The 144,179-nt window shown below is 38.0% G+C and overlaps 4 protein-coding genes and 3 long non-coding RNA genes across 8 annotated transcripts; 4 read left to right on the top strand and 3 right to left on the bottom strand.

Annotated features, from left to right (window-relative positions):
* Positions 1–16,405: 16,405 nt before the first annotated feature.
* LOC121738153 (homeobox protein 2-like) lies at positions 16,406–18,373 on the top strand. The gene is made up of 2 exons (XM_042130041.1): positions 16,406–17,792; positions 18,166–18,373. Exon 1 carries the CDS (start codon positions 16,435–16,437, stop codon positions 17,704–17,706), a length of 1,272 nt encoding a protein of 423 aa, XP_041985975.1. The 5' UTR covers positions 16,406–16,434; the 3' UTR covers positions 17,707–17,792; positions 18,166–18,373.
* A 15,803-nt stretch (positions 18,374–34,176) lies between these two features.
* Positions 34,177–40,866, bottom strand: LOC121738154. Its single transcript, XR_006037249.1, has 2 exons — positions 40,834–40,866; positions 34,177–34,255 (listed from the first exon to the last, which is right to left on the bottom strand). It is a non-coding gene; the product is annotated as an uncharacterized LOC121738154 (long non-coding RNA).
* Positions 40,867–59,336: 18,470 nt separating this feature from the next.
* On the top strand, positions 59,337–60,860 carry LOC121738256 (cytochrome P450 6B5-like). Its single transcript, XM_042130209.1, has one exon. The coding sequence runs from the start codon at positions 59,337–59,339 to the stop codon at positions 60,858–60,860; it is 1,524 nt and encodes a 507-aa protein (XP_041986143.1).
* Positions 60,861–67,935: 7,075 nt separating this feature from the next.
* LOC121738038 lies at positions 67,936–70,323 on the top strand. The gene is made up of 4 exons (XM_042129853.1): positions 67,936–68,017; positions 68,676–68,802; positions 69,419–69,510; positions 69,963–70,323. Exons 1-4 carry the CDS (start codon positions 67,975–67,977, stop codon positions 70,001–70,003), a joined length of 303 nt encoding a protein of 100 aa, XP_041985787.1. The 5' UTR covers positions 67,936–67,974; the 3' UTR covers positions 70,004–70,323.
* On the bottom strand, positions 70,313–89,895 carry LOC121738037. Of its 2 annotated transcripts, XM_042129851.1 has the most exons (10): positions 89,507–89,895; positions 87,355–87,459; positions 87,007–87,156; positions 85,502–85,636; positions 83,852–84,514; positions 82,661–82,798; positions 77,706–77,840; positions 76,143–76,220; positions 74,423–74,467; positions 70,313–70,621 (listed from the first exon to the last, which is right to left on the bottom strand). In XM_042129851.1, exons 1-10 carry the CDS (start codon positions 89,784–89,786, stop codon positions 70,590–70,592), a joined length of 1,761 nt encoding a protein of 586 aa, XP_041985785.1. In that variant the 5' UTR covers positions 89,787–89,895; the 3' UTR covers positions 70,313–70,589. The 2 variants fall into 2 exon arrangements, with proteins under 2 accessions (XP_041985785.1, XP_041985786.1); XM_042129852.1 differs by lacking the exon at positions 74,423–74,467.
* A 10,069-nt stretch (positions 89,896–99,964) lies between these two features.
* Positions 99,965–101,769, bottom strand: LOC121738039. The gene is made up of 2 exons (XR_006037218.1): positions 101,385–101,769; positions 99,965–100,376 (listed from the first exon to the last, which is right to left on the bottom strand). It is a non-coding gene; the product is annotated as an uncharacterized LOC121738039 (long non-coding RNA).
* An 18,473-nt stretch (positions 101,770–120,242) lies between these two features.
* LOC121738044 lies at positions 120,243–122,509 on the top strand. Its single transcript, XR_006037222.1, has 2 exons — positions 120,243–120,712; positions 122,398–122,509. It is a non-coding gene; the product is annotated as an uncharacterized LOC121738044 (long non-coding RNA).
* Positions 122,510–144,179: the final 21,670 nt, after the last annotated feature.

Genomic DNA, 144,179 nt, shown 5'->3' with positions numbered 1-144,179 from the left:
AAAAAAGGAACTAACGCAGCCATCATACAAAAACGTCATTTTTGACAGTTCTCCTTTACAAGAATATGAATTATTTATTACTGTAAATTTTTTATCTAGTTTATGTTATATATTATGCTGTGTGTTGTGTGTCTGTCAAACGCCTGGCAGTCACAAGGATCCACATAATACCAGGGATCGTGGTACAGTTATCCTGTACCAAGGTCATTACCTGAGTGGAGTCCTATTCAACAACTTTTCGCACTGCACTGCCTTATACCGAAGCACTCAATCCGTGCCGCACCACAAAAATATTATGTACTTGTGTAAATTATTTGTAAAATTTTGTTTGCGTTAAAATTCGAATTAAGTGTTCTAATTTTTTTTTTTTACTGATAAGTATTCCTATTATGTGGTTAGGCTTATAGTATGCATGTCTTTTTTTTTTTCTTTCTCTGTCTTTATTGTTGTGTGCTTTGTTCTATTGTAGTGTACTGTGAACTTTGTTGAATAAATGTTTATTATTATTATTATTATTATTATTACAAGCAGCGTTAGCGCCCACGTTCATATAAAGCAAGGGTTCCCAAACTTATTTTATCTACTGCGCCTCCCTCAACAACTCCCCGTTTTTTTAACTTTTACTAAAACCCGCAAGAGTTAATATGATATCGGGTTCCCATTCGCTCAACAGAACAGTGGCAACTTCGCAAGCCGCCACGTTTGGTAACATCTAAATCACCTAAAAGGCCTTCTAAAGTTACAAATCACCCCCCAAGTCTCTACACGACGTCCTACAGCGCCTACAACAGCGCAGCGCAGCGCAGACAGCGCCCACAAGGGGGCGTTATCGCCCACTTTGGGAAAAACTGATATAAAGCCTTGTCGAGCTATGTCTGCGCAGAAATGACAATAAGTTTTGTTTAGAAAACATAACTGAGCAACTTGTTGTCAAACCTTTGTAGGTAAGCATCGAAAATTTCAACAGCCGTTTCAGAGTGCAAAAGTATACCTATAATTTTTTCGAATCGTCTTCTCTTGACCCATCTCACATCTGCGTCAATTTTTGTTAATTATTTCAATCAAAACCGGATGGAAAGGCTTTAAAAAGTCAATTTTCAAACAAAACCGGATTAGTTCAGTAGTAGTTAATACTAGCTTTTTATTTTTTAACTGTGTAATTTTTTTTTCTCGCGGTCCGGTTTTGCTCGCCAGTTCCTCTTTATTATGATTTACACATAAAGTTAATATACCTAGCGGAATAGAGAAACAAAGGCCTGAGCAAGAGAGATTTCACTGTCAGTAACACTGCGTGGTAAAAAGAGACGTGTGATACATGACAGCAGCACTCTTTTTTTGACGTCCAGTCGGCACTTATCGGCACCTTGACAATTTAATCTCTTAGAATTCATGTTCAATCATGCTTGTGTAAGTGTATACGTACACATATTTTTACATACAGATGAAAACCAATTTTGGTTTCGTTTGACAGCTCCAGATTGATGCTCTATTCCGCTAGGTATATTAACTTTATGATCTATACACACTATGCCTAATTCCGCGGCGGAAATTCCGCATGATTACGTCAGCAATGTCAAACGCATACTTACAATATAACGCGACGGAATTTCGGCATGGTGTGTCATCGGTAATCTTATCTTATCTTATATCTTTAAACGAGCAATTCTTGTATATATATATATATATATATATATATATATATAATTGGAATCTCGGAATCGGCTCCAACGATTTTCATGAAATTTAGTATATAGGGGGTTTCGGGGGCGATAAATCGATCTAGCTAGGAATCATTTCTAGAAAATGTCATTTTCATCGGACACCGAGCAAAGCTCGGTCAAACAGCTAGTCTATACTAATATTATAAATGCGAGCGAAAGTATCTCTGTCTGTCTGTCTGTCTGTCTCGCTTTCACGCCTAAACTACCGAACCGGATGTAATGAAATTTTGTATACAGATAGTAAAGTAACTAAAGCCTGAGAAAGGACAACGCTTTTTTCCAGTAAAAAAGTATTTTTACTGGAAAAAAGCGTTGTAAGGGGGTGAAAATGCGTAAATTTGTTCAAATTAAGTTATTTCCAAAAATGCATAATTGATGGCGCCGGGCGTCTCTTACATCGCGCTAACGCTTGCCCAAAAGTCTTTCTTTAAGAGGTGGTATTATCTTACATTCAATTTTCGATTTTTTTTAATTGTTATTTCCCTTTTTTACGTTATTTAATAAGCCAGTACTTTATATTATATATAACAGTGACGTAACCGTAAACCTATCAATGATAAATAGTTTATGGGTAAAGTTGTGTAATTGGGGGGCTAAATAAGCTTAAAAATTTGGCATAAAATATAAAGTTTAATTTAAAAAATTGAAATATTATGTGCACACTGTTTTGATTTAAGGGGTACCAGGGTTTTTTTTTATAAAAGCTTTTGAGTTTTGACACCAATTTTGTTGACATCGCGCGCTATAAACTGAAGTCCACTCGGACGAAGTCGCGGGCAACAGCTAGTTTAAAATACATTGCACGCGGAATCAAGCCGAACCTCCGCCGCGGAAATTCGGCATAAGTAGTGTGTTTTAGAGTTATTTATCAACAAACACCGCAACACGAGATTCCATCCATACTATATTATAGATGCGAAAGTCTGTCTGTCTGTTACCTCTTCACGCCCAAACCGCCGAACCGATTTTGCTGAAATTTGGTACGGAGATACTTTGAGTCCCGGGAAAGGACGTATGATATTTTTATCCCGGAAAAATGTACGGTTCTCGCGCGATAAATGAATTTTGGTGCAACGGAGCTGAGGCGTCATCTATCAGTACTAGCATAAAATATAGACTGCCAAAAACATTACCCCTCCTTTTGTCTTCGGTTAAAAAGCATTAACAAACTGTTTTAAGAGGATACACTAAGGGCGAGAGAAATTGAAAATAGGTAATTGAAAATGTATTGCTGTCTCACCAATCTCAAGTCTCCCACCGCAGAGTGCGATAGAGACAACACGACAAAAGTTCTAATAAAAGAACAGAAAATCTTCGATTCGTTGTCCGCTGATTCCTTCTCCAAAACTTAACCGATTTAAGTACTTTTTTCATTAAGAATTAAAGGAAGGCTTGAGCTGTGTTCCTATGTTTTATTTTTTGTATATTCTAGCCAGCTAGCTAGTTTTGTTTTCTGGGTGTTTGAACACAGAGGAAAATCTGGCCATTTTTTTGGGTTTTTGGACGTTCTTATCTTTTTTAATAATAAAATTATGAAAAAAAAGAAAACATGCTAATAGTGGCCATTGATATTCAGGAAAAAAATTATAACTCTACCGGCATTATCCAGGGAGGAAACAGGGGAAAAACGGCGATGTGGACTACTCTTAATAAAAATGGTTAAAACTTTATTTGTTACATTAAAAATCCATTGCTTAGCGAAACAAAAAAGAAAATAAATAAGTTTGTTCAACAAAAAGCCGTAACTAGTGTGAAGTCAGGTGTGTTAGGTCAATATGCCTTATTGTGTACGCCGTAAGGGCGATAATGTAATATATTGGTGTAAGCTGAATTGAACCCTTTGCAGTTGTGATAGAGTGGAGTTTCGGTTGATACGAATATTCGGACGTGAGAGATTTTAACAATCAGTTGGGTTATAGGTTTGTATGTGTTTATTTAGTGAGCACCAACACCTCTATGGTACAGTGGCTAAGAGCGTCAGAGGTCGCGGGTTCGATTCATGCGTTGGTAAATTATAGTGTCGAACTTTGATTATGTAATTCCGACTTTCGGCATCAAAAGAGTTTGAGAACTTTTTTGGTGTCGTATGTCGGAAGTTCGGAACCCGTTCATGAAGTGTAATTTTTGCCCGACCTCCAAAAAAGTTATATTTTGTCTTTGAATGAATTGTGGAAACCCATTTTTTGTCAGGCCCAAACGTAGACCCCCGTATAGTCTCGCGCGGACCCCTGGGGATCCACCTGGACCACTTTGGACACTTCCTTTACCGAAACCGGTGTTTAAAATGTGTGAAAACTTATAAAAATGCCTCCTACAGGAGTAATTTTTAGTGAATAAAATAATTTTAATCAAAGTGTGCATCAGTATATCATGCGGGCGAAGCCGCGGCAAGCTAGTATCATATTTGCATATGAAAGTTAATGCTAATATTATGTACATATTAAATGCAAACGTATTTTGTATATTATTTTAAGTTGGGTCCGATTCTCAAGCGTCGAATTTCTATTATCGTCTTCACATATCGTCAGAGTAAGTGTCTTAACACTCTAAACTCTAAACACACCATGCCGAATTTCCGCGGCGGAAGATCGGCATGATTTCGCCTGCAATGTATTTTAAATTACCGATGACACACCATGCCGAAATTATGTCGCATTATATTGTAAGCGTTTGACATTGCTGACGTAATCATGCCGAACTTCCGCCGCGGAAATTCGGCATGGTGTGTTTAGACACTAAGGGTCAATTCAGACCGCCACGCGACGCGTAGATGCATTTCTAAATTGGTATGGATTTGACAGATTCGCAAGACGTCTGACGCAATTGAAATCTGTCAAATCCATACTAATTTAGAAATGTATCTACGCGTCGCGTTGCGGTGTGAATCAACCCTAAAGGTGATATTTCGACCTTTGGCACAAGCGACCGACAAAAATTCAAATAAGCATTTTTTTTTCGGTCGCTTGCGCCAAACTACGACCTAGGTCCTAGTCTATAGACCGTATCATTTTCTACCGATATTGGTCTAGCGAGCCAGCGCGGCTTTATAGTGGCGTAGAGGAAAATTAAACCTGTAGCGTATGTCATAAAGTGGCATTTTATTTGAATTTTTGTCGGTCACGGTCGCTTGTCGTGTTGATCGGAAAGGTACCTAAGATAGGCTACGAACGAAACGAAATTCGACGCTTGACAATCAGGACCCTGAGCTTCGACTACCAAGTAAGCTTAGTGTTTTGACCGCACGGGCTTAGAAACTTTGAATATGCAACTGAATATACCTTAGAATATGTTATGTGTTTGAGAAATCTCATTTATAAGTAGTTAGAGTTCTCTACCTACTTATGATTGACATTTCCAAACACTAGATAGAGCTAAGTTATAAATGTTTCGGGAATAGCCTTGATAGAGATTTTGAAGTTTTGACCCCCCTCTAGGGATAAAATTTGAAAATAATGCTTGTGAGCGCAACAATATTTGAGAAATTTTAACTCGCTAGCTTTACCGACTCTACGTAAGCTTATTAATCTGCTTTGCTTTTTATTATTTACTCAAAAATCAAAATACAAGTTAAAATGAAACAGCAGTGGCAGACAATTAATTTAACCACGCCTAAAATTACACTTTTATGTCGTGACACGTTTGACGATAATCTTTATACAGTGTGTAACAAAAATAAGTGATAATACTTTAGGCTGTTCACTGTGAAAGTAGCAGCGCTGAAAGAGAAACATTTTTTTCACTTTTGTATGGGGAAACTCGTGACGCTCGGGCCCTTGCCCATACAAAAGTGAAAAATTTTTTTCGTCTTTCAGCACTGCTACTTTCACAGTGAACTCTCTACAAGGAACACGCACACACCCTAAAGTATTATCACTTATTTTTGTTACACGCTGTATAATACTCAAAGGTGACTGACTGACATGGTGATCTATCAACGCACAGCCCAAACCACTGGACGGATCGGGCTGAAATTTGGCATGCAGGTAGATGTTATGACGTAGGCATCCGCTTAGAAAGGATTTTGATAAATTCCAACACCAAGGGGTTAAAATAGGGGATGAAAGTTTGTATATATAATAATACTTCAAAACGCAAACGAAGCCGCGGGCAAAAGCTCGTATATTATATTTAGGGAAACAATAATAATTATTATTATTGGCACTTTAGATACTTTATGTTTGAAAAATTAAGCAATGCCATTAACAGGATATTCTGTGTCATACTTACATTGGATACATTACGCCACTCAGAAGTCCTGGAGACATATTTTAATGCTAACTCAACTTTAATGTAATGAAGATTTAATTTACTCCATACATTTATAACTCTTAATCATAATTAAATCAAAGTTAAATAATCGTTAAACATCTTTAAGAGGGGCCGTTAAAGTTCAAATTATTGGGTGTTTTACCTTATATCCTTCTTATCCGCGTATTTTGATATGCCCTAGTTAGTTCTATGATAGTAAAGGGGGTGGGGATGCTATGTAGAAGGGGGGAAAAGAGGGGGGCGATAATTATTGGGTGATTCACCTTATATCCTTCAAATCCGCGTATTTCGATTGTCTCAAGTTAGTTCTATGATAGTAGAGGGCATGCTGGAGGGGAAGGGTGTATATTAGGGGGAGTGGAGAGGGGGGCCATTCAATGTGAGATTTGCAGGTTATGTCTTACGCTAATTAATCCTTTGAGATAGGCCGCTTTTACACCGATCGCGATACGAATGTTATAAGTACCAATCTAAGCAAATAAAAATGAATTTTTTGTTAGTCTCAATAGAACTCGAGAATGGCTGAATCGATTTGACTAAAAATAAAGACTAAGGTCTTAAAATACTCGGGAAGGTCAGCCAATAAGATATATTACTGCAATGTTTTCACGCTAGAGGCAGCACATGTATAGAAAATAAAAAAATGGTTCGACGTTTCTCTTAATGATAATATGTTGGATTTTGGTCGTACTATTTACCTACCGTATGTTTTTTTTTTTATGAAATAAGGGGGCAAACGAGCAAACGGGTCACCTGATGGAAAGCAACTTCCGTCGCCCATGGACACTCGCAGCATCAGAAGAGCTGCGGGTGCGTTGCCGGCCTTTTAAGAGGGAATAGGGTAATAGGGGAGGGTAGGGATGGGAAGGGGAGGGAATAGGTGAGCGTAGGGAAGGAAATAGGGTAGGGGATTGGGCCTCCGGTAAACTCACTCACTCGGCGAAACACAGCGCAAGCGCTGTTTCACGCTGGTTTTCTGTGAGAACGTGGTATTTCTCCGGTCGAGCCGGACCATTCGTGCCGAAGCATGGCTCTCCCACGTTAAATGTTCTAGTAGTGCCCTTTGATCCGACCTCTACGTAATAATCCCATTTCCCTATTCGTGCTAAACAATATTATTATGTTGTAACGTTACGTGTCGGTGTGAGCGCGGCGGTAGGGCGAGCCGCGAGACCCAATTCCGGCGGAATATCAAACGACACGAATTATCGTCGCCGTCGCGTTATACTCGAATAATGAGTGGAATAGAGGTGGTGGAGTCGCGTTGTTGCCTTTTTGGACTAAAAACTTCTTCAGCGGCGCTGTGCACTTTTTGGGGTGGGTAAAAATTAAGGTGATGCCTTGATAATTTGACTGTAGCGATATCGATTTTTCTCAGCGATGACTAAAGCTAAGAAATTAAAGTTCATTGTCAGTATTCATCATGTCTTTGCCTTTGAATTACACATAGCGTAACACGATTGGTCAACTTTTATAACACAGAATAATCAATCAAAAATACCTCTGTAAAAAAGGGATTCCTATTTTGCCAACAGAGGAGAGTGATTTAAGCTTTCAAAATTGGTACATAAATTGGTTCAAGCATACACTTTAATTTGCCCATAGCTTATATGAAATGTCTTTCTGGTTTTTAAATAACGCGACACCATTTTGTCACTTACGCCCTTTCCATTTTTTTCTGTTCCATTGCTTGTTTTCTGCGGCCGGGCCGGCCTCTCATAGAAAACAAGCAATTTAAAACATCGGCGTCACCTTAAGAGGGGTCCACACCGCCGTTTTCCATACAAACGTTGTCCCCTGTTTCCTCCCTGGATAATGCCGGTAAAGTATTGATTTTTTTCCTGAACATCTATGGCCACTATTAGCATGTCCCTAAGTTTCCTTTTTTTTTTTTCATAATTTTATTATTAAAAAAGATAAGAACGTCCAAAAACCCAAAAAAAGGCCAGATTTTCCTCTGTGTTCAAACACCCAGAAAACAAAACTGGCTAAAATATACAAAAAAAATAAAACATAGGAACACAGCTCAAGCCTTCCTTTAATTCTTAATGAAAAAAGTAGTTAAAACGGTTAAGTTTTGGAGAAGGAATCAGCGGACAACGAATCGAAGATTTTCTGTTCTTTTATTAGAACTTTTGTCGTGTTGTCTCTATCGCGCTCTGCGGTGGGAGACTTGAGATTGCTGAGACAGCAATACATTTTCAAATACCTATTTTCAATTTCTCTAGCCCCTGGTGTATCCTCTTAAGGAAGAGTAGGCCGGCTGCGCGGCGTAAGAAAGGAAGTAATATAACGAAAAATGGGCCGCCTGCATCGTGTGGAAGATGAAGTAATGTGCTCATGCTGTGTGAGGTGAGAATGGGAGGTAAAAATGGCACTTTCACTCAAAAGCTACTGAAAACATTTTGGTGTACAGTTCAACAAGGCTGTATATGAACGTGGCGAGAAAAGGAACTAACGCTTCTATCATACAAAAACGTCATTTTTGACAGTTCTCCTTTACCACCAGCGCCCATTGACATCATTGACATTTTGCGCCCTGTGCGAGCTTATATAACTGCACCCTTGTTTATTAACTGACTGCCAAAAAGGAGAAGGTTATAAATTATAATATGTTCGGCTGTGGATATATTTTTTACTACATTGGAAAACATCTCTGGGGCGCACCGGGAAGTATTTATCGGGAGCAATTCGAAAAAATAATAGTCTACCTGGCCATTCTTGCGCTCCCCCAGAGTCTACGCCCTGTGCCTGGGCACCGGTGGCACCGCCCTATTTACGGCACTGCATTGACATATTCATTTAAAGCCTCGTCGAACTGTATCTGAGTATGGCAGGAATTTCAGATTAAGGTTAATTTTACCTCAATTAATTTTTGAGTCACGATGAATTTCACACGTCAGCGAACTGATGATTATGAGTTATGGCTAAGAAAACCGTGAGTGTAATAACAACCATTAGCAACCAGATCAAAATCGGCCTATTTGTTTAGAAGCTACGATGCCACGGACAGAGAAACTCGCAGAGACTCGTCAACTTATAACTATTTTCATCGAGGGTTAAAAATACACAATTCAACGTTGGGCCGGTTCGACCGGAGAAATACTACGGGCTCACAGAAAACCGGCGTGAAACAGCGCTTGCGCTGTGTTTCGCCGAGTGAGTGAGTTTACCGGAGGCCCAATCCCCTACCCTTTTCCCTTCCCTACCATCTCTCCTTTCCCTACCCTCCCCTATTTCCTTCCCTACCCTCCCCTGTTACCCTATTCCCTCTTAAAAGGCCGGCAACGCACCTGCAGCTCTTCTGATGCTACAGTGTCCATGGGCGACGGAAGTTGCTCTCCATCAGGTGACCCGTTTGCTCGTTTGCCCCGTTATTTCATTTAAAAAAATCCAGTGGGATGCAAAAATATTAGAAGTAGTCAGCTCCACGATCCCTGTTCACGTAAGCTACGATCTCCTTCGCGAAGCTCGTCAGGCCTACCTCAGTTTGGATTTTAATAATTTAAAAACACAACATTTTCGTACTCTTGGAGAGAATATTTTTTTAGAATTTCATCTATGCACAGCGAATTTCCTTTGGGACCGGATTTTAGGTTAATACGTTACTTTTAGGGTTTCTTACGACTTGGGTTAGACCTGCAAATATTGTACGGTACTCAGATGACGTTGTTACAGGATTTTGGATGTTCCTCATATGTTCTAAACTATATTCATCATAACAATTAGACAAATGAAGTGACGTTGGAAACCTCTGAAGAAGGAATATTTTGCTGATTACATGGCTACATGATGTCATAAAGGGTTACGGTGGTTTTTAAGTCACAGTCTTTAATAACAAACAGACAGACAACGATATTTTAATATGTCCTGTTTTACCTTTTTCGAAACGGAGCACAAGAAATGGAGAAAGTGGCGTGTTTGTTTTTGCATTTTGGACGGAACCCTCCATTCTAAAGCCAAAACTCGTAGTCGGTTTTTTGCTCAAAGTATGCAATTACTTACGTTAGTAATTTGTTAGGACCTAGGTTACTTCCCAGGTGTTTTGGTAATTTCTTATTTGTCAAATTGGCTAGTTGAATAAATTCATGTAAAATTTTGACCAAGAGCGCTAGCAGAGAAACAGAACTCGACTACTCTGGCGGTATAGCGGCTAGATCAGCCTTTCATAAAGTGGGCGATAATGCCCCCTTGTGGGCGCTGAAAGACTGAAGGGGGGCGGTGTGGGACCCTAAAAAACCTAGGGGGCGTAGTGTAGAAGCTTGGGGGATGATATATTTCATCAGGATGCATTTTAAATTAAAACAATGGGGGTGCTAAAATATGATTTGTTCTTAAAGTGGGCGGTAGACAAAATAAGTTTGAGAACCACTGGGCTAGATGATAAAAGTTAAAACTGACAAAAGTTATAAACTTCAGAGTACTGACTATAGTCCGGTCACAGAATAAAAAGTGTGTGAAAGAAACAAGAGCTATATAATAATATAATAGCTCCCACACCGGTTTCAGTGACGGTGGCCGGTTTCATTGAAACCAGGCCAGCTACGCAGGAGTAATTTTATAGTACCTAAGTGTGTGCGCAGTACACAAGAGCCCTCTCTATTCCTTTACTCTCATAACCCAGTGGGACGGAAGACCGACACGACCGGCGAGAGATCAGGCGCAGGACCGACATTTTACATGCCCATCCGACGCATGGATCATCTTTATACTTGTCAGACAATCAGGTACGAGGGCTGCCTTTTAAGTTTTGTCGTTTGGAATAAATACAGGCAATCTAATATATTATTACCATTTATTGTTTTTTTTTAAGAATTCTTCGCGATATTTAAAATGCTTTTTCATGTGTTCAAGCCAGTTTTTAAAACATTTATTTCAGTCCGAAGTTGGGTAGTCAAAATTGCCGATTTTTACGCGTAAACAGCTTCGTCAGGTGAGCTTAAACGTTGGCCACAAAGACTTTGTTTAATTTTGTGGAACTTATTAAAATCCTTAGGGCTCAAGCCAGGGCTGTAAGGCGGATGATCTAAAATTTCAACTTTTTGGGTTCACAAATACATCTTTGTTTGACCGCCGATGTGCGAACATGCGTTCTCATGGCCAGGAACATACGACGTCTTGAATCGTTTTTTTTCGAAATTCGGTGATGACTTGTGGCAAACAAGCTGTGGTATACTAGTCAGCGGTAACCGTTTTGCAATCTTCGGGTATAATTATAGTGGCGATGTGACCACCCTTTGTGACAATGGAGGCGAACTTTTTTTTTAAGTGCTCTGTGAGTCCATGACTTTGGTCGATTTTGGCTCATTCTAGAAGACCCAGACAGTAGACTGCTGCTTAGAATTTGGATCATAAGCATATATCCAAAACTCGTCACTATTGAGCAAATTATAAACGTGCTTTGACTCTCCTTGGTTGAATCGCTGCAGAGTTTTGCGACAAAAACTAACACGGGCTGTTTTTGGTCGTCGCTAAGCAAACAAGGTCTCTAATGAGAAATCACCATTTTTACTTCAAGTTTTTCGTGCAAGATTTTTTGGACAGTGGTCCCTGAAATGCTCATGGATGCCTCTATTTTGCGGTATATCACATGACGGTCTTCGAGGATTAGCTGCTGCTCGGCTTCAATATTCTCTTGCGTTACGACGGTTTTTGGACGACCATCACGTAGCTGGTCACTGAGGCTAGGGTGTCCACTTTAGACTTCTAAATACCAGCGTTCTATAATCCTAAGACATGGTCCTGCATCACTAAATACAGAAGTGATCTCATCAAAACGCCGAAGTCGCGATAGTCAACTTCGTTAGTTGTAAAAAATTATCGCACGGAAATTTTCCTTTAACATTTCCATTTTTACAACCGACTTGTCATCTTTGAATAGACGATACAATAAGACTATTCGACCAATCTGAATAATTTCTTTTGTTTTTCGAAATCCAAATATAAGGAGATTAAAATCCCATATGGTTTTTTTTTCAATGATCGCGGGAAGTTTACAAACGACAGAATTTAAAAGGCAGCCCTCGTAATCAGCCTGCTCTGTCATAACCAAACTTGGAAATAACATGTTTCCAACGCGGGAATCGAACCCACGACCTCCGAGTCAAGAGCCGCGCTCTATACTAGACCACGGAGGCGTTTTAAAGCAGCCATAGATCAAAGAACGACTAGCTATTAACCCGACGACACATCCAATTTTCCAAAAATAATTGCCCCCCTCCCCATGTATATTCCCGGGCCTAAAAGCATTTTCATCAAAATCGTTTTAGCGGTTTGAGCCTGAACTAGCGTTCGCCGATTTTCTATCAAGCTGGTGAATACTAATTTGGAACCGTTCAGTGGTTTGTGCTGCGAGGTACAAAGCGAAAATTGAGCCGGGCGAGGGTCCAGCTAGTGGGCTGTGTAGGGTCAGCATGTGGCGGCTAACGAACAAATATTTGTGTGTACAATAGGAGGGATAGCAGAAAATGTTTAGTGAAAAATCGGAGGTGAATTTTTTTGGGGTGAAATTTTTTTTGGGTGTCACCCTCCTCCGGGAGTGTCGTCAAAAGTGAAAACGGAACAGCAGAGCAGGTAGATATTTTTGTCAGTGCGGTAGAAAGACGAGAATTACTTCTTTTTCTACGTTGGCAGACTTTCCCTTCGTCTTACGAATTTGTGATCAGCATTAGCCAGCACAAGCTCGTAGACAAACGAAAGAAACAAAATTTTGACAGTTTTACCGGAAAAACATTGGAGAAAAGGTTTCTTTCCCCCCTTTGCTAATAAATTTTACAGCGAATTGTAAGGTTGTTCCCACAGTTGTGCTTAAACGAAAAGGGGGTCTTAAATGTTAAACGTCGCCACCACTTCTCTGCCGACGCTACCTGTGAGAGTTTCAAAGAGCGGGATCCTTCATCGAGTTAGGTCATTGTTTGTGCCCTCTGCCGGCCGTACAAAGACTGTTTTGCTGACGGTATACAGTTTGTACGGCACAATATTTGGCTTTGGAATACTTTATACGTGTTAGTCTGAGTAAGATTTTCCATATCTTTGCTGAATCCATTTATCGGGAACCGTACGTTTTTTCAGGATAAAAAGTATCCTCGGTTCTTTCCCGGGATTCAAAGTATTTCCATGCCAAATTTCAGCAAAATCGGTTTATCACGTAACTTTTTCAAGATGGCCGACAAAGACAAGCAGAACTTTTTTAATCGGAGGCAGGTTATTAGAGCCCTGACGTTACTGCGACCCCTGACGATTATTCATTCCATACTAATAAATGTGCATGTCTGACTGTCTGTTTGTCTGTTACCTCTTCACGCCCAAACCGCTGAACCGATTTACTAGGTATAGGGATACTTTGAGCCCCGGGAAAGGACATAGGATACTTTTTATCCCGGAAAAATGTACGGTTCCCGCGCGATTAATAATTTTGGCGCAACATATTTTATCATAAACTTATATCACAGAGTAACAGACAGACAAACAGGCAATTTCGCATTTATAATATTAGTATGGATATTGTGATTCTAAAGCAGACCTTGTGTTCATTGTATCTTTTCCATTTTGTTATTATTGTGTTTGTTGTGAATTGTGATTGTATCCATTTTGTAATTAAAATATTTTCCATGTAATAAACTATCTGTAACAAACGTATTGTGTGGTAGACAAAGGTTTTTCAATGGGGACACCATTTTTAAAGGATTTTCATGTTTTTTGTCCAACAAAAACTGTCAGCAGAAAACTATGGACATTTTGAACGCGTGCGTCATACACATATTGTTTTATGTTAGGGTGACGATATTTGTCAGATTATCTAGGACATATTCCCTTTGTACACGCAAAACGTAAAGTTTTTTTAGGGAACTAATGTATTTGACATTTGTTCGTTGCTTTGTTTTTTGGTAGCAAAAAATCAATTTCCCTGTATGAGATGAAATGTATAAAAAATATGAGATATATTGTAAAACTGCCACATATCAGAGGGAATAATGGAATTGATAGTTATCTATATACTTACATTAATTAGAATTATATCTGAAATGTCGACTAGGTGTTTTGTTGAAGTTACAGAAGAGCAACTCTTTTAAAACATTAAACCTAACAATTTGTATAGATAACAAATTTTAAAAATGCAATATAACCTGTCATAAGCCTCAGAAAACGGGCATTCTTTTATGACATGAAAAATATGTCACCTTTTTGGACGTGTATTAATTCCCACTATATGGTCACTCTACGACATACGTGTTGGTCCTATCATTGACTTATTTTTATATTTCGCGGGCGTCTGAACCGAGCAGCGTCGATAGCCAATGCCACAATTTGTAACTATTCATATAGAAATTGAAAATATTCATGTGCACTGATTCTACTTTATTGCAATATTGATACAGCTTCGTTCTTAATTCGATCCAGTCCGTACTCCGTTGTGGCTTGTGCGTGTGGATGTAGGTTTTATTACAATATAATATCGACAGCTGATCATCGAGATAGATGCTCACGCACAAACCGATTTGATGTTTGTTCATGAGATTTAATATTCCGCTGTTATCCTCTTAAACGTTAAATCATAATTAAAATTAATCTAAACGTTTCTGTTTACGGGAGTGCTGAGTTCATATTCCAAGATATTATAATAAAAATTTAAATAAAAAAAATCATAAGAAATGCTTGAAAGGGATCTAAGTTTATATGCAAAGATTTTCGGGAGAAGCAACGTGCAACTTCTAATCTTCATAAATAAAAATGAATTCTCTATTTTGTTAGTCTCGCTAAAACTCGAGATCCGCTAAACTGGTTTGGATAATTTTAGTCCTTAAGGTGACGCCGCGTTAAAGTAAAAAACCGTGTTGGATATGTTTTAGATTGCTTGTTTTCTATGAGAGCCTGGCCCGGCCTTTCATAGAAAACAAGCAATGGAACAGCCAAAAATGGAAAGGGCGTAAACGACAAAATGGTCTTTGTCGGGTAATTTAAAAACCATAAATACATTTCATATATTAGCCATGGGCAAATTAAAGTGTGTGCTTGAAACAATTTATGTACAAATTTGGAAGCTTAAATCATTCTCCTCTGTTGGCAAAATAGGAATCCCTTTTTTACAGAGATCTTTTTGATTGATTATTCTGTGTTATAAAAGTTGACCAATCGTGTCATGCTATGGGTAATTCAAAGACAAAGACATGATGAATACTGACAATGAACTTTAATTTCTTAGCTTTAGTCATTGCTGAGAAAAAACGATATCGCTACAGCCAAATTATCAAGGCGCTGCCTTAATTCGTGGATGTCCAGGGAAAGTTTATATAGAGATAAACCTTCTAATATTAGAAGGGAATATTAAAAGGGAAATGGAATTAAGTTTACCAGGACATCTAGTAAGAAATAAGATAGTAATTTTTATTCCAATCAACAAATAGGTATAATGCCATCAATTTGGGGGCCAGCGGGACGGAACCCGCGATTTACGGCCCCCAGTTTGACGTCAACTTTAATCCGAAGCCATAATTCCCCGCCAAGTTACATCTTGGCGTTCTTGTTTTTGGTGTTCGAAACTTGGCGGTTTAGGATTCAGTATATTGGATGAACTAGGTGTCTTTGGCGTTTTAGAGTTCCGTATCTTTAGGTGGTTCTCCGATATTTGTTGTAAGCGACCGCGACCAACAAAAATTCAAATAAAATGCCGCTTAAGGGTGAAGCCAAACGTGCGTAATTAGTGAGTTGTCAGTCGCAGAATTTCGGTCGCGTAAATATCTTTTACAAATCATGACTCACAAAATTACGCTGGTGTGAATCAAACAGGACTTTTATATGAAACTGAATGCAGCAGAATTTCTGCCAGCCGAAATTCTGCGTCTCACAACACACAAATTACCCTCGTTTGGCTTCACCCTATAGGTGCTGGTTGGCAGCGGGCTACATGAAGCGGCAGCAGACCACGTGTCGTTGCGACACTCGTTTCTATGTATTTCTTCTTGTACTATTATCAGCTATTCTGTGGTATTTCAGTGAAAAGTGTCGCTAGCTTCTTGTCGCTGCGGAGGGTTTTAAGCGGCAAAGGTTTAAAGACCGATTCTAGTTGACATAGTACAGATAGGGGCACACAGGCATGGATTGCTTAGGGCATCAAGAAGCCTTAATCCGTCACTGACAGACGCTATGCCAAAAGTTGTTAACGTTAATACATAATCAGCAGTTAATGAGTTAGTAATTTCAAGCTTTTTTATTCGATAAAAAATGAATTCAATCTGAGCCGTTTTTTCAAATAATAATTATTGTTGTCAATAAATACTGTATACGAAACCCTGACCAGAAACGTAATTAAAATATGACATGAATGTGATTAAAATTAATTTTAAACTGTGACTTTAGTAATTTAACCGTGAAATCAAATTAACATACGATTTCACAGCTTATAACGAATATAAAATCAACGGACCCAAATGCGGGGGAGAAAAAAATGACTCTTATGAAATTCACATTGTTGGTACTGAATATTGGTTTTGTTTTGAGCCACGATATTTTTTTTGATGGAATGGAAGACGATGAAGATTTCTATGTAGAATTCACGAACAGTGACGAGAAACCAGTTAAAAATGTTATACCAGATAAACAAAAAGGTGTGGTGAAAATACCTGTAATAGAGAATGGTGTGATAAATTCGCTAAGTATAGATAAGGTAAACGTACCAGGTAAAGTAAAACTTCAAGATATGAAAAACATACCACCCAAAAATCCTGTTGTAACTTTGCCACCTAAGGATAGAATGACAAAAGTGCCGAGTCAAAAGAACAAGCGTGTGATTAATAAATCAGAAAATGATGGTGTGATATACTTACCAGTTCACAATGTAAATATACCAAGTAAAAAAGTATATCCTGTGAATATACCATCTAAAAACGAACAGAATTCAAATGCACCGTCTTTGAACGACAAACTTGCAGAAGGTATAAATAATCTGGTGGGTAATCCTAAAGATGTAAACGATTTGAAATTCAAATTAGATAAAAATATGAAAGAAGAGTCTGACAAAGTAGTACCAGAGGCTGCTAAACTACCAGGGTATAATCAAGTCCATCATTTTATTCTGTACCTCAATAAACCTGATAATGCAGCAGCAGTTCGAGGTGAAGACGACGATGTTGTTGTTGGGAAGGTAAAACTGAATAACGGTGATGAAGGCTACTTAATTTTCGATAGCGTGATCGGACCGAGTGAGACTGGTGAGCATACGTTTATTGGAAACTTCGCTGGATATGAACTACGTCCACAAGATGTTAGCCCTATAAAAAGTTACATTAATGATTATTATGATAAACTTAATAAGCATCAGAATTCAGAGAAAAGTGATAAAGATAATAATCAAAGTAACATTAACAATAATGGTAATAATAATCGCGATGTTGTTCAGAAATACCATCCTAAGTATCCTATAAATGATAAAAATGATAAGAGAAACAGTAATAATCAAATCGATCAGGAATATATTATTAAACTACTTAATAATTATTTGCAAAGTGAAGATGTTGGTGATAGTCATGACGATGATCTGATGCATAAAAATCAATTAAATCACGATCGTGATGATAAAAATCGCGGTAATAAGAATCATATCAATAATAAATACCGTCATATCAATAATAATGATCGTCATATCAATAATAAAGAGGTCGTTGTAGCTGTGAATTGTCAAGACATACCAAATACTCTGAAAACATTATTTGGGTGTTAAATGGTTAAGACCAGTAATTTCAGTTAGGGACCATCCGTAAAATGCGTCACACAATTATTAATAAATGATTTTAAGACTTGTCACAGGTGGGAGACGACGTGGGAGAGCCATGCTTCGGCACGAATGGGCCGGCTCGACCGGAGAAATACCACGTCCTCACAGAAAACCGGCGTGAAACAGCGCTTCCGCTGTGTTTCGCCGAGTGAGTGAGTTTACCGGAGGCCCAATCCCCTACCCTTTTCCTTTCCCTCCCCTCCCCTATTTCCTTCCGTACCCTCCCCTATTCCCTTCCGTACCCTCCCCTATTCCCTTCCCTACCCTCCCCTATTACCTCTTAAAAGGCCGGCAACGCACCTGCAGCTCTTCTGATGCTGCGAGTGTCCATGGGCGACGGAAGTTGCTTTCCATCAGGTGACCCGTTTGCTCGTTTGCCCCCTTATTTCAATAAAAAAAAAAAAGGTGGTAACAGAGACCCCTCTTCCCCACTGGGGGGGAGGGGTCTCACAAATGTGATGTCACAAATTTGTGAGACCTCTCTCATCACTAGCGAGAAACACTAGTGATGTCACAAATTTGCAATACTATAAGTACTTAGTTTTACTACCCCACCAATAAAAATAGCAAATCAGATTATACTAAAGATACGCTACTTAAATAATTTTATTATTTAGTTATTGTTTAATTTATCAATTATAATATTATGTAGTAATATTTCAGTAATTAAATACTTAGTTTTTAAAAATGTAATTGTTTATTTATTTTTACAAATTTTTACTTAATTTTATTATATTATATTAATATTACTAGCTATTTGACCGAACTTTGCTCGGTATTCGATAAAACACGAATAAAATGACATTTTCTAAAAATGATTCCTAGCTAGATTTATCGCCCCCGGAACCCCCTATATACTAAATTTCATGAAAATCTTTGGAGCCGATTCCGAGATTCCAATTATATATAATAAATATATACAAGAATTGCTCGTTTAAAGATATAAGAATAAACGCGAAAGTGTGTCTGTCTGTCTGTTACCTCATCACTCCAAAAAGTTGGCAAGGAGATACTTTGAGCCCCGGGAAAGAACATAGGATACGTTTAATCCCGAAAATGTACGTACAGACAGACGCGACGGAAAGACAGACAGACACTCTTTATGGCGGACCTACGTAATTTGATCGCGTTATGTCAAACCCATTCGATAGACTAAATATTGAATTGACATAACTTGGTCCGACATCTGCCTATGAATAAATTTTTCGAATTATGACTTATTTTGCCCCATTGTATCTTCGTTTTGCCCCATTCTGGGTTCATTTTACCCCAATTTAGCCCCACTTTGGCCCCAATGGCCGCAGGAAGCGTGGCAGCAATAGCACGAGTCGGGAAAAACATTTTCTGATACAAATCACCGTCTTTTTGTGACTTTAGTGATGTGCGAAATGCTTTGTCGATATCGATGAAATAAACTAAGATAAGTAAACGTACAAGTTGGAACAGAGCGGCACGCGACAACTGCAGTCTGCAGACGACGTGACGTCGCAACACTGATTTCTATGTATTTGTATTAAATCCCTTCCGCAGCTAGCGACACTTATTCATAGAAATAATGTCTATAGACGCTTCACACCACGTCAGTCTGGCCCCGTGCTAAAGGACTTGTGTTACTGGTACCAGACAACGGAAATATATTTAATACTTTTATACTATACATATATTTAAGATTTTTATTATATGATACACATATTTAATAGACATCCATGACCCAGGAACTTTGAAAACTTTATGTTCCGTCGGCGGGATTCGAACCCGTGACCCCCGGCTGGAGCTACCCACAGCCGATCAACTGAGCCACAGAGGTCGTCAGAAATACATAGAAAGCGCCCCGTGTCGCGACGACACGTCGCGCGTCGCGTCGTCTGCTTCATGTAGACGGCTTCCAACCTGTACCTTAATGAAATAAAATTTATAACTCATCTTGTCTTAACCGATGAATCGCTTCAGACGAAATAAAAATGAAAACTCTCAGGGAAAAACACAGCTGATAGTTTTTATCCCAACAAAAATGTACGGTTACCGTACGATAAACGAATTTTGGCTTAACGAAGATACGGGCGTTATTATTTTTATTTTTTTTATGAAATAAGGGGGCAAACGAGCAAACGGGTCACCTGATGGAAAGCAACTTCCGTCGCCCATGGACACTCGCAGCATCAGCAGAGCTGCAGGTGCGTTGCCGGCCTTTTAAGGGGGAAAAGGGTAATAGGGGAGGGTAGGGATGGGAAGGGAAGGGAATAGGGGAGAGTAGGGAAGGGAATAGGGTAGGGGATTGGGCCTCCGGTAAACTCACTCACTCGGCGAAACACAGCGCAAGCGCTGTTTCACGCCGGTTTTCTGTGAGAACGTGGTATTTCTCCGGTCGAGCCGGCCCATTCGTGCCGAAGCATGGCTCTCCCACGTATAAAATATGACTAAATGATTTTTTTTCGGTATACAATGTATCCTACGTCCTTACCCGGGAATCAAAGTGTTTCCATACCAACAGCAAAATTGGTTCAGCATCTTGGGCGGTAAGAGGTAACAGACAGACAGACAAGCGGACACACTTTCGCATTTACAATTTTAGTGTGGATTACGTATGCGAAATTTTCTGTCAGTCTGCCTGTTATTTCTTCTTGCCTCAACGTTTGAACTGAATTCGATGAATACCATGGTGATACCTTGAGTATAAAAGGGAAGGAATTTAAAATGTCCGCGATAAAAAGTAAAGAAACAAACGACTTTTAAATTACGTGACGTTGACGTGGGAGAGCCATGCTTCGGCACGAATGGGCCGGCTCGACCGGAGAAATACCACGTCCTCACAGAAAACCGGCGTGAAACAGCGCTTGCGCTGTGTTTCGCCGAGTGAGTGAGTTTACCGGAGGCCCAATCCCCTACCCTATTCCCTATCCTCCCTTATACCGTTCCCTTTCCATCCCTACCTTCCCCTATTACCCTATTCCCTCTTAAAAGGCTGGCAACGCACCTGCAGCTCTTCTGATGCTGCGAGTGTCCATGGGCGACGGAAGTTGCTTTCCATCAGGTGACCCGTTTGCTCGTTTGCCCCCTTATTTCATTAAAAAAAAAAATTAAATCTTGTTCGTCACATTGCGCAGAAATGTTTTAACAGCAGTTTTGAAACAAATTAAATGGAAAGAAACATGGTTAACTTAACATAATATAGACGTATGATAAACATTGATCATACCCAAAATCTGTGAATACCGCTACAACGCGATAAACCAATTAAAATGTTGTTTGATTATTGCTAATTAGCTTTCGATACATCGTGTTGAAATTAATTAAGTGGCACAAATAATTGAAACGATTTATCTACGCAAACACTGAATATTATAATTAAAGTTTATGATATTTATTTTAACCCCCGCTAAATAAACCTACAGTGTTTTACCGCGGGAGAGAGTTTGCGGCTTTGCAAGAGCACGAATAGGCCGGCTCGACGCTCGGCCGCGTCTATTCTGGTACTTGCCAGACCCAGAATAATCGAAAACTTTTGTTGTATCGGCGGGATTCGACTATTGGGATCGTCCAACTTATCGACTTCCGTTATCGACATCGGCCATTTCCCTCCCTACCAGGTAAATTTTATTCGATTCAGCAATAGCGCGGAGCTCTAAATCGTCTCGTATTTATTATAGCTCTAATTCGACCCATAATGCCTCTCGTCGTCTGAATACTAAATAAAAATCTTGTTAGGACCTTAAGCCAAGTTGTAATGACATTTATAGATGCTGTGTCTTGAGAACCGCAATAGATAGAACTCGGAAATCTTCATAGATAGTGTTTCTGTTGCCGCTATAACAATAAATAGTTATAATTAACAATACTAGAGATCGCCCAATGGTCGAAATTCGACCTTAGTTCCAAAGACATTAAGACAACTACTTATATTTTGTAAGAAATATTGACTTTATCATAATTGTATTTTTTTCAACTTTTGTCTCTGGGACTCAGCTGATCTCAGGGGCAATTTCAAAAAAACGTGTACGGTGTATAAAATTTCATTTTAATTTTTATGTCGGTACTTTCTTTTTTTCTATAATTTTTTTCTATAATGTAATAGGAAATATAGTACTTTATTATACAAAAAAACAGAAAAGAACGCGGAATTTAAGGCATTTTCCTGATAATATCAAAAATGACCGTAGAAAAAGTCACCCAACGGAGGTCACATAATGCTACCTTCTTGTTGTTTTAAATTGTTTAAAAATTAACCATCTTATTTAGCACTTATACATTTTTGGTATCAAATACTATACGTTTTGCAATGTGTAAACAATAACAATAATCAAAGAAAAGTGATTAATAACAGTAAAACTTGGTCACATACCTGAACAAAAAAATTGAAACACCTGCACTTCAACAACATTTCCGCGCTTGTCACTAGTTAGTTTGCCAGTAAAAACAAAAAGACGTACCTATCAATGAAGAACATACGTTGTTTTGCCAGATCGTGCCGAATACTTTCTAGTATTAGAAGAATTGTTGCAAAAACGAGCGGTCACAAAGCGGAATCTTCCGGAAGACTAAAATTTTCGTTTTAAATTCAAATTCATTTTTAAAAGAAATTACATATAAAAATATATAATTGATACCTTGAACTAATACATTTGACTTTTGAGATTTTAAATTCGTATTCGTCGTCATACGTGGGAGAGCCATGCTTCGGCACGAATGGGCCGACTCGACCGGAGAAATACCACGTTCTTACAGAAAACCGGCGTGAAACAGCGCTTGCGCTGTGTTTCGCCGAGTGAGTGAGTTTACCGGAGGCCCAATTCCCTTCCCTATCCTCCCCTATATAATTGTTGGGAATACTTACTAATATTTATCAAGTCACAGAGTGGCAAGAAACTGCGCTAGACCGCGACAAGTGGCGCAAAACTTTGGGTCGCTGAGTCATCGTAGTAAGTAAGTAAGTATTTATCAGAATAATCGCATTATTTTCTGTGTGGGACAAATAAGTAATACGAATTCACGTTAACATAAAATTGGCTTTCTTATTATCTTATTTTCAGGCTAATATCAGTGCAATGACGCGTATAAGTTATTGTTTCCATGAAAATATATCAAACCGATATCCATACTAATATTATAAATGTGAAAGTCTGTCTGTTACCTCGTCACGCCCAAACCGCTAAACCGTTTTTTGCTGGGTATGAAAATACTTTGATTCCCGGGAAAGGACATAGCGACGGTCATGTCCAAAATAGCATTTTTTTTTATTGCATCATGCCCTTCCATATAATGAGACGCATATTCCTACATTATTATTATTTTTCTATCACAAGTAATTCCAAAGATAAAAAGACGTAAATGACGACAAGTCGGAGGTTGTATTAGATTTTAGTGTGGTAAATGCGGACATCTATACTTACTGTCTTGTACCGCGTTGAAAATTACGCGCTGTCCCGCGTCATGTCGTACATGTCCGTTTCTACCTCTAAGGTAGCGAATTATTTTTAGACTTGTTATCATTTACGTTCAGCTATTATGAGATTTTTGTTCGTTTTTATTGGGTTCTAGTGCCACACATTCAATCAAATTCAAACCAATATGAGTATTTAAGTGTTATAAATAATCAGCGATGTGAAATAATTACTGCAACGGAGGCTGAGGGTTCTTTTCATCATGAACAACCATCAGTGCCTTACTGTTATGGATTTAGAATAAAAAATCGCGTTTGTTGTTTGAGGTCCACAATAATCAATGAATTTTATTTTTATTCTAATTAATTTCTTATAGCGCCAACTAAAAAACGTAATTTGTGTAAATTTATACTATTGCGGTTCTTGAGATGAAGCTTGATGATAGACGGGCGGACGACATATAGAAAGCGAAGTCTGATAGGTTTCCGTTTTCAATTATTAAGCACGGAAACCTAAATGCTTGAAAATATACTATTATATTATTTTATTTAAAGAAAGAAAATAAAATATTTTTATGTTTGCGGCTTTGCAAGAACATTGAGTATGAGTTTCGACTGCATATTTGTTTTGCAAACAAAAGGCGTTAAACTGGCTATGTGTTTAATGAACTGCTATTTATTTTATATAACACAGTTAATGAATAATGTAACATTAATTAAAAACTATAAAGAACACTTCTTATTTGTTCGATAGATGGACTTACGACGGGAAAAGAAGTCCTTTCAAATAATCTTCCCAGTTTTTTCCATTTTCCTGTTTCCTTGCTCCTATTTATCTTAGCGTAATAATTTATAGCCTATAGCCTTTCTCGATAAATGAGCTATCAAATACTAAAAGAATTTTCTAATTTGGACCAGCAGTTCCTGAGATTAAGGCGTTCAAACAAACAAACTCTTCAGCTTAATAAGATAAGATGTTCTGTCAATTTGGTAGTCGGAAATTGGGATGAAATACTATTTTGTTCCTGCGAGGAACATATAAGATGCATCATGCTGCATGCTGCAGCAGCATTCATAAATTCTCAAGAAAAAGCTGAATATAATAATAGACTCAGAATTATATTTTACCGTCCAGAATTGTCCACCGCAGAAGTTATAATGAAGCCTCAAAGAATTTATTCATATTAAGATGCAATAAAAGTCTGAGGTCGTCAATATTGGACACCTAGGTCTCAAAATTGGAAAAGGTATTGCCTTGCTCAAGTATACGAAAAGACCAAGAAGAAGAAAAAGGCAAATGATCTGTGCATTTGTTATCTTCAAGATGTAAATATATTAATTTTTTTTACAGTAGGTATCATTGACAAATTTGCAAAAATATTATATAAAAAATCTAAATCATAGCACCGATGCATTTTGTAAATAAAATCAGTTCATCATTCTCATTATCTTCATCTTCAACATTATGATGCTTTTGTTTAGTGAAAACAGAATTAGTTAATATATTTATACTTAAATTTGTAGACTTTGGAAAATTAAACAGTTTAACTTATCAAATAATATCATTTTATTACAATTTTTCATTATGGACCCTATAGTTATTGATGACATGCCCTTTTGTTCGTTCATTATAACATAGAAAAAACTTCTTAAATTAGCAGTAAGTATAAAAAGATATGTCTATGTTTTTTAGTTTTCCTTACTGAAGAGGAAGAATTTGTATTATTATACATGATAAACTTATAAATTATAACAATACGAACCATTTTATATAGTGCTTAATGAATTTAGGACCTAATATAATATTTTAATTCTTCCAAAGTAAAAACGGACATGTACGACTTAACCGTCATGGGCAGTCTTGAATTGTTACCGTAAAAACGGTCACATTGCAATTTTGGCCAAAATATTGTAAATATTTAAAATTGTGTTATATAATGACAAACGGCCTACATTAAGCTTAACAGATCAATAAAAATAATTGTGTTTATGTTTTATGGTAATCTATAGTAACAGTTTGAACCTTAAAAACGCTCTCCGGAAATCCACTACTTTTGACATGTCGCTTTATACGTAGGGACCGTCGATTAGGATACTTTTTATCCCGGAAAAGAGTACGTTGTAAAGACTTCACATACATACGTGTGTTTGGGTCTCCTATATAGAGTTGACTGTAAAAGTAGGAGCGCTAAAAGAGTCATTTTTTCTACTTTAAAAGTCACAAAAAAATCCTTCTTTCATAGTGAACTCTACAGGGTGTAACAAAAATAAGGGTGTAACAAAAATAAGGGTGTGTATGTGTTCCTTGTAGAGAGTTCACTGTGAAAGTAGCAGCGCTGAAAGACCAAATGTTTTTTTTTCACTTTTAATTTTTAATTTAAGTATTGGGTAAGCGCCCCAGCTTCACGAGTTTCCCCATACAAAAGTGTCAATTTTTTTGGTCTTTCAGCGCTGCTACTTTCACAGTGAACAGTTTACAAGTAACACGTACACACCCTAAAGTATTATCACTAAGTTTTGTTACACCTTGTATATAGGAGATCCAAACACCCCCTTAATTATTATTATTATGACTTTGTTTTCATACACCCTGTATGTAAAAGGGGTTAGTCTTTAATATCATTGTTGACAGCAACATGACTACTAACAAGTCATCAATCCTGATATCTGTCACGAGGATAGGGGAACATATAAGATAATTACCTCCCGTAAAACATACCTTATCTCCTTGTGATAGGGTTGAAAATAAAGGACAGGGTTATGTAGATTAGACAACTAAAATATCGTTTTTCGTAGTGTCTTTATTCGATGTATTGGAAAGTATGTCTGCTTCAGTTCTGATCTAAATGCAAATATCAAAATTTCGGCACAAAGTAATTTTTTACTTTTGGAACGACGTTCCTTATCGCGCGTTCGGCGTTTAAAGGGGGCTAGACAGAACGATATTTGACCTCGACACTTTATTACTACCTGCATGGTAGGGGCAGAGGGCGTTGATAGTATTCCTGTGCGTCAACTAGATGGCGTTTTTTGAGAATAAACAGCGACGCGTTGTTAGTATTCCTGGGCGTCAATTGATGGCTTTTTTTTTTTGGAGTGTAATATGTATACAGGTTTTTTGAACATAATAAATAAGTAACTTCGTTCCATTCGGGAGTCCCTTGACACCTCTCAACTTTTTTTATGTTTCTATGAGATTTTTTTATGCTTAGCTAATGCTAAAATCTATTATATTATTATAATATGTGTAGCTTATAGCGATATCGCGGGCTTTGAACACGGGGACCAAATCAAGAAATCCGTAACGAAAAAAACCTAATTCCCCCACTCCGGCACGCACCAGACTTCGGTTTGGTGTTCGTGTGCGTGCGACTAGACGTATGCGAATTATAATAATTGCATAAGTTGATAAAAATGCTTAGATGCAATAGTTTTACCGCGGCAGTCCCCGACTGCCAAACGTATTTTTTAATTTTAGTCACTTCCATAACTCATCAGGTTATACGACAGCTCGTTTACTACATGCTATAATGCCTATAACGCGTCAAGTCAGAATTCACACACGAACTAATACGAGAATATGATAATTCAACGTAATGCGAAGTTAACCTAAAACCTGTGGGCCACGAAACGCATAGCGTGCGATGAAACGCATGAAAAACGCAGACAGAATAAGTGGCAGCACGTGTCAAATAATAAAGTACACTTTCGTGGATCTCTGTTGCCAATAGGCAGCACTTTCGTGCCTTATAAGATAATTTACAGGAGCGGTAAGGCAGCACTTGTAAAAAAATCACTATTAAGTTTCGGATTTGTGACACTATTTTTGAGCACCTTCGTCACGCACGTTCCACAAGTAAGAAATTAAGAATGAATAGGAAATTAACGAAATACCTTCAGTTTACACCAATTTATATTATGTCATTCCTACCTTTGATTCCTTGACTATTAATCATAGCAATTTTCTGTTGTCCCTTACTTTGATTAGGGTGGGAAATTGGAATAATTCCCAATTTCATTCTGGTTCATTTGTTACGAGTATCAATTCAGTTTAACATGTACTTCTATCACTCCAATATTAAAGACACCGTACTTTGATAACCTTTGGTTTTCTTTCCGCCGAATGTTTGTGATTTTTCGTTTGCGTTTCTGGATAACAGCGTTTTCGTTGGTACGCTCAAACGCTACGTTTATGACCACACCATAATATTTGGGGCGAATTTTAGACGTATAAGTTTATGCAAGCAGTTTTGGTATATAGCCTAAGTAGTTTATATTAAAAGCACTATTATCCTCGGTATGTATATAACTAATAAAACTATGTCTATATATTTTTCAGTCAGTTCTAATGATTGTATTATATAGGTTAAGAGAGTTGGTCACGAAATAATGTCTAGTAGGCTTTACAGTTTCCTACAAGAAAGTAATCTTTAAACTTTTGAGAATAAAAAGTAGCTTAAGTGATAATCCAGCCCAAACTAAGCTACTAAGGTGCTAAATTGTATTAAAATCTGTTTACCAGTTTTTCGCGTTCCGAAGGAACATAAAAAATGAAAATAGTAATATTAGGTATCTAGCACGGGGCCAGACTGACGTGGTGGAAGCGTCCATAGATATTATCTATACTAATATTATAAAGCGGAAGAGTTTGTTAGTTTGTTTGTTTGTTTGAACGCGCTAATCTCAGAAACTACTAGTCCGATTTGAAAAATTCTTTCAGTGTTAGGTAGCTCATTTATCGAGGAAGGCTATAGGCTATATTTTATCACGCTAATACTAATAGGAGCGAAGAAATAGAGGAAAGTGTGGAAAAAACGAGGGGAAATTATTTGAAAGGGCTTATTTGAACGCTCTAATCTCAGGAACAACTGGTCCGATTTGATAAATTCTTTCAGTGTTAGATAGCCTATTTATCGAGAAAGGCTATAGGCTATATTTTATTGCGCTAAGACTAATGCGAGCGAAAAAATAGAGAAAAATGTGGAAAAAATTGGGGAAATTATTTGAAAGGGCTTATTTGAACGCGCTAATCTTAGGAACTACTCGTCTATCGTACCTCTGTTTGGTGGCCTCAGTGTGTGTCATGATAGCTAGTTTGGAGACTACGAGGGTATAAAACTACCGAAATATGCACTATCAACGAAAAATTGCCAAAATATGCACTATCGCCTAAAAAGTACCATTATATGCATTTGCATATGCAAGTATGCAAATGCATATAATCCGATGTCTACTTATGACAATTGACAGCACGACCGCGCCGCTATCACATTTGAAGACGTGAGTAAAAGAAACGGATAACTAACATGTTATAATAATAACGTAATCATCATGTTGTTCGTCTGGTTATAATAAGTATCTCGCTACACATAAAATCACCAGTTTTTTGACTTCAAATCCAGCGGCCCTAAAGGCTCTAAAACCTGCATATAAATACTTTTTTTATTAAATAAGGGGGCAAACGAGCAAACGGGTCACCTGATGGTAAGCAACTACCGTCGCCCATGGACACTCGCAACATCAGAAGAGCTGCAGGTTCGTTGCCGGCCTTTTAAGAGGGAATACGCTCTTTTCTTGAAGGTTTACAGGTCGTATCGGTCCGGAAATACTGCTGGTGACAGTTCATTCCAGAACTTACTGGCTTTTTCCACTAATATCTTCAATTGTGACATCGTTCATAGCGGCCAAAACGCGCGTTCGCACAACCTGTATGTTGCTCTTGTAAATTAGCTTTCTTAACACCGGCCCATTCGAGTCGAAGAACCACAGATTACGAGCCACGGGACGGAACTTCAAGATAACCCCCACTCATATTTCACGGAAAACGTCCTAGGGGGCTAGGAGGGTAGAGGGAAGGGTGGGGAAGGGAATTTAATTTTTTCCTCCGAAGTCACTGGAGATACCGCTAATGCGGTTAGGTTGGTGGGGAGTAGGCTTTTTATGTGAAAACTTATTTAGGGTAGGTATAATACACCTGCTCCGGCTGCACCTGATCGAAAATTGTAAGACGAAGGTACATTCTACTTACTTAATATTATAAACTAGCGGCCCGCCTCGGCGTCGCACGGGTATAAAATATATACCCACTGAAAAAATGATTAAAATCGATGCCCATGATCCTTCACGTGGTCTACTTCTTATCTGTGCCAAATAACATAAAAATTGCTCCAGTAGTTCGCGAGATAAGCCCTTTCAAATAATTTTCTCCGTTTTTTCCACACTTTCCTCTATTTCTTCGCTCCTATTAGTCTTAGCGTGATAAAATGTAACGTATAGCCTTCCTCGATAAATGGGCTATCTAACACTGAAAGAATTATCAAAATCCGTTGCGTAGCTTTAAAGATTAAAGGGATCAAAGGGACATGAGGGAAAAAAGCGACTTTCTTTTATAATATGTATAGATAAGATATAGATGCGTAAGTGCGGCTGTCTGCAACGTCTTCAAGCCTAAACCGCTGAACCGATTTCTCTGAAATTTGGTATGGAGATACTTTGAGCTCCGGGAATGGACATGGGATGCCTTTCATCCGGGAAAAATGTACGGTTCCTGCGCAATAAAAGAATTTTGGCGCAATGGAGCTGCGGGCATCCAATAGTTACTAGTATTAAAAATCTATGGAACTCTACCATAAGCCTAACATGCTCTTGGTTAGGTTTTGTAAGCTATTGCATAGCTTTTATCGTGGGCTTTAAGCGCGGCGACCGAATCAAGAAATTCCGTAACGAAATTATACCTAACACCACCCACTCCGACCGGTACAGCTGTGCTGTGTTGAAAGCTAGGCAACGTTTAAAATCGTTTCAGTTCGCTTGACTTCGGAACGGTGTTTGTGTGCGGGCAACTAGAAGTATGCGAAATTATACTTGTATAAGTTGATAAAAATGCAATGCAATCGCTTTGCCTCGGCAGTCCCCGAGTGCCACACGTATATTTAACCGACATCTGCTGTGGATATTTTTTTTGTATGTTCAACGATTACTCCACCATTTGTGAACCGATTTTAATTTTTTTTCTTTTGTTGTATAGGGTTTTACCCCGATTTGGTACGATGTGCACAGAGTTATTTGCACAATACTCCGTCTCCATACTCCCAACCTCGCGAGTGGTACAAACAAGCATTTGATTGTCCCCGCAAACTAATACACCTTAGATTTATGGCGGGGTGAATTACGCTAATGTTGGTCTGAAACGCGTAAGAAAGTGCGCGTAAAAAATAGCGAAATTTGTAAAAACTTCCTGATCAGGACCTGTAGACAAGTGGCAAAGCGCTAACGCTAACGTTAATGCTAGCGCTACAAAATGTATGCGATTTGACATAAGTCATCGCTTCGCTAGCGAATACTAATGTCAAATCCACACATTTTGTAGCGCTAGCGTTAGCGTTAGCGTTTTGCCACTTGTCTACGGGGGCTGGCAGAAGTTTTAACGCCATGAACGGAGTGGGAAATATGCTTGATCGGTTATAATCGATATTATGGTTGGGGTTGGTGCCACGAATGTCCTCTGTGGATGAGTATTCGTGGCGACCAAGATGCCTGTGTGCTCTGTAGCAGAGCAGGACAGTCGAGGAGCGATTTGGCCGATTTTTAGGACAGCCCGCAGGGAAAGAAGAACATTATATTTTTTGCCATACGTGGGAGAGCCATGTTTCGGCACGAGTGGGCCAGCTCGACCAGAGAAATACCACGTTCTCACAGAAAACGAGTGAGTGAGTTTACCGGAGGCCCAATCCCCTATCCTATTCCCTTCCCTACCCTCCCCTATTACCCTATTCCCTCTTAAAATGCCGGCAACGCACTTGCAGCTCTTCTGATGCTGCGAGTGTCCATGGGCGACGGAAGTTGCTTTCCATCAGGTGACCCGTTTGCTCGTTTGCCCCTTATTTCATAAAAAAAAAAATCCATTCATTTTGATCGGCAATTCTATAAAGAAGCGATAAAGGCGTAGTTCCCGAACCGGTGGTAGACCTCAAATATAGACACGACGTTCTAGAAGTGTTAACTTTGTTAACCTATTTGGAAATAAATATTTTTGATTTTGATTTTGAAAGAAAATGTCTTGGCTAAAGGGCCAGATCCTAGCTTAGATAAAATTCGTGACCCTAAGTATCTCCAGTCCCTTACGCCCTAGGGCGCCTAACTTCTGTCATTAGGGCCATCTCACTTATAGCGGGGCCATCAAAACTTCCCAAACAAATCGCCCCCGATTACACAAAATGGCGACCGTAAAAGTTTTTTAATTTTGAAAATCGAACAAATTAACGCTAACTGTTATTTGGATCCGGCAGAATTGTTTTGCCGTATAGTTTATACTAAAACTAGCGACCCACCCCGGCGTCGCACGGGTATAAAATATAAAGCCACTGAAAAAATGATTAAAATCGATAGCCTATGATCCTTCACGTGGTCTGCTTCATATCTGTGCCAAATAACATAAAAATTGCTCCAGTAGTTCGCAAGATAAGCCCTTTCAAATAATTTCCCCCGTTTTTTTGCACATTATCCTATTAGTATTAGCGTGATAAAATATAGCCTATAGCCTTCCTTAATAAATGGGCTATCTAACACTGAAAGATTTTTTTAAATCGGACCAGTAGTTCCTGAGATAAGCGCGTTCTAGTTAGCCCTTTCAAATAATTTTACTCGTTTATTCCACATTTTCCTCTATTTCTTCGCTCCTATTAGTCTTAACGTGATAAAATATAGCTTATAGCCTTCCTCGATAAATGGGCTAACACTAAAAGAATCATCAAAATCCGTTGCGTAGTTTTAAAGATTAAAGGAAACAAAGGGACATGAGGGGAAAAAAAGCGACTTATAGGCGTTTAAGCGTTTTATATACCATTATGTACTTATAGAATATATAGATATTATGTACAGTGTTCCCAAAATGATAGTAAGCATAGAAATTTTCGTATTTTTTCGGCAACGTTCGTATTTCCCGAGCGTCGGAAGACGTCGCTGCAAGCGCTGTTTTAAACTTAACTTTAAGAAAAACAGCGCTCTGCAGCGACGTAAAGGCGCCTTACGTTGCTTGGACGTTATCATGGTAACGCCGCGATGGCTTCCCGGCGACAGCGGACAGCCAGGTCGACTATATTACGATATTTACTTCTATTTCCTTTGAACAAGGACCAAGGTGCAAAATGCAAGTGCATTGTTTGGGGCTCTTACGTTTCATAGATTCGGGTGTTTCCGTGATTATGACAATTAGCGAAGATTTGCATGCGCATAGTAAGTACTGTATGTTTTTTCATTTCACTCTAGATGACCCGGTAAATTTCGTGTCACGTCCCTCCTAATAATAAACCTTCCCTGGATTTCCAAGAATATTTCAAGACTATAAAGTTCTCAAGTTTTAGCGAGAGTAATACCCGTTTTTTCCACATTTTCCTCTATTTCTTCGCTCCTATTAGTCTTAACGTGATAAAATATAACTTATAGCCTTTCTCGATAAATGGGCTATCTAACACTAAAATATTTTTTCAATTCTGATCAGTAGTTCCTGAGATTAGCGCGTTCAAATAAGCCCTTTCATATAATTTCCCCCGATTTTTCCACATTTTCCTCTATTTCTTCGGTTTTATTAGTCTCAGCGTGATAAAAAATAGCCTATGGTCTTCCTCAATAAATAAGCTATCTAACATTGAAAGAATTTTTCAAATCGGACCAGTAGTTTCTGAGATTAGCGCGTTCAAATAAGCACTTTCATATGATTTCCCCCGTTTTTTCCACAATTTCCTCTATTTCTTCGCTCCTATTAGACTTAGCGTGATAAAATATAACCTAAAGCCTTTCTCGATAAATGGGCTATTTACACTGAGAGAATTTTTAAAATCGGATTAGTCGTTCCTGAGATTAGCGCGTTCAAATAAACCCTTTCATATAATTTCCCCGTTTTTTCCACATTTTCCTCTATTTCTTCGCTCCTATTAATTTTAGCGTGATAAAATATAGCCTATAGCCTTCCTCAATCAATGGGGTATCTAACACTGAAAGAATTTTTCAAATCGGACCAGTAGTTCCTAAGATTAGCGCGTTCAAATAAGTCCTTTCATATAATTTCCCCCGTTTTTTCCACATTTTCCTTTATTTCTCCGATCCTATTAGTCTTAGTGTGATAAAATATAGCCTATAGCCTTCCTCGATAAATGGCTATCTAACAGTAAAATAATTTTTCAAATCGGACCAGTACTTCCTGAGATTAGCGCGTTCAAACAAACAAACAAACAAACAAACAAACTCTGCAGAATTATAATATATATATATATATATATATATATATATATATATATATATATACACAAGAATTGCTCGTTTAAAGATATAAGATTATACATAAGAGCGTCCGTAGCCTGGTAGACTTTTGGTTCGCACTCGAGAGGGTGCAGATTCGAACACGGGTGGAAGCGTGTACCAATGAGACATTTTCAGATCTCAAGTACGAACGCTCGTACGGTGAAGGAAAACTTCTGGAAAAAGTTACGGTTCCTGAATCCTGTGCAATTAACGAATTACAGAAAAAAAAACTAGTACCGACGTAGATATTGTTGTTGTATCAAATTCCAAGCAAAAACTGTAACATAATCAAAAGTTAAATCTTGCACGAAATACGAGTTTCCCTTTGCCGCACGAAAAAACTCCGTAAAACATCGGCCAAGTGCGAGTTGGACTCGCGCACGACGGGTCCATTAGAGAGCGAAAATAGACAAATATTGTGTTTTTTGTATGAGGTACCCCTTTAAATCTGAATTTTAACATTGATTATTAAAATATAATTTATAAAACTAAGGGCCTGTTTCACCACTTTCTGATAAGGCTATCCACCAATTGACTTGACAGATCAAGTACTTATAGAGAATCTGTCAAAAAAATTGTGAATAGCCTATTAGGCACTTTATCAGAAAGCGGTGAAACAGGCCCTAAGTGTTTTGGGAATATTTCAAATTCTTAATACATATTGCCAATATTGAGATCGAAAAAAAGTAAAAAATCACGTTTGTTGTATGGTTCAAATATTTAATTTCTTTCGTTTTGGGGTATTTGTTATTGTAGCAACAGAATACACAATTTGTGAAAATTTCAGCTGTCTAGCTATCGCGGTTCGTGAGATACAGCCTGGAGACAGACAGACGGACAGAAGGACAGACTGATTGGCGGACAGAGGGGTAGATGGACAGATTGACAGCCGAACAGAAGGACAGATGGAATAAAGTCCCGTTTTACCCTTTGGTTACGGAACCCTAAAAACTACGTCAAAAAACCGTTAATACGGCAAAGTTTGGTATTATACGACGAACTTGTGGAAACTAAAAGTCACTGCTAGTTTATTTTTTTCGCTTAGTCAAGGGCTCACTTGGTATTGCTGTTTGATGTGACTGAAAGTTCTGTATTTTCATGGATTTTAGGCCTCCGTAGCTCAGTGGGTTATTAAAGCGTGGGTTTCGAGAGCCGTGAGTTCGATTCCAACGCGGGAATAGAACGTATGATATCCAAGTCGCAAAATGATGTTACCAAGTTTGGTTAGGACAATGCAGGCTGATCACCTGATTGTCTGACAAGTAAGATGATCCATGCGTCGGATGGGCATGTAAAAAGTCGGTCCTGCGCCTGATCTCTCGCTAGTCGTGTCGGTCTTCCGTCCCACTGGGTTATGAGAGTGAAAGGAATAGAGAGTGCTCTTGTGTACTGCGCACACACTTGGGCACTATAAAATTACTCCTGCGTTCCTGGCCTGGTTTCAATGAAACTGGCCACCGTCAGTGGGAGGTATTATTATAAACCAAATTTCAGCAAAATCGGTTCAGCGGTTTGGGCGTGAAGAGGTAACAAACACACAAACTAACAGACAGGTAGACAGACAGACAGACTTTCGAATTTATACCATTAGTATGGATAGAATGGATAAGAGATCTTTTTCTCCAAGAACATGGCCACCGTAGCTATCAATCAATATCTTAATGACTCGCGACGTTAACGGGCCTTGCGTTGCGCCTGACGTTAAGTGTATTAGTTCATTAGGTACGTAGCTATAGTCGATACCATGAGGAACGGTTACATTAGTAACTTGTCTCATGGCTTTCAGTATACACTTTTTTTAATGAAACAAGGGGGCAAAAGAGCAAACGGGTCACGTGATGGAAAGCAACTTCCGTCGCCAATGGACACACGCAGCATCAGAGAGCTGCAGGTGCGTTGCCGGCCTTTTAAAAGGGAATAGGGTAGGTGATTGAGCCTCCGGTAAACTCACTCACTCGGCGAAACACAGCGCAAGCGCTGTTTCACGCCGGTTTTCTGTGAGCCCGGTATGGTATGGTATTTATCCGGTCGAGCCGGCCCATTCGTGCCGAAGCATGGCTCTCTCACCAAAATATTACAGACGTAGCAAAAGGAATTGTTGCTCGTAACTTGAAATTTGTCTATTGCACTGGAACCATGGATTTTTCCACGATAAAAGGTATCCTATGTGGTAACATTTCTTCGGGTGTAAATCTGCTGAGGTTCAGGCACTCACATGTCTTCTCTCGCAGATTTCATCTCGCTCACACGTGTCCCTCTCGATATCTCTCCTCTCAGTTTTTATCTCTTTCACACTGTATTTAATCTTCCCTCTCAATTTTTGTCTCGTTTGTAACATGTATTCCCCTCTCAATTTTTGTCTTTTTCATATGTGATATGTTTTGTCTCTATCTTTGTATATTATATTGTCTCACTCTCACTAATCACATTTTGTATATATAGTCGTAAGTTTTGTAAATAAATCACTCATTTCTGATCCTACAGTCGAGTATCATTTATCTCCTGTACCAAACTCTTACACCTATATCCTTTACCGGGATTCAAAGTATTTCCATACCCAGCAAAATCAGCCAGACAGACAGACACAATATTTTTGCATTTATAATATTAGTATGGAATTTAGACGTGGGAGAGCCATGCTTCGGCACGAATGGGCCGGCTCGACCGGAGAAATACCACGGGCGCACAGAAAACCGACGTGAAACAGCGCTTGCGCTGTTTCGCCGAGGGAGTGAGTTTACCGGAGGCCCATCCCTACCCTCCCCTATTACCCTATTCCCTCTCAAAAGGCCGGCAACGCACCTGCAGCTCTTCTGATGCTGCAAGTGTCCATGGGCGACGGAAGTTGCTTTCCATCAGGTGACCCGTATGCTCGTTTACCCCCTTATTTCATAAAAAAAAATTAGTATGGATATGGATTATGCTCCACGTATTTGCTCATCACAATCTTCTCTTAACACTCTCAAATGTCATAAAAATCGGTTTAGCGGTGTTAATGTTAAAAGGTTACAGATGTACCTACAAGCGTCTTTAAAATATAGTTCTCAATATCAAAAATATTAATATTGAGAACTATATTTAACTAGATGACGCCCGCAACTCCGTTGCGCCAAAATTCATTTATCGCGCAGGAACCATACATTTTTCCGGGATAAAAAGTATCCTATGTCCTTTCCCGGGGCTCAAAGTATCTCCATACCAAATTTCAGCAAAATCGGTTCAGGGGTTTGGGCGTGAAGAGGTAACAGACAGACACTTTCGCATTTATAATATTAGTATGGAAGTATGGATTTTTCTTTAGCACCCTGTATGAACTGTTTCTGCATCCCCCTGTATACGTTTCGTCGCAGGCTGTCGTGTTGACAAACTATGGTAACGTTTCAAATTGACCACAGAGTAATTTGTACAGAGGTAATGCTTTGCAAAACGCAGTGGCACTATAACGGGCACTTCTCTCATTTTCAATGATTCCCCCTCTACCCCTACCGGGGTACGCCAATGTGTGTATGTACCAAAACTAACTCTATATAAGTCCCTTGTATAGAGTTGACTGTGAAAGTAGCAACGCTGAAAGAGTCACTCATTTTAATTTATATTATGGGTTATAATATATAGATTCATGACGATAGGACATTTCTCATAGAAATATAGAAGTCATAACAATTTTTTTCAGCTCTGCTACTTTTTACTTTAATTCTGTTCGGATACCTTAATTTTAACACTTAATTTCTTTATGCACAGAATATACTTATAATTAGTACCTTACGGTACAGAAGTTTCACTCCCGAGTTTAGGTATGATAAACGCAAGCGTCCGGTCACCGGACTGGTCCGGTCAATAGGCTGGCACTTTTGTATTCTGTGGCCGAGCGAATCGCGCGCTCGACGACCGGCCGCCGCGCCGCCGCTTGCTTGACAGCCCTGGCAGATTGAAGCGAGACGGCAGACAGTTATTGTACTATGAACGCTAAGCGCAATGCAAAAGGTTGAAATTAGGTTGTTTTCCAGAATAGTAGGTGAATATCTCGGCGATTTCGCGCCGTTTGTATGGAAGTGAGACAGGCCTGCTTTATGTTAATTTTCTATATAAAACTGTTATTTCTGTCGTCTCTACGTGACACTGCTCTGTGTCGTGTCACGCGATCGGTCAGTGTTGCGTGTCACTTGCGGCAGAATATTATGAAACACGCTGTATGTTGCTGGAGTTTATTGATGCACCCTGTATATGTTGCTATAGGTTTATTGATCGTGCAAGCTCAGAGAAAGGGTGAAAGGGTGCAGGGCCTATGCTTGTTGCAGCTTCATACTAAAATAAAATGTCTGTCTGCTTATTACCTTATTGCTGTACCTCTTTGTCCTAACCTAACCTAACCGATTTAGATAAGTTTAATAACTAATTACTCCCACACCGGTTTCGGTGACGGTGGCCGGTTTTATTGAAACCAGGCCAGCTACGCAGGAGTGTTTTTATAGTGCCCAAGAGTGTGCGCAGTACACAAGAGCACTCTCTATTCCTTTATTCTCATAACCCAGTGGGACGGAAGACCGACAAGACCGGCGAGAGGTCAGGCGCAGGACCGACTTTTTGCATGCCCATCCGACTCATGGATCATCTTGATTGAACACGGACTTAGATAAGTATAGAGGTTCTTTGAGTCCCTGAAGAGGACATGACATCCACGTTCTATGTACTTTTTTCTCCTAACACAGTGGGTCAATTGATCAAATTATTTTTTTTAGTGCGGTGTAGGTACTACGCACACATTTGGGGTCCCAAAAGTTAAGTTAGCCGTCACCTGCCGTCGTCAAGTGTCGACGGCTGCTGTTGTGTCGGCCGTCGTCAAGTGTCGACGGCTGCTGTTGTGTCTGCCGTTGGCAAGTGCCGTTCGTCTGTAAGAAGCCTTACTCCTGCGTAGCCAGGAGCCCTACCTCGAAACCGTTTTGAGACTCAAACAATCGTACGAGAATGCCGCGCGAACAAACGTGAAATGATGTTGTTAGGGTAGGACCCGGCATTCTCGTCCGATTGTTTGAGTCTCAAAACGGTTTCGTAGTACCTACAGGTTTAGCCACCGTCAGGGAAACCGGTACGGAACACCTAAACATGAAGCTATGTGATGATGATGTTTGAGACCTGTCACCACTCACCAGTCTGCAACTGTATCTGCGCTGTGACGCAGTGATTGTGCTAGGGATGTCACATCCATGATATTATTGTGAATTTTAGTTTGTTACGCTTTCATGTAAAAACTACTCAACCGATCACCATGAAACTTTGTACACATAATACAGGGTAATATATTATAGTACGGGAGCCCTAGAACATTTTTTTTATTACTATCAAGCTATTTTTTGTAAGCTTCATTTCTATAAGACGAACAACATTTTTATCTGCGAAAAATCTTGAAAGTGGTAGCTAAAAGAAATAGAAAGGATTTCATACTTTGACTTGAAGGTCCTAAAATATGGATTGTTCTATTTATAGGACAATGTTACTCTTAAATTATAATATTATAACTATTAACCTATCCATATACAAAAATCAGCTTGTCAGGGTTCCGTTTAAGGGTTAATCTAAGCGACAGCCCTAGCGTATGCACATGTCATTCTCAAGCGTTTACTCTCTAATGGTGACGTCTAAGTGATGCAGATGCTGGGAAATACCAATAATAAAGTACGTTTTTATCCGACTGCGGTGAAGTCAAAAGGAAGTAGTTGCCATACAAATAGTGTGTCTGTCTGTCTTTTACCTGTTCACGCCCAGATCGCTGAATCGATTTTTCTGGGTAATCAAAAAAATGGGCAAAATCGATTCAGTGGTTTCGGTCCCGAGAAAGAATATAGGATACTTTTATTCTGGAAAAATGTACGGTTCCAGTGCGATAAACGAATTTTGGTACAACGGAGTTGCTAGCTTCGTCTTGTCTACAATAATTTAAATTAAAAAAAAAAAACATAAAATCTTTAGAAAACTATCGAATTCAAAAATTTCTCGGAACAATCGAGTCAAATTCGAAAACTACTAACGGCAAACAATCGGTAAGTTTTCGAATCGAATTCGAACGGGGATTTCGAGTGACCTCGTTGATCGAATTACCAGGAGCTCACAGGTCACGGGGTCAAAGGACGGTACAGCCTAAAGCCGAATTTTCCAGGCGTACTAGGGGCGTAGGCTTGGGGGAGGTGTGGAGTCGCAACTAATATACTTATTCTTGATTTTTCGTTTATCCGACTGCGGAGGGTTAGGAGTTTAATTTTGATAAATGATAAGCTATTAAATATGTGATGAATAAAGAGTACATGACGTCGAAACCCAAAAAAAAAAACGATTGAACGCAATTAATTGACTCGCCCCCTCAGACCAAATAAAAAAACGGCTTCACCCGCGTTGTTCGCAGCGATCCGTCTTGACTTTTGACTTTTTATTTGGTCTGAGCTCGCCCCTGAAAGTTCATAAACTTGAAAGATTTTTAAGTGAAAACTACAAAAAAAAACATGGTGCACCCGAAGAAAGCCGGCAATCGTAACATACATTTTTATCGTGCGGTACAAGTAAATTGTCATTTTTTTCTCTTCTACAGCGGTCAACTCTGAGCTCTCCTTGGGTCCTACGAATTTTCTATCACTTCTCTTTAATTTAAATGAAACACAGTTCACTCTCATAAAACTTACCTATCCCAAAAAAGTGCGTGGAAAAGAAGGTTTTTCTTCATAAAAAATTTTGCTAGCGACTCCACTACTGTGTCCCGATTGGCTGCCCTAATAAGTACATCAGGTAAACAGCGCCGACGTCATTACGCGGTAATATCCACTGATTATTTGGCTAAGGGCCGTTTTAGAGTCATGAGGATTATATTGCAAAATGCAAATAGTGACACCAGGATTTTATATGGCTGGCCCGGCAGATGTTGTTTTACAATTATATTATTTGCGGCAACAGAAATGCACAATCTGTGAAAATTTCAAAAGTGTAGGCTGTAACGGTCAATTGAGTTTTTTTTTATGAAATAAGGGGGCAAACGAGCAAACGGGTCACCTGATGGAAAGCAACTTCCGTCACCCATGGACACTCGCAGAATCGGAAGAACTGCAGGTGCGTTGCCGGCCTTTTAAGAGGGAATAGGGTAATAGGGGAGGGTAGGGAAGGGAGGGGAAGGGAATAGGGGAGGGTAGGGGATTGGGCCTTCGGTAAACATACTCACTCGGCGAAACACAGCGCAAGCGCTGTTTCATACCGGTTTTCTGTGAGAACGTGGTATTTCTCCGGTCGAGCCGGCCCATTCGTGCCGAAGCATGGCTCTCCCACGTATCTCAATAACCGAACCACCTAGACTTCTGAAATTTGAAAATGAAGCCTGAAGATAGACAGAAAGACTTACAGAGTACAGACAGACAGACGGACAGACAGATGGACAGACATCGAAGTCTCAGTAATATGGTCCCGTTTTTACCCTTTGGGTAAGGCCCTAAAAATCGACTAAGTGAGAGTTGAACTTGCACGAGTCCAACTCGCACTTGGCCGATTTTTTTAATCTGCAGCAGTAAAATGCGATTTTTTTTAACACTTTACAGTCTACACACACTTACACTGAAATTCGCTCAACCCGTTGTAACTCGCAGTAAATCATACCAAGCGCTCTGTTGATTTATATCCCAAGTGCTGTTTTTAGAGTACCCACTGTATGTTCCACGTATAATTCCAGTGTAGGGTTGTTGAGGAAGTGATTATGAGGAAGAGGAGGAGGAAGAGGAATTGTCACGCGCAAATTTTGAGGATGCGGATGAGGAAGAGGATATTTCATGAGGAAGAGGATGCGGATGAGGAAGCGGAAGAGGAAGCGGATGAGGAAGAGGAAGATAGAAAATTATAAATACTAGCGGACCCAACCCAAACTTTTGTCCTGTCTGTACTTTGTACATAACGTACTAGGTACATACATTACACAAAAATTAATTAAAAGGGCATTTTCCAGTGAACCAAACTATGAATCTAAATTCTAAACCATTCTCAAAACACACACAATAAAGAATCATCAAAATCAGTCTAGCAATAAGGGCCGCGCTACATCGGAATGACAGCGGCGAGGCGAGCCGAGGGTTGCAAAATTACGTATTTTTACCGAAAACGCTGGTAAAATACGCGTATTTTACGGTAATTTATATATATTACGGTAAAATTACCGGCTACGTATGTATGCGAAAAGTATAGCGGGGGGTGAGAAGAGCGTGTAGTTGCAAGTTGCAACTTGCAACATACTTACGTTCGGCGGGGCTAAAATTTGAAGAATCATGATATGAATCATAATATGATTAATTTTTCTAAAATCGCAAATGCAACTCTGCTTGCAATTGTTTTGACTGACTGCACTATACGTGCATTTAGTAAATTATGCCACGAAATCAAGCAAAAGTGTGGGATTATTTCCAAGTGCTAAGTGAACATGACAAAAGGAAACATGTGATGTGTATATTTTGTAATACGGAGTACAAAAATGCTAATGTTACTCGGATGACAGAACATTTTGAGAAGTGTAAAAAGTGTCCTAATGATGTTAAATTATTATTTATTAGTTATTTTTGCATAATAGTCATACGTTCAATGCCTTGGTAGTTATCCAGTTCATGAGAAATGAATTTACAGAACATAAGATTATTAAGTCTTATGTTTTCACCAACTTCAGTAATATTTGTCTGGATTTTGACTATTTATTTTTTAAAGAAGACTGCAATAAGTAATTATTACTAACTAAAAAGGTAAAATACGATTTAACTCTTGTTAAATTGAATTTTACCCAATTTTACCGTAATTTACGTAATTTATTTATATTTTACGTAAAATATGGTAAAAAACCGAATTTTACGAAAGTAATATTACCGCTTTACATCCCTCGGAGCGCTTTCAGTGTCATATATATATGACTAGCTGTTGCCCGTGACTTCATCCGCGTTAACATAGTATAATAACAAAGATGGATAGTTTTCTCCTTTTTGTTTTTGAGGTTCCTTATACAAAGGGTAAAAACGGACCCTATTTAAGCAAACGTTAAACGCAAACGTCAATAAACTTTCATGTTTCTAACTCAAGAAATGACGGACTTTCATTGCAACTTTCCACCCCTATTTCACCCCCTTGGGGGTAGAATTTTCAAAAACGCTTAAACACGTATCCAATCATTTTTTATCAGTAACCCAAACATAAAATTTCATGTTTCTAACTCAAGAAATAACGGAGTTTCATTCAAACTTTCAACCCCAATTTCACCCCGTTGGGGGTAAAATTTCCAAAAACGTTTAAATACGTATCCATTCATTTTTAATCAGTAACCCAAAAATAAAGTTTCATGTTTCTAACTCAAGAAATGACGGACTTTCATTAAAACTTTCAACCCTTATTTCACCCCCTTCGGGGTAAAATTTTCAAAATTCCTTCCTTAGTGGGTGTCTACTTAATAAAACAACCCTACTCACCAAATTTCGTGGCTGTAACTTTTACAGTTTTTGCTCAGCGATGATGAATCAGTCAGTCAATCAGTCAGGACATGTAATTTTATAAGTATAAGATTTTAAACTTTATCTTCATTATTGTAATACATAGTACCGCTTGAGAAGTCTACGGCCGCCCGTGGCCGCTGTACTATGTATTACAAAAATAAAGATAAAGTTTAAAATCTTATGACACTGAAAGTGCTCGCGTCGCCGCTGCCATTCTGGTGTGTCGCGGCCCTTAGGCTGTTTAGACACACGCCGCAGCGGCGCCGCTGCAATACTCATCTTTGCCCTCAGGGTGCGGTGCGGCACCGCTCCGGCGCCGCGCCAGAGCGTGATTGGATACGCGACACGCATGCGCAGTGTAATTCCTCATAAATTCCTCTTAAATTTTGAGGAAGCGATAGCGGAAGAGGAATTTTTATTTTTATTTATGAGGAATGCGGTAACGGTTGAGGAACCCAAAATATTGCGGAACTTCCTCATTATGAGGAAGCGGAAGAGGAATCCTCAGCAACCCTATTCCAGTGTTATATCATTTTAACTGCGCACGGTTGAGTTCCAAGTGAATCTCATGTTATAGGTATGAGAAATTGAGGTGGACCCATAAAGTTAATATACATAGCGGAATAGAGCAACAATCTCGAGCTGTCAAACGAAACTGAAATAGATTTACAGCTCGACAAGGCTATAAATGAACGTGGGTGACATTGACGGAAGCGCTGCTGGTAAAGAGAACTGTCAAACACATGTCAAAAATGACGTTTTTCTATGATAGATAGATTTTCTCGCCACGTTCATACAAAGCCTTGTCGAAATGTACGTCTGTGTGTGAACATTTGTTTACGTATACACTTACACAAGCATCTTTCTAAGAGATTATGGTCAACGTGCCGATAAGTGCCGACTGGACGTCAAAAAGATGAAAAAATTGGTTCTGCTGTCATGTATCACACGTCTCTTTTTACCACGCAGTGTAGTACTGATGATGTCTAACCCAGTCGACAGATCCTCGCAACGCGATGCGTAGATGCAATAATCCGAAATTTGTACTGAATTGACAGTTTTAAATTGCTTTTAGACGTCTTGCAAATCTGTCAAATCCATACAAATTTAGAAATGCATCTACGCGTCGCGTTGCGGTCTGAATTGACCCTAACATTGAATTGACATAGCCTGACGGGGGGGGGGTCCGGGGAGTCAAAAATACGTAACACAATAATTAGTTATTTTTGTCGTTTAACAGAGTTACATATAATAATAATAATAATACTCCCCACACCGGTTTCGGTGACGGTGGCCAGTTTCACTGAAACCAGGCCAGGTACGCAGGAGTATTTTATAGTGCTCAAGTGTGTGCGCAGTACACAAGAGCACTCTCTATTCCTTCACTCTCATAACCCAGTGGGACGGAAGACCGACACGACTGGCGAGAGATCAGGCGCAGGACCGACTTTTTACATGCCCATCCGACGCATGGATCATCTTGCACTGTCATCAGCCTGCATTGTCCTAACCAAACTTGGAAATAACATGTTTCCAACGCGGGAATCGAACCCACGACCTCCGAGTCGAGAGCCACGCTTTGAACCACTAGACCACGGAGGCGTTTTATATATAATGCAGTTATACTAACTAGACATTGGCTGTAACTTAGTAACGAAAATGTATGCATTTTAGGAACATCAACTATTCCATGTTTTCCGGCTTCCAAAATATGAATAAATAAAAACATCCTCATTCCGCAGCCAAACATAGAACCTCCTCCTTTTTTTTAAGTCGGTTAAAAATAAAAAAATCCCGCACGAAAAACGAATTTCGTTGCAACATTTCATAAACTGTATTTCAAGGGATGTAAAGTTCTTTAGCTTCACACTGTGGCTTTTTTGTTCATCAAGGGCATGCGTTATAGCGCAGTCAACAGCGCACGTGAGGCATGCCCGCGACGAGCTTTGTACTTTTTTTCTGGAATTTCTTATGAGTTATGAACTTATGACCAACTAAGCCGCACATATTCCACCCAGTAAAATGTTCTCGTCGCACAATATGTTACAATGCTGACAGACACTGCACTGCAAGTGCTGCAACCTCGGTGCAACTGGACAAAAATGACAATGTTGGCGTTGCGTTCGTTGAGGCATTCAATTAATAAATGCGCCAAAACGTAAGGCATCCATTACACGGTAGGTTTTGCTGTCAGTTTTACCACAGTCATGGCTGTAACCATAAACTTATAATGCATATATTATAAGTTTATGGCTGTAACTGATGGATAACCTACCGTGTAAGAGCGTCACAGGCAGTTGCATGAAATTGATTGACGAATTAAATCTGGATATCTTGATTTTTGGTTCATGTAAACACCAGTCACGAATTTTGAGTCAGTGTTGTCACATCTGACAAAATAGGAAAAAAATAGAAACGTATACCTTTGAAAATTTTGACTTTGACTGACATAAAATTGAAGAGAATTGAGTGACCGTCTGATACCATTCGTCAGTCCATCAGTCACCATCAGTCAAACATAATTCATGATTGACGGAATTGACTGTCGGTTGTATGAGCGTGTAATGGATTAGCAGTTGAATGAAAGAAGATGACGAAAATTGAAGATGAAACTGCATAGTGTACCAAAAACTTTTTTTGCTCAACATAGAACCTCCCCCTTTTTCTAAGTCAGGGGGGAGGGGGAGGCCCCTTTTTCTAAGTCAGTTAAAAAAAATTATGGTTGCAACATCTCTTAAATTCTATTTCAAGGGACTTGTGTTTAAAAAAAACGTTTAAAAAACTTTTGTATACTTTTTGCCCAACACGGTACATCAAATGCAAATTTGTTCCACCTTAGGGATTTTTTCTTGTAACATCTTAACATACAAACTGGTTAATTAAGGAGAATCCAATTTACCTTAACGATCCGTCTCATTAGGGGTGCTTTGGGCCCCAATAGGAGCAGGGGGGTTTCCTTGAACGTTTAATCTCGATAAAATCTTTTGGTGTGTCATCATTTTTTATCCGGGGTTCTTAAGGTGTATGTTATTTTAACAATGCTTAGAAGTTTAGGGGAAATAATGTTAAATTTAAAAAAAACCTGATAGAAAACCCTAATTACACTGGATATACAGGGTGTAAGTAAGAGATAACGCTTTAGGGTGTGTATGGGTACCCTATATCGAATTCGCTGTGAAAATAGTAGCGTTGAAAGAGTTATTACTATTGTTTGGGAAAAATTATGATGCTTGTGCGCTTGCCCATACAAATCACAAAAAATGTCCCTTTCAGAGCTGCTAGTTTCACAGTGAAATAATATAAGGGAAACATAGAAACCCTAAAGTATTGTCAGTTAGTTTTGTTACCGCGGTTTGGCCGCTAAACCGCGAGATTACAAGCAATTATGACCGGTGCAGTCGCGCTGTCATTTACATACAATTATTGCTTGTGTTCTCGCAGTGTAGCCGCTAAAAAGCGCGTTCGAGCGGGCGCATATAAATCGAGAGAATCCGATCAAATCACCGGAATTTGCTTATAGTCTTGTGAAATACATTAAACCAAATTTTGCAGCATTAAGTAGGTTGATGATGATATCTATAATATCTACTATTTCTTGAGGCCATGATCCACTTGGGGTTGCTGAGCCTTATGTATTATGTAAGTATTTATGTAAGTAAGTAGTAAGTTCTTAGAACACTCTTGATCATGTCAGCCCCTGTAGACAAGTGGCAAAACGCTAACGCTAGCGCACGCTGACGCTACAAAATGTGTGGATTTGACATTAGTATTCGCTAGGGAAGCGATGACTTATGTCAAATCGCATACATTTTGTAGCGCTAGCATTAACGTTAGCGTTAGCGCTTTGCCACTTGTCTACAGGCCCAGAGCATATAGGCATAGCCCATCCCTATGAAAAGTGCCACACCCTAGTAGGTTTTAAGATTCAGTGCCAACTCCGGATAAATCTGGAAAGATCTAGAAAATCTCGCAACTACCCACAAATGCGGATAAAAATATCAAGGAAATAAATAAAGTACAATTGTCGGGGAGTGGAGGTCTATTCATTTACTCCTCAGTGCCTGTTACGGGGAGAGCTTCATGCGAAACGGAACCAGGATTAAAAAAAAATGCAATTGTTTTTATTGTTTACTAGATAACTCGGTGAGCTTCGTATCACTTTCCTCCTAAGATAAACCCTGGATTTTTACGAATGTGTCAAAACCAAGATTAGCAGAATCGGTCCAGCCATTTTCGATTTAATTTAAGCTAGACTAACAAAATTAAAAAATCATTTTTATATATATACAATATGTTATCAGATTAGCGAGACATCTCTTTTTTAATAAATGATGGATATTTTATGTCTTTATTATAATAGTTTTTCTACACCAATTGAGATCTGGGATTCAAATTTAGGCAGAGTTTTTATGAGTAATTAAAATAATAAGTTTTTTACAGGTAGTTTTATTCAATGTACGCCACTACAAAGCAGCTGCGGAGTTTTACAGGGAATGTGAAAGAGGGCTGTTGTGTTTTTGTATTATTTTTAACCGACTTCAAAAAATGAGGTTATCAATTCGACGCGCTTGTATGTAATATTCCCAGAACTGTCCAGTTTTCGTATGTTAGTCTATAATAATATCAGCATCTGAGCAAATGTGCCAAATTTCAAAAGTGTACACGTATGTATGTATGTTGTGTGTATGTTTTTATGTTTGTGCCAAAAGCCAAAAAAAAAGCAGCGGCGGCATGGGTCGCTAGACCAATTTCGGTAGAAAATGAAACCAATAGCCTATCATTATATTAAGTTGCTATACATACAGGGTGTAACATAATTAAGTGATAATACTAAAGGGTGTGTACGTGTTCCTTGTAGAGAGTTCACTGTGAAAATAGCAGCGCTGAAAGACCAAATTTTTTTTTCACTTTTGTATGGAGAAACTCGTGACGCATGGGCCCTTGCCCATACAAAAGTGAAAAAAATTTGTTCGTCTTTCAGCGCTGCTCCTTTCACCGTGAACTCTCTACAAGGAACACGCACACACCCTAAAGTATTATCTCTTATTTTTGTTACACACTTTATACAAGAGAATTTTAAATAATTTTAAATCTCTAAAATCTAGCATAACACCGTCCCCGGCTTATCTCGTAGGAAATATCATTAGAGGTGCAATCGGCGGACGCTTTTATGTCTGAGCGCGACAGGAGCTGATAATTATCCATAACCAGCTTCCACTCTGGGGTCAGCCATCTTGTAAACTTATTTTTTTATTACATGGAGAAATGTTTTGCGCATTCCCGGCGGATTGGGGACATCGGCCGGCGTATGTGTGACTCTCTGAAGAACTACCTACTAGAACCCCATGGTGCTCCACTCCTCGCTAATCCCTGGCGGATTGGGGACATCGATATGTGTGACTCTCCGAAGAACTACCTACTAAGACCCCATGGTGCTCCACTCCCCGCTAAGCATTGTTTCAAGGAACAATGAACCGACCGCAACTCCACCAACGGTTGTCCTCGTCTCGCAGACTTATCAAAACATGCAGGCTCTTCTAGGTCGTATCGCGGAGTGGCGTAAAAGAGCCCACACCGGGGCAAGTGGATGGATAGATGGATGTGCAGGAGCACGGCTCTCTCTGGGAGTCGATGCAATGGGTGGCGGTGTCTCCACTGATAGTAGTCAGGCATCTTGTAACTTACAGCATGGGCACAGAATGACTGGTGAGACATGATTAAAACTTAAGAGTCCGGGTGCCCTCGCAATTCTCATACAAACGTAATACCAAGATCATTTCCCATACAAGAATATTTAACATATTTGAGTTATTATTCAGCTTAAGTTAGTAATTATCTGGGTTCCTGTACAAAGATTCACTGCAAAATATTTACATACCAAAAAATAAGAACGATTACAATTTAGTATGTAAATATTGTAATCGTTCATATTTTTGGTAAGTATGTAAATATTTATCAAGCCGTAGCGAAGATTGACATGTTTGACGTTAATTCTATCGAAACTTAAAATGTACCTACGGTTCCCATTTTCGTAGCTGTAATCAAAAAATACTAGAGTAGCAATGTCTTACAAAAGATTCTCAGAAATGCGTAACCACTTTTTTGTTCAAAAGACAATGTCAAGTCATATATTCGTTATGTCATTATGTATGTGAGATATGCCTGCAGGCATCTTCGAAGTGGCAACGCGTTGCTACCGTAAACTTCCAATCTAGTTACGTTAGTAACATAGAATATCATTGGCTGTAATTTTATTTTCTTTTTAATTTTTTGTCGATTTTAATCACAATCTTCGTTAAAATCGTTACTGTTCGAATTGAAAGTTTCTTTTCGGTCAATGTTGTTTTGGTTTTTATTGCGATTTGTTGTGTTGTGTTTTTAATATAACCTCAAAAATTCCGTGCAACAAGGTTTTAAATATCTTGATCGCGACATTTTAAAATATGACAAGTTCAAGTCGTACTCACTAAGGGTTCCTTATAATTAAAAATATTTTGTTTTAAATAAGAAAAAGTTGTATTTCAACCGTTTTATGTTAATATATTAAGTAAGTATGTATATTAAAAAAAATTGTTTCGCTAAATATTGCTTTTAACCAATAACTATTCTACGCACATATCTTTGTCTGTCGAGTGACGTTTCCAACGTACAAAACAAGGACATCTTCTATTGCTTTTCGATGTGTAAATTAAGGAACCCTAAAGGTACCATTCGGATCTGCGAGGCAAGCGTACGGCGTCATGCGTAAGCGACCGGTCGCTTGCTGCGGAGCAGCAAATAGCTTACCAATGTCCGCGACCGCGTAGCCTCGACCGACAAAAATTTAATTAAAATGATACTTTATTGACATGATTATAGCTATCATTTTTGTCTAAGTCACTAAGTAGTATTATAATAACCACGTGGCCAGCGTCGCTTGCCGCAGAGACCCGCGTCATGCAAGTGCGCCGCGTAAATAAGTACATTTGAACAAAATGCAACATTATTAACTGTGTAACTAGGTAACATTTCAAACTATGTTGCGATCTACAACTTTTGTGATATTGTGCGCAGACAGAAGCTTTGACCATTTTTCCACCATAACTACGAGTGTAAACAAAACAATAATCTTATAACTTTAAACGAGCAATTCTTATATAATATAATACTCCCCACACCGGTTTCGGTGACGGTGGCCGGTTTCATTGAAACCAGACCAGGTACGCAGGAGTAATTTTATAGTGCCCGAGTGTGTGCGCAGTACACAAGAGCACTCTCTATTCCTTTACTCTCATAACCCAGTGGGACGGAAGACCGACACGACTGGCGAGAGATCAGGCGCAGGACCGACTTTTTACATGCCCATCCGACGCATGGATCATCTTACTTGTCAGACAATCAGGTGATCAGCCTGCATTGTCCTAACCAAACTTGGAAATAACATGTTTCCAACGCGGGATTCGAACCCACGACCTCCGGAGTCGAGAGCGACGCTCTAACCACTAGACCACGGAGGCGTTATTCTTGTATATATATAATTTGAATCTCGGAATCGGCTCCAACGGTTTTTATGAAATTTAGTATATAGGGGGTTTCGGGGGCGATAAATCGATCTAGCTAGGAATCATTTTTAGAAAATGTCATTTTATTCGTGTTTTATCGAATACCGAGCAAAGCTCGGTCAAATAGCTAGTTGTGAATTATTTTACAATATTATGGCAGTGAATTTAGTATTAAGGGAAGAAATTATCCAAAAACTGTTGGCAGATGAAGAGGATGACGAAATTATTTTGTATTTTTTATCATTTCCGGAAAAGAGGAGAAAGGTTGACCCTATTTTTACGTCGCGGGTCGAAGAGGGATGCTACAATATACTCATCGCTTTGTATAACCTTTGACCTGTCCCCCATTACCCCTCTTCCAACCCCCTTTTCCAGTTAAAAAGTAGATCATATCCTTTCTCAGGCTCTAGAGTCTAGACTATCTGTGTACAAAATTTCATTACAATCGGCTCAGTTGTTTTGGCGTGAAAGCGTGACAGACAGACAGACAGATACTTTCGCATTTTATAATATTAGTATGGAAGTATACAGTATGTAACAAAAATAAGTGATAATAATTTAGGGTGTGTACGTGTTCCTTGTAGAGAGTTCACTGTGAAAGTAGCAGCTCTGAAAGATGAATTTTTTTTTCACTTTTGTATGGGCAAGGGCCCGAGCGTCACGAGTTTCCTCATACAAAAGTGAAAAAAATTTTGGTCTTTCAGCGCTGCTACTTTCACAGTGAACTCTCTACAAGGAACACGTACACACCCTAAAGTATTATCACTTATTTTTGTTACACACTGTAGATTACTATGAGAGAAGTAGCTGTTATAATAATATTATAGTTCATACCTACATACTTTGATACCTCCATGATAGCTTATATTATACGAAAAATTTCATTTTCGGTTTCGATATGATTAATAACCTATCGGCGTGTTTCTAGATAAAATATCTACCACAGCTGCCCTGCGGCTGTCGCGGTACTGCTATCGACGCGACAGGTCGCGCTCATCGAAATTTGCCGTCTCGTGTCGCGCGTCGCGGTAATCGGAATGTCGTCCATATAAACACAAAGCAGTGGCTTGGCGACAGTCTCGGGTCGCGGGTCGCGGACATCGGTATGCTATTTTACGCGGCGACCGGTCTCTCTGTCTCGCGACGCGGGTCGCTGTGATTGTTTAGTCCTCCATACAACTTCATAGTGAGCAGTGGCTGTTTGGGTCGCGGGTCGCGGCGACCCGCTGTATGCTGCCTTGATCCGAATCATACCTTGTATGAAAGCAGCTGACTTCGCGCTCCTGCAAGTTTCCCATCAATGGTGGCCAGCGATTTCTCCGAATCCCGTACAATATGCTATTCTTTTAGGTCCCCATTGTTTTAATCCCAGAATTTTTATTTAATTTTTCATTTACAATATTGTCACTTCTTAATCTCACATCGATTAGGGCAGTCGCTTTAGGATAATTAATTTTAAAATTGTAATTTTTAATTTTAAATAAATAATTACTGACGTGGGAGAGCCATGCTTCGGCACGAATGGGCCGGCTCGACCGGAGAAATACCACGTCCTCACAGAAAACCGGCGTGTAACAGCGCTTGCGCTGTGTTTCGCCGAGTGAGTGAGTTTACCGGAGGCCCAATCCCCTACCCTATTCCCCCCTTCCCTTCCCTCCCTTATTCCGTTCCCTTTCCATCCCTACCTGTTACCCTATTCCCTCTTGAACGCACCTGCAGCTCTTCTGATGCTGCGAGTGTCCATGGGCGACGGAAGTTGCTTTCCATCAGGTAACCCGTTTGCTCGTTTGCCCCCTTATTGCATTAAAAAAAAAAATATATATTTTTTTAAGTCCTCAGACTGCTGCAACCGTAATTTGTAGATTAATATTGTTATTTACGATTATAATAGGAAATTTTTAATATGGAAATATCTAGACAGTTTCCGCCCTATTAACGAATTTCGGTGCAAGGGAACGGAAATTATCTAGATTCAAGTCTATTAAGTATATTATTATTGTCGCGCTGCGGTCTTTGTTGCCTCCTCACAAACGGCTGGACTTATTTTGTTGTTTATTTATCGGGATTCGGGAGTCATCTATTACTAATGAATAAACGAAACTTTATTTTGCACCACAAAATGTCGGACTTAGGTGTCGTCAAAACAAGATGGCGATTTAATTACGGCGGGAACGCCGCCGGCGACAATATCCGGTTATTCCGGCGCCGGAAGTCCAATCAGCAGTCTGTGGACCGCTTCCGGTCCGCTGGAACTGATATGCCAGTTACCGTTTACCCTCCGTCTAATTAATTTCGTTGCGGGGATTCCAAATTTGAAAATTTGACGTTTTGAAGGTGATGTTCCAAATTTGAAAAAATTACGCTTCGATTGTGACTTGACATTCTAATTTTGAAAAGTTTGACGTTGGAACTGAAAGGCTAGTTACCGTTTACAGAGAAGACAGAATCCGTTTACCCCACAGATTTTAGAAGTACTTAAGAGATATGTTATAGAGCGTGTCACATGTCGCCAAATCCTGCCCATATGGGCACAAATTGTCAGTCGTATGTCGATCACTCCACGGCTTACACGTTTTCACTACGCCGTAAATTATGAACAAAATGCTGACTTGTGCTATAATTACCTACAAAAATTGCAGCGATATTGTGAATTAAAAAATAGCGGGATCACCTATCACAGCCAACTGTAATTTATACGACTTTTTAATTTAAAAATCAATTATTCTTCACGAAAAATATTCTTCACGAAAAATGTTCCGTGAACTATCAAACTAAGGCTAAGGCACTAGTGATGTGGTGTGATGCAGATTTTGGTATCGATATTTTTATCGACATTTTTTATGCTGTTGCATTATTATCTACACTAATATTATAAAGCTGAAGAGTTTGTTTGTTTGAACGCGCTAATCTCAGGAACTACTAGTCCGATTTGAAATTTTGAAGTATCCTTTCAGAGTTAGATAGCTCATAGCCAAGAAACAGAGGAAAATGTGGAAAAAACGGGGAAAATTATTGGAAAGGGCTTATCTCACGCACCATCCAGCAATTTTTATATTGTTTGGCATAAATAAAAAGTAGACCACACGAAGGATCATAGGCTATTTTTGTGGGCTAATTTGTCTTTGAAATTCCTAACGGGGGTGAAGCCGCGCGGAAGGTCTAAATTTATTATAAATATGCAGAAATTTTATTTTATAGTTAATTAGTGCATCTTTGAATAATGATTTGTATTACCTTCATCGCTTTTAGTCCTATTTCACTTTTCCCAGAGACGCAAAATTCAAAGAGAAATGTATGAAAAAAATCGGCCAAGTGCAAGTTGGTCTCGCGCACGAAAGGTTTCTTATCATAATAGAGCAAAATTAGGTAATAATAAGCGGGGGATGTTACTACATCGGTATAGAAGCCTAAACTGTGGCTAGTTTTATGTCTGTATGTCTGTATGTTTGTTCCAGCATCACACGAAAACTACTGATCCGATTTGAATGCGGTTTTCGCAGATATATTTGTTTTTTTCCAACTTAACATCTGGTTATATAATATTATGAATGTTTATATATTGCCTAGTTACGATTTTGCCAAACAGCTGATTATTTTGCCGAATTGAGTTGGTCCCATAGTAAAAGTTTTTCTCATGGATGATTTCAACCCCTTTCGGCCTTTAAGTTGTTTTTGTTAGACTGTAATATTAATTATTTATCACTTTCATTCTTATAATAGTATTTAAATACCTACCAAAATACATCCATATATCGTCGTATTAATTAATAATAATTAATCGACACCGTAGATAGACCGGACATCACTAGACCGTGTACCGTTGACACTATGCTGACAATATAATGTCATTGAAGTCGGCGACATAGGTTTCCATATAAACGGCGCTACATAACACTTCTCCTTATTTTCCTGTTCTGAGGTTTACCCTGCGCACAATAGACATAACTACCAGTAGTTCGACTGCAAAGAGACGGGTTTCAATATCTGTCAAATTCGTCGGGTCTCACTAGGATTATAAATGGAATGTGCATCGCGCTGGCTGATATAATTATTTATTTTTAAATATTTAAAATAATGATTTCAAAATTGGATTCTGACAATTTTAATCACATGTGCCAAAACACAAACAACAATACGACCAAAGAGGAACACGTCCAGCGAATATGTCATAGTTTTAATTTCGTAGGTAACAATTTAACAACCCTAGCAACGATTTTCGTCATAATAAGTCAAATTTAAAAATTTCAACATCAGTTCTAAGTCGGCATACTCTATCATTCTGTCTACTCTGCCCTGCGTCTTATTAATTTCGTTCTGTGTATTCCAAATTTGAAAATTTGACGTTTTGAATGTGACATTCCATATTCGAAAAAATTTACGTTTAACTCCTCCATATTTGCTGCTTACACAGTAAACTTTAATTGAAACGTCTATTTATGTACAGGGTAAAAAAGTTAAGTGATAATACGTTAGTGTGCGTACGTGTCCCATTTATAGAGTTCACTGTGAAAGTAGCAGCGCTAAAAGAGCTACTTTTGAGTTCTATATTTCTATGAAAAATACCTTAAAATCATCAATAATTCGCCCACAGAATAAAAAAGTAACTCCTATATCGCTGCTACTTTTACAGTGAACTTGACTCAAGGGGCACATACAAACCCTAAAGTATTATCACCTAGTTTTGTTACATCCTGTATAACTTTGCTTATAATATTTATTACCCCAAATTCTTTATCCTAATTAGAGTTACCCAAGGGCCATGTCAGTGTTTAAGAGGATACACCAGGGGCTAGAGAAATGAAAAAAAGTACGTGTAATATCTATATTCTATAGCTGTCTCCCTTACCTCAAGCCTATACCGCAGAAGGCGATAGAGACAACTGCAAAAAATCCAGAAAATCAACGATTCGTTGTCCCCTGATTCCTTCTCCAAAACTTAACCGATTTAAGTAGTTTTTTCATTAAAGATTAAAAAAAGGATTGAGCTGTGTTCCTATGTTTTGCTTTTTTTTGTATAATCTAGCCAAATCTGTTTTCTGGATGTTTGAACACAGCGGAAAATCTGGCCATTTTTTGGGTTTTTGAACGTTCATATCTTATTTAATAATTAAATTATGAAAAAAAAGAAAACATAGGGACATTGTATTAGTGGCCGTAGATATTCAGGAAAAAAATTATAACTCTACTAGCATTATCCAGGGAGGAAACAGGGGACAACGTTTGTATGGAAAAAAGGGCGGTGTGGACTCCTCTTAAGAGCTAAAGGGCAATGAAGCCCTACGCTCAATGGAGCCCTATAGCCAATGGAGCCCTAAAAGCAATGGGGCGGATTACGAATAGGTTTTTTACGCCGTGCCACGTCTTTGTTTCCAAATAAATAGATGGGTACTTGGACAAGTTGCATTTGATATTTTCGACACCTCCTTTAACGACGCCTCGGTGGTCTAGTGGTATAGAGCGCGGCTCTTGACTCGGAGGTCGTGGGTTCGATTCCCGCGTTGGAAACATGTAAATTCCAAGTTTGGTTAGGACAATGCAGGCTGATCACCTGATTGTCTGACAAGTAAGATGATACATGCGTCGGATGGGCATGTAAAAAGTCCTGCGCCTGATCTCTCGCCAGTCGTGTCGGTCTTCCGTCCCACTGGGTTATGAGAGTAAAGGAAAAGAGAGTGCTCTTGTGTGCTGCGCACACACTTGGGCACTGTAAAATTACTCCTGCGTAGCTGGCCTGGTTTCAATGAAATCGGCCACCGTCACCGAAACCGGTGTGGGAGCTATTATTATTATATATATTTGATATTTTCGACAGGTTACAGAGACAGTAAAACTGGTTCAATGAGGAGGTAATAAACAGACAGACATTCGCGTTTATAATATTATTATTTATAAGTAATGTTGATTATTTTGTTAAAAAAATAATGGGTATTTTAAACTTGCTGGGTTACTCATCCGAGGTCAGCAACTCAATTGGGAACTGACCAGTTCATAGTAAAGTCAGTCATAATAATTACAACTTAAAACGAAATTTAATGAACTTTATTTACTAAACTAGCGACCTGCCCCGGCTTCGCATCGGGTATAAAATATAATAATATAGCTACTGAAAAAATGAGTAAAATCGATTCAGCAGTTTTGACTTGTATTCATTATACTACCCGTGGCCCGCATTGGTCGGTTCCGCCGCAAAATCTACTTCCCGCATTTTTTTTAAATCTGTAATATCTTCGAAAATATTCATTTAAATCATATGCTGTAAAGGGCCATAATATTATAGATCTATATTAAAATATCAACAATGTATTTAAGTTATTTAATTGGATAAGGATTAATGCTGTATAAATTATTAAAATTGGTTCGAAAATTAGCCATTATTTGTCGTAAAAAGAAAATGTCAAAAAATATTATTGTGGGATATCCATAAGTAGGGTTGTTGAGGAAGTGATTATGAGGAAGAGGAGGAGGAAGAGGAATTTTCACGCGCAAATTTACAGGATGCGGATGAGGAAGAGGATATTTTTTGAGGAAGAGGATGCGGATGAGGAAGCGGAAGAGGAAGCGGATGAGGAAGAGGATGATAGGAAATTATAAATACTAGCGGACCCAACCCAAAAGTCTTTGTCCTGTCTGTACATAACTAGGTACATACTACATAGGCACATTACACAAAAATTAATTAAAAGGGCATTTTCCAGTGGACCAAACTATGAATCTAAACCATTCTCAAAACATACACAATAAAGAATTATCAAAATCGGTCCAGCAATTAAGGAGGAGTTCAGTAATTAGTCTAAGAAAATTAGTTTCAAAATCGACGATCAGACCGAATAATTCGTGTACTTTTGAAAGTTGGTACAGTTGTTCCTAATGGTGTCCAGATGAATATATACTAAAAGTCCCCGAGGGTGGGACAAGAGCCGGCGGTGGGGGAGGGGGGGACAGGTATCTTTTTCAAAGTTTTTGCTTGTGACTCGAAAATTATTTAAAATATCTCTTTAATGACTTCTACATTAATTATCTACATTAAATTTACTATAAATAACGTCCAAACATTTTTACTGTACGATCATTACTTTAGTAAATACAGAGTATCAAAAGGGTACGCTCGCACTGTTTTTCCATACAAACGTATTCCCCAATTAACTCCCTGGACAATACGTTTAGACAAATGATTTTTATACAATACTATGATCTGTTAAAGCTACGTTAGATTTTTTCTAAATTTACTAATAAATAAAAAATAATATGACCCTTAAAAATTGCAAAAAAAAAAATGAATGCCCCGTACCCCGCCAATCGACCGACCAAAAATAAATTTGAAAGATGTTTACGATAAAATAAAAACTAGACTCATTCTTCCTGAAGATATTAAAAAGAATAAATTTAGATAGGATCATTTTTGAAGGAAGAATCACGGGAATACGTTACCTCGATTAACTGTACCTAGAGACAGATACAGTAAATCGGCGTAACGTAGTCCCCTGATTCCTCCTTCAAAATAGAGTCTATTATATACATCTAATTTTATTTATTTATTATTATTTTCAGTGAAATTCCTCATAAATTCCTCATAAATTTTGAGGAAGCGATAGCGGAAGAGGATTTTTTTATTTTTATTTATGAGGATGCGGTAACGGTTGAGGAACCCAAAATATTGCGGAACTTCCTCATTATGAGGAAGCGGAAGAGGAATCCTCAGCAACCCTATCCATAAGAGATAGACATATACCATCCAGAGTTTTCCGTACATTATTTTGATAAATCTCGTAGGGTTCAACCTGCGTTTGCAATGTAAACGGAAAAAAATGAAATTATTTACGACATCACATTAGAAACCCCAAAATTAACAGTACTTCTCCACTATTTAATAAATGTTATTATACTTATAACCGTCCTCTTGAATCACTCTATCTATTAAAGAAAACCGCATCAACATCCGTTGCGTAGTTTTAAAGTTTAAAGGGAACAAAGGGACATAAGGGAAAAAAAGCGATTTTGTTTTATAATATTACTAGCTGTCCCGGCAAACGTTTCTTTGCCATATAAAGTATTTCGCCCATATTATTTTATTGAAGTGACTAAATAAGTATGTCACCATGGCAACGTCTATCGCTATCCCGTCGCACAAACAATGGTCACCGTCAGTCTCGAGTTGTAATAATTTACTTACTATTATTTATTCAACAAATGCACTTATCAATATAAAAAGTACCCAGTAGCCGATTCTCAGACCCACTGAATATGCATATAAAATTTGGTTAAAATCAGTAAAGCCGTTTCGGAGGAGTACGCGGCCTAACATTGTGACACGAGAATTTTATATATAAGATAAATGCGAAATTGTTTCTGTCTGTCTGTTACCTCTTCACGTCCAAACTGAACCGATTTTGCTAGGTATGAAGATAGTTTGAGTCCCAGGAAAGGGCATAATATGTCACATTCTGATACTTTTCTTATAAACCTAATAATATTATGATACTTTTTATCCCCGAAAATTTACGTTTCCCGCGCGACTAACGAGTTTTATCGTTATCGTTTCAGTTTTTCTTTTCAGACTCAACGTATCTCCATACCAAATTTCATCAAAATCGGTTCAGCGGTTTGGGCGTGAAGAGGTTGTTACCTATTGACAGACAGACACACTTTCGCATTTATACCATTAGTATGGATATGGATTTATGGCGTTGACTGTACGTAAATCTTAAACTGACGCAAAACCACTCGTTTTGGTCCTTGGCCTTGGCTATGTACTTTCGAAGGGTCCTAAAAAAAATTTCCTTAATCTTAATTCAGACCGCAAGTTCAGTATGCCTAAAACTAGCACAGAGCAAGCACCAGAAAATCTGTGCTCTATACTGCATTCCTACCATGATCATCCAAGCGATAATCATCATATTGTTGGCTGTGATAATATACTTGAAAGGTGTGTTCAACGAACGGTACTGGAAGATGCGTGGTGTGGTGTTTTACCAGAGGAACAAAGTGTTCGGTGTCGCCTGGGACTGCTTGATGAAGAATCGTGCGTACTTCGAACACTTCCATGAGATCTACAAAAGATTTCCCAACGAACCAGCCGTCGGCTTAGGATCGGTGTTGAAACCGACGATATTCCTCAGAGATTTGGAGAATATTCAACACGTGATGGTCACAGATTTCAACGCCTTCAACCATAAAGGAATAGAAGTGATCGAGGAGGATGTGCTAGCGAATAACTTGTTCATCATGAATGGAAAGAAATGGAAGGTGGTGAGGCAAAAAATGAATCCTTTGTTCACTCCGAGCAAACTGAAATCGATGTTTGGTATCATCGATAAAAGTGCTCGAGATATCGTTCCGTATATTAAGAATAATAAAACTAACACGTTTGAAACGTTGTCAACATTTTGCAGTGCTGCGAAATCAGCAATCGTCTTCGGAACGACCACGGAATCGATTTTCGACTCGCCGTTTTTGAAGATGGCGCAAAAAGTGTCGCAGCCGACGTTCGCGTTCTATTTGAAATTCATTGTGAGTGTCACTATGCCGATATTAATAAGGGTATTCAAGATAAAGATTTTCAACGAATTCGAAGAGTTCTTCGTGGGTGCGATCAAGAAGTTGCTACAATCAAGACAAAATGAAAACATCAAAAGTCACGAATTTGCGGATTTATGTCTATCGATCAAAGACGGTGGCTTGATGAAAGAAGACGATTTAGAAGTTGAACCGACTGATGAGCTACTTGCCGCCCAAGCTTTCTTCTTCTTTGCTGCTGGAGTGGAACCCACTGCTACAGGTATTTTCAACACTTTAGTTCTCCTGGGTCAAAATCCAGACGTGCTCAAGCGTTTACATGAAGAAATTGATAACGCATTTGAAGAGAATGAAGGTAGCATATCCTACGATCTCATTTCGAATATGGAATACCTTGATATGGTATTCAGTGAAGCGAGCAGATTCTACCCACCCATTGGCTACCTTATGAGGGAGTGTGTTAAAGATTCCATCTTACCTGCAGGTAATATTAAAATCGATAAAGGCACGACGGTATTTCTGCCGATTTATTCGATACATCACGACGAAATATTCTATTCAGATCCCGAAGTGTTTAATCCAGAAAGATTTTCTCGTGAGAACAAAGCAGGTATCAATGAAAAGGCGTACATTACTTTTGGAAAGGGCAACAGGATATGTATAGGCATGCGATACGCGATCTTACAAGCCAAAGCGGGGATTGTTCAATTGCTACGTCATTTTATAGTGAAAACAACATTTGAGGAGGGCGTTAAGTTTAAGAAGGATCAACTTCAAGTCAGGTTGGAGAACGTAGATGTCGAGTTTATTGAAAGAACAGATTATGCTGGCTTGGGCGATGTCAGTGCAGGATCCAATGGAAGCACCGTTTTAAATTAATATTTAAATTAACTATGATGAAATAAATGAAATTCTAATCGTGTACGTGTTTATTTACTTGATGACCTATTTAAAATGATCAGGTAGGTAGCTAAAAACATAAAAATAAAAATGGAAACGCTTAAGCCCGGTGTACATATATATACACGTGGGAGAGCCATGCTTCGGCACGAATGGGCCGACTCGACCGGAGAAATACCACGGGCTCACAGAAAACCGGCAAGAAACAGCGCTTGCGCTGTGTTTCGCCGAGTGAGTGAGTTTTCCGGAGGTCCAATCCCCTACCCTATTCCCTTCCCTACTCTCCCCTATTCCCTTCCCTTCCCATCCCTACCCGGGAATATGGGAATATTACCCGATTCCCTCTTAAAAGGCTGCAAACGCACCTGCAGCTCTGTTTGCTCGTTCGCCCCCTTATTTCATTAAAAAAAAAAAAGGTCAACCAGCCATACGAACCAGCGCTTAGGGGCAACGTGTAGAGGCCTACTTGGCTATAAGCTAGGAGCGACATTGGTAATTATAATCTAAAGAACATTACTGCATTCATTACTTAAGGCAAAGCTATCCCTGAATTAGCAGGTCGATGTCTGTCAGTACGAATATCCACGTTAAGGACATTAAAATAACATTCATATCATCGCGCCTTGTATAGGGCGGTTACGACGCTCGCCGCGTTGTTGATAGGGTGAAATAGGAGAAAATTATACATTTTATTTTATTTTTTTAATGACCGAATCATTTATTAAAAATCTATTCGGTTATTTTGCTAGAACTATAAAAAACCGACCAAGTGCGAGTTGGACTCAATTGCAGCAGCAATAAGGTTTATTTTTATGAAATTAGGAGTTTTTGATTTATTTTCATATTTCAGTTGATTTGATGAAAGTTAAATTAAGGTTTACAATTCATGACGTATAAAAAAAATTACTGGCTAGATCTTGTTCGAACCAATTTTCGTATGATAATTTGATCCTAAGCCTACTACAGCCGTCTTAGCACTCCCAACCACGTCAACATCTCACCGGGACTAGCAGCAATCCTAAACGGAAGTACATCAAAGACGAACATGAAAATGAGCAAATATTTAGCTCTCCCAACAACTACCTTCGCTGGCCAACCATGCAGAGTACTGAAATCAGACACCAAAACGATAATAGTATTCGAATGGGACGCGCAAACAGCCTTTGAACGGGCATGTTCGTCTTTGAAGGAGTTGGGAGCAATGGGGATAAGACACAGTACCACCCCACGCATAATCAGCGTAGACGCAATGTCACTGGGACAGGACAAAGGCAGGGCTGCAAATTACTATGGAATAGTAAAAGCCTCAGAACATCATGAGATAATCGTCTACGAGAACCGAGGGGATGACCTAAGCTTCCTCAAAAGGAATCGTGATGATCAGCCAGCAGCGTCCCAACCCAGTAATAAGGCGAACTCATCCTCCGCAAGTGAACGACTCCAAGCATCACGGGAGGACAAAAAAGAGGATGAGAAAGAGAGAGATAAAAATGAAATTAAGAAGTCTCTAAACTCAATGGCCAAATTAAAAGCGTTTGTGGGATCCATCAAAAAAGTACTTCATCGTGAAAGAATGATCGAGGATAAAAACACCCTTTCTCGGATCAAGGCTTCGTCACAAACAAATCGGCAGGCTTTAGCAATGGAGGCTTTTTTGAGGGAACCATCTACACAAACACCGGCAAATAAAAACAAAAGATATAGGGCTGATCTCGGGCAAGTGCTCCCGCCAAAACTCAGACTGGCCCAGAGCCCCGAAGATCATATAATAAATGCCTTCCTCGAGTTCCAGGCAATAATAAGAGCAAACAAGACCATAAAGCTCTTGACCTGCAATAAGATCATGCAGGCCTATCAGCGGAAAAATCAAAAGCTGTTAGAAGTGAGACTCGAGGATGCAAAAGCTGCCATATACGACAATGTCACCTCCACAATAATTGCCGGGGCGATGACAGGGCAGTATATGGCGGCATTAAGTGCCGACTGCGGATTCGTGGTTCTGGACGAGGATGAGACAAAACGCACGGGAACACTCAAATTTATTACAAAATCTGAGGATCCAATAGTGGTAATAGCGGAATGTACCAGAATAATGCTGGAAGACAGGATACTAGAAATGGCAGAAGTCCTATCTGGGGACCCCGAATCTAGCATGGACTGGGACATATTCGCGAAACCAATCAACTACTCGTGGGTCAATGGGGTTCCTGGATGTGGGAAGACAACTTGGATCATTAATAACTTCAATGAGGAAACAGACGTTATAATAACAACTACAATCGAAGCAGCCGAGGATCTAAAGCAAAGGCTATCGCTACGAACTGGCAACAAAGTTAAAGATAAAGTTCGTACCATGGCCTCTTTGCTGGTAAATGGGACAAAAGGAACCTACAAAAGGTTGATAGTTGACGAGGCCCTCATGAACCATTTCGGCTCAATCGTCATGGCGAATCAGTTAACAGGCGCCAACGATGTCATCCTCATTGGAGATATTAACCAACTTCCGTTTATAGAGCGTGAAAACCTCTTTAAACTTAATTACACTCGTCCAAACCTGGTAACCAGCATCACCCAGGAGTTGTCTTGCACACACAGGAGCCCTATGGATGTGGCATACGCCTTAAACATGGTCTATAATAACATCTATTCATCGAAGGAAATTGTGCGGTCCCTAAAGCTAATGAAGTATACAGGAGCGAGAATACCTAAAACCGATCTAAATACCCTGTATCTTGTCCACACACAAGAGGAGAAAGCAGCCCTCACTAATACAGGCTATGGATCGGGAACGGACTCTCGCGTCCTCACAATCCATGAAGCTCAGGGATTAACGAGTCCTTCGGTGATCATCATACAGACCAAGTCCCGAAAGCTGGCAATCCATGACAGCGTTCCTCATGCAGTTGTAGCTATATCCCGGCACACTAACACCTGTGTCTATTACACTGACACTGATGGAGACGCTGTGGCAAGCTTCATAAAAAGAGCCACGGAGGTGTCAACCGAACACATAAAAGATTATAATATAAAAATGGCTATAAAAGACAGGAACGATAAAGTCCTAAGCCACATGGCGGGTAGATTCGACACAGAACGATGTCTTTTTAACAACCTAGAAACTCCACCCAGCTTGAGTGACCCCTCTCCACCAAGCCAATGTCACAACATCTAAAGGCAAAGGGTGGAGCAGCATAAAATCTAAGGAAATCGGAAAATGTCGGATCTACTGGCCGCCACACCGACTGGGACCTCACCGTTCAAAACATTAATATTATTATTATGCAATTTATAAAACAATAAATGTATATATTTATTTATTATATGTATAACATATTATACTCTATTCTATTAAATATACATATACACATATTAAAAAAAAAAAAAAAAAAAAAAAAAAAAAAAAAAAAAAGTGTCCATGGCGTGATGGACCACAATTAATTAAAATTCATAATATTATTTCAATTATCCTTGGTGCGAAAAATCTAAATAATAAAATAACAAAAAAAGGATATGGACGAACAGTCTATAGACGGCCCCAATTTTATAAAAAAAAAAAAAAAAAAAAAAAAACCAATTTTCGTTGGTAGTTTTTGTAGTAATGTACATCATATATTTTTTTTAGACTTATCATGACTACCCTACCTACTTTAGAAGTTAGAGGGGGGGGGGGGGACGACGACGACACACACACACACATTTTACCACTTTGGAAGAGTCTCTCTCGAAAACTATTCAGGTAAGAAAAAAATGATATAAGAAACCTCAATATGATTTTTGAAGACCTATCCATAGATACCCCACACGCATAGGTTAGATAGATAGAGGGTTCCGTTTTTTGCCATTTGGCTACGGAACCCTAAAAAGTTATCCTTTTTGTAAAAAAAATCATATCATTGTCATTGAAAATTACGAGATGTTCGAATTTGAAGTGTATTTTTATGGTGATATTCAAGATTTTTTTACAGAATTACCATGCCATTTTTCAATATTCTGTTCGGTTATTTCGTTACTTTGTTTTTTTTTTTGTGTCTACATGAATTTTGATGTAAGAGAATACGGGTTCCCTAAAAAGTCTGTTGTGTAATAACAAGGACAAGTTTAACGTCACAGACAATAGCGGAATATACAGCCTTTCTTGTGAAACATGTGGAGGTATATATATAGGTCAGACAGGGCGGAAATTTAAAACCAGGATAAAAGAACATATCACAGCTTGGAAAAGGAAAACAGAAAGATCTACATTTGCTGAGCATTTAAATAATAATGACCATAATTTTGAACCTGACAGGAATATTAAATACCTGCATGTTTTACCCAAAAGCAAGAAAATGGACGCACTGGAAGCACTCGAAGTCAACAGACACAAAAAATATGGGAACTTGTTAAACGACCAAACATGCCTTTCAAATTCAATTTTATTACAGGATATTTAAACTATTATTACTTATACATTAATTTCAATTTACATTTCACCGCTAATTTAATTTATTGACATGATATTTATTTTTATATAATTTTATGGACATTATATTTTATTTATTGACATGATTTAATTTAGTTTAATTTATTTGACATTCATATAGATATTAATTTTTATAATTTTAATATTATGGACAATTCAATTAAATTATTGGTGATGTAATTAGACAATTGTATCGTCTTATTAAGTTTTATTATTGTTAGTTTGACATTGTTTATATTAATTTATTTGACATTTAATAATTTTTAGAGAAATTTTGTGACATAATTATTTTAATTTTAATAATTTTAGAAATGTAACAATTATTACTTAATTTTAGGCTCTGAAATCTGTATATGTGACATTACCAGCACAACGTTATTAATTTATCAATATAAAAAATGGGTAAATCCAACTAAATATTAATTTAACATTAGTAGAAAATAGTCTTATTTGGAATAAAAATTCTACCAAATTGTAAAAAGTACCACGATGCTGACAACCCTAATGTTTGTTTTGATAATATTTAATTTTTTAAAAGTACCGACGTTAAACTTACACCTGATGATGAATAATTTCGAAACCGGTCGTGTTATTTGTTAAAAGTTATAATAATATCTAAATATAGTGGAAAAAGTGCAAGAAAAGTGTGTTTTATTAGTGTACAACATGAATTTCCACCAAGAACCGACAGTACAATCAATTACATATGTAAGAGAATTCCACATAATTTCTTCAGATTGGAAGTTTAAAAATCAGTCTTTTCGAAATGGCCTCACCTTAATACGTAATTTTTTTTGTAGGATTAAGTACACAAACGCTTAACGGCGTCCAACTAACATTGAATTGGCTTAGCCTGACCAAATTATGTAGGTCTCTTATGCCATTCAATGCATCATCATTCGATTTCTTGTTTGACTAAAATGAAAAATTCTTTAAAAGCAAACTATATTTGAAACGAAGCTAGTAATATATTCAAAGCGATTCTTAAAATCCGAGTTTTACATTTCAAATACTCGAGTAATACAAATTTTTCACCACTCATTCATAAGTATGAAATTCTAAACGGATTTCCAGACATCAAATGTGGATTTTTCAAATATAAAGTTCTTTGATCTTTGGTAAATATTTTTCAATCGCTTTATACTAGAAAAAATTGTGACGGTTAATATTCCATAATATAAATGCAATATTATATTACTACGTTGTAAACTAAGGTTGGGTTGCACCAGAGGCGTGGTAAAGTTAAAGTTATGGTCAAAGTTATGGTTATAGTTAAGGCTAATTTCACTTTAACCTTAACTTTGACCACAGAATTTGGCAGAAGACGTTGCTGGTCCGACAAGGCTTTATAAGAACGTGGGCGGGGGCGCTGCTGGTAAAGGAGAACTGTCGAAAATGGCGTTTTTGTATGATGACAGCGTTAGTTCCTTTTTTCGTCACGTGCATTTAAAGCCTTGTCGAGCTCTATGGTTATGGTTAAATATGGCGTCTTGATGGGGTCCAATTTCAACTTTAACCAAAGATTCGACATCTTGCATTGTAGTTAAAGTTAAAGTTATTGTTAAAGTTACAGTTATGCTACTACTCGTCTTATGTCAATTGCATACATTTTGAGCGGCGATTCTATAACGAAGCGAAAACGAAAAAGTTTCGGCTAAAGGGCCAGGTCATCTAGTTATCGATAAAAATCTTGCGACATGCAACGTGGGTTACATCTCTAAAATTTCAATTTGTTAATATTTTCTCCCATAACAATTCCAGAAAAAGTGTTGTTTATGAGAGGTTCATGAACTAAGTTTATACTGTTGAGATCGACACTTAGAAGTCCACCTCTGTCGTTCATACCGAAGGTACCTGAAAAGGATAATAAAAAATTAAAAAGTTTGCACAGACTTTACTTAAGAAGGCGACTAACGCAAAAAATCAAACATCGTCCTTCTCTCTTCACACTCCTTTTTCATATGCCAGGTGAAAAAGAACGACGCGGATTCATCGCCAAATTAGTTTTTTCATAATATTATACGTGTAAAAACACATTCCTCCTGAAGTAGTCGGGTACGAATCTCAAATCTCTTATCATCAGTAATCATCTAATCAACATAGTCTGATTGGCATATCATCACAGAGCAAAAAGTTGTACAGAATAGTCAATGAACGCTTAAAAGGGGAATGTGAATGGAAAAGCCGAAAGCAGAAGAGACTTATGAACTTTGTTTGGACTAGTTAGGAGCTAAATTAAAAGTTCTGACCCCTCCGAAGTGGGCCTGAGGAGCGGAGAAAAAGTAGGTCCCATTTTTTAGTTATTTCTCTTAAACGGTGCTTCTTAGGAAATTTTGTTGTAAGACATAATAAAAGTTAATTTAACTCTCTATAACTTTCTATTTTGCACTTTGTAGCTATCTACAATCATTGCCGAGCTTTTAAAAGTGGTCGATTTTAAAAACACACATCAAAAATCAACAAAGATCGGAATGGCACCGTTAACAATATAAGTATTTTCTGTGGATGATAATATTCGAAACATTTTATTCTTCTATGTCTATTTCTTCGAAAAGTTATTAATCGTCCCTTGTTCATTTCTCAATCTGTTGCTCTACTTATCTGTGAACACTACCTGTGAATGCAGATAACATGAGAGTTGCTGTGATAATGGTTATAGTGGTGGCAGGGCTAGGTAAGGACATGAAAATTGTAATTTTATTTTATTTGGAAACATTTAATCCATACTAATATTATAGATGCAAAAGTGTGTCTATCTGACTGTTACCTCTTCACGCACAAGCCTCTGAACCAACTTTGCCGAAAGGTATGGAGATACTTTGAGTTCCAGAGAAGGATAGATACTTACTAGATGTTCCGCGCGGATTCGCCCGCGTAATTTAGGAATGTCACGGAAACCGCACATTTTTCCGCAAAAGAAACCTATGTCCTTTTACGCGATCTATTCTTCATGTATGCCAAATAACATAAAAATTGCTCCAGTACGTTCAAATAAGCCCTTGCAAATAATTTTCCACGTTTTTTCCACACTTTCCTCTATTTCTTCGCAACTATTAGTATTAGCGTGATAATATATAGCCTATAGCCTTCCTTGATAAATGGGCTATCTAACACTGAAAGAATTTTTCAAATCGGACCAGTAGTTACTGAGATTAGCGCGTTCAAACAAACAAACTCTTCACAATTATAATATTAAAAGTATATATTATTCCAGAATCCGTTGCCAGGACTCAAAGTATCCCCAATTTCACCAAAACGGCCCAGTGTTTAGAGTACCAAGAGGTAACAGACCGACTTGTTAATATATTACAACAGTACGGATACTCTCACAGGCACTTGCCAGATCTCCTACTCCAAGCCGAAATACTTCAAGCCGATGACCCTCGACATGAAGCTGCGTGGTGGAGTCAACACCAGCAACTGTACCACCTGGATGCTCAACTGCTGGGAGCTCGTCAAGTATGACTTCACATTAAGTGCCCTGTTCCACCTATCGGGTGGTGGGAATGTGTGGTGGGCCAAAGCCCAATTTTCTTCCTACTCCTCCTATTTTCTTCTGATGAATTTCGTTGCGGGTCTCAAGACAGCGTTAGCAGGTCCCTCGGGTTCCCTGGGATCATATCAAAGGGTTTTTGTGGTTGGATTATGGATACCGCTGATCAACCTGGCGACACAGGAGATACAGTGGGAATGTGTGTGGGCCTAACCTATCGAGTAAAGTGGACTAGACTATTGGCCAAACAAATGGCCGAAAGTCTTACCAGTCGCAACGGACTCACCAGTCACCACTTTACTTGGTAGATATAACCAAGGCCTAGTGGCTTTTCGACCATCGCGTCGCGTTACCGCGATTGACAAAAATTTAAATAAAATGCCACTTTACGACCTAGATTCTAGAATCTAGGCTATAGGTTTTATATTGTTACGAAACAGTTAACTCTACTGCATATTGTGATTACCTAGACTACAATTTCGTATGTTAATAATATTATGTTTTCATTTCGTCTTGCGTGCTGCTGTATGTTGCTGTGTGTTGCTGCCTGTTGCTGTGTGTTGCTGCCTGTTCCGGTCTCAGGCCCCAGGTGGTGTGCATGGACGGATACTACTACGAGTCCGTCTGCGGAGCCATGCGCCTGCGCTGCCAGCCGGAACTCAAATACTACTATAGTAAGTTCCACCCTCCTCGCGGCGTGTTCCTCATTGCTGAGGGTCGTGATTCCCCTTTTGGAGTTTAGTGGCGACCAAATTTTTTTTTATGAACTATGGGGGCAAACGAGCAAACGGGTCACCTGATGGAAAGCAACTTCCGTCGCCCATGGACACTCGCAGCATCAGAAGAGCTGCAAGTGCGTTGCCGGCCTTTTAAGAGGGAACAGGGGAGGGTAAGGATGGGAAGGGAAGGGAATAGGGGAGGGTAGGGAAGGGAATAGGGTAGGGGATTGGGCCTCCGGTAAACTCACTCACTCGGCGAAACACAGCGCAAGCGCTGTTTCACGCCGGCTTTCTGTGAGAACGTGGTATTTCTCCGGTCAAGCCGGCCCATTCGTGCCGAAGCATGGCTCTCCCACGTATATATTAATCGGTCTATAATAAAACTGATACAATTTTACACCTTTCAGATACGAATACTCTGGCAATTCGGGATTCGGTTTGCTACTAATGTGGACGATTTTTGATTTTTATAGCTATGAAAATATTAAAATCTATGTAAATAAAAATGAATTTTCAATTTTGTTAGTCATGCTAAAACCCGAGAACGGCTGAAACAATTTGCTTAATTTCAATCTTGAAATATTAGTGGAAGTCCAGGAAACAAGTGATAAGTCAATGCCAGTTAGGGGGGAAGTGATACGACAATCATCGTTTCATAAGAAGCAGTTTATGAAATCGATGGTGCTTCTCCAGTGCTGCCTCGGATGCAGTTCACTTCCCGTATTAAAAAAAGGTTTATATAATGAAATAATTATTATGATGCTTGAATTTGAAGTATTTTTATTATTACGATCCAAAAACAGAAAGTTTTAACGAAAAATTTCGTCGGTAATCAGTATTTCCTTATCATGGGACCACCTGGAATTCATCACCTTTCCAACCCAAAAGAATTATCAAAATCGGTTCAAAAATGGAAAAGTTATCCGCGAACAAACAAATAACATAATTATATAATATACAGTCGAATTGAGAAACTTCCTCCTTTTTTAAATCGGTTAAAATAATAGGCTGCTGCAGAAGATTGAAGTGGAACTCTAGAAGATCGGCACCAACGAAGTTTTGCTACCTGTGGAACAAAAAATACATTGTACTAACCTGAATCTGCAAATATTTAAAATTAACTATAATGTACTCGGCGAAACATGGCGGTAGCGCGCTCCCTGTCAATTACTTGTCATTTTCTATCCAAAGCCGCGATTGACAACATCTGACACTCCATTGTCAATCACGGTTTATATAGAAAATATCAAGTTTTTGACAGGAAGTCGATGACCGCTACCGCCATGTTTCGCCGAGTATAGTATCTTCTCTTATATTATATAAAAGTGGACTTTCAAATGTGTTAGTCGCGCCAAAACTCGAAAACGGCTGAACGGATTGGGCTAATTTTAATCTTAAAATATTCGTAGAAGTCCAGGGAAGGTTTTAAAGTGACACGAAGTTCACCGGGACAGCTAGTATATAAATAAAAATAAATTTTGTTAGTCTCGCTAAAACTCGAGAACGATTGGACCGATTTGTTCTAGTTTTGCCACCGTTGCTTTGTAGTGGCGTAGAGCCAAATGAGACTTATAGCCTAGGTCATAAAGTGGCATTTTATATAATTTTTGTCCTCAGCCTGCCGCGAGGATCTGATAGTCACTTTTAGGCTCTCGAGCACCTTTTTGAATTACCCCAAAAATATTTAAAATCTGTACCAAGTGCATATTTTCTTAGGAGCTGGTACACCATTGAAAACCATCTGCGTCCATTCTCTGTGTATAATAATTCTTGATCATCTTTGTTATAATCATCTTTCTTCTTATCTTTTACCACTGTGTCTTGGTTATTGCCTCTTTTGATATCATGATCCAATCCTTGATCATTAAAAATTATTATAATATTATTTTTCTTATCATTCAATTGCATACCTTCTTGTTTGCCTCTACTTAAATTGTTTATTAGTGGTGTTATGAATTTTTTTACTCTATTTTCAATTTTTTTCTTAACGATATCTGAATTTTCAGTATCAATGTCATATGGTGTATTTTGTTTTACACCTCCTTTACCAGTAAAATCATCAAAATTTCTCAGTGCATCCACTTGTTCGGTAAACTCTTTAACTTTTACATCTCCTTTTTTGTCAGTTTCTTCTAGTACATCCCGTTTTGAGCCAGTACTATAGCTCAAAACCATTACGGCATTTAAACTTATCAAAATGAAATGCAGTAAGACCATTTCTTAGATTTTTGTTTTTACAATAATTTTGACTTATATTGGCTTTTAATTAACTGTATCAATAATTATAATTGAAGACTTGAGCGGATCAAATGTGTAACTAACAATTTGAAATTTGTCGTTTTTTGCATAAATTCATGCTTTACGACCAGGAAAAAAAAATTGATTCTATGTATGGCTAGTATAAAATGTTCTCTAGATTATGAAATAGGTAAGTTAAGGTTGGCTCAAATTATGAGAGAAAAATGAATGATTGCTCGATTGTTGTAAATTTTAGTTAACCACTTGATCCACTCTTGGTTTTCAATTATTAATTGATTTTCCTAATCAAAAAAAGTAAAAACCGTAAAACTCTATTAAAGCGATACATTGAAGTCAATGCGAATAATAAGATTTCATCTTGTATAATTGATAGGTTTTAATTGAGTTGGGCTTGCGTTGTTGTGTCTTGAGTTTTAGTTATGAATGTAGTCTTATTCTAAATGATCTAAATAACATGACTGCCTTCATAACTCAATACGTAATTTTTTTGTAGGATGATACACGAATGCTTAACAGCATCCAGTTGAGATTGAGTTGTGGGTATATATTGTGTTAGTACGGGAATCCAATTCAACTATCAAGCTAATTTTTTGTGAGTAGTTCTTCATTTTGATAAGACGAACAATAAATTTATCTGCGAAAAATCTTGAAAGTGGTAGCTAACAGAGATAGAAAGGATTTCATACTTTGGCTTAATGGTCCTAAAATATGGATTGTTCTATTTGTAGGACAATTTTACTCTTAAATTATATAACTATTAACCAATCAATACACAAAAAAAGCTTGTTCCGTTTTGGGGTTCAGTAGTCAACCAAGTTTTGTTGATTACAGAACCTTTTTTGTATATTGGTAGATTAATAGAATTACAGATTTTTGTATATTAATAGATTAAGACCCAATTTCACCAACCTCTGTTTGTTAAATCCTAACAAGGCATTACTTAACGGACCTTGGAAAATTAAACAGACTGTTAAAATACTTATGTCCCACAGTAAAAATGTAACAGCGGATTAGTAAATATAATGTTAAATGAACAACGAGTGAACAACTATCAATTCGTTCATTCTTGTTATAAGGCGACGAAATTGCAATGTACAAGATTAATACGACATGTTTGCTGCAATGTGTCACTTTCTTCCATAGTAATATAATAGTAGATAATGCGACCAAATTAAAATATCACTGATCGCATACATTTGTTACGCTATAATAGTTATTCCTAATTTACCAGGTTAATAATTATTATCTGTCAAAGCTGAAATCATGAATCATAATACAAACTTTTATTTACATATTTCGGTTTGGTAATTTTGATACAAGTTAGTATATTTGCAATGTCAAGGAAAATCCGAAGGCTGAATTTTTGGCAAAGTGAAAATAAATAATTATTCATAACTATGAAATTAATTAATAATAAGCACGTAGCGGAAACATGGCGGAAAGACTCAAAAGTCAAAACAGATTCTTTTATTGATATTGCATATTATTGTCTTTGAAAGTTGTAATTTTGACTCATATAACAGCCTGTTAAATATTTAAGGGACCTCCATAGCAGGAATTAAATTTTACACCGTGTTAGGTGATTTAACATGACATTAGGGCATGGTGGAACGCTCGATAGCTCTAACATTAACTGATTTAACAAGCCATTATTTATTTAACATTGCTTGATGAAACTGGGTCTAATAGTCATAATATAATTTAAAAGTCACATTGTCCCACAAATAAAACAGTCCATATTTTAGGACCATCAAGTCAAAGTATGAAATTCTTTGTATCTCTGTTAGCTACCACTTTCGAGATTTTTCGCAAATAAAAAAGTTGTAAATCTTATCAAAATGAACTCACAAACAATTAGCTTCATGGTAATAAAAAAAGATTGTTCTAAAACCCCGTACTATGTGGACTGTAGAGGCCGCAATTCGATTGAGCGCGGTGTTATACTCGGTCATTCCAAAACCCACGCGATCGATTCAGCTGTGGATACCCACGCCCTTGGAAAACTTCGATAGCGCGATGCAGGATTTTGGCGTTAATTGTGGATACCACCACAGTTTGAGTTTGATTACGAGTATAGACGAAAGCAAACCAAGCGTAGATGAAAATATTACATTTTATACGTGGGAGAGCCATGCTTCGGCACGAATGGGCCGGCTCGGCCGGATAAATACCACGTTCTCACAGAAAACCGGCGTGAAACAGCGCTTGCGCTGTTTCACGCCGAGTGAGTGAGTTTACCGGAGGCCCAATCCCCTAACCCCTACCCTATTCCCTTCCCTACCCTCAACTATTCCCTTCCCTTCCCTTCCCTACCCTCCCCTATTACCCTATTCCCTCTTAAAAGGTCGGCAACGCACTTGCAGCTCTTCTGATGCTGCGAGTGTCCATGGGCGACGGAAGTTGCTTTCCATCAGGTGACCCGTTTGCTCGTTTGCCCCCTTATTTCATAAAAAAAAAAATTGAGCGCGTGTTTCACCACTTCCTTATAAAAGCCGGATAGGCTATCCGCCACTTATCTGACAGAATTCCATACTCTTTCAGTCAGATAAGTTGTGGATAGCCTAGTGAAACAGGCCCTTAACTTTATTTGAAAAGAAGATATCTTTACCAGATCGGCCGTTGTTTTGTCTTATCCACCTCTTGTTACCGAAACCTGCAAAGGAAATAAGGACCATCTATGCTAATATTATAAAGCCGAAGAGTTTGTTTGTTTGTTTGAACGTGCTAATCTCAGGAACTACTAGTCCGATTTGAAAAATTATTTCATTGTTAAATAACTCATTTATTGAGAATTATCACTCTAAGACCAATAGAAGCGAAGAAACAGAGGAAAATGTGGAAAAGACCGGAAAAAATATTTGAAGGCGCTTATCTCGCGAACTACTTTATGAATTTTTAAGTTTTTTGGCACTATAGTTTGGCATTATAGTTGTCAAATAGACCACGCGAAGAGACAAGGGCTATTTTTTTCCGGAAAAATGTATGGTTCCCATAAAATTCCTAATCTATGCGGGTGAAGCCGCGCGGAACATGTAGTTATAAATAGTAGGTCTTTTTTTTAACGGGCAAAAGGCCCACCATACATTCCCACCACTGCAACTCCTGTGTCGCCAGGATCAACAGTGGTAACCAACCACGAAAACCCTTTGATATGATCTCAGGGATGCCCGAGGGACAAGCTTAATGTGTCTTGGGACCCGCAACGAAATTAATCAGAAGAAATGTAGGAGGAGTAGGAGATATCCAATTTCCCTCCCCAAGCAAGCGGGAGACAGCCAAATTGTAATGACATTGATGTCCGAACAAAGGGGGAAGCACCACGGGAAACAATTTTTGTTATACTTAATACAATATGCCTACTTCATAAAAAATAATGACATTTATTTATAATGGAAAACTTGTGTTCGATTGTTTCCAATAGTATTTATGACAAAAACGTTTGAAATTCCTTGCGCTGCCTACGAGGTCGTCGTAATATGCGACTCCAGAGACACATTGGAGGCTGTTTAACAGATTCTTTCCTCATGCCAGAGACCGCACTCCCAGAGTACGTGATGAGCAGTTTGTTCTTGCGGGCTATCTTCGGTCGAGCACTCGCAAAAAGGAGATGGAACTAACTTAAATCCATGAAGTTTAGCTTTAAAATTACCGTGGCCAGTTAGGAATTGTGCGACGCAATGATCTATTTATATCCATTGCATGGCGAGTCGTTCACGAACCGAAGGAAAGAAATTGTACAGGTGACGACATTTGATCGAATTATCCCACCGTTCCTGCCACTCGGATATAAGATTTTGTAGTGTAAAGTCTAGTGGTTCAAATAGTCTATTCACTTTATTTCTGTCTCTCATAGTTAAAAAATCATATAATAAAGCAGTATAATAAAGCAGTATAATAAAGCAGCTCGGCGCTGTATTTCTAAGTCTACAGGCAAAACACCCGACAGGACAGGAAGTGCTTCAGTACTGACCGTTCTATATGCCTTACATAGGAATATTAATGCGAGATGTTGGCTTTGTAAAAGTTTACGCCGGGCTGCGCTAATCGTAGCCCTATCTGCCCAGACCGGTGAGCCATAGCATATTCTGCCTAAGTACGTGGCTGAATATTTTTTTTGTCTGAAGTTTTTTTAACGTTTTGAACGAGAGACCCCATGTAGATGTCGATATTTTAGTAAAACTATAGAAATTTATTTTTGCTTTCTCACCCGTTTGTATGATATGTTCTAAGAATCTGAATTTATTTTTTAAAAAATAAATTCACAAATAGTAGGTCTGTCTGTCTGTTACTTCTTCACGCCCAAACGGCATTAATTTGACTAAACTTACTGGAGTATTCCTTATGTCCGTATCTATTCGTATATTTTGTCTTCGAATATCCCCTTTTTCCTTGATTACTGGTATCAGCTGAAATAAATTTGTTTCAGACCAATGAAAATAATAATGGCTGTCAGTGAGAGAACCAGAGCAAAAGATTATAGTATTAATAATATAATATCTATGGACGCTTCACACCACGTCAGTCTGGCCCCATGCTAAGTACCTGAAGGACTTGTGTTACAGGTACCAGGCAACGGAAATATATTTAATACTTTTATACTATACATATTATATTTAAGATTTTTATTATATCATCCACATATTTAATACACATCCAGACCCGGGAACGCTGAAAACTTTTTGTTACATCGGTGGGATTCGAACCCGCGACCCCCGGCTTGAGCTGCCACACACTCAACCAATTGAGCCACAGAGGTCGTCATAATATTATCTTATATCTTTAAACGAGCAATTCTTGTATATATATATATTATATAATTGGAATCTCGGAGTCGGCTCCAACGATTTTCATGAAATTTAGTATATAAGTAGGGAGTTACGGGGGCAACAAATCGATCTAGCTAGGAATCATTTTCAGAAAATGTCATTTTCATCGAATACCGAGCAAAGCTCGGTCAAATAGCTAGTAGATGTTAAAAAAAACGCTTGCATGGCTTAAGGTCAATTCAGACCGCAATGCGACGCGTAGATGTATTTCTGTACTGATTAATGTTATCTCAATTGCGAGAGAAGTCTTGAAAATCTGTCAAATTCGTACCAATTTAGAAGTGCATCTACCTGACACGTTGCGGTCTGATTTGACCACTGACCTCCATGCACGCTGGACTTCTAATACCCAGCTGTTTTTGTGCCTATTTGAAGCGAAATCAGCGCCCCCAATGCGGGGGAAGAGAACTAAATCTGACGTAACTTGCAAATGGCCGCTTAATCGCTATTGGTTATAGAAACTAGTATTAGTTCCAAGTACTCCCACTACTGTTATCAGCGCCAATATGGCGACATTCAAACGTCATTTTTACGTCAGATTTAGTTCTCTTCCCCCGCATTGGGGGCGCTGATTCCACTTCAAATAGGCACAAAAAATAGCTGTCATTTAAAAGGGTATCATAAGTCCAGCGTACTTGTATAATGGAGGTCAGTGGATTCAACCAAATACTGTAATACTTGTTATACTGTTGCCAAATACTGTAGTGCCTTGGACATACGGACATTTACAAAATCATGATTTTGTTAATGTCCGTATGGTTGCCCAAGGCTATATACGTCATTATCGCAACATAGTCGACCTAGTCCAGAGGAAAGAACACTAGTTCGTGTATTGACTACAATACGTCTGGGACTACTCAATGTGCGAGGTTCTTCACAATGTTTTCCTTCACCGTACGAGTCCGTATTATGTATCTGAGATCTAATAGTGTACATGGCTACACCCAGAATTTAATTTACACCCTCTCGAGTTCGATCCCTTGTCCCACCTTTGGATCGAACTGGAGGGCTTTGGCTTTGCGGCCATACACGCATCTGTGTATAGTAAATGACTTGGTAACTCACCATAGTACAATGAATGTCTTTCTTCTTTATGAATGTCTTCGTTTGGATCCCATGGTATGCCATCAACAAACGTGGTATAATTAATATTAATATTGCCGGTTTCTCGTCCGTTCTGATCTAGTATTTTATATTCACCTTAAAAAAAAGTGTGTAATAAAAGGGTACGATTAGGGTAATATTTTTTTTGTGTCGGATAGAAAGAGAAGAGAGTGGAAGCAGAGGCAATACTCTCTCCCGTTTTCGAATTTCGATCAGGTCACTTAGCTAACATTTTTTATCCAGCACAAAAAGTGCACAAGGCTGCTTAAGGCGAGGATAAACCCCAATTTGTTATTCCGCGACTTCCGGTTTACCTAGTTCCAATATAATAACATATTGATATGAGATATAAAGCACAATATTTAAAATACCTTCAACCATAAACATTTTAATAAAACATAATACTTTGGCTGTAATTAATTTACAAACTCACATCCGATAAAATCTATTTCATCGAAATATAAGTATTAACTAGGATAATTACACATTATATTTGAATAAATTGTTAGTAAATCTATATTAAAAACTCTTTAACCGAACAATTTTGTTTTTATTGTTTATTTCCAAAGATATTTAAAAAATCATGAAAAATAGAGAAGATCCGCTCGAGTGACTACAGTTTTATGCTAAGCTAAAATGAATCTTATTGCGATGCTTATTGCGAAGGCACCGCGCGCGGCTTGTATGTGTGCGCTATAGTCTAAATCTCTAAATCTCGGCCAGTTTAACAAGGCTGGTACCGCCGAGATTTTGTTGTGTGCGCTACGTGGCAACACATTGATACTATAGCGCACACATACAAGCCGCGCGCGGTGCCTTTGTATGAAAATAACTTACTTCCCCTCCTTTTACTATGCTGTGACGATACAAACGCGCGATTTTATTGATGCAAATGCCTGATGGTGTCAGGCGACAGCAGGGAGACAACACAACACAATCACACCACTCTTTTACGAGATTGTCCTGCATTTTTATTTTTATTTATTTATAATTTATTGTGCACAGGAAATATAACAATATAACAGTTTACACAGAAAGACGACACAAAGGATCTGCTTATTTCTAAAAGAAATCTCTTCCAGCAGCCCTACGGAGAGAGATAGGATTAAAACAGCAGATAGGACGTGCACGAATATGATTACATTAAATTTACAATAATAATATATGCTCGTTAAAAGTAAAACTAATACATACTATAATACTAAAACGACAAAAGATAATATATATGAAAATGACAAAACAAATAAAAAATAAATATCAATATAATACAAAATGCTATATTTATAAGATATAATAATATAACTATAATAAATAAATACTATATGTACATATAATAATGGTACTTAAATGGATAGAGATTCAAGGTAGTGCTCTTTCAATCGACGTTTAAAGACAGCAATGGTGGGACTATCACGGATGGTGTGAGGAAGCGAGTTCCACAATCTGACCGCATGAACAGTAAAGGAATAGGAGTAGAAATTGGAACGATGGGAGGGGAGGGAGAGGTTTGACCGGACGTTGGACCTGCATGGGATATCGGGAGGGCGAGAGAAGTTGAAGCGGTCAAGGAGGTATGGAGGAGAGAGAGGATTATAAAGGATGTTGTAAAGCATGGAAAGGATATGGGAGTTGCGACGGAGACGAATAGGAAGCCACTTGAGTTTGGAGCGGTAGGCCGAGATGTGATCATACTTTCTCAGACCAAATATGAAACGGATACAGAGGTTCTGTAAGCGCTCCAACCTCGTTAACTGCTCTTCAGTGACGTCTAGGTAGCAGGAATCGGCGTAGTCGAGGATGGGAAATATGAGTGCTTGGACAAGGAAAATTTTGGTCTGTATGGGTAAAAAGTTTTGGAGGCATCTCAACGTGTGCAGTGAGTAGTGCACTTTCCTGCTCACTTCAGTGACCTGATGAATCCACGATAGGTTACAGTCTAGAATTATACCTAGGTTTTTGGCCGAATCTGTGTAATTAATTACGGTACCATTGTAAATGACACTAGGCACGTTACTAAGCCGTTGTGTCATATACCTGCTGCCAATAATTATTGCTTGTGATTTGCCAGGATTGACTAACAAGCCGAATGACTTAGCCCAATCTGCTATGCGTTCGAGATCTGAGTTAATGTCGCCAACCGTAGAGTCAATATCCAGAATGTGAGAATGACGATAAATCTGCAAGTCGTCCGCGTAGAGATGGAAGTAAGATGTTATTATTAGAGTGATATTATTTATAAATATTGAAAAAAGGAGAGGAGAGAGAACGCCACCTTGAGGCACTCCTGCATCAAGATCGGACCAGTCAGAGACAGCCTCACCAAAGCGGACTCGCTGTGATCGTCCCCGGAGATATGAATCTAGCCAGTTTATCACGGAAGAGGAGAGGTTAAGGGAGCGAAGGACTGAAAGAAGGATGTCGAAGTCAACAGAATTAAACGCATTGCTAAAGTCAAGTAACACTAGTATGGAGATACATTTATTTTCTAAAGCAAGGCGTAGGTCATCAGTAACTTTAAGCAGTGCTGTCACAGTACTGTGACCAGGACGGAAGCCGGATTGGAAAGGGGAAAGCAAATGGTTGGATGATAAAAAATGGGAAAGCTGTTTATGCACAATATGTTCAAGTACTTTGGAAAGGTAAGGTAATATGGAGATGGGTCTGTAATGGGATAAGGAAGAGGGATTAGGGGTTTTGGGCAAGGGAATGACGTCGGCACGTTTCCATGCCGAAGGAAAGCAGCTCGTTGCCAGGGAGTGATTAAATATATGAGTGAGAACTGGCAAGAGTTCGGGAAGGGAAAGGGATAACATACGGGAGCTGAGATCATCATTACCTACAGCAGTAGATTTAATAGCTGCCATATGTTTAATAACATCGTCCTCAGTAACAGGTGTAAATGAGAACGCAGTGCAAGGAGGGAGAGGAGAGGAAGAGAGATGGGATACGGTGCGCTCTTTAGTAACCCGATCTATGACTACAGGAGGCCGAGAGAAGTGAGAATTAAGAGAATTTAGGTCTAAGGTGTTGTCTAAATATGATGAAGTCTTTCCTACTCCGAGTGTAGAAAGAAATTTCCAAAGTTGGGAAGGGTTGGTTTGATCTATGGATGAATGTATGTGGCGTCTTTTGGCATCTCTACACAGACGACTGCAGAGATTCCGGAGATACTTGTACTTTGCTAAGTTTTCGTCAGACGGTCGTTTTCTATAGCGATAACAAGCTCGATTACGCTTGGCCATCATAGTTCTGATATCAGACGATAGCCAAGGTGCTGGTGCGTGTTTAATTTTGACTCTCTTGAGAGGGGCATGCTTATTAAAGATGTTAGTTAAAAGTTCAGTTAGCAGCCTTACCTTAAGATCAATGTCACTGGCAGAGTAGACAGTCGACCAGTCAGTATCAATTAAATCACGTTTAAGTGCCTCCAAATCTATGTTGTTAAAACTACGCAGGAAAAGAAATGTAGGTTTTCGGCGGGGAGGTTTAATTTTAAAAGAAAGAAAAACCAAATCGTGAAAGGAAAGGTTGGAAGGAAATTGGCCGTGGGACGCAATGAGGTCAGGAGAGGAGGTTATGAGAAGATCTAAAAGGGAAGCAGTGCAATTTGGGACGTGATGGGTTGCTGCAAGCGGGAGGATGCTCAGGTTGAGGGACGACAACAAGGAACGGAGCTTAAAGGAGCGCGAGTCGGGTTTCAAGAGGCAAGTATTAAAGTCACCCGTAATCACAGTGTGTTCATAGTTTGGACAATGTGTGGCAAGCTCAGACTCAAGGATGCTAAAGTAATCTATACGTATAGAAGGGCTGTAGACCACACAAAGCAAAATAGTTTTATGATGTAGAGTGACTTCAACACAAAGGTATTCAACGGAACCGGAGTATCTACTAGGCGAAGCGGAAATAATTTTATGATCGATGTCACTGCGCAAATAAATGGCAACTCCACCACCACTCTTGCCCAAGCGATCGTTTCGAATCAACTTATACCCCGGTAAAGCAAAAGCAGCAGATGAAAGAGAGGGCTTTAGCCAAGATTCTGAGATGCAAATGGCAGAGACAGGAGAATCACTAAACATTTCCAGAATATCGGCATAGTGCCGCGGTATGCTTTGAGCATTAACGTGTACAATATTGAAGTTATTAGGGAAAGAGGAAAAGGAACTTAATAACTGTTCATGAGCAGAGAATGAAGATGGTGTGCCATCACCACTGTCAAGACTAAGAAAACTGTTAGACGAAGAAGAGCATGAAAAGAAATCCTCATTTAATTCGATTGAGTCCATAAAACTACCAAAATAAAATATTATATTGTATTACTAAAATAATAATAAAATATATTAATATATTATATATAAATAGTTAATATATAATAATAATATAAAATAATAAAATATGTTTATGCTGTTTGTAATAATTATTAAACCCATCCAAGCTCGCCGCAGCGATGAAGGAAGAAAAATACACACTTAGCATAAAGTACAACGAGAGAAAAAAAAACGAAATTACAATATCCATAGAAACCTTTGAACAAAACAGATTAACATGAAACTTAAAAAAAATGTATAATATTATATTACACGTCATAGGCCCCGTTATATTTTAACATTAAAAAAAAAAAAAAATTAAAAAAAATGAGGAATATGACATTGACAGTTGACAGCTTGTCAAATGCCATTTTTAAAGCAAAGAAATTTTCAAACTACAAGCTTAAACTAAACAGAAGCTCTACAAATATATACTAGTAATCTGTGACAGAAGCAATGTATGTAACGGAGTCTTTGAGCACGCTTTTTCTCTATCTCCAGTAGTCTAATTAATTCGAAACCTTGCACATGTATTAAGAGCCAAATAAAAGCCAGTCCCGAAATATTTTGCAGAGGGTCGTTTCAAAAGAAAAGAACCGTAAAGATTACCTGGATCATTAATAATTAATGGATCAAAACGATTCCATTCCAATACTTTTCCGTGTTTGATGTCTCCATTTTTAACTCCTGTGACGTTAACAATTTTAACTCCATTTATCTCGTTATGATTTCCGTTACTCCAATCACCTAAAAATTAAAAAAGAATATAAGAGTGCCCAAGTGTGTGCGCAGTACACCAGAGCACTATCTATTCCTTTACTCTCATAACCCAGTAGGACGGAAGCGGGAAGACCGACACTACTAGCGAGAGATCAGGCGCAGGACCGACTTTTTACATGTCCATCCAACGCATGGATCATCTTACTTGTCAGACAATCAGGTGATCAGCCTGCATTCTCTTAACCAAACTTGGATATAACACGTTTCCAACGCGGGAATCGAACCCACGACCTCCGAGTCAAGAGCCACGCTCTATACCACTAGACCACGGAGGCGAAAGGAATAGAGATACTTCGTCCCGAAAAATGTACGGTTTCCACGCGACGATCGTCGTATAACGTGCGGAGCGAGGTGCCCGCGACGCCGCTCTACGTGTCGCGCCTGCACTGGTCCATGACGGTCGAAGACGTCGTAAACTACATCCGCGAGAAGACCACCTACACCTTGAGGGTGGAGCGTCTGCACTCTCGCCACAAAGTAAATTTCAGTTCCTTTGTGGTGAGAGTGCCGACTCAAGTTTTATCCATCTTCGAGGTGGAGGAGTTCTGGCCCGCCGGTGTAGTTTACCGGAGGTTCCGGGGGAGGCTCCCGAACGAAGCGCGCATCACGTCGCCGAAAGAGACTTTACGTGATAAAGTGTAGTGTGATTGTGTGTGTGAATGTGTAAATAATAATATATATTAGGATATAATTGTTCGGCGTGCATCCGTTGTCTGATTGCCATAACCCAAGTTTTTACTTAGCATAGGATTAGACGACGTGATGTACGCTACCTAGCTTTTATACTATTGTATATTATTGTATGCTTAATAAAGAATTTGAATTTGAAAAGCGTGTAAAAATTTACGCGGTTTCTTCCAGAAATTAAAAAATTATTCTCTTTATAATTCTCATTGTTTTCTTGATACTCAACATAATCTATTTTTTCTTTCTTTTTAAAATTACTTATGTGTGAAGGTAACAGACGTACAAATACATTTTCTAATTTAAAATATCAGTATTAACCAATATTAGCCTTACCAGAGTATTCTAGATGCTTAGAAATAGTATAGCTTCCATTTTTATTATTTACTGTGACAATATTTTCTCTGTTGTAGATTTTTTTTGAATGTTTCTTAGCTAATCGTTCTTTTTCACTTTTTTTAAATTCTTTAACGCCATATGTGGGCAGGTATTCATACTTCTTTTCTCTATATTCTCCGGGCAATATGGGCATGGTTTTATACTTATTTTCTCTATTTTCCTCGGGCCATATGGGCATGGTTTTATACTTATTTTCTCTATTTTCCCCGGGCCATATGGGCATGGTATTATATTTCTTTTCTTTATTTTCTCCGGGCCATATGGGCATGGTATTATATTTCTTTTCTTTATTTTCCCCGGGCCATATGGGCATGGTTTTATACTTATTTTCTCTATTTTCCCCGGGCCATATGGGCCTGGTATTATATTTCTTTTCTTTATTTTCTCCGGGCCATATGGGCATGGTATTATATTTCTTTTCTTTATTTTCTCCGGGCCATATGGGCATGGTTTCATACTTATTTTCTCTATTTTCTCCGGGCCATATGGGCGTGGTTTTATACTTCTTTTCTCTATTTTCTCCGGGCCATAAGGGCGAGGTTTTATACTTCATATCTTCGGTATTTTCTTCTTCACTGTTAATATCGATCCCAAGATCATCTGAAATAAAGAGCGTTAATATTTTAAATTAGTGAAAAGCACGTTGTCTATCTTTTAGTGCCTCTGCAATCACCGAAGGTTGGCACTTGCCAGTCAAACACCTAAATACAGAAACGCTATTTTTGACAGTTCTCCTTTACCAGCAGCGCCCCCGCCCTCGTTCATTTAAAGCCTTGTCGGAACAGCAACAGACACCTGTCAAATTCTGTGGTCAAAGTTAAGTTAGCCTTAACTATAACCATAACTTTGACCGTAACTGTAACTATAACCACGCCTTTAATGTCAGCATTACATATAGGCGAACACGTTGGCCAACGGGCGTTCGCGCGTTGGCGGTAGGTATTTCGCCCATTCTACACATTGGGCCAGCGCGCCGGCCAACGCGTCGGCCAACGCGTTCGCCTATATGTAGTGCCGACATAATGCAACCCACCCTTAAAGTTTACGAAACACTGTAGTAAATAAAATATTATCTTGCCACGATTGGCATCAGCATCATGGCAAGAGGTCGCACAGGATCGGAAGAAATGGCTTGTGCTTGTATCAGAGGCCAAGGACTCAATTTGGGTCGCTGCGCCGCAGTAAGTAATAGTCTTATAAATAAAATTCTCGTGTCACAATGTTAGGCCGCGTACTCCTCCGAAACGGCTTTACTGATTTTAAACAAATTTTATATGCATATTCACTGGGTCTGAGAATCGGCTACTGGGTACTTATTATATTGATAAGTGCATTTGTTGAATAAATAATAGTAAATTATTACAACTCGAGACTGACGGCGACCATTGTTTGTGCGACGGGATAGCGATGGACGTTGCCATGGTGACATACTTATTTAGTCACTTCACTCACTTCAATAAAATAATACGGGCGAAATACTTTATATTGCAAAGAAACGTTTGCCGGGACAGCTAGTAAATAAATAAAAATATCCGGGCGACGCCACGAGCAAAAGCAATAGTAGATTTATTAACATTGTTTACTCACCATCAAGTCCAAGATTGACTTCAGGCAAAAGTGACCCCAGGTCTGCTGTAGGGTTCCATGGCTTACCATTAACAGTATATTCAACTTTAACATCTCCGGTTTCTTGGCCGTTATGATCAAGTATTTTATATTCGCCTTAAATAAAAAAAAATGTGTGAGAAAGGGTACAAGCCGAAGTGAAGACGTGCGTTGAAGTGCGTTGAACTAACATTTTGTAACATAACATGAACATTTACTCATTTTTTCCCTTACAATTTGAACAAACCTTGTAACTTATCTACTTCATCACCTGGCTAATATAATATCCTTACACATGAAATCCAAAGTATTTTTATTTCAAATCATTTTTTACCCTAAAGCCTCCATTTTTGCAAAAAAACGGCAAGTTTTTTTACTGTTAGTTATCGTGTTCTTCAACTCACGTCTTCAATTGAAAAATAGCTACAGTCAATATATTGTTGGTGTACGGTGCGCACTGGTCTCTTACCTGGTTACGAATTTCGATCAGGTATACAGGTTTCAAGTAGAAAAATTGCTGCTTTAGAAAAAATATCGAGTGTATTTATTTTACTTAAATATATTATTATTCACTCTGTGTCATATTGTGCTAAACACGGTATCACAGAATATATATATTAGTAGTACCAACAAAACTCCCACTCGTGAAACCCGTTTAAAAAATAACAACTCATGTTACGATACTATAAAGTTCAAATTCCGACCGCGCAGTGCTAGGTGCCTACAATTATATTCGCCTACATGTGCGCTCTCTTTCTATCGCGTAAGAGGTACCCTTTCTGACGAAATCAAGATTGTCACCTTTTAAAAAATAAAATAATCTTCTTTTAATTACTATAGCTACTAATAGCAAACTTTTTTATAGTAATAATCAAATTTTAGTAACCCAACGTATATTCGATTATAGTGTAGGAGCTGGTCAGGAATTTTTTACAACTTAAACATAGTAACTTGTGTTTATTTATGTGTAGTATGCGGTTTGTTTGTAACAAATTGGTTTATTTGCTATGTTTGTGTATTTTGTATCTTTTTTGTATTTTAAAGTCTTAAATTACTTTATTGAAATATTTCTTTGACTTTTTTCAATTGATCATATTTATCAGATTAATAACGATTATGTCACAGCGGTTAAATCAGTACGTAGATATAAAAAAATCTTGCGCGCGCGTCACCGCTCGCTTGTGATTTGTGAGTCCCTTGTGATCTGCCCCTTTCAAGGGGTACTTACAGTTCGATACCTGAACGCGCGAGTGGGACAGGCCTGACTGTATGCCCTACCTGGTCGATTAGATTGAAAAATATATCTCCTACTCCTACCCTTTTTCTGATTCATTTCGTTGCGGGTCCCAAGACAGATTTAGTTTGTCCCTCGGGCTCCCTGAGATCATATCAAAGGTATTTCGTGGTTGGTTACCACTGTTGATCCTGGCGACACAGGAGTTGCAGTGGTGGGAATGGATGGTGGGCCATTTGCCCGTTAAAAATACCTGGGCTATTAATAATGTCAGGATCAAAACGGTTCCATTCCATTACTTTGCCATGTTTGACGTCTCCATTTTTAACTCCCGTTACGTTGACAATTTTCATTCCATTTACTTCGTTAGGATTTCTATAATTCCAATAATAATTATTATAACCTACAAAAAATTAAATAAGAATCAAATATGAATAGTTTTTGCAATAAAACTATTTATAAGTATTTTGATTTTCTACTTTTGTTATTCAATGAACGCGCTAGTCTTTCAATCAAAAAGTGGATTCAGCCACATGATTGAGACATAGATATTAATTTAGGGAGTACCTAAATAATTGTAAAAAAAATGTAAAAAACTTACCGTATTTCTGCGAATAATCGAAAGATTGATGATTTTCCTTTTGGTACTGCTTTGAATGTTGTATGTGGTCAATATTCACTTTATCATGAATACGATCTATACGATCTAAAAGAATAAACAACAAAATATACAGCGACCACATAAAAACATATTAACAACTAGCGACCCGCCCCGGCTTCGCACGGGTATAAAATATATTATAGCCTATGTCACTAAAAAAATGATTAAAATCGATTCAGCAGTTTTGATTTTAAATAATTTATATTCATTACTACCCGTGGCCCGCATTGGTCGGTACCTGCTGCCGCAAAAGCTACGTTCCGCAATTTTCAAATCTCTTATAATATCCTCGAAAATATTCATTTAAGAATTTAAATCATAATATGCTGTAAAGGGCCATAATCAATAATAATGTATTTAAAGTATTTAATTAAACAAGGACTATTGCCGTATTGGTTTATACGTGGGAGAGCCATGCTTCATCAAGAATGGGCCTGCTCGACCGGAGAAATACCACGTTCTCACAGAAAACCGGCGTGAAACAGCGCTTGCGCTGTGTTTCGCCGAGTGAGTGAGTTTACCGGAGGCCCAACCCCCTACTCTAATCCCTTCCCTACCCTCCCCTATTCCCTTCCCATCCCTACCCTCCCCTATTCCCTTCCCTTCCCATCCATATCCTCCCCCATTAACCTATTCCCTCTTAAAAGGCCGGCAACGCACCTGCAGCTCTTCTGATACTGCGAGTGTCCATGGGCGACGGAAGTTACTTTCCATCAGGTGACCTGTTTGCTCGTTTGCCCCCTTATTTCATTTAAAAAAATTGCTTCGAAAATTAGCCATTCCTTAAAGTTAAAAGTAAATGACAAAAAAATGTTATTGTGGGATATCTATCCTTAAACGTATATCATCGCAGAGTTTTCTGTAGCCCTTTTTTTTTCTTTGTGTACAATACTTGGTACATTATTTACATGAAGAATAGACCACGTGAAAGGACATATGTTTCTTTTTTGCGGAAAAATGTACGGTTTCCGTGACATTCCTAAATTACGCGGGCGAAGCCGCACGGAAGGCGGAATATCTATTAATTAATGTATAGTGAATAGTGACAGGTCCCTTTCCACGAGCGCATCCCCGCATTGGTAGCGCGCACTTCGAAACGGGCGTAAATCGCAATATTTTAATTTCGCCATAACTTCTAAACCAAACGTCAAATTTTAATCATTCAAAGACCAAATATATTCTACATAAACTGTACTTATTGATGAAATAATTTATTTTGATAAGGATTATTAGCATGAGTAAAATAAATCCGTTTAAATGTTGTCAAAAAAAAAAATCAAGATTTTTAAATAAAAAAATGGTTGTTATGCCTCACTTGACATAGATAGGTATAGTGTGTCGTGGACATTTTTGTAGATATTTATAAGATCTACATTTACTTAGAATATTGTATAGTTCTATCTTTTATAGTTTAGGGGGCGTACGCAAAATAAGTAAATTTTCTGGTTGTTTCCGAAAAACTGAAATATCTTACGGAACCCTATATTTTCCAAAATAAAAAAGTAGCCAATGTTACTCGTAAATAATGTAGCTTTCGAATGGTGAAAGAATTTTTAAAATCGGTCCAGTAGTTTTTGAGCCTATTCATTACAATTAAACAAACAAACAAACAAAGTTTACCTCTTTATAATATTAGTATAGATAATATGTTGACAGTTGACAGGAAATTAACGTATTTTATGAATTACAAAAATAAAAATGATTTTAATACTTTTTTCATTGGCTTGCGTGGATAAACATAAAAAAACTGCAAGAAGTGCATATTTCTTCATACAAAAATAATTAAAACCAATGACACAAAATATATAGAATAATATGGGCAAATTACACTTTGTATTTCACAACTAGATATTGATTCAGTTGAATGCACCGTTTTGGACATGAATTGAAAAAAATTGAAAATTAGATGCGTCTTTGTGACTTTTTCATTAAGTACTTTTTTTACTTTATTTTCCAGTACAGACCTTTGCAAATATAATGTAGTATCTATGTTTAGATAATGATAAAAATCGTGGCATATCATTAAGTATTTCGAATTATAAAATCAATTATGCATATGCGCTCTGTAAATTCACAAAAGAATCAATATTACCTTTTAAACTTTGAACAAAGTCAAGCACGGGTGATAACATTCTTAAAGCTTCACTTTCATCATTTCTTATGACTTTATTACTATCTATTACTTTACCATCGTGTATTCCATTTCTTTCATGACGATGATCTGTCTCTTCTAGTTCTACAGCACCACTTTTATCACTTATGTGATCAAATTTAGTACATTCCTTTTCTGCATTCAATTTTTGTTTTAATTCATGGCCAGTTACGAGAAACAAATTAAGTAATAATATTATAACGCTCTGCAATTTCGGCATGTCTTCGAAAAGAGTTTATGAGAAATTAATTTTTATTTTCCGCATAGCACCTTTGGTGTGAAATTCACAAATGAATGTGCGTTTTTAATTTGCGAAATTATCGTTACTAATTAAAATCTCGAATACTTATTCGAATAATTATATTTTTATAGAACACAAGTGAATGATTGAATTTTAACTGTCACTAATTGAAGAGATGAGCGGGTATTTATTTTACTTACGAAAAATTACTCATTTTTTTCCGTTATAATTTAAACAAACCGTGTAAGTTGTAACTTACCTACATCATTAACTGGCTAATATATCTAGATATATAAAGAGTTTACTTTAAATCTGCTGTGGGTACATCTGCGATAATATGTACCACAGAAGATATTTTAAGAATATATTATATTCTTCAGTAAGAGTATGGAGTGGGTGACTAATAATTGAAAATTATCATTTATGCATACTATTACAATTTTCAATCGACGAAGGGAGATTGGCAAACCTCCCTTACCTTACTTAACCAGTAGCTTTTCCAGGCGATTTTATTTTGACGAGTGACTTTCTTACCGAAGTAGATACATTCGTAGACATAATATTGTAATTCTTGCCTAACTACCTCGATCCAATGTTTTCTATCGGTCATTATTTGTGTTTTGGACCGATTCATCGCAAGTGTCGCAATGTAAGCGTTGCTCAGGTCTTCAAGCATTCTCATGTCATCATGGGTCTATAGGTGCGAAGAAAATATTGTCATCGGCAGACCGATGGTTTGTTAGCCTCCTGTCACTTACTACAATACCCCTTGTCATCTATAAAGCCACCAGCTTCTTCTCCTTCACTTCCTCGAGGACAATAATGTAAAAAGTTTAGGAGAGAGCGAGTCCCCTTGTTTGACCCCTTTGAGGATTCGGAATGTTTGGCCAGTGCTGTTAAATTTTAAATTGGCGGTAATATTGCGGTAGATATTTTTAAAATGATATAATTATGTATGCGTTTTCTATTTTGTCGGATGTGGAGGGCTCAAATATTATGCGCGTTTAATATTGTCAAAAGCTTTGGTGTAATGGACGAAGGCCAAATATAGGGGTTTTTTGTATTCCGAGTATTTCTCAAGAAGTTGGTTTGCCAGCAATATAATATATCTAATGAAAAATAATTATATTGACTAAAATAATAAAAATAGTTTAAAATTAGTGAGAAAAATGCACTTTAAATTTAAATTTTTGCTATTAACCGAATGACTAAAGTAAGGGCGTTTGTGCACTACACGGAATTTTACCGTCTGGCGTTCATAAATTTCACGTTTGCCATATAAATAAGGTAGGAAATCGGGATGCCGCGCCGCGCCGGATGGTAAAATTCCGTGTAGTGCACAAAAAGTTTATAATAAACATTTGAATATAATTCACTTTCTTTCAGAAAAGTTTCAAGGTTCCATAAATATAACAAATACAATGTTTAAATCGTATTCACCACAAAAACCGCCTGGTGGTTCAGGTGGTTGAAAGACCTCAGGCCAAGATCCATAGGCACCAAAAACATCTCAGGTCGGTGCGGGCAGTTGGAAGAGCTCAGGCCATGATCCATATTCACCACAAAAACTGCAGGCTGGTGCGGGTGGTTGGAAGACCTCAGGCCAGGATCCATATTCACCACAAAAACTGCAGGCTGGTGCGTTTGGTTGGAAGACCTCAGGTCAGGATCCATATTCACCACAAAAACTGCAGGCTGGTGCGGGTGGTTGGAAGACCTCAGGCCAAGATCCATATTCACCACAAAAACTGCAGACTGGTGCGGGTGGTTGGAAAACTTCAGGCCTTAATTCATATTCACCACAAAAACTGCAGGCTGGTGCGGGTGGTTGGAAGAGCTCAGGCCATGATCCATATTCACCACACGGACCGCTGCATAATGATTACGGTTGGGAGAGCTTGGGAGAGGGAGAAAAAGGGTATTACGAGAGTAGTATTATTATAGATGGTAGGAAGCAATACTCGTAACAATAGTAAATGTAAAAGCAATTGTATGTTTCAATATGCGTGATATTATGCCCATTCTTACCAGTCTTTTACAAAATAAATATTATACGGAACTATAATTTTATTTAAAAAGCCTATTTTTTTTATGAAATAAAGGGGGCAAACGAGCAAACGGGTCACCTGATGGAAAGCAACTTCCGTCGCCCATGGACACTCGCAGCATCAGAAGAGCTGCAAGTGCGTTGCCGGCCTTTTAAGAGGGAACAGGGTAATAGGGGAGGGTAAGGAAGGAAAGGGAAGGGAATAGGGGAGAGTAGAGAAGGGAAGGGAATAGGGGAGGGTAGGGAAGGGAATAGGGGAGGGTAGGGGATTGGGCCTCCGGTAAACTCACTCACTCGGCGAAACACAGCGCAAGCGCTGTTTCACGCCGGTTTTCTGTGAGAACGTGGTATTTCTCCGGTCGAGCCGGCCCATTCGTGCCGAGGCATGGCTCTTCCACGTATAAACTAAATATTTAAAAAAATTACAATTTGGTACGAGAATTTAAATACGTATCGTCTTTTCAAGAGCCTATTCAATCCCACTGGTGCGCAAAGGACCACCCCCAATGTCCATTTGTCTCGTTCTAACACCGCAGGCTTGCCTGGCTATGGCCTTTTCAGGCCTGGCCTGGCTTTTTCGAGGCCGTCCACGGTGGCGTCTTCCGTCTTTTGTTATCCACTCTGAGGTGACCTTTGCCCAACGGTTAAAATGCATGCGGTATTACCCGCCCAGTCCCAATTCAACCTGACAGATTTTATGTCGACGTCTTTAACACCAGTCTTAACGTGCTATTTTTTATTTGGTCAGCTAGTTTTACATCTAATGCTGCGCTCCATTGCTTTATAACAAAACCTGAGCTTAGGACCTTAGTCTATAACCAGGTCTGAGCACCGTAAGTTAGGATGGGTAGAATAAACCTGTGACTAGTCTACGTTTCAAGGAGATTGGCAAACCTCTCTTTATCAGGACACAGTTGTCATGGAATAGTAGCTTTTCCAGGCGTTTTCAATATGACGATGGACTTCCTGTCCTAATTTACTGTTAAAGGAGACCATCTGACCCAAGTAGATATACTCGTCGACATATTGTCATTCTTGCCCATCAACGTCGTCCTACGTTTTCTGCTATTGGTTATTGTTTGTGTTTTGGTCAGAAACAAATATAAAAGTACAATAATATAAAAATAATAATATATATTATTATAATAGTATTCAGGTACATACTTAGCACGGGGCCAGACTGACGTGGTGTGAAGCGTCCATAGATATTTTTATTATTATTACAAAGGTCACGTAGGTCAGTATGGATATATTCCCATATTAGGCATGGTACTAGGGCTAAGAGTTAATTTTTTGGGTTCCATACCTAAAGGCTAAAAACCTATTACTAACACTACCCTGTCTGTCCGTGTGTCAGTCTCCGGGCTGTATCTCAAGAAACACTGCAGAGAGGCTACTGAATTTTTCACAGATTGTGCTGTTGCCGCTATAGCAGGAAATAGTAAAAACAAAATAAATTATAATACCTACTTAAGGGGGATACCATACAACAAACGTGGGAGAGCCATGCTTTGGCACGAATGGGCCGGCTTGACCGGAGAAATACCACGTTCTCACAGAAAACCGGCGTGAAACAGCGCTTGCGCTGTGTTTTGCCGAGTGAGTGAGTTTACCGGAGGCCCAATTCCCTTCCCTATCCTCCCCTATTCTTTTCCCTTCCCATCCCTACCCTCCCCTATTACCTTTTTCCCTCTTAAAAGGCCGGCAACGCACCTGCAGCTCTTCTGATGCTGCGAGTGTCCATGGGCGACGGAAGTTGCTTTCCATTAGGTGACCCGTTTGCTCGTTTGCCCCTTATTTCATAAAAACGCGTTTTTCTGATTCAGTTAAAGATATATGAAAAAAAATGTGGTATAACAATTTTTTTAAAAATATTTATTAGATTACTAGCTGTCCCGGTGAACTTCGTGTCACTTCAAAACCTTCCCTGGACTTCTACGAATATTTTAAGACTAAAATTAGCACAATACGTTCAGACGTTTTCGAGTTATATCGTTACTAACACAATTGAAAATCCATTTTTATATATACTAGCTGTCCCGGTGAACTTCGTGTCACTTTAAAACCTTCCCTGGACTGCTACGAATATTTTAAGACTAAAATTAGCTCAATCCGTTCAGCCGTTTTCGAGTTTTAGCGCGACTAACACATTTGAAAATCCATTTTTATATATAAGAAGAACAGTAGCTGTCCCGGTGAACTTTGTGTCACTCAAAAACCTTTCCTGGACTTCAAGGATTATTTTAAAACTAAAATTAGCAGAATCGGTTTAACCATTATCGAGTTATAGCGTTACTAACACAATTATAAACCCATTTTTATATATAAGAGAAGAAGAAGATATAGATAATACTAAGCATCTTAATACATTGGTATTAAGCTGCTTAGTATTATCTTTATCTAATAATTGTATTAGAAGGCGACGTCTAGGTTGCTCTAGCTATTGCTTTTCTCGTTGTTATGCCCATTAAATTTTATGTCACCATTTATATTTCCTGGTATATTTTGATTACTGACAGTGAGATCAATGTTCGCATTACTATTATGTGTTTTAGAAGAATTATGGTTGATATTGGTAACATGTCCCTCCACGTACCCATAAAATGGGCCATAAGTTGGACTACCACCGACATTATCGTAAACAATATTGACACTAGGTTGTGAGAATTTGTTTAAAAGTTCTAAAATTTCCGTAAGACTTGCATATGTTCTTACAATAAGAATTTCTCTTGCCTTTTCTTGAGGAACGCCATTATTATTATTTTCATTCGTAACTCCTTTATCAATATTAGCTAACAGTATACCATCTGCGCCATTTTGTAGTTCCATAGTCTTGTTAGAATCGTCATTGTAATTTTTATTATCATCTTTGAAATTAATTGTTTCTTTTTCAATTCCTGTGTCGACTGTGTTTTTAGCGTCATCCAAATTAACTTCTTTTGCAATATTTTTTAGTATATCTTGTCTTAAGTCATGACCAGTCACAAAAAAAATACTCAAAATAGTATAAACAACACATGGCATTAGTTTCATCATGCTTGGGTCGATTCTTATGATTACTACTTGTATAACTGGAGTCTTATATAACGGAAAATTAGTTACCGTTAATTGAATTTTCTTAATTAAAACCTAAAAGTCAATAATTATTTTCACTTTCCTATCACTAGATGATTAATCCCATAATTAATAATTAAAAGCTTAGCAAGACGTAAGATTGCGTGTGTATTCGTGTTGGGCATGCGAATAATCATATTAGTCATGGTCTTTTAGTAAGTTAAAAATTCATGAGCTACTTAGTGCTAAGTGGTATTTTTTTGTTAAATTATTCAGTACTATCGAACTGTCCCCTGTTTTAATCACAAAATTATAGTTGATTTTTTTTTTAATGAAATAAGGGGGCAAACGAACAAACGGGTCACCTGATGGAAAGCAACTTCCGTCGCCCATGGACACTCGCAGCATCAGGTTTGCAAGTGCGTTGCCGGCCTTTTAAGAGGGAATAGGGTAGGGGAAGGTAGGGAAGGGAAGGGAATAGGGGAGGGTAGGGAAGGAAATGGGGTAGGGGATTGGGCCTCCGGTAAACTCACTCACTCGGCGAAACACAGCGCAAGCGCTGTTTCACACCGGTTTTCTGTGAGAACGTGGTATTTCTCCGGTCGAGCCGGCCCATTTGTGCCGAAGCATGGCTCTCCCACGTATAAAATAATATGGATAATTGAGCCATATATCCATATATATATATATCTCAACACGTATTTTCATTTTCAAATCTCTGAATTTTAAAATTTTAAACGAACTTGCAACCCTCATTTTATACTTTGATGATGATGTTTCGGGGAATCTATTCTAAATTGTTAGATAATCGTATCGTCAATAATTTATAAGAAGTTTGTTCAAGACATATTATGATTTTCATGCAATATTAGTTTTCTATTGTATCGAGGGACGTTCAGACGTGCTTGTTTTCTGCACATCCGTTCAGGGGTGAGGATATTTTGACGTTCTTCTCCCTTTGGCCATGGTTCGGTACTATTGGAGTACCGCCGAGTTTTATAACCTACTGTTCTTGCGGGCGCCCTTGCCTCCGCGGAGCCTTTATTGCAGAATTACTACAATGTTTATAAATGCTATGTTAGTTATCTAAGTTTATCAATTTTTGATTGCCATTTGGTAAAGGCCTCCTCTATAATCTCTACGAGAATGGATCTCGTCTGTCTCTGGCCACTCTATTCAAAGTTACTCCAACAATTGGTTTAAAATCATCAGCCCACCTTTTTCTCTGTCTACCTTTACTCCTTTTGCCATGTCTAGGCTACTATGAAGTAATTCGTTCACTCCATTTCCTACTCCTAGGAAAATGGAGTGAATTGCCTCCGCGGAATACGGAAGGATATTTCTCGGAGAACCGCTCAGTCAACTGACCCTATCACCGAAAACGTTCGAAAATAAAATTGATGTAGGGAGGCAGCTTTTTAAAAAAATAGATACGTCTGACTTGTTACTTTTTTTTATGTTCATTGGAATTACATACTAAAATTAAAGAGATGATATTACACCACTATCACTACATAATATACTATCAGTACAAGTATAAAACAAAGTCGCTTTTCTTGTCCCTATGTCCCATTAATCTTTAAAACTACGGAACGGATTTTGATGCGGTCAGTGATTGAAAAGGGATGCTTATAAGTTTAACAACATTCATTAAATAGTGGAGAAATACTGACATTATTTTTGAGGTTTCTAATGTGATATCGTAATGCTCTTATTTTTATTCTTAAATAATTTCATTTTTTCCGCTTACGATGCAATCGCAGGCTGAAACCTTTATCAAAATAATGTATTAAGTATTGTACACAATAAGGTCTACAGAAAACTTCGCGATGGTATATGTATATCTCTGGATATCCCACAATATCATTTTTTGTCTTTTACTTTTTACTACAAACAATCAAATTAAATAGAATTCTTTGCAAACAATGGTTAATTTTCGAAGCGATTTTAACCAATACGGCATTAATCCTAATTCAATGAAGTACTGTAAAATTTAAATATGTGGATTGTTGATTTAATGCAGATCAACAAGGTGTAACAAAAATAAGTGATAATACTTTAGGGTGTGTACGTGTTCCTTGTAGAGAGTTCACTGTGAAAGTAGCAGCGCTGAAAGACCAAATTTTTTTTCACTTTTGTACGGGGAAACTTGTGACGCTCGTGTCCTTGCCCATACAAAAGTGAAAAAACAATCATTTTTCAGCGCTGCTACTTTCACAGTGAACTCTCTACAAGGAACACGTACACACCCTAAAGTATTATCACTTATTTTTGTTACACACTGTATATGGCCCTTTACAGCATAATATGACTTACTTATATAAATATTTTCGAAGATATTACAGAATTAAAAATTGCAATTTGCAAAAATTGCATTAGATTTCGCGGCGATACCGGCCAACGCGTGGCCCGCCCACGGGTTGTAATGAATATTTAAAATAAAAACTACTGAATCGATTTTAATCACCTTTTGGGAGATGCCATGCCGACTGTATGTGCACCGCAGACTCGATCACACAACAAGTGTACCCTCTGCGATCTCCCTTTCAGTGATAGACATAGGCATTATATTTTATACCCGTGCGAAGCCGGGGCGGGTCGCTAGTAATATTATAAAAACGATAGTTTTTCATTGAGTTTATTAGATTTTTAATTAATAGTACCTATTTTAGATGATCTGTAATATTGAGCAGCTTAATATTAACAATTTTACCACTTCTTGTAATGATACGAGCCTTTACTTTCATTTCGTCATGTTAGTTTTTACTAAATAGTAGGTCACCATTCATATTGCCTTCTATGTTTGAATTATAGACATTACCAAGAGCAGTTTCTTGATTATTTATTATTTCGGAATTATCATACGAAATATTAGTGATGTTTCCTTTGATGTACCCATAACTTGGTCCATATATTGGATTACCACCATTATTCTTATGAGTAATGGTTATACTCTTTTTCACTGGGAAATTCGTTAAAAGTTTTATGATATCTTCAATTTTTACCTTTGTTCTTACGATAAGAAGTTCCTTTACCTTATTTTGTGCTACTTTATCATTGTTATATTTATTTTTAGAATTATCGTCAACATTTACACTCGCATCAATTAGAAAAATAACTTCTGCATCATCATGTCGATCTATATTCTTGTGAGGATCTCCATTATACATTTTATCATCAACTTTGGCAAACTTGGACTTTTCTTCCACCATTCCCGTGTCGATCATTTTTACGAGGTCTTTAAATTTTTTGTCGTTCTCAATCTTTTTCAGTATATCCTGTCGTAAGTCATGACCAGCCACGAAGACGAAAATTAACATTGTCAGGACGCATGACATTAGATTCATGATGCTTGTAACAATGTTGCCTCTAACAATGAACACTTTCCCTTTTCAAGACTATAAGCAGAAATAATAATCAGATAATTTCCCTTTCCTAATTAAAAACTCGAAGCTTATAATTATGATTTTCATTTTCTTATCACTTTGCCAACAATTAAAATCTTATTAACACACATACATCATTTACCTACTGTTGTTAAGTATAGTATATGTACGTGACGTACATATTCCCCATATGGGCGCTGTTTTTAGTTGTTAGAAATAAATAATAATTTGAGTAATTAAGTATTGTAGAGAATGTTCTTGAATGAAAAATACTTTTTGTAAAGGGTTCTAAAACCCTGCCAAAGTTAGTTTATTTATTGCTTTTCTTTACACAGTTTATAGTTTTCAGTCCCAAACACATGTTAATCTAAACTCATGAGATAATTGTACGAATGTAACACGCTCCACGTATAGTGCTAGTTAATTATTTTGTTTTTAAATATCTATGGACGCTTCACACCACGTCAGTCTGGCCCCGTGCTAAGTACCTAAAGGACTTGAGTTACGGGTACCAGACAACGGAAATATATTTAATACTTTTATACTATACATATATTTAAGATTTTTATTATATCATATACATATTTAATACACATCCAGACCCAGGAACATTGGAAACTTTTTGTTCCGTCGGCGGGATTCGAACCCGGGACCCCCGGCTTGAGCTACCGACGTGCTCACCACTGAGCCACAGAGGTCGTCATTCAGTTTGTCTTAGTCTTTAACTTTGTCATTGCCAAATCAATTCAGGGCCAAGATGCCTGATTTAAATAAATAAATAAATAAAAATAAAATAAATTATTTTATATTTTTGGACATTGAGTTGTTGTCTGTACTAGGAAATAAGGGGGACGCGAAGGCATGAACAAGTTTGGTGAAATCCCAGTATGCAGTAACATCATATTGTATTGTATACAGTCAGACCTTACCCAACCTTGCTAGAGATAATAGTTAGTTTTAGTATAATCGTGTATCAAGAGACTAACTGCTACGACTTACGAGTTACGAGTCATCAGTAATAGTAGTGTTCCTAACGGCTATATTTTCATAACACGCTATATGGAACATGCTATATCTTACAAGCGCGCTAGTTTTGACGCTACGTTATAACGAATGACATCTCGTTTCTTTCAAGGGCGCTAGTTTTAACGCTACGTTATAACGAATGAAATCTCGTTTCTTTCAAGCGAGCTAGTTTTGACGCTACGTTATAATAAATGAAATCTCGTTTCTTTCAAGCGCGCTAGTTTTAACGCTACGTTATAACGAATGAAATCTCGTTTCTTTCAAATGCGCTAGTTTTGACGCTACGTTATAACGAATGAAATCTCGTTTCTTTCAAATGCGCTAGTTTTGACGCTACGTTATAACGAATGAAATCTCGATTCTTTCAAGCGCGCTAGTTTCAACGCTACGTTATAACGAATGAAATCTCGTTTCTTTCAAATGCGCTAGTTTTGACGCTACGTTATAACGAATGAAATCTCGTTTCTTTCAAGCGCGCTAGTTTTGACGCTACGTTATAATGAATGAAATCTCGTTTCTTTCAAGCGCGCTGGTTTTGACGCTACGTTAACATACTGCTGGCGACATTCCGGGTTACTTTATTTACTAAATGCACCTTTTGCATCGCACACTTATTTTATAGCTAGGCGAATGAAAACAAAACAGAATTCCTTGAATTTTATTATCTCATTAAAACTTGGCATATTTTTATTCAGTATAATACTTAAAGCATTAAATTCCGCTGTAGGTTCATCTTTGCTGTGCTGGGGCCATCCGCCTCCCTCCCTTCTCCTTGATAATACGTTGTGAGATTTAAGACGAACCAATCTTTGAGAAAAAGGAACCAAGATCAAAACAGCAGATATATTGTATTTTCTGAATAAAGCGAACCAACACCAAAACGGTAGATATAATATGAGAGTTACATTTCCTCATTTTTGATTTTTGATTATTCTATGTTATTAATATTTTGTCCTAAGAATAGATCACCAAAACTATTAGTTATTTTTGTTTTATTCGTTATGTTATGACTGTTTGTATCAACGCTTATAAGTGCACCGCCGATTCCGAAGGCACCTAGAACAATAATAAATTGTTAAAAACATACATTTGGCACTCGGGGACTGCCGAGGTGACATAGCATTATGTATCAACTTATTTAATTATAATTTGCATCCGTCTATCGGTCGTTCTGTGTTCATCCCCGGGTGTTAGATTTTTAGGGTTCCGAAGCCAAATGGCAATAACGGAACCCTTATAGATTCGTCATGTCTGTCTGTCCGTCCGTATGTCAAAGCCACTTTTCTCCGAAACTATAAGAGCTATACTATTGAAAAATGGCAAGTGGATGTAGTCTGTAAACCGCATTAAGATTTTGATACAAAAATGGAAAAAATATTAAAAATTTTAGGGGTCCCCCATAGGTACAATTGAAACAAAAAAAATAATTTTTCATCTAACGTACGCGTGTGGGGTATTTATGGATAGGTCTTTAAAAATCATATTGAGGTTTCTAATATTATGAAATTTGGTTCGAACGATCTCTAGCAAGTAGTTTTCTTTATACGTCATAAATGGTAAGCCTTAAATTAATTTTCATTAAATCAACTGAAATATAAAATAAATCCAAAACCTTTTAATTTCATTAAAATAAACCTTATTGCTGCTGCGGAACCCTTCATGGGCGAGTCCAACTCGCACTTGGCCGCTTTTTTTTAGTTACGGAATTACTTGATTTGGTCGGTCGGTGCACGAAGCCCACTATAAAAGCTATTAAATAGCTTAAAAATGTACAGGGATACAAGGCTCATGTGTATAATGTGACATGGCCAGAAGCAGCAGACCACTTTCATGTCATCCCTCAATGTCATCCAAGTATAATTTTGCGTAGCGAAGAAAGTTATTTCAATTTTGAATTTTATATCGCGTCACAATGCAATGCTGGAACCTCAGAACAGGAAAATAAGGCTAAACAGTAAGTTAAAGTAGGTGTTGACCTTAAAGGTCTTGAGACTCAGCTTGAATGTACGTCTTACGCGCGAGTAAAAACGCTTGTAACATTCTGTAACAAAAGTAAAACATTACCAAGAAGTTTTAGAAGAAACGTTCCTATGCTCCGTCCAATGAAGCGACCACTTTCTCGATCATAGATGTATACCGCATTGTCCTTCAGTATTACTATGTTTCCTGGGTTTATGTTATTGACAGTATTGTATTTTTCTTCTACAACTCTTGCGTGTAGTGAATTTTTCTTATTTTCCAGGTCATTTTTATGTCTCGTCGTTTTCAAAAGGATTTCCGCTAAGTCTCCATGGCAAGTGGCTAAAAGTAAGCCTAGTATCAGTACTCCTTGTAGCAACTTGTTCATGTTTCTAACGATGTCTTTTAAGTTATCGCTTTCTTTTATATCTGCGTCTTACGTCGTTAATTATTACCTTTACCCGTTAGTGAGTACTTGATAGTGAGAAACGATTAAAAATTAATTAAAAAGTTAGGCCATTCGTCACTGTTTTGCTAATCTGTAAAGCTGGGCTTCCCACAAACTCTTCGAGAAATTTACAAATTGAAATTATATTTATACATATTGGCGTGATGCAAGGGGAGACAATCTCGCCAATCCTTCTCAACTTGCACACAAATCTCTCAAAGGTCTTAGAAGAATTATTTATAGATCAATCAAGAAATGAACAATTTATATTATATTGTAATATCATAGTTTTAATAATAATTTTTTTATTCAGAAATTTTGTTAATGTTATAATTTATTTTGCTGGATATTTTATTTACTCTTAAAATCATACTCAATATACATACATGTATGTAATTCTTTTAGTTTAGTAATTTAAGTATTCATATTGTATTTTGTGGAGATTTTTTTACAAATGCTGTGTCACCTGCTAAAGACTATGCATCAGAAGAATTTATAATTGTGCTTGTTTTAATAATGTTTAGATAGAAGTACAGTTTGGTATCCTTATTAAATAAATAAATAAATCCTATTTCCGCATCTATGAAATGTCCAAGAGTTTTCTGCAAAAAACTGATCATATGAAACTCTTTAAACGGGCAATGGGACCACCTTACATTCCTACCATTACTTTTAAGTTTTCAGGATCGACAGCGGTAGCCAACTCCTTTGATATGCTCTCACGGGTGCCTGAGGAACAAGCTAAGCTGACTTGAGGCTGTCTATCACAACCTGCGGCAAAAGAGTCAATAGATTTAATCGCATGCTTTGTATCGTCTACAGAAACGTCATTGAAGGTATGAAGGAAGGACTGAAGCGTATCGCTCTTTGTTGCGCTGTAAAAGGAAGGAGATGAAAAGTGACGAATAGCTGCGTCAAGGTCCAGGTTGGTCAGTGGAGAGCTGGTACTATTTTTACTTATAGCAAATGACAATAGAAAACGCCAAACGCGTGACGGATCTTTTTCTTCAATCTTTGTTGCAACGGTTAAGAATGAGACGACATGTTTCCTTATTTGCATCAGACGGCTCCTTCCGGAATTTAAGCCTTGCATTATTCCTTTTTTGCTGCAAAGATTTAATCTCATCAGTTAGCCAAGGCGCCGGACGACGAATTTTAATGGGTTGAACTGGAGCGTGAGTGTCATACAACCGTATTATTGTGCTATTTAAGCTCACTCACTCATGTACAGATTGAGCTGCTACAACAAAATATTATACTTTTTAATTACTTCATAGGCTCAACTTCATGAACTTTTCTGTAGGTCGTAAATCATTTAAGTCATTAGGTAGACACGTCCTAATCTATACATATAAAACTCAAAGGTGAGTTACACATACGTGGGAGAGCCATGCTTCGGCACGAATGGGCCAGCTCGACCGGATAAATACCACGTTCTCACAGAAAACCGGTGTGAAACAGCGCTTGCGCTGTGTTTCGCCGAGTGAGTGAGTTTACCGGAGGTTAATCCCCTACCCTATTCCCTTTCCTACCCTCCTCTATTCCCTTCCTTTCCCTACCCTCCCCTATTGCCCTATTCCCTCTTAAAACGCCGGCAACGCACATGCAGCTCTTCTGATGCTGCGAGTGTCCATGGGCGACGGAAGTTGCTTTCCATCAGGTGACCCGTTTGCTCGTTTGCCCCCTTATTTCATAAAAAAAAAAGGTGACTGAGTGACATGGTGATCTGTCAACGCATAGCCAAAACCACTGGACGGATCGGGCTGAAATTTGGCATGTAGGTAGATGTTATGACGTAGGCATCCGCTAAGAAAGGATTTTGATCAATTCTACCCCCAAGGGGTCAAAATAGGGGATGAAAGTTTGGATATAATAATACTTGCTAACGCGAGCGAAGCCGCGGGCAAAAGCTCGTCATACTATAAATGCGAAAGATTGTAAGTTTCCATGATTGTTACTTATTGAGGTGTAAATGGCTGGAGGGATTTTAATAAAATTTGGTTCCCATTACCCCATCTCTATTACCCCATCAATTGAAACTTAGTAATTTGTAGCTTTTTTTTAGTGTTATAAGGAGTGTGAACCAGCAACAAGACAAACCTGTCAGAGTTTTTTGTTGATGTATATTAACATGTATCTTTTATACTATTATATTGGTTAGCGTGGGAATCGTACATTTTTCAGAAATATAAAGTAGCCCATGTCCTTTCTCCACGACTCAAAACTTTCCCATATCAAATTTCATCAAAATTGGATCAGCGGCTTAGACGTGTTTAGATAATAGACAGACTGACAAACACTTTTTCATTTAATAATATTACGTGTATATTATAATAAAGACACCTCCGTGGTCTAGTGGTACAGAGCGCGGCTCTTGACTCGGAGGTCGTGGGTTCGATTCCCGCGTTGGAAACATGTTATTTCCAAGTTTGGTTAGGACAATGCAGGCTGATCACCTGATTGTCTGACAAGTAAGATGATCCATGCGTCGGATGGGCATGTAAAAAGTCGGTCCTGCGCCTGATCTCTCGCCGGTCGTGTCGGTCTTCCGTCCCACTAGGTTATGAGAGTAAAGGAATAGAGAGCGCTCTTGTGTACTACGCACACACATGGGCACTATAAAATTACTCCTGCTTAGCTGGCCTGGTTTCAATGAAACCGGCCACCGTCACCGAAACCGGTGTGGGAGCTGTGGAGATATATATTTGTTTTTTTTACAACGCGTCCATAAATATATAACGTGTAAGCACTGCACGTCCTATGACCTAACTGCCGTCTTCAGGACCTGTTTAGTACGCTTTTTTTGACATAGGCAAAATGCTTTGCGCATCCCCGGCGGATTGGGGACATCGGCCGGGGTATGTGTGACTCTCCGAGGAACTACCCCCTAAAACTCCACTTAACTTAACTTAGATTAACCATAGTCAAAGTACGATCGGCTCACCGCAACCTTACCAACGGTCGCCGACTCATCACAGCGTGCAGGCTTTTCTTATCAACGGAGAGCAGGGTGACCAAATCGGTCATGCTATTAAAACTCCGTTAGCTACTTCCCTGAACAACCCTTTCTGATAATCTGCGTGCTAGCAGGCCGTGGGCGGTGGCTGTGGTAGTAGTGGGTTGGGAAAAAAATGAAAAAAATGTAGGTTCAGCTGAATTAAAACTCCGTTTTTTTATGAAATAAGGGGGCAAACGAGCAAACGGGTCACCTGATGGAAAGCAACTTCCGTCGCCCATGGACACTCGCAGCATCAAAGAGCTGCAGGTGCGTTGCCGGCCTTTTAAGAGGGAATAGGGTAATAGGGGAGGGTAGGGATGGGAAGGGAAGGGAATAGGGGAGGGTAGGGAAGGGATTAGGGTTGGGGATTGGGCCTCTGGTAAACACACTCACTCGGCGAAACACAGCGCAAGCGCTGTTTTCTGTCAGAACGTGGTATTTCTCCGGTCGAGCCGGCCCATTGGTGCCGAAGCATGGCTCTCCCACGCTTATTTTTTTTGGCTGCGATATATTAATTATACAGCCTTAAAAACATCATAAAGCATGTTTGATTTTAAAAGCAAAAACAAAAGTCAAACGTCGAATTCAAACACGATTACTTTGACATTGTGGCTGCGAGCCAGCAGGGGCGGATTTAGTTTTAGAAGGAAGGGGCAGCTTGGTTTTAAGTATGGTTTTAAGTGTCATGAATTAAGCATTTTAACTGGAAAAAAATGTAACACTAATATTGAAGACGTGAGTGGGTGGACAAATGACTTTATATAACTCATGGGTAAATACATTTTTTGTTCCTTATAATTTAAACAAACCTTGTTATTTGTTACATCGAATTTGGTTCAATTTGGTAATATTTGGCTATGTGACACAGCAAAAATAGTTTGACTATCTCATTATCAGTGGTTGGAAAGGAGATACTCTTAACTTTTTTTACACTTCGGGAAATGCTACAGCCTGCAATGGAAAGTACACTCGAAATATTGGATTCGACCCCAGTCCTATCGCGATTATAAAAATTTTTATCCATCCCCAAAACTTGACAGCACCGCTTAAGATTTTTAAGAATTTTATACATACTAATATTATAAATGCAAAAGCGTGGTTAGCCGTTACCTCTTCGCGCCCAAACCGCTAAACCGATTTTGTTTTTTGGGATTGGATGGGGATACTTTGAGTCCCAATAAAGGACATAGGGGCAATTCCATATGTGACTGACTCTACATTTGATACGACTTGCGTTTTATTTTGTCATATATTATGGTTACTATCATGTTGTTAATATCAATTTTAAGATGGCTTTGTAGCAGATTAAACAAGTTAACTTATGCAGAAAAAATGGTGTACACTGTTGTTTTCAAATAGCATTTATTTAGTCAAACATAAACGTGACCGACACTACATGCAAAAGGAAGTCGTTTCCGAGAGTGTTTGTAAACACCAATAATCTTCCTCTCTGTGTGCTAAATAACTCTACTTTGCATTTTTATGGAAAGTGCATGAAACAAACTATTATAAAATGGTTACCTATAACCTGTAAGTTATTTAAAAAAATATTTATTAGCAAAAGAAATTGTGACCGACACTACAGCCCAAAACGTGACCGACACTACACTCACTTTGGGCAGGTAAAAGTCGGTAGTTTTACATGACACCTTAAAATGTATGTATCTCAGCACGTACAATATGAACTCTAAAATTATATAAAAACAAATCAGTAATTAGTTAATTCATTAAAATGCTTCTTTTGAACTTAAACATCACAAAAACGAAATCACTAATAACTTGTCAAAAAATAACTCAACACGAAATCTTTTAAAAACTATTAACATAATAACCCAAGAGCCAGCGATAGGCAGACTTTCGTCATTCTATTAAGCTAAAAATTTTCCTTTATATAAGCCCGCATAGAGGTAAGAACGACCAGACACTATGGAGTTTCGGTCGCTATTACTTTAGAAGGTTTCCAGTTCTGCAGGTCTACCTTACGTTCAATAAAGTTTAAAGATCAATAATTTTATCTTATTTCCTTGCGATATCTGTAAGAATCTCATGTTCTACTGCAAAATTTTTGTGACAATTGTTTCCCATTTCCAGACATTGCAAAATTTTGGATTATATTTGACTTTGAGGTGGTCCGGCAGGTTCTTAAAATAATAACTTAGCTTTCTGCTTCTCTCTCTCTGCTTTCTATAGCTATTTTCGCCATCTATCACCAAAACTAACAACCAAAACGCTACTTTTGGGCGTGATCAACTCTATAATGTGACCGACACTACAAAAATATTTTTTAGAGTTTAGGTGTTATAAAAAAAGATGACAAATTTTTAATGCCAGTATCATTTGAGTAACGGCGTCACGTACAAAAGTTTCTAAGTTTATTGATGTAAAAGTAATTTTACTGTAGTTAAAGACAATAATGTTTTTTATGTGACCGACACTACAACTCGACACTGTGATCTTACAAGCCTATTATATCTTTTTAAAATGAATTTTACCGAATCTCAAAAGCTATATCCGTATTTAACTCTGTGAACAATCAGTGTGCAACAAAATATGACAAGAATTTATAGATAGATAGCGTTAAAACTAAGTCAGAACTTCATCACACAAAACCACACTCAGCCGAGCTCACGACATCATCTCATAAATGGCAGCTTTTCTAGAAAAGTAATGCTTAGAAATTGTTGCTTCTATAAAATCTTAATAGTACCATAATGTTGCGACTACAATTAAGTATATTTAATACCAAAATCAGGTATTTATTTTCTTAGTTTATGGTAGACTTTTACATGGAACTGCCCATAGGATATCTTTTATCTCGGAAAACGTACGGTTAAAAGATTCAAATAACATTACTAGAATCCGACACTGGCCTGTAATCCCGGATTTAAAAAGCGAACACTAAATTTGAATTTCATGAACGTCGCCATACTAGAGATCTTTTGAAATTAGAACGTTCGCCGCGGCATATTTCACGTTTCCCGCCAAGCAGTGCTGCCAACTGCACAATTAGAATAAAAAAAACGTTAAATTATTATGAAATTGTGAGATTTTTAACTCGCTTGCCCGTAACTTAATTTGAATTTCATTTTTCGCGCCTTTTCGCGAATTAGCTGCACGGGAAATTTTCATAACTGAAATTCGTAAGTATAAAGCATTGTGTGAAATTAAAGAGCGAATAACGCCACTAAAGAATTTTTAACTTCAAAAACAAGAAAATATTATTATGATCATGGATCTCAAGAGATCCATGATCATAATAATATATGCACAGTGGAGAAAAAAATGGAATGAGCTGGAGGCATACCAGCCAGGCTAACCAGTTGCAGTGGTGACACAGGAGCGAGCATAACGGAAGACCTTGGGGGAGACCTTACCTTTGCCCAGCAAGTAGGAGTAAAGGCTAATAAAAAAAAAAACAAAAAGAATAAATATCAAAATCATTGCATCAAAATCAGTTCAGATAAGAAGGAAAGGATTGTAAAAGTACGAGGTCTGTGACAAAGTAGTGATGATGATATGGTGAAGAAATAGACAGTTTAGGATTGTAAAAATGAGTGATGAATTAGCTATGATATTGGCATCACCGTCACCATATTACCGCGCTGTTGATGAAATTGCGGTGAAGAAGTAGACACTGATTGTAAAACTATGAGGTCGATGATAAAGTGATGATGATGATGTGGTGAACAAATAGACACATCTTCAGGTCAGGTCGCACGACAAACAATGGCTAAGTGATTGGTGTACCACAGCGGGGCATTAAATTTTCATATCCAATCACTTGGCTGGGTGTGTGGTGCAAACAATAAGCTTGAGCGTTTAACAATACTAGGTGTATTATATTAAAATATTCGTAATCTTTTCATAAAGCTATAAGCTGTTAAAGGGGGAGTGGAGGTGAATCTCAAGTAATCAGACCATAGGAGGAGGGGGACTTACGCCTCAGCTGTAAGTCTACATAGCCATTAGATAAGCACCAGTGGTTTAGAGCGTGGTTCGTAAGTTCGATTTCCGCGCAAAAAAAATGTTGTTTCAGTTTTCTAAATAAAATTCACTGCCTACACCCATTCACCATACGATTGACATCAGCGGCTGTACCACGAAACCGTTTTTAGACTCAAACAGTCGTATTCCGTATCGTTATACCGCGTTCTACTACACAAAACGAGAAATGACGTTGTTAGAGCAGTTGTTGTTCGTAGTAGGTCTACAGGTACAATTCTCGTCTGGGCCTGTAGACAAGTGGCAAAGCGCTAAAGCTAACGCTAACGCTAACGCTAACGCTAACGCTAACGCTAACGCTAACGCTAACGCTAGCGCTACAAAATGTATGCGATTTGACATAAGTCATCGCTTCGCTAGCGAATACTAATGTCAAATCCATACATTTTGTAGCGCTAGCGTTAGCGTTAGCGTAAGCGTTTTACCACTTGTCTACGGGGGCTGTTGTGTTGCTGTCGCATTTCCACCCGCTCCCACCTATGGCATGCAACCCCAAAATCCCCTGAAACTGGATGTAGTCAGTTTAATTGAGTCGCGCCGCTGAAAGAGAACCTAATGTCGCAATTATCCGCGCCGAAACGATCTAGCTGATAGAACACAGAGGTACAAGGCTCGTCTATTTAGGCAATAAACGATGCTCGCAAATTCGTTGCGCCAAAATTATCGAACCGTATCGGTGATAAAAGTATCCGGTGTCATTTTCCGGGACTCTTTTTTTTTTTATGAAATAAGGGGGCAAACGAGCAAACGGGTCACCTGATGGAAAGCAACTTCCGTCGCCCATGGACACTCGCAGCATCAGAAGAGCTGCAGGTGCGTTGCCGGCCTTTTAAGGGGTAATAGGGGAGGGTACGGAAGGGAATAGGGGAGGGTACGGAAGGAAATAGGGGAGGGTAGGGAAAGGAAAAGGGTAGGGGATTGGGCCTCCGGTAAACTCACTCACTCGGCGAAACATAGCGGAAGCGCTGTTTCACGCCGGTTTTCTGTGTGGTATTTCTACGGTCGAGCCGGCCCATTCGTGCCGAAGCATGGATCTCCCACGTCAAAGACTCTGAGTATCTACATACCAAATTTGAGCAAAATCGGTCTAGTGGTTAAAGCGTGAAGACGTAATAGACATACGTATGTCTGTCTGTCTGTAACGCATTAATTATTTCATTGAGGTGAAAAAGAAAAAGTACAAAGTACTCATCGAGACCAATCAAACGAGCCCAAACTCGATGGGATAGTGTGGTTTTATTATGGAGGTCCTATGGCTATCTTTCAGCCCTATAATCAGATCAGCTACAAAACTCAAGAATGGCTGACCGCTGAACCGATTTGGCTAATTTTATATAATATATAATTAGTCTCAAAATATTCGTGGACGTTCAGGGATTGTTTATATTAGGAGTTAAATGATAGGAAGTTACAAGTCATCTAAGTTATTTTTGTACACATGGGCGTACCGAGGGGGGGCAGGGGGGGGCAGCCGCCCCCCCTGGATCATGTTGACGTCCCTACTAAGTATATTATCTAGTACTTTTATCTATAAAAATAAAAAATTAAGAAAACGATTTTTTGCCATTTGTTTGCAATACAATATTTTAACTAAAAATATTAATTTTTTATTCTTTATAAACACCTAGCTTATGAAAAATCTGATTTGCCCGCCCCTGGCCCAGAACCTGGGTAATTTGCCCCCCCCTGGAACCAGAACCTGGGTAATTTGCCCCCCCCCCTGGCCCAGAACCTGGGTACGCCCATGTTTGTACATACAACCTTTCTGTAAATTTTCTAAATAACTACGTATTTATTAAAAAACCGCATCTAAATCCGTTTTTAAAGACGTAAGCATTAAAGCCAGACAACGGGAAGCGGACAAAACAAATTTTGTATTATGACGTATACTGTGTATATGAATGTACGGCAAACAGACCCTATAATTTGTGAAAATTCTCCCAAACTACACGAGAATTCGCCGACTCCGTTTACTTTGAGATTAAAGATAAAACTGTCTACAAAGGAACGGCAGTGGGGTGGCCATGATATTGTGGTTTTAAGGAACCGCAAGATTTTTTTATCTAGATGATCCGATGAACTTCATAATATCACTTCCCTTCTGAATAGAGATATCATCCAGGTGTAAATCTAGATGACGCCTCAACTCCGTTGCGCCAAATTGCGTTTATTGCGCAGGGACCGTACATTTTTTCGGGATAATAATGAAATGAAATTAAATAAAATTATGTAAATGAAATAAAAAGAAATGAATTGAAATGAAATATTTATATCTAAATAGGTTAACAAAGTTAACACTTTTAGAACGTCGCGTCTACATGAGGCCTACCACCGGTTCGGGAACTACCACGGCTAGAAGAACCGGCGTAAGAAACTCGCACGGGGCCACCTATTACCAAAAAGGTGGAAAATAACAATAATAGCTTAAGCTAAATTACACTAAGTATGTAAAATGTGGTACATTTATATTATAGAAGCGGCCTATGGTTTGTCAGCTTATTTTTCCCAAGGTGTGCTAACATTGAGAAATAAGTAAGTATCTTATGTCCTTTCCTGGGATTTAAAGCAAATTTTATCAAAATCAGTTTATCGATTTGGGCGCGAAGAGGTAACAGACCGACACACTTAATATGAGTATAGATAACGCTAAACATGAGTCGACAGTTAAAAATTTTAGAGACTGGTCCCCAATAAACAACTCACCATGGTCACCCTACTCTAAACAACAGTTTGTGGAGCTCTTTGTATGGACAGAAATAAAACTTCCCCCATTGTACAATAGTCTGATTGATATATTTGGAAATTGATTTGAAGCCATTGTGTCTATACGTATTATCAAATTGGCTGATGCAGCTCGAATGGACTGGTTATATACTTACCACACGGATCGGTCACGGATCATTAAAACCAAGCCTGTTACGTGGGAGTAATTCTCATAGTGCCCAAGTGTGTGCGTAGTATATAAGAGCACCTTTTCCTTTGCTCTCATAACCCAGTGGGACGAACGACCGACACGACCGAATTTTCACATGCCCATCCGACGCATGGATCATGTTACTTGTTAAACAATCAGACCTGTATTGTCCTAACAAAAATTGTAAATAACATGACGGACCAACGGACGGATGGACAGACGGACAGACGGACAGACAGACCGACAGACAGACAGACACACTTTCGTATTTATAATAATAGTAGGGAACTTGGAAGTATGGATTATTAAATTATCAGAATTTATACTCGAATTGCACCACAAACCATCCGAATTATATTGACGACCTGCACATTCCCGCGCGGCTTGAGGCGGCACCTCCGTGGGCGGCACCGAGCTGCTTGCGCTCCCTTTGCAGTTTGCAGTCGACCACAGTCATAGATCTTGATCTATGTCTTTGCCGCGTCTGGCAGCCTCTTAACCTCACCCTTTGAATAAAATCGGCTTTCCCAAAAAAAAAAAAAAAACACACGCCATTTCTCCCCTCCGATAAAAATACTAAGCCAAATTAGATATAACTTTGGAAGCGATGTATCGATTGTGCCGAATTGTCAGGAAATGGCGCGACTTAGGGCCAATCTTCTTCACTAATACTTTACCAGCGTAGGGATAGCAGAAAAATCAAAGTTTTTTTCTCGGCTATTTCAGAAAAAAGCCGTTTTTAATTTTTTTTTGTACGCTAATCAATTTTTTTCACCGTAAAAAACATCCCTCGATTCCACGAAAACTTCAAGATACAATTTCCCAAAATGGTTTAGACGTTCTCGAGTTTTAGCGTGACTAATACAATTTTAAATCCATTCTTATTTATATAGGACATAGATTAATCTTATGTAGGAGCGTCTGTGGCCTAGTGGGTAGTCCTTTGGTTCGTCTCGAGAGGGTCGAGCACTCGATCCCGGGTGGAGGCGTGTACCAATGACATTTTTAGAACTCAAGTACATAATACGGGACGTATGGATTCGAAGGACATAGTTAGGTAATTGGACCCAGACTTTTGATCTGTCTTTTACTCTGGACTAGGCCGACTATGTTGTGAGAATGCCATAATATTATGTGCATTGTGCAGACATTTTAAATTCTTTGCTTTGAAAATACAAAATAAATCATCCACAACGGAAGTAAACACCTTGTTAGGTTTCCGTTCCCAGAGGGTAAAACGGGACCCTATTACTAAGACTTCGATGTCTGTCTGTCTCCGGACTGTATCTCAAAAACTGTTATAGCTAGATTTCTATAATTTTCACAGATTGTGTATATCTGTTGCCGCTATAACAACAAATACTAAAAAAGCGAGATAGTACTTCAGTCCGGACCAACGCCTACAACTCTACAAGGTGCAGGTTCGGCCTCATATGGAATATTGTTCTCATCTCTGGGCAGGGGCGCCAAAATACCAACTGCTCCCTCTGGATCGTATCCAACGAAGGGCTGTTCGAATTGTTGACTGCCATAGTGTTTCAAACAGCTTGGACCCCCTGGAATTACGCCGAGATGTTGCTTCACTCTGCATCCTCTATCGGTTGTATCACGGGGAGTGCTCTGAGGAATTGTTCGGAATCATAAGACCTGCAACTTTTCGCTATCGTCCCACGCGAAAAACATACCATCCTCATCACCTTGATGAGTGGCAGTCTTCCACAGTGCGTTTTTCGCATAACTTTCTGCCGCGCACTGTAAAACTCTGGAATGGGCTGTCACCAGCAGTATTTCCGGACCGATACGACCTGCAAACCTTCAAGAAAAGAGCGTATACCCTCTTAAAAGGCCGGCAACGCACCTGCAGCTCTTCTGATGTTGCGAGTGTCCATCGGCGACGGTAGTTGCTTACCATCAGGTGACCCGTTTGCTCGTTTGCCCCCTTATTTAATAAAAAAAAAAAAAAAAAAAAAACAAAATTACTAAATTAACTATTTAAAGGGGGCTCCCATACAACATACGTAATTTTTTTGCTATTTTTTTGCTCGATATCAATAATGGCAACAAGTAGGCACTTGAAATATTCACAAAATACTTCGTTGTATTTATACTTTAATAATTGATAATAAAATTTAAATAAAATAAGTTATTAAGAAGGGTCCCATACAAAAAAAACTTTTTTTTACCTATTTTTGCTCTAAAAATCAAATCAAAATCAAAATATTTTTTATTCTGAGTAATTTTTTTACAAAAATATTTCCGAACGTCGATACTAAGGTGCCTACAACCGGTTCGGGAAATGTTTCAGAACCCTTCGTGCGCGAGTCTAACTTGCACTTGGCTGATTTTATTTTTTGTGTTTTTTGCCTCGATTCGCCGTTTAAATTCTAGAATCTTTAAGAGTTTCATTTTCACCTGACCTTTTTTGCCGACCATTCCCGAGTTATCCCGGCTTAAGATATTTAGCCCATTAAGTTAGGGAGAGTGAACGCTAACACAACATCCCCCCCTAACCAGGGGCGGATCAAATTTTTTGGCACGTGCTATGGGCTCTATTAGTTAATCTATGGTAGTATTTACAATCTTAATTTTTACGCGCTATTTACAATACGAAATGAAACTCCATAGTTACTGAATCTCCATAGTAGCTTTTATAAAATTACGAAAATCTGGCTGTCACTGCAGACTCTTGGGCAGCATATTATAGACTGTCACGATTCACGCTACATATTTTTGTTAGATCCTTGCTATAACCTGAGAATTGAATTCTTGCAATCCTAAAAGAACCGGAAACCTTTTAAGGTCACCATATTTTTTTCCTACGACACAATTGACAGAAGTTTGGCGAATTTATAAAGAAAATCTGCAATTTTTTACCTAAAATCTCTCTGCTTTACCTTATTTATACTGAGTTTATGTTAAGTTTGTAGGCACTGTCTAAATATTATGCTATGGGCCCCTAGCTAGCTGAATACGCCGCTGCTGGGGCTATGAACCATCGATAGGGGAGGAGTAGCAACCTATAGAATCGAAATACAATGCATAAATTAAAAACTAGAAGTCTTATGGCCTTAACCTTAAGTATTGTTTTTATTTTTTTACTTACCGTAAATAGTTGTTTGCGGTAAGTAAAAAAATATGTTTAGCGTATAAGCACAGAATAGATAATAGTAAAGGTACCTTATGGTGGGTTTCAGCATGTACTAATAAAAATAATATTTAACAGGGCAAAACTATATAAGATAAGATCTAATAATCTTTGAAAAATATATAATTTGAACAGTCACATGACAGACCATGTATTTAGCATGTTTGTTTATTACGTCTTCACGTCCAAACCGCTGACCCGATTTTGGTGGGTATGGGTATCCCCATTCCCCATACCAAAATTGGGACCCGGGAAAAGTTAGAAAAGTTAGATACTATTTATCACGAAAATATGTACGGTTCCCGCTCTTATATTCTTAAATTATAAACTAGATCCCATTCCAAATTTCAGGAAATCGGTTTAGTGGTTTGTGCGTAAAGACTAAAGAGGTAACAGATAGACACACTTACACATTTATATTATTAGTATAAAAATAGCACGTGAATATAATTTGCTCAACGGAAATGAATGAACAAAAAATCAACTGACAATTTCTTGTGTATGAAAAACGATTCCGCAGTTCTTCCGGTATATCAACTTTGTGCGTTGGGTTGCTGTGGATAAGACTAAAAAGATTTTTTTCACTCAGAAAAAAATTGTGTTATTTTTTACGTATTGTCAAGTTTAGTCCTTATTATGTCGTCAATTCAATATCAAAGTCTAATAGAATAGAATAGAATATACTTTATTGCGTTCAAGATATTGTACAAACATAAAATACATTCATCAAAGATACACGAACGCAAAGGCGGCTTTATTGCTATTGAGCAATTTCTTCCAAGCGACCTTTGGTATCTATAGGAGTACAATAACAATTAACTTAGGGTATACTGTGCTCTAATAAAAACTATAAGCATTGAAACTTAACAACTAACTTAAATTCTAATAATATTATATAATACATATATGCCTAATAATTACATAAACATTTACATTCTAATACACAAATAATAAGTATATTATAAACTAATAAATACTCTATAATAATCAAATATTAATATACTAAAAGCAATTATTGTAATCCTCTAAACATGCCTACATGTGAGTAAAAATAAAAATAAAAAGAAGGAGAATGATAAGTAATTTGCGATGGCTGAATTACCATTACATTCAAATAACATTACTTACGGTAATACTGCTAGGCAGTTTAAAAAGCCGTTTTGGATATGTTTTAGATTGCTTGTTTTTCATAGAAAAGAAGAAATGGAAAAGCAAGAAATGCAAAGGGCGTAAGCGACAATGGTTTTTGTCGCGTAATTTGGAAACCACAAATATATTTAATATGTATAAGCTATGGGCAAATCAAAGTGTATGCTTGAATCAATGCTTAAATCACTCTCCTCTGTTGGCAAAATTAGAATCCCTTTTTTTACAGAGGTCTTTTTGATAATCAATCAGGTCTGAGAATCGGCTACTGGGTACTTTTTATATGGATAAGTGCATTTGTTGAATAAATAATAGTAAATTATTACAACTCGAGACTGACGGCGACCATTGTTTGTGCGACGGAATAGCGATGGACGTTGCCATGGTGACATACTTATTTAGTCAAATAAAATAATTAGGACAGCTGGTGTCGAAATAAAAGTCTGGCTGTCACTGGCTCTTCAGTTAATTCTACCATATCCACATTACCATCATCGTACTATTCGGTAGCAATTAACGTAAACCGGTTTCTGATCCGGATGAAAAATATCCGGGCACGGTTGACGGATGTTAACTGCACTTGAGATATCAATATACCGGTTTGTTCCGGATATCCGTTTCGCTTTTTAACCGGATAAATCAATGTTTTAGTGATACGTAGTGAATGGCCTGGAAAAGCTTGAGAATGACCTGTAACTTAAGTTCTTAGATTATCCTTACTATACGAATGTATCTGATTTTTTAAAATAAAATAAGGGGGCAAACGAGCAAACTGGTCACCTGATGGAAAGCAACTTCCATCGCCCATGGACACTCGCAACATCAGAAGAGCTGCAGGTGAGTTGCCGGCCTTTTAAGAGGGAATAGGGTAATAGGGAGGAGGGGAGGGTAGGGAAGGGAATGGGGTAAGGGATTGGGCCTCCGGTAAACTCACTCACTCGCGCGCAGGCGCTGTTTCACGCCGGTTTTCTGTGAGTCCGTGGTATTTTTCCGATCGAGCCGGCCAATTCGTGCCGAAGCATGAATCTCCCACGTTTATTTGTCTGTCACCTCTTCATACTTAAACAACCAATTTTGCTTTATGTTTGCAAGTTAGGTTAGGGCATTACACCTGATTTACTGACAGACAGACACACTTTCGCATTTATAATATTAGTACGGATGAATATAGAACGGTCGACTTACAACTGCAATTTCTGTCAACAAACTCCTTGACTTCAAAAACAAAATGGCCGATAACGACATAATCGTCGCAATTTCGTGTCGAAGCGAGAAATCCCGCGCGAAGTTTGAAAAACCGAGAGTTGGCGAGGTGGAAAAATCTCCTTCCATTTGTTAATTGGTTTTAAATTGCTCGCCGGCTTTGTCGCGCGGGACTTTGTTTGGTCCTTCGAGCCGGAACATTTTCGGTCCTTCGAGCCCGATTCCTGTATGAATATTTGTAGCGATATATTGTTGCTTTTAAATAGAGTTTCTTCAATTTATATTATTAAATAATTTTTCAATTACTACAAGTTACAACTTTTTTGTGATTTGCTACTTTTACAGAGATGATGGGTGATGGGACTCATCCCATAGAGTTCTATGTAGTCAATGAGTTTGTTCCATGTGTACGTATTACGACTTTGTTTTGTTTTACCCTGTAGAGGAAAAGCATAATGCTAGTGGTATTCTTTCCCGTTATATAAACTTTCATCTCTATATTATAATCTTTCATACTAGTGATGATTAAAAAATAAAAAAAAACTGATCCTACAATGAAAATACAATTATCTGCTAAATTAAAATAACTTAAGAACTTTTCTAAGTCTAAAGGAAAAACCTTTGTAAAAGACGTTATTGTAATCTCAAGAATTTACATTGAAAATAAACGGAGCAGAGTACTATGATAATAATAGAAGACCTTAATAGATGAACCAGGTAACTAACATTTTATAACATAAGAAATATGTAACTCTTTTTAATACCTTTTTTCACCGTATAATTCGTACCTACAAACCTTAGGCTTAGATCTCTTTTGGCTAAAATAATCATGTCGGTTACGGCTTTGACTTTGTTAATCTATACTAATATTATAAATGTGAAATTGTGTCTCTCTGACTGTCATCTGTTCACGCTCAAGTCGCTGAATATGAAGATACTTTGAGTCCTGAGAAAGGACGGATACTTTTCATCCCTGAAAATGTGCGGTTTCTACATGTACGATTTCAACATACGGTCACATCTTATGTACTTTCCCGGGACTCAATACTCTCCATACCACATTTAACGCCTCCGTGGTCTGGTGGTATAGAGCGGCTCTTGACTCGGAGGTTGTGGGTTCGATTCCCACGTTGGAATCAATTATTTCCAAGTTTGGTTAGGACAATGTAGCCTGATCACCTGATTGTCTGACAAGTAAGATGATCCATGCGTCGGATGGGCATGTAAAAAGTCGGTCCTCTTGGCAGTCGTGTCGGTCTTCCGTCCCACTGGGTTATGAGAGTAAAGGAATAGAGAGTGCTCTTGTGTACTGCGCACACACCTGGGCACTATAAAATTACTCCTGCGTAGCTGGCCTGATTTCAATGAAACCGGCCATTGTCACCGAAACCAGTGTGGGAGCTATAATTATTATTAAACCACATTTCAGCAAAATCGATTCAGGGGTTTTAAGCGTGATAAGCTAACATACTGACACTTTTGCTTATATAATATTTGTATGGATATACGAGACCATCAAAAAGTATTTGCGCAGATTATGGCGGTCAATTCTGGCCAAGATAAGTCATAAACGTGAGTTATACGCCAAGTTAGAGACTTCGCCTTAATGTGGCCTATAAAACGGTGGCCTTAGGCGTTCGAAAGAGAAACTTCTTGGTTAATCCTTGATTGTGGCGTGAAAGATACGTCCATAATAATTTATAGATACATTTTTGATAGTGTCAAGTATAAAAATCTTTAGACCATCTAAAGTCTAAGGGCCTGCTTCACCACTTCCTGATAAGGCTATCCACTAATTAACTTGACAGATCAAGTATGGAGAATCTGTCAAAAAATTTTTGAATAGCCTATTAGGCACTTTATCAGAAAGTGGTGAAACAGGCCCTAAGTCTAGTTTAAACTACAGTATTATAGTGGTGCCTGGCAGTGGGAAGACACTGCCAAAAATCTCCGGCAGTTTAAGACAAGATTCCTACAGTTATCCCAAAGAAAATACGATGAAAAAATTGAGCTTTGTTCTTTATCGAATGTTAGGGTGACCTTTAGAAGTGGATACCTTCCAAACACCGTAGATGCTGGTTGCTCTTACCTCTAATCCAGTCTTTCCCAAAGTGGGCGATAACGCCCCACTGTGGGCGCTGAAGTTTGGGGGTGATGTATTTCATCGGGATGCATTTTAAATTGAAACAAAGGGGGTGCTAAATTATAATTTTCTCTCAATGTGGGCAGTAGACAAAATAAGTTTGGGCTCAAACTTTCAGCTTTTATAAAATAACGAAAGTCTGTCGCTGGCTTTTGGGCTATTATAAAATACTGCGATCTTTCTTAAAATCCTGTTTCAAACAAAACGTAACCGGTTTTGACGAGTTAATATAACTGAATCAATCCGGTTCAAAGCGGTTCTACATATAAAGTGTCGTGATATCAGCCCGATCCCTCTTTACGGTGATTGGTTCGCGAAATACGATTAGATACAGCTTTAGTAGTTGGTCCTCCGAGCAGGATTTAAAAATCATATATTTATTTAATATTTGAAGATGTGAGTGGATGAAGTGTATAACTAACATTTGATAACAAAAGGGGATATGTATTATTTATTATTATTGATTTATTTTATTTAACTTACCTTCTTCATCATCTGGCTGAGATGTCTGGGTACACACGAAACTAACTTTTTTTGACGCGAAATCATTTTCCATGTCCCAAGGAACGATCATTTAAAATTATAATTTAACCACTTCATTTTCTCACGTCTTCAATTATAATAAGGTAAGACAAGTAAGACAGATTTTTTTAATTTTTAAAATAATATCACAGAATATATATTAGTATAATATTAATATGAAGATGTTTTTACCATCTGATACCATTTACGAAAACTTTTACTTTTTTTTAAATAAAATTTGATAAAAAATTACGCAACATTTTAAACGTGATTTACTTAAAAACAAATTGAGTGTTTAATTTACTTTAAAGAAAATTTAATAAAACTATAATTAAAAAGGTGGATAATTGAAAATTATCGATAATTTTTCGCACTAATGTGTGAATCAAATAGTGTTAATGTTGACATGATTTATGAAGTTTTTATTAATTATCAGCAAATGAGAAAATATTTCACACCATGATTCTAAATGTTAAAAACTTGACTTCTATTATTAGTAGCAGTTTGAAATTGTTAGAAATATGACGAGAATGCAATGCATTTTGGTTCTATTCCTACTTTTCGCTGCTGTTCAAAGTGCTGAAGCATTAACGAAAATTATTGATCACTTGGAAAAAAATTATCCAAGAGTAAAAACTCGTGTTAAAAATGTCATAGATACTGGAGTTTCAAGAGGCAAAAAGTACGGCGAAATAGGAAATAACATACAATCAATTATAGACATATTGGAACGAAACATGAACGACTTCATGTCGAGAAGAAAGAAGAAAGTAAAAAATAACACAAAGAGCAGAAAAAACTACAACGGAAAAATTACAACCAGAGACGAATTGGGCTATGATAGAGAAAACGGTCGGCCCGTAGGAAGATTCGTGTTTTAATCAATCCTGAAATTTATACAAATATTAGCAGGTCAGAGTTCATTTTATAACTAACTAGCGATCCGCCCCGGCTTATCGGGGCGGCCCGGATCACTACATATTATAAAACAAAGTCGCTTTTTCAGGGTTCCGTAGTCAACAAGGAACCCTTATAGTTTCGGTCTGTCCGTCCGTCTGTCTGTCCGCGGTTTTGCTCAGAGAAACGTACAAAGCTGTAATTGGGCACGAATGCACATATTAATGATGCCGACAAAACGGTACATGAAAGCTTAAAAAAATATGGTGCCTTCCCTACAAAATATCAAGCGGGGATGAATATTTTTTTTGCATCCACCCCATCGTGTGGGTTATCGTTGGATAGGTTTTTTAAAAATATTATGAGTATTCATATATCATTTTTCGGTATAGGGATCCGTTAGAGAAATATTAAGTTTTAAAGTCAAAAAAATCGTTAGAGTCGAGTGTCCCTCCTTCTACCAGCTTAAGGGGTTGCTTCTGGAAATGAGACAAAATTCTCGGGAGTAGGAAATATGCTGAATTTAAAAAGAAAACTATCACGGCTAAGAAAACTTCACAAGATTTTGAGTTATAGTCGATCAACTAAAAAAAATGTATTCGGCGAAAAGGAACTTTAAGTTCAAATTCTTTTGAACGTAACTGAGATGATGTTGTTAGTAGTGTAAAACACGTCATTCCGCTAACGTACGTTCCGCTAACAATGCAAACGCAGGCTGAATCCTATGAGATTTATCAAAACAATAAGGATTAATGCCGTATTAGTTAAAATCGCTTCGAAAATTAGCCATTATTTGTAGTAAAAAGTAAATGACAAAAAAATGTTATTGTGGGATAATATCTATATATCTATCGACGCTTCACACCACGTCGGTCTGGCCCCGTGGTAAGTACCTGAAGCACTTGTGTTACAGGTACCAGACAACGGATATATATTTAATACTTTTTATACTTACTATACATATATTTAAGATTTTTTATTATATGATACACATATTTAATACACATCCATGACCCAGGAACTTTGAAAAACTTTTTGTTCCGTCGGCGGGATTCGAACCGGCTACCTCCGGCTTGAGCTACCAACGCGCTCACCACTAAGCCACAGAGGTCATCTAATAATCAAAATTTATAATCAAAAAGATATCCATAAAAGATAGACATATAGTTACCATCGGACTTTATGTCTATCTTTTATGGATATCTTTTTTGATTATAAATTTTTAGATCTTTTCATTGTGTACAATACTTAGTACATTATTCTGATAAGTCTCGTAGGGTTCAGCCTGCGTTTGCAATGTAAGCGGAACAATATGTAATTATTTACGACATCATGTTAGAAACCCCAAAAATAACAGAAACCCCAAAAATAACAGTATTTTTCCACTATTTAATGAATGTTATTATACTTATAAACCTTCCTCTCTAATCACTCTATCTATTAAAGAAAACCGCATCAAAATCCGTTGCGTAGTTTTAAAGATTAAAGGGAACAAAGGGACATGGGGGAAAAAGCGACTTTGTTTTATAATATGTATATCTAAGCTGTCGCATTTCTGTTTGACAAGACATTTAACCACTCGACCAAAATACGTAGATCCACTATCTGCTTATGAATCAACTTCCCTGATACCTAGTTGGAGACCTAATAAGGATTTAAAATTACCTTCAGTGTGAACTGCACAAACACATTTTTTGCAGGTATGTTTTAATCAACAGCGATCACCGTGGTTAAAAATACTTCTGTGATGATTTGTTCCGGGTTTTTCAGATTACAAATAAATTAAACTGCTAATAAATATCCTTTGCCGTATTATAATGTTTTTCAATCAACAAAACATACAGCTGAATACTAGCCCGGCCGCACATTGTCCGAAATTTCTGATCAGAAACAGTTGAACGTCCGCGCTGTCTCTTACATTTTGTACTGAGCCGAGTGAGCTCGAACTCGCCGGAAGGATATTTCGGATAGTGTGCGGGGTGGCGGTCCGGCGAAATTCAACTGTTTCTGATCAGAATTCGGACAATGTGCGGCCGGGCTTAAACTCCTTCCTTTTTTTGAAAACATTCTGCGGGGACGTCATTTACTTCATTTTTGAACCAATCCATAGGTCATACTTATTAGTTACTAGCTGTTGCCCGCGACTTCGTCCGCGTGGACTTCAGTTTATAAAGCGCGATGTCAACAAAATTGGTGTCAAAAGCTTTTATAAAAAAACCCTGGTACCCCTTAAATCAATACAGCATTTATACGTGGGAGAGCCATGCTTCGGCACGAATGGGCCGGCTCGACCGGAGAAATACCACGTTCTCACAGAAAACCGGCGTGAAACAGCGCTTGCGCTGTGTTTCGCCGAGTGAGTGAGTTTACCGGAGGCCCCATCCCCTACCCTATTCCCTTCCCTACCCTCCCCTATTCCCTTCCCATCCTTACCTTCCCCTATTACCCTGTTCCCTCTTAAAAGGCCGGCAACGCACTTGCAGCTCTTCTGATGCTGCGAGTGTCCATGGGCGACGGAAGTTGCTTTCCATCAGGTTACCCGTTAGCTCGTTTGCCCCCTTATTTCATAAAAAATAAAAAATAAAAATACAGCAGCGTTGCTAAAATGGTAACATTTAGCAATTCCTCTCAATCAATTTAGCAAATGAATTGTCAAAACTGTCAAACTGACAAATATTAAATCAGTACAAAAATACAGAAATGAATTGCATGCAGAATTGCATTTTGCGATTTTAAAAAAATTAATCATATTATGATTCATATCATGATTCTTCAAAGCGACCATTTTAGCCCCGCTGTGCAGTGTGCACACAATAAGTATTTCATTTTTTTATATTAAACTTTATATTTTATGCCATATTTTAAAGCTTATTTAGCCCCCCAATTACACAACTTTACCCATAAACTATTTATCATTGATAGGTTTAAGGTTACGTTACTGCACAGATAAAGTACTGAGTTATTTAATACCGTAGAATAGATATAACAATTGAAAAAATCAAACCTTAAATGTAAGATGATACCACCTCTTATAGAAAGACTTTTGAGCAAGCGTCAGCGCGATGTAGAAGACGCACGGCGCCATCTATTATGAATTTTTGGAACTAACTTAATTTGAACAAATTTACGCATTTTCACCCCCTGACAACCCTTTTTTCCAGTAAAAAAGTAGCCTATGTCCTTTCTCAGGCTTTAGACTATCTGTATACAAAATTTCATTACAATCGGTTCGGTAGTTTTGGCGTTTGGCGTGAAAGCGAGACTGACAGACAGACAGAGATACTTTCGCATTTATAATATTAGTATAGATTATGTGCACACTGCACAGCTGTTTTTGGGTATTTTGATTAATTAAGGGCCGCGCTACACCGCGCTACAATCCGGTGTAGCGCGGCCCTAAGAGGGGTACCACTTACCAGGGTTTTAAAAAGTTTTTAAATTTGACACAAATTTTGTTGACACCGCGCGCTATAAAGTAAAGTCCACGCGGAGGAAGTCGCGGGCAACAGCTAGTCAGAATATAAATTATAAACTTTCACCTTATTTTTAAGTTTCCGTACCCAAGGGGTAAAAACGGGACCCTATTACTGAGACTTCGATGTCCGCTGTCCGTCTATCCGTCTGTCTGTCTGTCTATCTGTCTCTAGGATGTATCTCAAGAATAGTAGAAGCTAAAGAGTTGAAATTTTCATCGATTATGTATTTCTGTTGCCGCTTACAAAATTTCATTACAATCGGTTCGGTAGTTTTGGCGTTTGGCGTGAAAGCGAGACTGACAGACCGACAGAGATACTTTCGCATTTATAATATTAGTATAGATTATGTGCACACTGCACAGCTGTTTTTGGGTATTTTGATATGCCTGAGGGGGTGCTCCTCAGGCAATTGCAGTAGCAGCAAGCCTGTTGGATCTTGTAGGAGCAAAGAAAGAAAGAAGAAAGAAGTGTCTTCTGTAGCGCGTGGTCCGCTCCGGAGCTTAGCTGAAGTACTCTTGAATTTTGATACACTATGGTCGGCCGACCACACAAAAAGTTCACAGCGATTATATTGAAAAACCAAAAGGGAAAGAAACTTGAAATTCCAGCTGGATTAAGCCTTTTCAAGGAAAAATTATCAGAACAAAAATTTTCTCGAATGCCATCAAGCCCGATCCGCGGTAAAAAGCCCAGCAAACACTTGTCATCTGTCAAGTGTCAAATATATGTCTTCTTCGTCTTCTTCCGACAGTGGTGCATTGCCATATTATGTTAAAGGTTCATCCAACGGTTGCTGAACAGAAACTCCCAAACTGAGCTACATCCCAACAGTAGAAATCAAACACAACACAAATCCAGAGTATAATTTGAGAACTTATTATTTAATTATTAAGGAAATATAATATATTAAATTATAACAAAATTAAGTGCACAACCATTACTTGTGTTTTATTATTAAATTATTATACCGATCTTTTTTATGTAAGTACATAGGGAAAATAAACAGAATGACAAGATTTAGTGAAAATAAGTAATACAGGGCATGGGCGCCGGCAGAAATAATTTTCAAGAGGTGCAGATTTTAGTTTTTTTTTCTTTTCTTTTTACTTTTTACGAACAACAGTGACTCTATTTACGTCAACAGAATATATTATACAAATTTTAGTGCCGAAACATTACGAACTATCTTTTAACGGTTTTCAACATATTGCTTTTTATTTCAATAATTCCTGTTGATCCTGAGATTCCCAAGGGGTGCAAGTGCACCACCTGGCACCGCCCTGCCGGCGCCCATGATACAGGGTGTAACAAAACTAAGTGATAATACTTTAGGGTGTGTACGTGTTCCTTGTAGAGAGTTCAATGTAAATTACTTTTAGCAGACAGAATTTGTAGTACCTATCTTTATTCCTAAAAGGAAAAAGTAAGTGTTTTTGTAGGTTTAGTGATTGTTTAAAACATTTCATAAAATTAATTTAAACTAAAATTGTTAGGTACGGCTGAAAATAATAAAATAGCAATTTTTTTACCTAAGCCACTTTTTGCGGCAATAACACACATGCATTTCTTTTGCTAATAAAGTATACAGAAAATTGAGATACCTTACTTTTGTGCCGGAGCTTGGGCTTTTTTGGGTGTTCGTCTTTCGAGGAATTCGAATACAAAATACCCAAGAACAAAACTTCACTTTCACCATCACTCACAGCGTGAAACAGCCAAGCGCTGTATTTCGCCGAGTGAGTGAGTTTACCGGAGGCCCAACCCTATTCCCTTTCCTTCCCTAGCCTATTCCCTTTCCTTCCCTCCCCTATTCCCTTCTCTTCCCATCCCTACCCTCCCCTATTATCCTATTCCCTCTAAAAGGCCGGCAACGCACCTGCAGCTCCTCTGATGCTGCGAGTGTCCATGGGCGACGGAAGTTGCTTTCCATCAGGTGACCCGTTTGCTCGTTTGCCCCCTTATTTCATAAAAAAAAAATATTTGGTGTCGCTTCTATGTTCATCATCTCCTGGGTAGGTAGCAAATATTCTTTCGGTATAACATGTAAGCATTCTTGATTACCTACAGGCTGCACTATAATATATAACGCCTCGGCGGTCTAGTGGTTAAGAGCGTGGCTCTCGACTCGGAGGTCGTGGGTTCGATTCCCGCGTTGGAAAACATGTTATTTCCAAGTTTGGTTAGCACCATGCAGACTGATCACCTGATTGTCTGACCAGTAAGATGATCCATGCGTCGGATGGGCATGTAAAAAGTCGGTCCTGCGCCTGATCTCTCGCCAGTCGTGTCGGTCTTCCGTTCTACTGGGGTATGTGAGTGAAGGAAAAGAGAGTGCTCTTGTGTACTGCCCACACATTGGGCACTATAAAATACTCCTGCGTAACAGGCCTGGTTGCATTGAAACTGGCCACCGTCACCGAAGTCGGTGTGGGGAGTATTATTATTATACAAGTTTGAGGTGACATAGAAGATCTGGCTTGGGACAGCATCGAGCATTTCAGCACGCAATAATTGTCCTCATGTACAATCCGTCTGACCTTCGGCTGTCGTTTTAGGATGAGTAGAATCATCGATGAAGTAATGTGAAAATCGCTGACGTGGGAGAGCCATGCTTCGGCACGAATGGGCCGGCTCGACCGGAGAAATACCACGTCCTCACGGAAAACCGGCGTGAAACAGCGCTTGCGCTGTGTTTCGCCGAGTGAGTGAGTTTACCGGAGGCCCAATCCCCTACCCAATAGGGTAGGAAGGGAACGGAATAAGGGAGGGTATACCTTTCCCTACCCTCCCTTATTCCGTTCCCTTTCCATCCCTACCTTCCCCTATTACCCCTTAAAAGGCCGGCAACGCACCTGCAGCTCTTCTGATGCTACGAGTGTCCATGGGCGACGGAAGTTGCTTTCCATCAGGTGACCCGTTTGCTCGTTTGCCCCCTTATTTCATAAAAAAAAAAAAAAATTAGATGTAAGTAAAATTGTCTTTTCAGGTACAAAAAATGTACCTGAAAAGACAAATTCGAAGCAGTTGTTGAGAAGTTTTTGAAGTGAAAACTTATTTAGCGGAGTTGAGCATTTTTGTGGGATGGGTAAAAACTGTGAAACTCGCGTCAGATTCTCGTGCTGATCGAAAAACCGTAAGACGGTTGGAGAGTAGTGTTGTAACATCGAAATCGATTAATCGAACAATCGATTGTTTTTTTTCGATTGTCGATATTTTTTAATCGATTTTAAGGGTTTTAATTAATTAAAAAATTGATTTATTAAAAATCGATTTTCATAAAAAATGGGTTAAAAATTTAATCGATAGTAAGGGTTTCGATTAATAAAAAAAATCGATTTCTCAAAAATCGATTTTTATATAAAATGGGTTAAAAAATTGTGAGTGTTTCGATTAATTAAAAAAATCGATTTTTTTAAAATCGATTTTGATAAAAAATGGGTTAAAAATTTAATCGATTGTAAGAGTTTCGATTAATTAAAAAAATCGATTTTCATAAAAAATGGGCTTAAAAAAATTGTGCACAACGTTAATAATCAAGTTTTCACTTCTGCCGGCACTCCCGGAGTGCAACCCGTCTTTTTTTAAATCAGTCTATGTTGTCCCACTGTTAAGAAAAGACCTCTCAGGCTCTTCCTTTTTGTAGCTCCTGCGCCACCGCCGACTAACAAGTCTGGTTGTTTTGCCTGTAGCTGGTCTCGCCATTTCTTTCTGAAGTAATTTTTTTTTTTTTTTTGGAATGGAAAACAACTTCCATCGCCCATGGACACTCGCAGCATCAGAAGAGCTGCAGGTGCGTTGCCGGCCTTTGAAGAGGGAATAGGGTAATAGGGGAGGGTAGGGATGGAAAGGGAAGGGAATAGGGGAGGGTAGGAAAGGAAATATGGTATGGGATTGGGCCTCCGGTAAACTCACTCACTCGGCGAAACACAGCGCAAGCGCTGTTTCACGCCGGTTTTCTGTGAGAACGTGGTATTTCTCCGGTCGAGCCGGCCCATTCGTGCCGAAGCATGGCTCTCCCACGTATACCCACGTATTAATGTAGAATAATAAATATGAAAACCTGGCGACGTCAAAATTCATCCCCGACAAAACCTCTTTAATAAATAGATTAAAAAAAATCGTAAGACATTGTATTCCGATGATTATTAATAAATAGAAGTTTAATTAATTAAATATAGGACACTCAATTTCACAAGCTTTTCTGAAATCAAATGTCCCTACTTTTCCTTATAAGACCTTTACTGGACTTCCACAAATACATCGTGTTATTTGGATGCTGTTAAGCATTGGTGTGTCATCCCACATCGGACTAGTTTTGAGTAATCGGTGTTTTAAGTTTTTATGGAATAGTCTTTATTTTCTGCTTATTTTAAGCAAAAAAATGTTATTGTGCGGTATCTTTTTTTTGTTGAAATGCGTAGATTATGATTATGAAAAAACATTTTAATTTTAGATTCAGTTTTAAGAGAAAACGTATAAAAATGGTTAATGCAACATTGCTATAGGACTTATTACATAGCATTAATGTCCTTTGTGCTATTTCACATAAATGCAAAATTCTGATTTGTTCTTTCAATACAAATTTAAGTGCTTTAATTTTAACAAAATGTTATAAAATCACCTTGTTACGCCCAAACCGCTGAACCGATTCTTCTGAAATTTGGTATGGAGATACTTTGAGTCCCAGGAAAGGACAAAGGGGCCTTTTTATAAAAAAAATACGATTCCCATGCATTAAATAAAAATGATTTCAGCTTATAGGTACCGCTACCGGCTATATATTTGGTATACAGATACGTTATGTATCGGGAAAGGACATAAGACACTTGGGCACTATAAAAATTACTCCTGCGTAACTGGTCTGGTTTCATTGAAACCAGAGTGCTCTTGTGTATTGCGCATACACTTGGGCACTATAAAAATTACTCCTGCGTAACTGGTCTGGTTTCATTGAAACCAGAGTGCTCTTGTGTATTGCGCATACACTTGGGCACTATAAAAATTACTCCTGCGTAACTGGCCTGGTTTCATTGAAACCAGAGTGCTCTTATGATTGCGCACACACTTGGGCACTATAAAATTATACCTGCGTAACTGGCCTGGTTTCATTGAAACCAGAGTGCTCTTGTGTATCGCGCACATACTTGGGCACTATGATATTACTCCTGCGTAACTGGCCTGGTTTTGTTGAAACCGGCCACCGCCCCGAAATCGGTGTGGGAGTTTTTTTATTTATTATAATTATCAGCATTGGACATTGGGCATAATTATTGAAATACTCGTTAGTCTAATTAAATTATTAATCTAACTAGCTGTCCCGGCAAACATTGTTTTGCCATATAAATAATTTTTGGTATGAAAAATAGATGTTGGCCGATTCTCAGACCTACTCAATATGCTCACAAAATTTTTAGTATACGCACCATGGGCAGTAAATAAGAAAGCCTCAGATCACATGTTTGTTGACCTCGGCTTCATCTCGGCCCTAGATTCGTAATGTACTATTGGCATTGAAAGAACGTAATGCAATAACTTCGTCATACTTTTCATCTGTCGTAAAAATCCTCTCATTTTCGTTTACTAATTAAAATCTACAAATCTTATGCCGTTAATTAAAACCATACCTTCAATTTTGCATACAGTCACGTTTGAGTATAAAACACTTCGTCACCAAATTATCTTCATATACAAGATGTTAGTGTGAACACCGTTATCCTTGAAACCATCAAATGAGGCCGTCAAAATGAACAACTTTTTCTATGAGAACAATGCTGGGTACTCAAAAAAATCCGTCTTTATACCCAAACAAATTGCCGATCCGGGCATCCGTATGGGTATGAAGACGGTTTTTATTTTTTGAGTTCCCAGCATTGTTCTCATAGAAAAAGTTGTTCATTTTGACGGGCTCATTTGATGGTTTCAAGGATAACGGTGTTTACACTAACGCACTGTAATTATTAACATAATTTTTTCACGAAGTATATTTGAATCAAATTAAATTGGAAAATATAGCAGAATGTGTAACTCAATGCCAATAACGAGAACAGATGAATCGATATAGCAGTGTTGCTGAAATTCTACGATGGTTCTTATGAAATGAAAAATATTGAAGTAATACAATTACAAGGAAAATTTAAAGATGGAACCGTCGCAGGTAAGTCAGACGGTTCGTTTTCATAAGAATAGATTCCCAGGTACCACATTTTTTCCTATTTTTTGCCAATCTCCTTTTGCGACATTTCGTGTCCTTTGTTTGGAAGTTAGTAAAGAATAATAATATACGAAAGTTGAAGAAAAATATATATTATTATAATTGCGAACATATAATTTTATATTAAACTGTGTGATGTCTTCCGATAAGTTTGCTTGTCCGCATGTCTAAAGAGTCTGGTGCAGCAGAGACCGCGATGACCCATAATATACCGATACTGGGTCACAAAAAATTGTGTTATTTAAGCAATGTAAGCAATTTTTAAGAAGGAGCTACGTTAGCATAGTACTATATGGCTGCCAAAGAAATTAAAATTGAAATAGCAAAAGAAAATAAACAATACTAACAAGAAGAGTGAAAAACTGCAATGCTAGATTATATTATGCCAATGTAGACCAAATAAATAACCTGTGAAGCAGCTGAGAAAAGTACAAGTGGTAAAAGCAAATCTCAAAGACAATTTTGTATCATCCTGTCGATGTTGAAAACGAGACGGATTCGTACAACTCATAAAAGATTTATACGTGGGAGGGCCATGCTTCGGTACGAATGGGCCGGCTCGACCGGAGAAATACCACGTTCTCACAGAAAACCGACGTGAAACAGCGCTTGCGCTGTGTTTCGCCGAGTGAGTGAGTTTACCGGAGGCCCAATTCCCTTCCCTATCCTCCCCTATTCCCTTCCCTTCCCATCCCTACCCTCCCCTATTACCCTATTCCCTCTTAAGAGGCCGGCAACGCACCTGCAGCTCTTCTGGTGCTGCGAGTGTCCATGGGCGACGGAAGTTGCTTTCCATCAGGTGACCCGTTTGCTCGTTTGCCCCCTTCTTTCATTAAAAAAAAAAAAAAAAAAAAAAGATGTGATCTTTCAGCACAGCTTCTTCTACAATGAACTCTTTACAAGGCACTGTATACACAACCTAAATTATTATTACTTACTTTTGTTATGTACCCTGTCGAGACTTTAGGAAAGTGTTGATGGACACAATATTAGTTTATTTAGCAGATTAAGTGCCTGTTTCACCCACTACCTAATAAGTGCCGGATAGGCTATCCACCACTTGACAGATGAATTATGGAGGATATATGGAGGATATCACTGGTCATTAGATTATAATGATTGCATAAGAAATTACCTTCTAAAGTGTAAAGAAAATTATTGATGGTTACAGGTTCATTTCTGCCTATAAGTAGTCCAGTTGGTACATCACAATATAACATTAATTCATCATTTTTCTTTTATCCGAAATTATTTTAATTGTTTTCTGTTTCAACGTTTTTGTCTCCTTTTATCTCATTACCATCTTTAGCACTTCTTTTCAACGCATTTATACAATAGCGTTTCGTTCCATAATCTCAATATTCTTGTTGAGACCTTCAATATTCTCAAAATGTTTTTTGTATGTATCTTTTATTGATGTCGTCAAAATTTTTATCGTTTCTTCGCGTTTTGTCGTGGCTTGTAACATGTAGAATATTTAGCATTATCCAAAGTATCCTAGCCTCGTCGTGGTCTTAATAATTGCTAACCTACGATTTTAGCTATTTTTATAGCTTTATATTATACTCACATATTTATGAGTAACATATTAAGCTATAATGATTAACATATTTGTTAATCAGCTTTTTCTTGTTAATTTATTTTTCAATTATCCTCTACAACTGTGTCATAATGTGCAAAATTACATGAACCGCAAATACAACACTTCAATTACTGATTTTAATAGTTGAAAGTAATTTGCGTAATTTCACGCCACATAGTTATAAGAAAAAAAATGTTAGTACGTAAGGAGACATTGTCAGAAAAACAATGGTTTTATTACAGCGTGTTTTGATATCGCTAAGTCTACTTTTTGGCTACAAAGTTTTGACGCAAAATTTACCATTGACTTACAAAAATAAAGGTCATTTACGGGCCGTAGATGAAACTTTCAGTGGAGGCAAAAATGGTATGAAACATTTTGATAATTTGTATACAAGAAAAAATAAAATTGAAAATACAGGAACAATAGTTAAGGAAATTGATGACAGTGAAAATGTATTAAGAGGTCCAGTAACGGTCTTCGATAAAGAAAGTGGAGGTCCAATTGCAAGAATTTATTCGACTGTCAAGAAATTTCTAAATGATATGAAGAGCAAGATGTATAACTATTTTGCTCCGTCAACTACTACTACTGCAGCACCAGCAACTCGTCCAACTACTGAGCAACCAGCCACCGCTTCGGGATCAGCAGTTACTGACTACGGTCCTTTATTATTGGAGTTTCGCAAACTATACTGTGTGTTACGTTGCTCTATCAGAACGCAACCTCCACTGCTGATGTGTGATATCGTCCCTGCTGCAGGTGGTACTTTCAATGATTGCTTTTGCTTAAAAGAAAATTTGGAAGAATAAATAATAATGTCTTCTCCTTTAACTTTGACGATAAATAGAATGATAATATTTATTTCACAGTGCACTATATTTAGAAATGTAAGATATCCATTCTTATAATATCTAAAATGCGAAAGTGTGTCTGTCTGTCTGTTACCTCTTCACGCCCAAACCGCTGATCCGATTTTGCTGTATGTACCTTTTGAGTCCTAGAAAAGGACAGTTTTTATTCCAGAAGAATGAACTGTTCCCGCGCGTTAAACGAATTTTGGGACAACGGAATTGTGAACATCATTGAGTTTAAATATAATATTATAGCTATAATATTGTAAGCGCGCTCACTACTGATCCCCAACGCGATCAGTGGAGCTAAAATGGTCGCTTCGGAGAATCATATTATGAATCATTAAATGATTCATTTTTTTAAGATCGTAAAATTGACACTCTGTTTGCAAATTAAAAAAGAATCAGATGTCTAAATTCGTACTAATTTGACATTAATTGAGTTTGACAGTTTTGACAATTCATTTTGTGAATTGATTGAGAGAAATTGCTAAATGTGACCATTTTAGCCCCCCAGAGGCCGTAGCCAAAGTCCTTTTCGCTAAAAACGATGACGACATTCTTTATCAAAATGTATGGGATTTGACATTAGTCTTCGCAAACGAAATGTCATTTAGCGATAATTTATGTCAAAACTTAAACCACATACATTTTGGTAACGAATTTGTCATCGTTTATATCGAAAGATACTTTAGCTAAGGCCTCAGGCTATACAACTTTCTTGCAATACCTGGGGCTCGACCCGGATTCAGGCCGCATGACTGTCAGAGTTTGACAGCTCAGTTTTTTAGCTACATTATAATTTTTCCCAGATTCTAAGTGAAATTATGTTAATTCATATTAAAAATCACATAGTATATTAAATATTCTTTATTTTCTTCTAACTTTATCTCTGCCTAAATATAAAAAATGTGGTACAATACTTTTAAGGAAAGGTAGCTTGAGAGTTGAGACTTAATTAATTGGAACTAAGTTCCTTATGGCACGTTCGGCGTTGCGAAAGGAGGCTAGATAGAACGAAACTTGACCTCGGCACTCTTTATTAGTACCATAGTAGGGGCAGAGGGCGTTGATAGTATTAAGTGCGTTCGCCGATTTGCCCATATTTGCTCCTGTTTTTCTGCCTGATTCCACAAAGTAGAGTGGCATGACATTCTGTCGCAGGGGTTCCCAATCTTTTTCAGCCTGCAGCGCAGTTACACGTCACGTTTTGTCACGACGCCCTACTCTACCTAGCTTTTTAAAAAAAACAAAAAAATATCCTTTAAGAGCCCATATGACCCTAACTTGACTACATACATTAACCTAGATCTCAAAATCTGTAAGGTCTAGAAAACTGATTTTTTGACACAAGTAACTTCAGTTCATAAAGATTAAATGCTCAAGACGAAAACACGATTACTCAAAAAATGCTCGATAGTTTCTTTTTTACAAAAAACCTTGTTTTAGACACATTTTTGCTTGGATCTTCGAAGTTTGCTGTCTTTTCTTTAATATTTTTTAATATCTAAAAAGGTATTGATAAAACCTAAATTTGCTCAAAACACTTTTTTCATAATCATTATAGTTCGTCTTTTATTCAAGTAAAACTAACTCGGCGATGATTCCGCGCCGTCCTTTTTCACCTGGCATATAAAAGACGGGCGTGAGTGTGAAGAGAGAAGGACGATGTTTGATTTTTAGAGTCAGGTGAGCTCTTAATGATTATAGTTAGGTTATAAGCAGGTAAATAGTAATAAACAAATATTATTATTAAATCATCTACCCGCTTCACATACTTAAATAATATCTTAATTTTATTTTCTAATATTTGTGGTTTTTTTTATGAGATAAGGGGGCAAACGAGCAAACGGGTCAACTGAGGCGGCGCCGAGCTGCTTGCGCTCACTTAGCAGTCCACGCTTCAGCCTAGAGACGCGTCTAGCCGCGAGGCGACCTCACAGAAGTTACATTGGAGTCTTTTTTTATGAAATAAGGGGGCAAACGAGCAAACGGGTCACCTGATGGAAAGCAACTTCCGTCGCCCATGGACACTCGCAGCATTAGAAGAGCTACAGGTGCGTTGCTGGCCTTTTAAGAGGGAATAGGGTAATAGGGGAGGCTAGGGATGGGAATAGGGTAGGGGATTGGGCCTCCGGTAAACTCACTCACTCGGCCAAACACAGCGCAAGCGCTGTTTCACGCCGGTTTTCTGTGAGAACGTGGTATTTCTCCGGTCGAGCCGGCCCATTCGTGCCGAAGCATGGCTCTCCCACGTATAAAGGTTTCGGATAAGGATGGAGGATCTAATCACGGCGCCCGAGTGCCTTTCCACGGCGCATCAGGGCGCCGCGGCGCGCACCTTGGGAACCACTGTTCTATGGTTTGTTGAATGTTTTTTTTTTTTAATAAATCAATATTGAATATAAAGTAAACAAAAATTCGTTACTTAAATTTTTATTTTTATTTCCGAATTTATGGCGATGTACAAAGGACGGACTAACGGACTGGCGGACATACGGAGCACAATATAAGGGTTCCTGGTACTACGGAAGTCTATAAAAAGAACTAAGAAGCATAAAATATTTTTTATTCTTTATTTTTAATCTTTTTCAGAACTCACTTGAACTTCAACTACATAATATTTTGTGTTAATCTTCATAATTTTAAAGTCGATACCAGCTCAAAAAAAACGAGATCCTTGACATACATCGCTTGAGTTAGCTGGTACCGCACATAGGGGCGTTTACTTCTTTAGTATATCTCCATACACTCCGACATGACTTGATCACTCTATACCTGGATGAACACTTTTCTTCGGTATGGGTAATACTTTGTCCTAGTATTCCTTTTGTAATCAAATCTAACTGAAATATAATGTTTTTACTTTCGTAAAGTTCAAATAATTTTTAATTGTTTAAAAACCCTTGAAGTATCAGACTTTGAGTTGCGTGGTAACTATTTACTATTTAGTAGTTACGTAGTAACGCCTCCGTGGTCTAGTGGTTTAGAGCGTGGCTCTTGACTCGGAGGTCGTGGGTTCGATTCCCGTGGTTTGGACAATGCAAGCTGATCACTTGATTGACAAGTAAGATGATCCATGCGTCGGGTGGGCATGTAAAAAGTCGGTCCTGCGCCTGATCTCTCGCCGGTCGTGTCGGTCAGTCGTCCTACTGAACTATGAGAGTGAAAGGAATAGAGAGTGCTCTTGTTTACTGCGCGCACACACTTGGGCACTATAAAATTACTCCTGCGTAACAAGCCTGGTTTCAATGAAAAACTGGCCGCCGTCACTTTCATTCATTCGTCATTCGTCTTTCGTCATTTAGTAATATCATTGAATATGCTTTGAGGTAGTCTGACAGGTGGAAAGCAATGACTGTCATAAGAGTCCAGCAGTGGATGAGAAGGTTCCTATTATCCCAAAGGAAATAAGACAGAAAATTGAGCTTTTATCGACGGTCAGGTCTACCTTCAGAAATAACCAATACTGTGTAGTCGTCAGTTGGTCTTATTTATAGCAAACTTTCGATTTTTATACAATGATGAAATTCTGGCAGTCTCTGGCTCTTGGGCTGCAGTGGTTATCACAAAGTATTATTATTATTAAAAGTAGGTTCTAGACTTTACATGTTCTTATACAAATACTGTACTCTTTGATTGACTCCCTGTCAAAAACTTGTCATTTTCTATACTTTGTCCTTTTTAATATATTTTGTTCTCAATAATTGTACACTTGTGTAGCTTACTCAATATTGTGATTAACTTGTATCTTTGTCAGTGTTGTGTCACCTATAAAAGTGCATGTATCAGAATTGTGTACTTATAATTTGTAGCAGTAATTGTCTAATACATGTACCGCAGGTGTCCATTTTAATATTTTTTTCTTAATATAGTACAAAGCCGCGATTGACAACATCTGACACTTCATTGTCAATCGTGGTTTATATAGAAAATGACAAGTTTTTGACAAGAAATCAATGACCGCTACCGCCATGTTTTGCCGTGTACAGTAGAGCTATTATTTTACATTAGAACTAGGTTTACCTGAGAGATCATCAAGAAAGTCTCCAATATTCTGAATGGAACTCCTTCCTATAAGTCGTCCACTGTTTGTATCATAGATCAATAATTTCATGTTTTTATCATCTTTTTCCTCCTTTTTTCCTTTGTTGCCTCTGTTTGCTTTCCTTTCTTTGTCTTCTAACGTAGAATACAGAAGTAATGATTCCATTGCATCGACTTCCTCGTTACAGTCAATCTTCTCGTTGGGACCCACAAAATAGTTTTTATCAATAATTAAATCATCTGTTTCAACTCTGTTGTTGATGCCATTGTTAAAATATTCAAAATTATCATAATTGCTCGCTTTTTTCAAAGAAGCACATGTGACGCTTTCATGGATTAGGATGAAAAAAATATTTACAATTGTTAAAACGCACTGCAGTAACTGCATCGTGCTTTTAACAATCGAAAAACCAATATCTTTCTAATGGTTCAACACCTGCATTATATAGCTCCTTCTTAAGGCTTCTAACAGACGAACGGAACTTGCTTTGAGCTAGCCAACGGCAGATACAACTGCAGCCGTTGACACTTGTCGACGGCAGCCGTCAACGCGTCGACGTCTCCAGATGTGTGCAGCCATCAAGGCGTCGATATCAGCAGCCTAAGGACCGTGCCACACCGGAATGGCAGCGGCGAGGCGGGGACTTTCAGTGTCATAAACTTTATCTTCATTATTGTTATACATAGTATCACGAAAAAGCAGCCGCCGGTGACCGCCAGCGGGCACGAGCGGCCACGAGTGGCCACGGGCGGCCACTCTAGAGTTCTCAAGCGATATTATGTATTACAATAATGAAGATAAAGTTTAAAATCACATGACACTGAAAGCCGCGAAACTGCCATTCTGGTGTAGCGCGGCCCTAAGGGTCAATTCAGAACGCAACGTAGATGCATCACTAAATTTGTACTGAATTGACAGATTTCTTGATCGTGAGACGCCTTGCAAATCTATCAAATCCATACTTTAGAAATGCATCTACGCGTCGCGTTGTGTTCTGAATTAACCCTAACGGATAACGAATTCGTTCCAAATTACTCATTGATGTTGAATTATTGACGTCATGTTCTTTAATTCAATTTCCATTAACAATTAATTAGCTACTGTTTAGCTTTCGTGTACTATTCCACAAAAAGGGTTTTGAGTTAATGATGCAGTTTTATTCTTTAGAATATTATAAGGTAGCGATACAGTGAAATCCATTTTTTTGTATGGTCATATCAGGCCCGCTGGTAAGTCACTTTTAGAATCTCTTATACTAATTACTTAATAATTATTATACTGTTTTTATGTAACATGCTAGCAGTTTGTTAGACCTATTGTTAATTTAATAACAATTAATAGATGTGTGTTAAAATAAAATATTACAATTGTGATCTTGAGTTGTATTACAGTACAAAAGTTACTCTTTCAGCACTGCTACTTTCACAGGAACCCATATACATCCTAAAGTATTATTACTTACTTTTGTCACACTCTGTCGAGACTTTAGGAAATTGTTGATGCCTGATGGACACCATAGTTTACTTAGCAGATTAAGATAACGTAAGGGGGCGTCCACAAATTACGTGAGGTGTTTAGGGGGGGGAGGGGGTCGACTCAAATCTCATCTAATCTCACGTTAGGGAGAGGGGGGGGGGGGTCTCGGCAAATCTCACGTAATTTTTTTCTCAACAAAATAATACTATTTTGGTCCATTTCATCCAGATTGAACGTATGCTTAAAATTTAATCGTAAGCGTTATACAATTAAGATCATTCACAAATTCGTTCGAAATAAAATCTACTGACTGTCAAACCAAACGTTTACGTAAGAGACCCACATTTTGAAGAAACTCACGTGAGATTTGTGGAGGGAGGGGGGTCCAAAAAAACACCTTACGTAATTTGTGGACGCCCCTAACATTATATTTGTAAGTTAAGTTAGTTTTGATGTTCTTACCCACTTAATAAAATTCATCCTATTTCCTTTCCTGAAACTCAAAGTAGTTTAAGCGTGAAGGGGTAACAGACTGTAGACAGATAGACTTTTGGCCTTAAATGGAACAAACCTAAACTCCGATTTTTAATTCAAAATAAAAAAAAATTACAACAGATACGTCACTGTCAAAGGTGTTAAAGTGACTTATGTCATTGTCAAGTGAATATTTCAGGTTTCGCCAACCTTTTTTCAATATGTTACTTTATTTATTATCGCCATTACTGGTCAACATAATGATTAAACAAGGTTTTTGTCAAATAATCCTCATTGATACAAGCTTATTAATGGTTTTTAGTAGAACCCAGATGACACTCTTACATCTTAGTCTAAATAGGACGTCTTTTATGTTTGAATAGCATTCGGCCCTTTCGCACTTACATAGTTTACAGTATAAGACAAATGCTGCTGTAAAACATGTAAGACGTAATTTTATAATTTTATATATTTTATAATTATTCATATATTTAAATTATATTAATTAGGTTACATTAGCCTGTAAATTATTGCACCAAATGTTATGAATACCTGAAGTGATACCAGTAAAATACCAGGTATACTACCAAAAATTACCGATGTTTAAGATTTTATTGGGCGTTTTGTATTAATGTAAAATAAAATAACTCAGGTTACTTATTTAAATCATCTGATTAAAATTACTAATAATTAAAATTATCTAAGCCTTGTTTTTTTAGAAAACTCTTGCACAAATATTTTATTGCAGTGGCAATATTGTAGTAGTTTTTTTGATCTTGAATTAAAAATCTATACTAATAATAGATAATACTTTAGGGTGTGTACGTATTCCTTGTAGAGAGTTCACTGTGAAAGTAGCAGCGTTGAAAGACCAAAATTTGTTTTTACTTTCGTATGGGGAAACTCGTGACGCTGGAACGCTTGCCCATACAAAAGTGAAAAAAAATTGGTCTTTCAGCGCTGCTACTTTTACAGTGAACTCTCTACAAGGAACACGTACACACCCTAAAGTATTATCATTTAGTATACAGGCCATTTTAGTTACAAAAATAATAATTTCAGTGTTGCGTTGACAAGTTTTAAGATCTCAATGCAATAATTATATTAAGTACTTGTTATTACTATTTTTATATAATTTCCATTATTATCAAATTCTTAGTTTGGCATTTATGTTTTGCTGAAATGAAATCGTAATGCCGTTTTATTTTAAAATAATTTTAAAATATTCTGTTGCAACTTTATTTTTAGGTTAAACGATTAAAGTTACGACGTGGGAGAGCCATGCTTCGGCACGAATGGGCCGGCTCGACCGGAGAAATACCACGTCCTCACAGAAAACCGGCGTGAAACAGCGCTTGCGCTGTGTTTCGCCGAGTGAGTGAGTTTACCGGAGGCCCAATCCCCTTCCCTTTTCCCTTCCCTACCCTCCCCTATTTCCTTCCCAACCCTCCCCTATAATTCCCTTCCCTACCCTCCTCTGTTACCCCTTAAAAGGCCGGCAACGCACCTGCAGCTCTTCTGATGCTGTCCATGGGCGACGGAAGTTGCTTTCCATCAGGTGACCCGTTTGCTCGTTTGCCCCCTTATTTCATTAAAAAAAAGTACCATTATATTGGCCTTGTTTGGCTTGTTCCTTGCAAGGCAATTGTAAAAGCGTAAGAAACATAAGTAATATGTTTAATAAATAGTTATTAAAACTAGGTTAAAGTAGATTTATATGATACACAATAAAAACTTAATTGAAAACTTATTTTCTTCATTTATTGAGTTAATAAACGAATAAAATCAATTTTTATTTTTATTCATTTACTATTATAGTAGTAGCCCTAGAACAATTTTTTTTTATTACTTACAAGCTAATTTTTTGTGAGTAGCCTCATTTTGATATGACAAACAACATTTTCATTTTCAAAAAATCTCGAAAGTGGTAGCTAATAGAGATAGAAAGGATTTCATACTTTGACTTAGTCCAACCAAGTTTTGTTAATTACAGAACCCTATAACGGAACCCTACCGAGCTGATTTTTTGTATCTTGATAAAATAATAGTCATGTAATTTAAGAATAACATTATCCTACAAATATAACAATCCATATTTTAGGACCATAAAGTCAAAGTATCTTTCTATCTCTGTTAGCTACCATGAAGAATAAAAAACACAAACCAAGTTTCATGAAGATGGCGAGGAAGATTGTTGAGCAAGTGGCAAAAAGCAATAAGTAGCAAAACCAGAAAACTGACTACATCTACTCGCACTGTGAAAAAAAAGATGCAAGTCTTTTCCTATGATATAAGACATAAGGTTGTCGGATAATAAACACCGAGAGTCACTAGTAAAAAAAACCCTCAGGGGGTCCATAGAAAAATAAAAAACAGAAAATAATAATAATAGAATAGAATATTAATACTCGTAATGATAATTACGAATAATGAATAACAAATGCATGCAAAAACTAATTTATTACATGTAAATTATAAGTTCTGATTACCTATGTTTTCTAATAATAATATCATAATTAACAAATAATTATTAATGTTTTAAATAAATTATTCTTTTAAAAATTTTTCTTTTTCTTTTAAAAAAACATCTATGAAAATTGTACAATTTTCATAGATGTTTTTTAAAATGTTGGAAATCACCTATTCCCTTATCTTAAGAAAATAGGATACTTTTCAGCCTTGCCACGCAAAAGAGCGGTTTGGGAAATCCAGTCATATCACCCAACCAACACGGTTTTGTTCGTAATCACTAATCGCTTAACAACTTCTAATTTACTCAAATATAAAAGTTATATTTGTAGATCCTTTAAAAAAAACATCAAGTGGAGTGTGTTTATACGGACTTTGCAGAGGCATTTGATAAAGTAAACCACAATAAAACCACAATGACGACCTCTGTGGCTCAGTTGTTGAGGGCTTGGTCGGCGCTCAAGCTGGGGGTCGTGGGCTCGAATCCCACCGACGGAACAAAAAGTTTTTCAATGTTCCTGGGTCATGGATGTTTATTAAATATGTGTATCATATTAAAAAAAATCTTAAATATGTGTACTCGTATAGCATAAAAGTGTTAAATATATTTCCGTTGTCTGGTACCTGTAACACAAGTCCTTTAGGTACTTAGCACGGGGCCAGACTGACGTGGTGTGAAGCGTCCATAGATATTGTAATATTCTTATTAGTAAAGTAAGCTATGGAATTCATGGCAGTTTATTAAGATGGCTTAAATCTTATTTATCTAATCGCATTCAACTGGTTTCAATAAAAGGTTTCTTATCCTCTCCGAAAGTGCATTACATCAGGGTTGCCACAGGGCTCCCACCTTGGGTCTCTTCTTTTCATTGTTTTCATTAATGACCTCAGTGAAAAGCTAAATAATCCATGCTTACTCCTTCATTTCTTAAAAAGTGGTCTCAACCTCAAGTCAACGGCATGATGTTAAATGTCGAGAAATACTTTATTTTTAAGCCGGAAGTTACATAAACCCGTCACTACTCAGTACTCATACTTTATTGATGATTATGTTTTCTCATTGTGTGTGTTTTGTAAATTTAAAAAATATTCAACTTAACCACAAGACAGGGAACAGTTTGTTGGTACTGATCATTTAGCAAACCATTTAGTACTCGGTCCTGAATTTTTAACTCAATAAACGACCATGACTACTGTATGATTACTTTGCATGCCTAACATTAATAAATACGCAATTGTCGTGCTAAGATTTTAATTGTTAATTAAGTGAATTATCTTCTAGTGATAAGAAAGTGAAAATAATTATAGACTTCTAGGCTTTAATTAAGAAAATTCAATCAACGGAAACTAATTTTCCGTTATATAAGACTCCTACTAGACAAGTAGTAAGTAATTATAAGAATCGACAAAAACATGATGAAACTAATGCCATATGTTGTATATACTATTTTAAGTATTCTTTTTGTGACTGGTCACGACTTAAGGCAAGATATACTAAAAAATATTGCATATGAAGATAATTTAGAAGACGCTAAAAACACAATCGATAAAGGAATTGAAAGGGAAACGGTAAATTTCAAGGATGATTGTATACAATACAATGACGACTCTAACAAGAATACAGAACTACAAAATGGTGCAGATGGTATACTTTTGGCTACTATTGATAAAAGATATGCAAATAAAAGTAATAACGATGCTGTCCCTCAAGAAAAGGCAATACTTTTTATTGTAAGAACGTATGCAAGTCTTAAGGAAATTTTAGAACTTTTAAACAAATTCTCCGAACCCGGTGTCAGTAATGTTTACAATAATGTCGGTGGTAGTCCAACATATGGCCCAACTTATGGGCACGTGCACGGAAACCTTACCAATAACCACCACGATTATTCTAAAACACATAATAGTAATGCGAACATTGATCTCACTGTTTATAATCAAAATATACCTGGAAATGTTAATGGTGACATAAAAATTAATAGGCATAACAAGAAAAGCAAAAGCTAGAGCAACCTAGACGTCGCCTTCTAATAATTGGTATTAAGCTGCTAAGTATTTATCTAATAAATATTAAAAAAAACTTACTTATACCATAGATTTTTTTCATATCTATAATCCATATACATAACTCCATAACCATACTTATAATATAATTATTTGTCTAGTTGAATGTTATCTCTTCCAACGTAAACATCAAAACTATGTAAGGCTTACAGAATGTACGGATTCGTTATGAGGTCCTGTAAAGGCTTTGTGCAATCTTCAACATAATATCTGCACGTATACAAATCCCTCATACGTCCACAGCTCGAACACGCTGTAGCTATTTTTTATTATAAGAAATACAATATTGACACGATCGAAATGTTCCAAAAAAAATCTACGCGCATTGCAGAAGTAACATAAGACCTTTAAATATTTAGGCATTCAGATGTAGTCATTCCCGAGAATCATATTTTTTTATTTTATGAAATAAGGGGGCAAACGAGCAAACTGGTCACCTGATGGAAAGAAAATTCCGTCGCCCATGGACACTCGCAGCATCAGAAGAGCTGCAGGCGCGTTGCCGGCCTTTTAAGAGGGAATAGGGTAATAGAGGAGGGTAGGGATGGGAAGGGTAGGGAAGGGAATAGGGGAGGGTAGGAAAGGGTTAAGGGAATAGGGTAGGGGATTGGGCCTCCGGTAAACTCACTCACTCGGCAAGCGCTGTTTCACGCCGGTTAACTGTGAGAACGTGGTATTTCTCCGGTCGAGTCGGCCCATTCACGCCGAAGCGTGGCTCTCCCACGTATAAACGTATAGCACACTTCTTGAAATATATAATCATCATCATCATATCAGACTATATTCGTCCACTGCTGGACATAGGCCTCTCTCAATGAACGCTAAGGT

Source organism: Aricia agestis, chromosome 22 (assembly GCF_905147365.1).
Source record: "Aricia agestis chromosome 22, ilAriAges1.1, whole genome shotgun sequence".
NCBI lineage: Eukaryota > Metazoa > Arthropoda > Insecta > Lepidoptera > Lycaenidae > Aricia > Aricia agestis.
This window is presented reverse-complemented; position numbering and strand designations above follow the sequence as displayed.

Bases quoted from the DNA above. Each gene is read 5' to 3' on its own strand.
- LOC121738153 (XM_042130041.1), top strand. From the start codon at position 16,435: ATGACTCTTATGAAATTCACATTGTTGGTACTGAATATTGGTTTTGTT.
- LOC121738038 (XM_042129853.1), top strand. From the start codon at position 67,975: ATGAGAGTTGCTGTGATAATGGTTATAGTGGTGGCAGGGCTAG. The intron at 68,018-68,675 runs GTAAGGACATGA...ATACTCTCACAG, and splicing joins TATAGTGGTGGCAGGGCTAG to GCACTTGCCAGATCTCCTAC. The intron at 68,803-69,418 runs GTATGACTTCAC...TTCCGGTCTCAG, and splicing joins AACTGCTGGGAGCTCGTCAA to GCCCCAGGTGGTGTGCATGG.
- LOC121738037 (XM_042129851.1), bottom strand. From the start codon at position 89,786: ATGCCGAAATTGCAGAGCGTTATAATATTATTACTTAATTTGTTTCTC. The intron at 87,460-89,506 runs GTAATATTGATT...TTATTCTTTTAG, and splicing joins CTTTGTTCAAAGTTTAAAAG to ATCGTATAGATCGTATTCAT. The intron at 74,468-76,142 runs GTAAGTTTAGTC...TTTCCTTTGCAG, and splicing joins CGGACATAAGGAATACTCCA to GTTTCGGTAACAAGAGGTGG.
- LOC121738256 (XM_042130209.1), top strand. From the start codon at position 59,337: ATGATCATCCAAGCGATAATCATCATATTGTTGGCTGTGATAATATAC.